At 45.0% G+C, this 121,896-nt stretch overlaps 2 protein-coding genes and 1 non-coding gene across 3 annotated transcripts; 1 reads left to right on the top strand and 2 right to left on the bottom strand.

The window, feature by feature from the left end:
- Positions 1-51,554: 51,554 nt before the first annotated feature.
- LARP1 (La ribonucleoprotein 1, translational regulator) lies at positions 51,555-103,745 on the top strand. Its single transcript, XM_063083430.1, has 19 exons — positions 51,555-52,449; positions 83,190-83,251; positions 83,504-83,569; positions 84,684-84,858; positions 85,657-85,785; positions 85,864-86,070; positions 86,171-86,333; positions 87,415-87,559; positions 91,159-91,333; positions 91,459-91,628; positions 93,633-94,025; positions 94,868-94,991; positions 95,118-95,323; positions 95,788-95,894; positions 96,763-96,914; positions 98,826-98,970; positions 100,613-100,722; positions 100,899-101,026; positions 102,635-103,745. Exons 1-19 carry the CDS (start codon positions 52,011-52,013, stop codon positions 102,842-102,844), a joined length of 3,306 nt encoding a protein of 1,101 aa, XP_062939500.1. The 5' UTR covers positions 51,555-52,010; the 3' UTR covers positions 102,845-103,745.
- A 5,438-nt stretch (positions 103,746-109,183) lies between these two features.
- FAXDC2 (fatty acid hydroxylase domain containing 2) lies at positions 109,184-121,563 on the bottom strand. The gene is given in 8 exon segments (XM_063082971.1): positions 109,184-109,340; positions 110,247-110,413; positions 110,808-110,934; positions 111,540-111,745; positions 115,529-115,650; positions 118,518-118,621; positions 119,308-119,399; positions 121,516-121,563. Coding segments are annotated over 8 exon segments (1,023 nt in total).
- Positions 109,552-109,653, bottom strand: LOC134371325 (U6 spliceosomal RNA). Its single transcript, XR_010022762.1, has one exon. It is a non-coding gene; the product is annotated as a U6 spliceosomal RNA (small nuclear RNA).
- Positions 121,564-121,896: the final 333 nt, after the last annotated feature.

Raw genomic sequence — 121,896 nt, forward strand, 5'->3', positions numbered from 1 at the left:
CCAGGGAGGGTCAGCTGGTTCAAGAAGCTCCTCCTCCAGGCTCTGACCCCAGGAAATCCTTGTGACTCAAATGATAATAATAAGAGTTATAGAGGTGTCTGCAAGATGTCAAGCCCTGTGGCTGGGGCTCAGAGAGGTTAAGGTGCTGGGTAAGGTGGCTTCTGTTTGTGGCAGAGACAAGGGGCTACCTGCATGGAAGTGAGGATAGCTGTGAAAGAAGAGAGACAGCTGAAGCCACTTCACAGGATGGAGTTGGTGCAGTCTCTAAAGAAACACTTATCCAGGGAGGCAGGATAGTCTAATGCAGTGGTTCTGGATTCGGGATGATTTTTTCCCCATGGGACATTTGGAAATGTCCAGAGACATTTTGGTTGTCATATCTGGGGAGAGAGGTGTTACTGGCATCTGGTGGGTAGAGGTCAGAGATGCTGCTACAATGCACAGGACGGCTACCCACAACGCTGAATTATCTGGCCCAAATGGTCGAGAGTGCATGGAGCCTCTATAATCTAAAGGCACTCTCACCAGCTATGTAACTATGAACAGGCACTTAACCTCATGTTTCCCCTTCTGTGAAACTGGTGTACTAAGTTTCTGCCTCATAGAGCTGATCCAATGCCTGTTAAATGGTTTTCAGGGCCAGACACATAGTAATGCTCCATCAACGTTACTATTCTTAATTACCAAGGACACGTGCTCTGCAGAAGAGCACCTACAAGGGAGACCAGGAGGAAGGCCAGGCGAGAAGATCAAGCACTTGAGAGGGCAGAGGAGGGCAGAGGAGCTGTGATGATCTGTTCTGACATTCAAGGCCTTCCCTGGTCCTGCCTCAGCCTACTTTGCTCACCTGGCCTCCCGCTGCTCTAGGTGGTCTGCTCTGTGGGCCAGCACACACAGGGCTTTTTCCTACCTTCATAGTGCCCACTCCCCAGGGACCTCCTCCTCCAAGAAGCCACCTTGAACAGCCCAACCCTTAGGAATCACATGGCCCTTATCACAGATGAATCAGTAGGGTGGCTACAGAGATTCGCAAGACACATACACAGTCATACCCACACAGACTCTGAAAAACATACATTCTCACTTACACACACAGATATACACACATGCAACCTCAAGACACACTGTGACCTGGTCACATGCTGGTCACAGATGTATTCCCACACATACACACACACAAACACACACAATCTCACAAAGACATGTATTCCATATACACATACACATATATACAATGCTGGCACACAAAAACAATCCATATCCAAGGATACGAATTCACATACATGAACATACAAATTCATGTACATACACATATTTAAATACAAACTCAGGAAAGCCCATGGGTCTCATACATATACACACACTTAACACTTAGGCATAAAAAGATACATACCTGTATACATACACAGAAATGTATTCCCAACACACAAATTCATATATAGCTATTAATGTGATTATATACATAAGGCATACATGTACTGTCGAGATAGGGCTGGGTCTGGAGCTCACAGATCCCTCAAGCCTGTTGTCCAAATTGGGTCACAAACCCTTCACATGCAGGTCTAGGAGCTTGTAAGTTGGAAAAAAGGTCCTTGGAGCTGTAGGTTGGAAAGCATTAAGCATTGCCCCATGGGGCAGACGCCGAGGCAGTAAACGGCAGCCAAGTGGCAGTGCTGTGCATGCACCCTAACTCCACCCACACACAACTTGCTTACAAAGAATGCACCGGCACCACCCCCAACCGGACCTAAGGTGAGGGGGGACCTGATTAAATTATTCTATTTACCCAACATGTACATACATTATTCAATGACAGACATACACTCCTATATATTCTCCCAAACACACATATGGACATACAAAAATACATTTTTTAAATCCCCATCTGTCCCCTTATATACACACAGACATACTCCCATAGCACATTTCATTCATTCATCATTTATAATACAAAAAATTGCTAAGGAAACTTTCTTGAGGCGCTTTCCAAATTCAAACTTGTGTTATAAGTACTTGTGCAGACAAGCAAAATGCATTCAGTAGGCTTATTTCTCTCTCGGATACACGATGTGGATTTTCTTTCTCCCCCGCGATGCCCCAGGAAGATTCCGTCTCCCTTAGATCTTGGTGTTATCAGCACCACTGCTCCAACCAACCGAGCTCACCGGCCAGCCCCTCTCCCTCTGTCTCGCTAGACCCCCACGGCCTTCGCAGGGGGGTGCTCACTCAAGAAGCGGTGTCAGTCGGAAGGCGCATTCCCTAGTGTTCTCCCCCCGCCCTCCCGCCCCACAAGAGCAGGGGGTGGGCCTGTGGGCGTGACTACGAAACACGTGTCCACAGGGGCACTCGGGCACTGGAGATGAATGGGGGCAGGGGGTAGCACACCACCCTCCTTTCTCCACTTCAGCCCCAGCCCCCGCTACTCTCCCACCGGCTTCCCCAGGCCGAGCCCAACTTCGGCGGGCAGCGGGAGGAGGCGGGGGCTGGAGCTTCGAGCTCCCCCTATCCCCGAGCTCCTCCTCCCCTCCCACTTCTCCTCCTCCTCGCTCCCTTTCCCCTCTTTCCTCTTTCCTCCTCCCCTCCTCCCTCCCTTCCACTCCCCTCCTCCCTCCCTTCCACTCCCCTCCTCCCTCCCTTCCACTCCCCTCCTCCCGCCCTTCCACCCTCCTCCTCCCCCTTCCCCCCTCCCCCTCCCTCTCCCCCCCCTCTCCCTCGGTGACTTGGCCGCCGGAGGCTGAGTCATCGCTGTGTCGCAGCGCCGGGAAGAGCAGGCCAGCAGGTAGGCAGGGTGTGAAGCAAGCAACGCCGTGCGACCTGGCACCACGATCCGCAGAGGGGGCACCGAAGGGGCCCAGGGCGGCGGCGGAGACTGGCCACCGGCCCCAGAAGGCGCGGGTACCCACGCCGCACCCCCCCCTCCCTGGCGCCCTGCGCCTGCGGTAGCCGATGTGCAGCATTCTAAAAGAGCTACACCTCGAATGGAATCACAAACTTATACATAACATTGGGATGGCTTCCAGGCCAGTCATCGCAATCTGACGGCCCACGGACAGATCTGGCCTGCGCCTGATCTTTATTTGACCCCCAGAGTGTTTTGTTTTCATTTGTTTTGTAGTTTTAATTAATTAGTCGTCAGTACTTAAACATCATACATTTCATAGGGGTGAATCAGATTCCCAACAACTGAAAAACTGAAATATATGTTAACATATTTTACATGATAGCAATGGCCTATTGCTGGATGGGGCTGCCTTTTTTAGTCAGGGCGTTGTACCCTTTAGTTTGCCACAGTCCCCACTACTCCCTACTACCACTTGAACTGCCTTTATGTTTCCTGCCAGGCCCTTGACCCAGTGGTTCCTAATCTAGTCCGTTCCACCCATTTTTCTGATGGGTCTGGGGGAGTTGGGGTAGGGCATTTCCAAGAGTCACACAGCATGTGGCCTTAGAGCTGCAGAAGAACCCAGCTTTTCCTCACCCATTTATCTTTTCTTCCAGACTATTCTGCCACCTTTGGTATGCAGGCCAAGTAAGGAATTGTCTTGTGAAAAGTGGGTTCCAGAAAATGATGTGGGGATCAGAAAGGACCCCAAATGGAAGATGATTTGGAGCAGTAATTAATGAGAAGAAGGGCCAGAGGACTTTAGATTTATTCCTGGATGAGGGCAGATTCATACCAAGGAATTGAGCAGAAGCAGAGTGTACAGCAGATCCTCTTTGGAGCTGATGGTAGCTTCTCACAATCTTTCCCTTGCAGTGGCAATAGAAGACAAAACTGGGACAAATGGATCGACGGATGGAACAGTTGGCAGTTCTAGCAAATTTGGTTATAAGTTTTTGTCATGTCACTGGGAACCTGGTCTGTGAGACACTAGACTATTGTATAAGGGCTGCACAGGCAATATGCCATGTTTCTTAGACTAGTCTCTAGTCTAGTGCCTCTCAGCTTGTAATGTGTACATGATTCTTGTAAATAAAGTACAGACAAATTGTGATGCAGTAGGACTGGGGTAGAACCCAAGATTCTGTATTTCTGACAAACTTCGAGGTGATGCTAATGCTACAAGCCCCCAGATCCCACTTTGAGTAGCAAGACTCTGGACTCCTTGTGCTTCCTGTTTATTGAAGAGGACCATTGCTACGTGACAGCCACAAGAAGGAGCTCGGAATCCCACAGACCTGAGTGTGGATCCAGCCTACCCCTTAACAGCCAGCTAACCCTGGTCAGGCTGCTCATCCTCTCTGTACCTCAATTTTCTCATCTGTTCAATTGGAAACAAAGAATGCTTACTTCCTTAGGAGGATAAGGAAGGAAGAATGAACATATGACTGCAGCACAGTGTGTGTCTCATGGTAGGTGCTCTGTAAAGGTAGTTTCTGTTATTGTGCACTCTCTGTGGGAGTGTGCCTGGGCAGTGAAATCCATTAGCAACATGGTTAGGTAGGGGGATATATATGATGTTTCAGAGTAAGAATTGATCTCCTTAGGGTGGCCTGGAAGGCCATGCAGGGTATGGCCACTGCCTGGCCCATCCTTTAATGCTGTCCCATCTCTGTCCACGTTTCAGCCACACTGGCCGCCTTTGGCAATGCTACTTTCTCCCCTCCGAGGCCTTGCACATGCTATTCCTCATACTCCAAGCTGACTGGCCCCTTTTTATCCCTTAGTCCCATCTCCTACGTCACTGTCACAGAGATGCCTCCTCTGATCCCCAAAGTCTCTAAAGTAAGGATTTAGGGGCTATATTCTGGTAGAAAGGGGGAGCAGAGGACTTAGGCTGCGTGTACATAGGGAGGTCACTGTTTTTACTTAGATTCTAAGTTTATTTAGAGCAGCTTTTGGGAGGTCGGGAGGAACTAAACATTGCCCCTGCTAGTCTACACGATACCTTTGTGCAGATTAGAAAAAGGCAAGGCTTAGGCAAGCAAGCAAGAATGAGATTTCAGCTCTCACCTGCCCTCTCAGCTGGTTACCTTTGTGCAGTATACAAACTGTACAACTTAATGTAGCAGCCCTAGTGTTAATGCTTCTCCAAGCTACCTCGTGACCTGTTTAATCCTCTTGCCTGGATTAAGTCCCTTTTATAAACTTTCTTAACTCCATAAAACTCATCACTAATGGAATTAGGTATCTTGGGAATTATTTATTTAAAATCTGCCTCTTGCACTAGACTCCGTATTCCATCAAGGCAAAGACCACGTCCACCTTGTTCTAGGCTGTATCACCAGTGCCTAGCGTAGTACCTGCAACATAGCAAGTGCTCCATTTGTATTTGTTCAATATTTCAGGAGCTCACTGTCAACCAGGAGAGACTGCACTCTTACTGAAACAACTATGGCATGGGGTGGGACATACATAGACCTAAATGAGTGGTACAGCACCAAGGAGGGAGATGTCACTTCTCGCTGAGGTTATCTAGGGATGCTCACCAAAGAGGTGGTGTTTTGGCTGGGCCTGACAGAATAGGTGGAGTTCATTAGACCTAGATGAGTGGGAAGGTGTTCTTGGCAGTGGGAACAGCAAAAGTGAAAGTACAGAGGGAGAAAAGTGCAATGTGTTCCTAAGACAAGTCAAAAAGTCACAAATCCTGATCAGCAGACTGGCCAAGTGTGTTTTGTGAATTAGCTGCCAGTATTTATTTAAAAACCAGGAGATTTCACATAAAGATCCAGATTTCCCGATTCTCTTGAAAAATTGGAAGACCGGGCTGACCGATTAGCCCACTTGGTTAGAGTCTGTTGTTATAACACCAAGGTCAAGGGTTCGGATCCCCATACTGGCCAGCTGCAAAAAGAAAAGAAAAGAAAATTTGAAAGATCCCACCAGGCCACAATTGATTGGCACTGAAAAGTGGCCATCCCTTTAGAAAGTCTAGGCTTGAGGCACAGAAAGACAAATACCACATGATCTCACTCATATTTGGAATCCAAATAAATAATGATTTATAGGGACAGAGTAGAACAGTGGTTACCAGCGACTGGGGTTGAGGGGAGGTAAAATGGAGAGAGGCCAATGGGTATGAAATTACAATTAGATAGGAGGAATAAGTTCTGGTGTTCTATTGCACAGTAGGGTGACTATGGTTAACAGTTAAGTTTTGTATATTTTGTAATAGCTAGAGGAGAGGCTTTTGAATGTTTTTGCCACAAAGAAATGATAAATGCATGAGGTGGTGGTTACATTAACTACCCAGACCCAATCATTATATATATATGTATGTGTGTGTATATATATATATATATATGTATGTATGTGTCTGTGTGTGTGTGTGTGTGTGTGTGTGTGTGTATATATCAAGATCTGAACCCTTGACCTTGTTGTCACAAGGCTGTGCTCTAATCTACTGAGCCAATTGGCCAGCCACAAAAAAAAAAAAAAAAAAAGATTGTGCCCCATAATCATGTTCAATGCATCAATTAAAATAAATAAAAATGAGGGCCGGCCCATGGCTCACTCGGGAGAGTGCAGTGCTGAAAACACCAAGGCCATGGGTTCGGATCCTATCTAGAGATGGCCGGTTCGCTCACTGGCTGAGCGTGGTGCTGACAACACCAAACCAAGGGTTAAGATCCCCATACCTGTCATCTTTAAAAAAAAAAATTTTTTTTTAATAAATAAATAAAAATAAATAAATAAAATGTTAAAAAAAGAAAGTCTAGGCTTTCTCCAGTTGGCCATGGTCCCCACCTTTCCCTATTGCATCACACTCTCTTCACTCAATATTGTCCCTTTCTGTCCTGGTTTTGGAGATGGCAGGCAGACCATTTGATTGGCACGTGGGAGTTGTAAGGAAGGTTGGTTCAGATCCTATAGATCCTTAAATGCCAAACTAAGGAGGTTGGCCAATACCCACCCTAAAGGAAATGAGGAGCCATCGAAGGTTTTTGAACTTCTAAGTTCGATAAGACTGTGAGGATAAGCCAAAGACAGGGCATGAATGTTGCACCTTTTTTTAGACTGGTGAATAACAGGCCTCCTCTGCTAATTAAGTAACCTGGTAACTCTGCAGGGATTTCAAGGGTCTTCTCCAGCTCCGCAGAGCTCTGCCCACAACTCCCCTGACCAAGCCAGGGCTGACTTCGAAAGGAGGAACTTAATGCCAAGGAGGCTGGTGAAGTTCTAGAAGCCAAGGGAGCCGAGAGCTCTCATGAGGCTTTCAAAGAGAAAAAAGTATGGTCTGGCCACGTACCATAATCTTGCTAAGAGGCAGGGGTGAGGTTGGGAGGAAGGTGGTTCCAAAAAGGCATAATTTTAATTTTTTTTTTTTTTTTATATTAAAAGATGACCGGTAAGGGGATCTTAACCCTTGACTTGGTGTTGTCAGCACCACACTCAGCCAGTGAGCGAACCGGCCATCCGTATATGGGATCCGAACCCGGGGCCTTGGTGTTATCAGCACCGCACTCTCCCGAGTGAGCCACGGGCCGGCCCAAATAATTTTAATTTTTAAGGTTTCTGATCACTGACACATAGGTGACATCTAACTTGCTTGTTTAGCCTTGTATGTTTTCAAACACATTCTTTAATTTTTCTTTTAAAAATAAATGTCTCACTGGAAAAAAAGGCCTTATAAAAATAAATAAATTTTTAAAAATAAAAACAATTGTAGTTTTCTTCTGTTTATAAAAAAATAGTACATCCTCATTTTTTTAAAATGTGGAAAATATAGAAAACTAAAGATGAAGATAATAATCTCCTGTAATCCTACCACCCAGAGATAACATGTTGGTGGATTTCCTTTTTTTTTTTTTCAGTGTATTTATACTGTTTTTAAACAAAGTTGGGGTCACATTTCACATACAATTGATTGCCCTTTTTCACTTAACATTATACTGTGACTCTTTTGGCACGACAATGTCTTAAGGCATTCCTTTTGTAAAATTTTTACATAAAAATTAAATTCAGAAAAGAAAAATAGTACATATTGACATCATTTTTCCAGGTTATTAAATAAGCTTTGAAAAAAATATTTTGCTTGTTTGGGTCCTTCCATTGTCAAAACATAATAAGAGATCTGGACTTTTTTGATCTTGCCAAAACAGGGATTTTCACCTCCATTTTACAGAGGAAACTGATGCAAAAATGAAGTGATTTACTCAAAAGCAAGTAGCTAGCAGCTAGCAGAGGGCTGGACTATAAACCCCAGGCCTTCTGAATCTAAGTTAGTGGTGCGGAGAGGGAGTACACAAGCCTGCTCGTCCACCCCATTACAGTTAGTTTAGATAATGCCAGCTGTGCTTTAAATTCTGGGAATCGAGGAAGGCTTTAAACTGAGTGCAGCTAATCTGAGTGGACTTCGTGGAAGAGGCAGGCTTTATGCAGCGTCTGGAAGGTTTGTCGAATTCATAGGTAAGTTGGTGGCAGGCACCCAAGCCTGCTGACTCAGGCTAATAATCATTGGCCTTTATTGTGAGGCAAGCCCTTTACTAAGCCTTTGAATATTCCTTATGTTAGTTAATCCTCACACTCTACGCAGCTGTTATTTTCACCGATTTAAAAATGAAACACAAGGTCAAGGGTTAAGATCTACATTACGGGTCAGCCGCTAAAATAAACAAACAAAATAAACAAATGAACAAATATAAAAATTAAGAAACAGAAGCACAGAGAGGGGAAGTGACCGGCTCAAAGTCTCACAGCTAGCGGGTACCAGGGCAGAGATTTAAACTCAGGCAACCTGGTCCCCGAGCAGTTCCCGCCACTATCTGCACGCACACTCCCCGCCTTCGGCTGCAGGACGAGCAGCAGGGCTTCGGCTTTGTGCGGCCGCAGAGAGCAGTGACTCTCGGGCACCGTGGGCTCCACCCCCGAGAGTGAGGTGAGGACGCGCAGGCAGTGCCTGGGACGACGCGGGCGCAGGGGCTGTGCAACAACAGCCTCTCAGGGAAAGGAGCCTGGATGGAGCCTCCTTTACCACCGCCTCGTCCTTCGGAGTAGGAAATAGAAATTTAAAAAATAACGGATTCCCCGGAGCATTCGGCCTCCCCGCGGCCTCTTTGGATTCTGAAATAAACTTCATCAGGAGAAAATAGCGGACTTGGAATCATGAGGTATAACTCGAGTTCTAGTTCTGCGTCTGCCGCGGTCTGGCTGTGTGACCTTGGGCCAGTCACTTCCCTTCTTTGGGCCTCGGAGTTTAAAGCTGGTCTTTTCACCTGGTCTCTGCAGCTCACATCCCACCGCGATATGGCCAACTGCACGCCGGGCTTTCGCGATGGTGTGGAGGAGACGAGGTGCGTCCAGCGCGCACCGGTGCGCAGGTGTCATTCCCACTCTGCTGCAGCCCCGCACTCAGCTCCCTGAGCTAGCAGAGGCGCCGGAGGGAGGAGAGGGGTCCCCGCAGAATAAAGCTCCGCCCGCGCCGCTCCTCTCCAACCCCCTCCACCTACCACCCACCTCCCCTCCGCTCTTGAGAATAAGGGTCTGTGCACAGGGGAGGCGAGGCTCTTGAATTCCTCCCGTCATCGTCTTGTTCTCCGGGGCCAGCTCACCTGAAAAAGAGCCCATCCTCTAACTCAGCTGGTCACCCGTGCAGCCCTCCAATCATCCTTCACAGGGCAGCTGGTGAGCAGACATGCTCGCCCTTAACTAGAAAACCTTCGCTGGTTTCCCACTGCTGCTGGAATAACATGCAAACGCTTTAGAATGGCTGAGCAGGACTGTCTTCACCTACTCACAACCTGCCTCCCCAGCATCATTCTCCCTCTCCCCTTTCCCCCCTCACTTTAGCATATAACTAACTTGGTTTCCACATCCTTAAAATAAGGGCGGTATCACCCATTCCATAGGACTGTCTGAGGATTAAATGAGTCACTTAGCATAGTTCCCGGAACATAGTAAACTCGCCCTTGTTGTTATTATAATCAGCCCACATTCGGGCTGCCAGTCTCTTACTTCCTCAAGCTTGTCATTCTCTTTCCCAAAGCTGTGCCCACTGTATGCAATACCTAGAAAACCCTTCCTCTTCCCCTTTCTCCACCCAGCAGGTTCATACACACCCTTTAAAGCCCTATTCAAATGCTATTGTTTGTGAAGACTTTTCCAGCCTTACCTCCAGCAGAGTAGAGTTCCTTCCTCCTAGATCTGCCCATTATCACCTTAAGGAAGGGACATACTACTCATCAACAATGGTGGGACAACCAGCCTTATGGGTCTCCTGATAGAGTGCGGTAGACTACATAGCTTCACCTATTTTGGCTCCTGCTGAAAATGTTGAGCCTGAATCTAATCAGGCCTTTAGCGCTAGCTTGAGTTTACAGGAGATTCAGGGGACAGAGGAAAATGTTAATCGACACACAGAGAAGCAATCAGACAATTCAGAAGGATACAGTGGGATAGTTCATACAACTGCATGATCTCTTAAAAGTCAATGTTGTGAAAACAAAACAAAATAAAAGCAATGGGGAGGAGGATCTAGATTTAAAGAGACCTAAGAGTCTAACAACCAAATGTAAGATGTGATCGTTGATTGTATCTTGGCTTATTAATAATTTTTTTTTTTTTTTTTAAAAGATGACCGGTAAGGGGATCTTAACCCTTGACTTGGTGTTGTGAGCACCACGCTCAGCCAGTGAGCGAACTGGCCATCCGTATATGGGATCCGAACCCGGGGCCTTGGTGTTATCAGCACCGCACTCTACCGAGTGAGCCACGGGCCGGCCCAATAATTTTTTTTTTTTTTTTTTTTTAAAGGGCTAGCTGGTTAGCTCAGTTGGTTAGAGCAGCAGTGCTGATAACCCAAGGTCAAGGGTTCAGATCCCCATACTGGACAGCTCCCCCCCCCCCAAAAAAAAGATGTAAAGACCATGTTTTTAGACAATGGGGGAAATTTGACTATGGACTTGGTATTACATGATATAAGGAAATTAATGTTAATGTTGTGAGATGTGGCAAGTGTATTGTGATTATGGAGAAGAATGCCCTTATTTCTTGGAAATGAATGCTTGAAGTGTTTAGGACTGAAGTGTTAGAGAATCTATAATTAACTTTAGTTAATTAACTTTAGTTTAGCCATAAATTTTATATATAGTGAGATGAGGTTAATATGGTAAAATGTTTGTTTTGGTGGCTGTTATGGAGATCCAAACACTTGACCTTGGTGTTACAAGGCTGCACTCTAATCAACTGAGCTAATTGGCCAGCCACTATGGTAAAATGTTGACAATTGTTGAAGCTATGCTATTGATGTATAGGTGTTCAGTTTACTTTTCTTTTACTTTTCTGATGTTTCAACATTTTCATAATAAAAAGGGTTTTTTAATTCTCCTTCTCCAGAGCTTCCATAGCAATTTTGGAGGCTTTCATTAATATCACAATATAATATCTCTGGCATATATCGCCATATATATGGCATATATTGCCATATATTGTGATTCCATATATAAATGTAATGTATGCTAGTGGGCCTTGCCATTCAGATTACAGACTACGAGCTCCTGGAGGTAGGATTCAGGTCTGGATCAACTGTATTTCTCTCGCAGTGCCAAGTACATAATAAATATTCAATAAAACTTGTTGAATGAATGAAGGCTTTACTATTGCTATAGTGCATCATTCATCAGTAAACTAATTCTTAGGAGTCTCTGAATGAAAAATGATAACAGCAAACATTTTTCAAGCACTTACTATGTACCAAGCTTGATGCTAAGCTCCTAATATGGATTGTCTCATGTAATCCTCACAGCAGTCCTATAAGGTAAAAAAAATATCGATCCCATTTTACACATGAGAAAACTGACACACAGAAAGGTGAAGGAATTTGTCCTAGATCATTTAGTTACTAATGGCAGAAGCATGTGGTTCTAACCATTACACTACATTTCCTTGTCCCTCTCTCATACCTCCCTATTGGCATAGGTAATTACATGATACCTGTCTTAGCACCTATGTCTGCTAGACTAGGAGTCCTTCAAAAGCAAAGGAAAGAAAAAATGTTTACACAAAAACTTGTGCATAATGTTCACAGCAGCATTATCCATAATAACCAAAAAAGTGGAAACAACCCAATGCCAATCAATTTGATTAATGGATAAACAAATGCGGTATATCCATACAATGAAATATTATTTAGCTGTAGAAAAAGAATAACGTACGATCATTTCTTGGTATTCATGGGGAATTGGTTCCAGGACCCCAAGGATACCAAAATCTGGGGATGCATGATATATAGTGGTGTATTATTTGCATAAGAGCTATGCACATCCTCCTGTATACTTTAAATCATCTCTAGATTACTATATACTACTTAGTTTACTTATAATACCTAATACAATATAAATAGTTGTTATACTGTATTGTTTTTTGTTTTATTTTGTTTTGGTAGCTCACTGGTGAAGGGATATGAACCCCTGAGCTTGTTGTTGTTATTTTTTATTTGTATTTTTTTTATTGTGTTGTTATTTTATTATTATTATTATTTTAATATTTTTGATTTGGGGTTTGTTGAATCCACAGATGTGGAAGCCACAGATAGTGAAGGCCAACTGTACTGATACATACCATAACATGCATGAACCTTTAAAACATGCAAGTTCAAGGGTTCGGATCCCTGTACCAGCCAGCTGCCAAAAAAAAAAAAAAAAAGTAAAACATTATGCTATGTGAAAAAAGCCAGTCTCAAAAGACCACATATTGTATGATTCCATTTATACAAATGTCCAGAAATAGGCAAATCCATAAAGACAGAAAGTAGATTAGTGGTTGCTTAGGGCTAGGGGGGATAGAAGGACTAGGGGTGGGGGGTAATATAGCTAAAGGGGATTCTTTTTTTTTTTTTTTTTTGGCTGGCTGGTACAGGGATCAAACCTTGGATCTTGGTATAATCAGCACTGTGCTCTAACCAACTGATCTAACCAGCCAGACCAAGGTATTCTTTTTGAGATGATGAAAATATTCTAAAATTGATTGTGGTGATGGTTATACAACTGTGTTAATATTCTAACAACAATTGAATTTACATTTTAAGTGGGTGAATTGTATAGTGTGTGAATTATATCTCAATAAAATTTAAGAAAAAAACAGAGGAAATATCTTATTCATTGAAGAATCTGCCAAGCTAGTTTATCGAATGAAATGAGTGAATGAATGAATGAATGAATGAATGAATGGTTCCTTCACAGATGACCAAAATCTGCCATATTTCCAAAGTCTAAAATAGATTAATTCCTTTGACTGTCTCATGGGCATGCTCACTTCTAGCTCCCAGGAACCCATTAGTGTACTAAAGAGAAACCAGATCATTCAATAAATAATTCCTGAGGTTGCCAGTGCCACTCCGGAAAAAGGGAGAAATGCACACATAATTTCTTCTGGACTCAAACTGTGGGACTGCAGAGTGAGGGGCTGCCAGGATGTTCTGTCTGGAAAAGGGCCCCTGGAGATCTCACTGTGGTCTGTTTCTATTTGGCAAATCTTGATTTGTTTATATGGGCTTATCTGACTGTGTCTGTGTTTTTTCCCCTTATCCTGGAGATTCAGAAGGGCTGCTGTACTGAAAGCTCTGGAATAAAATAACCCCTGAGGTTCTGTGGAAATAACTTCATTGAGGAGGACCCAAACACTCCAATGGACATCAATCACCTGGCAGGGAAGGAGCTCATGTTCAAAATGCTGATTCCTGGGCCCATCTCTGGAGATTCAGATTCTGTAGGACTAGGGTAAGGCCATAGAATCTGCTTTTTATTTTAATTAATTAGTTTATTTATTTTGGTGGCTGGCTGGTACAGTGATCAAAATTTGCATTTTAAATAAAGTATCTGAGCGCAGCCTTATAACACCAACGTCAAAGCTTTGGATCCCTGTACTGGCCAGCTGCCAAAACAAACAAACAAACAAACAAACAAACAAACAAATAAATAAAGCACCTGAGGTGTCCCTGATACAGGGGTCCACTGGCCATATGAGAAACTGACCTAAATGATGGATAGACAGGAGGAATTGACATGTACATTATCTCAGGCAGAAAAATAGGAATTGCTTAGGAATCTTAGAGATCATTGCAATTAATGGTGTTCATACTGTGTCCCCTGCAACTGCTTAGGGCTCCGTGGAACACTTGGAGGGGCTGATGAGTTGGTGGAGGGGGCAGAGGTGCAAATGGGTCTACCTCAGCACATGCCCTCTTCAACAGCTCCATTTTTAATGTTTTTTTAAACTGAGAGATTGGTTCTATTGCTTAAAAACTGCTAATCCTGCCCTGTTCCTCATATGCAAGTGGAGAAACTGAGATCCAGAGAGGAAAACTGATTTTCCCAGTGTGACAGAGTAACAGCACACTGATGGCAGAACCAGGACTGATTCCAGGTCTTCTGTTCCTGCCCAGAGCCCTTCCCACTAGGGAATGCCAGTTTTGGATATATCCATTCATATCTGGGTACCTCCAGCAAATCCTACATAAGACAGCAGTGCCTAGTCCTGGATGCGGAGAATGAAATACTGTATCAGCCTCAGGCACAAAGTTTAAGGAAGTACCAAAAAATTTAGTAGTCAAGATAAATAATCTTTTAGTGCAATATTTTAAAAATCAAAGTTAATGAAAAAAAATTCACAATGCGGCCAGCTGCCAAAAGAAAAGAAAATTCACAATGAACAAAATACCATAATTTTAAGTATAAGCAGAATTTGTAGTTCTGATTTTTCCTTGTGCTCCAAGCTCCAATATGGCTCTGTGTAGCACTATTACTCATCTTTCCTTTATTTAAAACTTTAGTATTTTGGTCATCGTGAAATTTTTTTGCATTAATTTTGATTTTTAAAATATTGCATTAAAGTATTATTTATCTAGATTACTGAGTTTTTGTGCCTCCCCTAATTTAGTGCCTAAGCAAGTGCCTCACTTGCCTCACCCTAATCTGGCAGACAGCTGAGCAATGCCCCACTGCCCTCTAGGGATCCCTCCAGATCCTATCACTTTATTTGTCTGATAGAACTGATGTTTGTTTGGTCTCTTTGTGACATTGCATGTCCTTGTCACCTGACCTGTGAGATCCCTGGGGCCCTGGCAGCAACAGCCTCCAGCAGCAATAGTGGCCTCCCTGTGGACCCCCCTGGGGCATCCTGGGGGTGGGAGACCACTGCTGCTGCTGCTGCTGCTGCTGCTGAAAAAGCTGAGGACTGAGCTTGGAATGAACCTGTCAACTCTGCCAACAGCTCCTGGGATCTTCCCATTACCTAGCTCATGACCTGCACATGAGGGGTCTGTGACCCAGTCTGTACAATAGGTTTGAAGGGTCTGAGCCCTGGCCTGACAATTGGCGTAGTCGGCAGGATTCCGAGCAGGTAAAAGAGCCTGACAATTGGCATTGTGAGCAGGATGCCAAGTAGGTAAAGGAGCCATTAGCCCCTTGGGAGGGGAAGGAAATGTGGCTACCCTCAGGTATGTGGTGCCTGGTGGCCGCTTTCCTGTTGACTGGGGTCTGGCTGTTGCTCACTGGACCAGGCGCTGCATGAAGCGGTGCAGTTTCGAGGTTTGAAACAAAAGGCAGACAGGTTGGAAACATGAACACATGCCCTGGAGGCTGAAGTACAGCAACAGGTCATCCTTTCTTCTGACACCGGGCACAATGATGAACCCAGTGGTGAGTTGAGGGGAAACTATGCATCTCCTGGAACGACTTATTGTTCATCAGAAAGTGAAGCACAAGCAGCCTATGGGACTGGGAAGACTGGTAGGCAACCCACAGGTGACCCAATTCACTACCTATGTCCCATATTCCCAGGTCGAATTGGTTGGCGTGGGGAACAGTTTCAGCAGAAACAGGGAGACCCCCTGGCTGCTTGGCTGCTACAGTTATGAGACCTAGGGGTGGATGGTGTGATGTGCTCTGGGGAAGATGTAGTAAAAGCATGTCACATTTGTCTGATGTGCAGATGGCCCGCTGGGTGCCACATAAACCCAAGAAAACAGATGGCCCACCGGGTGCCACATAAACCCAAGAAAAGAGTGCCACATGCAGATGGGCAGATGACTCAAGGACAAGTGTCCCTGAAGAACTTTAAGTATGTTTTCACCTGGTGAAAAGGTGGAAAAGTTAGCCTGGCAATTGGCATAGCTGTCAGGATTCCAAGCGGGTAAAAGAGCCCAACAGCCAATGAGACTTAATTCTGGGGGCATGGTCTGAACTCTTGGGGAGGGAAACTCTCTTTTGTCTGTGGTTGTTGAGAGGTTAAGCCACTCCTGGAGCCTTTTTGAAATGGGAGCCCACACAGAAGACAGCAGTATGGCGTGATGGAGACAGGGAGGAGACATTCTGGTAACACTGCTTCAGACCCTGTGTCCACTGTGTACAAAGGAAGTCCACCCTCTGGACTTCAGGAATGTGTGGGCCAACTCTTGCCTAAGTTGGTTTGAGTTGAATCTCTGTCACTTAGATGGTTCACTCCCTCTTGCCTGTAGTCTGGCCAGGTTGGCTCCAGGAGGTGCTTGGTGAAACCCAGCACCTATCACCAGAGTTCCACCCTAAATATCTTCATCCAAGGGCAGCCTTAAAAAACAAAAGAGTATTGACAGCAACAACAACTCTAGAAAGCGTTACTGAGCACTGGTGCTTTGTCAGACTCAGAAGAAATATTTACACATCTACTTACCTGATATGTCCTATAACAACTCTGTGAAATAGGTTCCATTATTAACTCCAGGCTGAAATCCAGCCATCTACCCACAGGCTAAATGTTCCAATCTACTGGAGGCAAAGGGAAAGCCCTGGTTAACCAGCAGGTGAGCCTGCTTCCCACTTTATTTCTTTTGTAAACGGATAGACTTTTTCTAGGAGGCAAATTCTAAGAACTGCTGAGCCTGGGCATTAGCAAACTCCTATCCCCACACTTTCCCATACTCCTGTCAGCATCTTGAAATACAAAACCTTTTGCCAGTTTCCTTTGGCCTGGCCATGGGCCTCTGCACCTAGGGCACCTCAGGCCTTCATGATTGGCAGATGGGCTGACCCACTGACTGTGGCCATCTTTGCCATCTGTACTCATTAATTCATTCAACAAACATTTATTGAGTGCTAGCTATATGCTGAGTACCATTCTAAGCACTGGGTATACAACAGTGAGCAACACTAGGCCCCAGGAAGCTGACAGTCTTGTCAGGGAGGCACACATTAACCAAATAATTGCATGTGCAATTATTTAATTACAAGTATGATAAGCACTGAGAAGGGAAAGTTCGGACTGTTATAGCGTGTACAACATGGGCAACTTAACCCACTGGCTGACTGTGTGACCAAGCAACTTGATTCATTTGACATATTTTTTTCATTGGCCCCTCAGTGCCAGGCACTGTATTAGGTGCTGAGTGCTCAGACAGTGCGAAACAAGGCACAGAGCCCGCCCTCAAGGAGCTCACAGTGTGCAACAAACACACCATCTGACCAGCTGTCCCTCTGGGTCTGCAGCCTATGAGCACATGTAAGTTTACAGCATTGACATCCGCTGGAAAGAACAACTCTGACTCCTGCTTCCACGGGAGAAACAGACGAAGGACAGTTCAAACAGTTCATGGAAAGATTTGTATTACCTTTTAATTACCTTTTAATTCTATTTTTCTTTTTGAAATACTCTCATATATCTAACTGGTTCTATTCACCTTGTATTAGTCTTACCATGTCTTTTCCTGACCCTCAACAGCTTTTGCTTTCTAGGGCTGGGAAAACTGGGACAAATGGTCACTGGGCCTGCTGAGAATGTTTTGTTAGACTCTATAAAAATATGGTCTTGGGTGAAAAATACACATGGTCTCATTGGGAGAGGAGGACATCAGGAAAGGGAAAGAACTGGGTATTGAAACCTTCTGGGCCCCATGGCTCCAGCATGCTTGGAACAGGAGCTCAGCTTTGAGGTCAGGCTTTTTGTGATATTTCTGGCTGCTTGGCCCCAAGGGTGCAGACCAGAGTGTGGTGCCCAGCTCCCCACGGAGAACTTTCTGCATGACTTTATTATTCAGAGCATATGATGCCTTGGCTCCAGCAGTTGGAGACAGTCAGCAAATCTGTAGAGCTGGGAATGCAGTTCACACCAGCAGAGGTAAGCATGTGGGGAAAGTTTGGCCCAGTGCTTCTTAGAACCAGCCTCCTTGCAGGATACAGCAGCCACAATCACTGACCCCTTGACCGCTAACCCAGGCCTGAAATGTGTCAACATGTGAAGAAATGGGAAGGAAGGAGTGGCCTCTGACTGTACCCCCACAGGACTGGAACCCTTTGAGGGTGGGGAGTGCGGTTGACTCTCTTCTATATCTCCCCAGCCTGACACTCTGTAGCAGGCTTCTCGCATCCTGAGCATTATAGATGCCAGATGTTGGGGGTTTACAATATGCCAGTCTTCATTAATTTCATCCTCACAGCAACACCATGAAGTAGGCTCTACTATTATTCTCATTTTACACAGAGGTGAGGCTCAGAGGGTGCTGGAGCAGGATCCAGACCGATACAGAGCTGTGCTACCCTCTAATGTCTCCAGAAGGGCCTCAGAGAGCAGACACAGGCTGCAGAGCAGGAAGGTGGCCAGTCCCTTGCACCCCCTCACATGGAAACCTGCTAGAGGAGGGCCTGGAATAGAAAATGGCTAACTGACCTGGGATAAGCCTTCAACTTGGAACAGAGCCTTGGCCTTCCTACCAAGTGTGGATTTAACTATTTGAGAGAAACACAGAATGTAGCATTTTGTCCTTTTGCTAAGGCCTGACTTCATATCAATAATAGTAAGAGTAAATAACTTACTCATTGAAGTTTTATTCCTTTTCAGCCACTGGGCCAAAGGCTTTATGTCTATCATTTCATTTACTCCTCACTTCAATCTGTGAACTAGGTATTATTATTCTTCTGAGGAAAGAGACACTAAATAACTGTGCTAAGGTCACAGCTAGTGAGTTACAGAGCCAGAATTCAACTTAAGAACACGTGTCTTTCAGATCTCTTGATTATATTGAGCATGGAGATTTGCCTTGATTCTTGGTTCTTCCACAAACCAATTGTGTTCCCTTGACAAGTTGTTTAACTTTTCTGGGCCTCATTTTCCACATCTATGAAATGCGTATGTTGGGCTAGATGATGCACTAGGCCCTCTTCAGCTCTGATATTTAGACTTTGAACCCCTTGAGGGACATCACTTCTGTATTTACAGCACTTAGCAAAGAGCCTGGCCCAGAGTGGGCACCAGGTGTATGTCTGTCGAGCTAAATTTATCCTCACGGGGCCCCAGCTCTTAGCTCCAATGAAGTTACCATGTAGAAATCTCTCCATTTCATACCCTGCCCTCACACTTTATGGTCCAAAGTTCAAAGATACCATAATTAATGCATTTTGGTTGTTTTCAGTTTTTACAATTAAAATAATGCTTCTATGTGTTTCTTAATGGACTAAAATTTCTCTTGGGTATGTATCCAAACATGGAATTTTCAGATCAAAGGGTGTACACAAATTGCCCTCCAAATTTATTGTAGGAATTTACATTCCCACCAGCTGTGAGAGCTACCCTTTCCAAAATTTGGGTTTCCAAAATAGCAAAAAAAGTATTTACAATAGTAAAAACAATAGTGCAATAAACTTCTATGTACCTATCATCCAATTCCACAATTTCTTATTCTTTACCAAGTCTGTTCCCTTTATATCTCCCATCCATTATTTTGAACCAAATTTCAGATATCATACCATTTCATCATAAACATTTCAGCATATATCTCTAAAAGATAAAGACTCCCCTTTTTAAACATAACCACAATACATCATCAAACACTTCTAAATACCAACAATAATTCCTTAATATTACCAAATATTTGAATCAGTGTTCACATTTCAATAATTATCCTTTTTTTTTTTTTTTTTTTCTTTTTATACTGGTTTAGATTCTAGTGCTTTTTTTGCTGGCCAGTAAGAGGATCCGAACCCTCAACCTTGCTGTTATCAGCACTACATTCTACCAAGCAAGCTAACCAGCCAGATGTGATTCTGATTAACCGTAGATTGTGATTGGTTAATATTTCTTAAGTTTCTTTTAATCTGTAGGTACCCCCTCCATCTTTCTCTTTTTTAATATCTTGAAATGTATCTATTAAAGAAATCAGATTGATTTTGTTTGTTTGTTATACAGCTATGCAACCAGAAGTTGATTTTTCTGTTAGTTTTTCCACTTTGGATTTTGCTCACTGTATTCCCATGGTGTCATTTCATGTGTTCCTCAGTCCCTTTATTTCCTGTAAATTGGTAGTGAGAACAAAAACAGGGGTTAGCAAACTGTGGTCCATGGGCCAAATCTGGCCCCCACCCTTTTTTTTCATGAGCAGGATTTTACTGGAACACAGCCATGACCATTTGTTTAGCTATTATTGTCTGTGGCTGCTTTTTGTGCTACAACAGCAGAGTTGAATCATTGCAACAGACTGTATAGCCCCCAAAGTCTAAAATAGTTATTGCCTGGCTCTTTAGATAGAAAGTTTGCCAACTTTGTACTATGGGCATAATTTCTTCATAGGAGGTGGTGTTTAATTCCATTAGGAGGCTCATTATGTCTAGTTGTTTCTCTTTTTGTAACGTTATCAGTTAGATCAATTAATTCATAAAGAGTTGCAAAATGGTGATATTCTGAGTCAATCCTTCCTCATTCCTTTTATTTGCTGGAATGCTTGTATAAAAAGTAACTTCCTCTCATCTACTATTTGTTTGCCGGAGGCACAGTTCTTACAGGAAAGACAGAATAAATGCTTAATTGTTTCCTTTAATTTACCAGTTTCCAAAAATCATAAGTTAATTTCCTAACATTTTCCAAAGATGATCACTGAGGTTTTTATTTTATTTTATTTTTTATTTTTATCTTGTCAGCTGGCCAGCATGGGGATCTGAACCCTTGACCTTGGTGTTATCAGAACCATGCTCTAACAAAGTGAGCTAATCAGCCAGCCCTATTTGATGTTTTTCAATCCATTGCAGTTATTTTCTTTACTGATGCTCAAATTGTCCTGACTTTGACCAATGGGAGTCTCTTTGGAATGTCTGCTCAGTATCTTTGACATGACTCTGGCTTCCTTGATCCATGGCACTAGAAGATAGTCTAAGTATATAATGTACATTTTCTGCCCCAAAGCTGTAATCAGCTATTTATTTTCTTAAGGAAACTCTGGCTCCTTTTAGTGGAAAATAGTATTTAGAGACAAGTCTGGGCACTAAAGGTGCTCACTGCTCTCTAAAGTGTTGGTCATTGTTTCTAGACCTGAAACAGTAGACAGAACTAGGGAATATTGTCACACCATTTTACTCTGTCAATCTTCCTTCCAGGAGTGGTGTGAACTGGACAAGTCACTTCATCCCTCCAAGCACTTGGTTTTTCCATCTGAAAGAGAAGATATACTAATAACTGGTCTAGGGTTACTGTGAGATAATGTAAACTGAACAGCACTAAGCATTTTGCAGGATGTTTCACCCTTTCTTTACCCCTATGTTGTTTCCGGGGTTGGAGGGAGTGACGAGGAAAGCAGCACCAGGGTTGTGGAGGAGGGAGTCAGCTGGTTGCCACAATTTGTTTACTCACCTGAGTCCCTGATCTGTCCCTAGTCTACTGCTCTCACCTGCTCAGCTAAAGAAGTACTGGGAGTCTTGCTCAGCCAATCAGCTACAATCCCTCTCTTAAAGGCACCCAGCATCTGGCAGGAAAACCAGCCTGGCAACCTGGAGAGCTCCTGGCAGGTGGCAGGTGCCAGGAAGCAGCTGTGCAATCTGGATGTAACTAAGCCCACTGCGGCCATAACTTGACCCCAGGGCCTGGTCACTCCATGTCCTACAGGGCGCTTTCTTCACAGAGGGCTCCTTCACCTAGCGCAGAGCTGGCTTTCCAAGAGGCTCCCACACCTAGCTGCCTTGGGAGGAAAGACAATGTGGCCTTGTTAGCTGCCCCGAGGAAGAAGCCCACGGGTGACAGGGAGAAGCCATTTCCCTGTCCTGACCCCCTTCAGCAACCCGGGTGAGTCCTGATGCTTCTTGAACCTCAGGACAGCAGGGTGTGGTGGGAAGATGCCTCTCCAGAGGGGCAGAAACCTTGGGTGCTGGTTCCAGCCCCGCTTGGTGACCTTGAGCAAGTCACTCTAGCCCTCTCAGCCCCACTTTCCCCATCTGGGAAAAAAAGAAGCTCAAATTTCCATCTCAGCTTTCCCCTTTTATTATTGTCTTCTTTCACGCCCCCGGTTTTGAAAGATTTTTGTCTGCCAAGCTGTGTACCTGTTACATAATAATTGGTTAATTGGTTTTCCCCTTCTTTGTTAATTGCAGCCCTGCAATCACCAATCAGTATTTTCCAGTCAGCAGGAACAAACCACTGAGCTGATGTAAGTTTAGCCAAAAGCAAAGAAATGTGGTGTTTTAGTCTGTCTGTGAGATCTAGAGCCAACATTTGATTTTCGTTTGACCTGTTGAAATATGAGAAATAGGGCGCTTGTGAGTAATTTTTCAGAGAATGGGGACCCCAGGTGGGGAACCCCTAAATCTAGCTTGTGCAGGGTTTATGAGGACACCAGGCAGAAATACTGCCTTCAACACCCCAAGTCCAGCTTTGGTCTCTGCAATACTGCCTCACGTGCGGATTGTTCTGGAAAGTAAGATCCTTTGACTTGAACACTTCCTATATGGGGCTGAACTGTTCCAGGAGTTTCCATAATGAGTTCACCCCACCTCTGGTCTCTGCTAGGGTGTGACCAGAAGGGTGATGGGAACAGATAGGTGTGAGCACAGGGCCTGGAGGCCAGGAATATATGGCGGACACAGCTTATGCCGGGAGTCAGGAGATGGGCTGCAGTCCTGGTTCTGCACTGATCAGCTCTGTGATCTCAGACAAGTTCCCTACCTCTCTGAACCTCAATTTTCCCAGCTGCAGAATGGAGATTATAATCTTGGCAGTGCTTGCCTACCAGGGTTATTCTTAGGAAAAATAAAATAGTATTTTTCATGGAAGCTTAGATTCCACAGATCTTAAGATAAATTCAAAGATTAAAAAAAATTCAAAGATAAAAAAATGCATTTTATTTATTTGTAAATTTTTTTAATAGAAAACGCATTTTAGAATTGATGAGATAAGGTAAAGATGTTTTGTAAAATTTGACTTCTATAATAATTATTACATGTTATCTGTGATAATTGTTAATAATTATGTGATAAAAAGAATTACTTTGATTATGATGGAATTGTGGCTGTTCGTTTAAACCTTTTTACTTTTTAAAAAATATCATGTATTGGGACTTTTTGAAATGTAGAATCATATAGACACAGAGAAGAGGGAAATAGCTCAGAGTCATGGTATTTTCTAACGATGCCTGGGATGGAAACCCAGTTGTGGGATGTGACCCTAATGCAAAAAGCAGTATAATACAGTGGTGAGAGCAGACACTTTGGAGTCAGAGGATCTTGAGTTCAAACACAACTGTAAGACCTACTGGTGACCTTGGATGTAAGTCACTTTTCTTTTCAAACCCCTTCTATTCAGTCATTTGAGGTTCAGAAGCCCTGTTCTCTTCTCTCCTGCAGTTCCCTGCTGAGTAAATACATTTCAGGAAATGCTGTTTTCAAGGGTTGTGGTAGCACCTTTCCTTGAGTGAAGGCTATGGGAAAATGAGGTGGAGTGAAAGCCAGAACAGTTCCAGGAACAGGAAACTTAGGTAGGTATTTGGGCAAATGATGTGAGTGTTGTGCGCATGCACGTGTGTGTGCTTGTACACCAGGGCTAATGAAATTACAGTTGAAAATTCTATGACCCCTGAAGGATCATGTTAGCCAATCCCCTGCTCTGGGACAAGCCTCTCTTCTAACCAACACTGGAAGATTGCAGCTGAACCCCAGGGAAAGCTCCTAAACACCTTTCCTTGCAACCAGCCTTGACATCTCAAAATCCTCCCATGGGTCTATGCAGGGTTTGTGTGAGTATGTTTGAGTGTCTTGGGTATCTGAGTTAGAGTGCCAGGGACACTGAGCACCCAAACCTTGGAAAATAATTTGGTTTAAGGTGGATGAAAAAATTTGGTTTGAGGTGGTTTGAGGTGCAGTGGGATTGGAGGTTCCTCCAATCATATGAAGCTTAGAGGCACTTTAGTGGAGTAGCTATTGTTACTGAACACCTACTATAGACCGACAATTGTGCTAGATGTTTTAAACTCATTACCTCATTTAATTCTCACAGTAGCCTATTCCTGCTTTACAGTTGAGAGCACTGAGGCTCAGAGAGGCTACAAATCTTTAATAAGATTACTCAGATAACAAGTGGCACAACAGTGACTCAGATCTTTGTATGTCTAAATCTGGAGCCTGGTCTCTTACCCATTCCACCAGAAGTTGCAAATCAGTCTAAATACTGTTTTCCTCAAATGTGTTTTGTTTGGCTCATGCAGTGTTTCTTTCTTTCTTTCTTTCTTTCTTTCTTTCTTTCTTTCTTTCTTTCTTTCTTTCTTTCTTTCTTTCTTTCTTTCTTTCTTTCTTTCTTTCTTTCTTCTTTCTTTCTTTCTTTCTTTCTTTCTTTCTTTCTTTCTTTCTTATTAAAAACATTTTAAGAATTTAGGTGCCAACATTTGAAAATAGGACCATTTAATATAAAAATCTAGATTCTAACTTCTCTTTAAAAATCAGAAGGAAGGTCTGGCACTACAGATCCACATTTTCTCATGCCAGCAATTAACTTTGAAACTGATTCCTAGCTGATGCCTTTAAGAGGGCATGTGACCTCTATTTTGCCACAGTCCCCAGCACTCCCTACTACACTACCTAGACCTCTATCTTATCTATAATAGCAGCCTGGCTCCACAGGCCTGTGGTTATTCAACCTCTACATTATACTCTCCTTCTTGCTTGTGTACCTGTGCTGTGGTCCTTGTGCAGGCTTGAACCTGCTGTGACATTAGGTAAGTTATGGTACCTGTCTGGACTTCAGCTGTAACCTAGGCAACCTACACCCTGAAATAACTTTCTAAGTGGTTCTGCATTGCTTAAAGAGAAGCCACAAGTTTCCAGCGCATCCACGTTTTGGCCACCTGGATGTGTGTGATCTGAATCTGTATAAATTATACTAGGAATAGCCAATCCTATTCACTTTTTGTCACCACCACTCCACTGTACTATATGCCTGACGTTTCTTGTGACACAGGACACTTGGGGGACAGGCAGAGCCGCCTGGTAGCACCAATCCTGGTAGGATGCCAATTCCCAACACTTTGACCAAAAGGCCTGACTTCCACATGCTTCCATTCATCTGTTCCAGGAGGATTAATTGAACCATGAGGAATTCTACTGAGATTTCAGCATCTGAGTATCCTATTCTGACCCCATTTTTGCCAGAGTTTGATTAAATACACACACACGCACACGCACACGCACACGCACACATCTATGAGTCAAAAATAGCTTTCTTTGTAGGTCTTCACATCTATCTAGTATCTTACTTGAGTTTTCTGAGATCAGATCTTCAGAGCCATGGAATATCAGAGATGGAAATGTGGGTGGTACCTTAGATCATCTAGTACAGTAATAGCAAATAGGTTTCACTTCATTTGCCAATTCCAATCAAATTGGTAGAGTGTTGAAAAGGCTTTTTTTTTTCTTTTTTTTTTTTGTCTTTTTGTGACCGGCCGTACCACGCTCAGCCAGTGAGCGCACCGGCCATCCCTATATAGGATCCGAACCCGCGGCGGGAGCAGTGCTGCACTCCCAGTGCCGCACTCTCCCGAGTGCGCCACAGGGTCGGCCCTTGGAAAGGCTTTTGAAGCTACTTATTGGTGTGGAATGATCAGACTCTGAGATCTGTCAGCAAGGCACAGCAAGGGGAAATAGCAGTACTTATGCCAGAAGTTTGCTATCCTTGAGCAGGCTAACCTCCTCATTATACAGATAAGAAAACTAGCCCAGGAAAGGGAGATGACTTGCCCAAAGCCATGCAGCAAGGCAGGGCAGAGGCAGATTCAGAAGAAGGGGCTCTCTTGACCTTGAAGCCAGTATTGCTTCCATTATACAAGCTCAGAGAAGAACACTGAGTCTGGGAGGGGAAATGACCAAAGCAAGGCTGGGACCCTGCAGTCATGGGAAGCCTGCCTGGGTTGGGGGTGAAGGAATGCAGTTCTGTGCCACTAGACTGAGCCCTGCCAGCCTGGCCTGTTGGCTTCTGCTCCACTTCTCAGAGTCCCACTGCTCCTGCCCCAGTTTCCTGTCTCATTTTCCTCAGGCAGAGGGGCCTCCAGGGATCCTAGGCCCTACATACCCTCTTTTGGCAGCCTTCAGCAAGCTCCCCAGCTCCCTCTCTCCTGGAAGAGAAGTCCTAGGACAGGGCCTCTTAACCTTACTGGTGCCTTGGACACCTCTGACAATCTGGTGAAACCTATGGACCTCTTCTCAGAATGTTTTTAAATATATAAAATAAAATACATAGAATGACAAAGGAAGCGAATCATACTGAAATACAGATATCAAGATATTTTTTAAATGATTATGACATAGTAATATGTGTTTCTTTATTAATATATTAAAAATGAGGTCTGGGGCTGGCTAGTTGCTGGTAACACCACAGTCAAGGGTTCAGATCCCCATACTAGCCAGCTGCAAAGAAAAAAAAAAAAAGGTCTGGTGGCAGATATAATAACTATATTATTATTATTTTGGTGGCTGGCTGGTACAAACTATCATAATTTTAAAGTAATGCTGAGCCTAAATATTTTGAAAGATCTGCAATGAGTATCATGTGATTTGGAAATATCTGTGATTTCTCTTGGTTGACACAGTCACAGGAACTGCCTTTTGGTGGTTCATTGCCTGCATTCATAATGGAACAAAATGTTTGACTTGAGTTAGAGGTTAGTGAGGATAGAATTTTTTCCATCCAGGTTCAAAGACACCCTAGAATCCACCCTTGGACCCAGGCTTAGAACCCCTGCTCTAGGATGTTTGAGCAGGAGTCTGCTAGTTCAGTGGTTTGCAAACTGTGGCCATGGAACCCTGAGGATTCTGGAAGTCTCATGGTGGCTGCCAAGTTGGGGGGATGGGGGGAGGAGCAATCAGGGCAACTATACAAGCAGTTAGCTCTGAGACCACTTCTTCAGCTTGAGAAATTTCTTTTCTATTTGGGTTCATTTCGGTGGCTCCTATAATATTCTATTGTTTAAAAAAAGGGGGGGGTGATGCATATTTGTGTTTGAATGTTGAAAATCTTCACTTGGCTCCACCCACTCCTTCATATGACATGAAGCAAAGCTGAGGCAGAGAGAAGTGAAGGGGATCCCCCACTGCCATTTGGTGGCAGGGTTGGGGCTGCGGGGGAGTTCAGGGAGAGGAAGTGGGAGGCAGGTGGGAAAGGTGAACTCCCCAGCCATTACAGGGAAGTAGACTTCTATGACCAAGCACTGTGCCAAGAGTCAGGAAACCTGAGTTCCAAGTCCTGATCCTGCCACTACCTCAAGTTTCTTATCTGCAGAACACAGCCAAAAATGCAGAGGTGTTGAGAGCCCCGAAAGAGAGAAAGCTGTAAGAAGCATAAAACACTATTTTTTTTTTCATTTTTTTTTTTTTTTTTGGTTGGCTAGTCGGAATGGGGATCCAAACTCTTGACCCTGGTGTTACAACATCGTGCTCTAACCAACTGAGCTAACCAGTCAGCCCCAGCACTATAAAGAGATTTTTATCTATTTGTCTGTACAGCCTGACAACCTTTCCCCCATGCTCCCTTGGGTCCTTTCTCCCCATGTCAACAAAGCCAATCCTCCCTCTATCCTATGACAGCATCATCCCAGTGCCCACCACAGTGATACAGTCATATTGGTGGGTGAACACCCAGTCCTCCAATTTACCTCCTAAATATCTCCTTTGCTGTCCCCACTGATATGTCATTATTTTTGGCCTGCATTTCTCTAACAACCCCTGATCTCTCTCTCTCTGCTCTAGTCTGCCATCCATGGAGCCAAAACACATTCTGACCTGTCCTTCTTCTACTGCAAGGCCTTTAGTGTTTCCTCATTGCCCACAAGCCAAGTCTAGCCTCCCCAAAGTATGGTAATGCAGATTCCTCATGATCTGCCTCCAGCCTCCCTACTCTCTCCCTTTCCCCAGCATATTTACCTCTTCCTGCAGGGAGGCTGCTGGGATCTTTTTGTTGAGTCCTCCCTGCCTTCTGCATTATCCCAGACAAGAGTGCAACCCCAGGGAGCCATGGGAAGAAGAAGAGATTCAGAAAACTGGGAATTCTGCTCTCCCAGAGGTAGATGTGATGGACAGGGAGAAGCTAAACACAGGAATTCAGTTGTTGGAGGCAGGGAGGAGGTGTGGCTCTGCCCTCTATCTGGCTTATTTTCTGAGACCAGCCAGTAGCATGTGGAGAGAGCTGGGATCACCTGCACAGCCAGGGAGAGTCTAGCCTTTGCTACAATTACAGAAGCCAGATCACCAGGAACAGAATACAGCCAAGCAGTGGGGAATTTATAGAATCCCTCATTCTTAGAGTGTGAGAGTTGGAAGGAACCTCATGCATCTTTCCGTGGGTTTGACTCCTTTCTGCTTCAGCCAGGAAAGTAAAGCCCAGAGAAGGGAAATGATTTTCCCAAGGTAACACAGTGAGTTGAGGCCAAGCCTGGACTAGAGCTGACATCTGATTTTCTTCCCAATTGTAATGTTCTGAGCTCTGACCTCTGGACTCTCACTAGGAGACTGACTAACGTCCAGGACTAATTTACTAATAATGGGTTAATATGTCACTGCTGGGCAATGCAAGTGCTAGTTCTTACCAGGGGTAGTCAACACCTTAACCCAAGGTCCCCAGCTGGGAGACACTGATGGGTTACAAGTGTGCTGAGATTTAGAGTCCTCAGGCTGTGAGTGGCCAGGTGGATTCTGGGACAGCAGGAGCTCCCAACCCTACTGGGACAGTCACTTTCAGGCCTCAAACAGACTCATAAATTTAGCCCCGTGGGTATCCAAATGTTATCATGTACTGTGATGGGAAAAGTTGGGAAGCACTGTGTTAACCCCAAAGTATGAGTAATTTTAGGGTGGTATGGGCAAAAGTGGGGAAAGGGAGAGTCTGAAGGCCCAGGTTCTAGACCTGGCTGCACCACTTCCTTCTGACTTGTATTTGGGGGGGTGGGACAGTGAAACAGGAGGAAAAATAAGAGGTCCCATGTATTGTGCCACACTTAATCTTTCAAACAGTTCTATAAGTAGCTACTGTTTCAACTCTGAGTCAAGAAAATTAAGGGACTTAGCCAAGAATCCACAACTAGGAAGTTGTGAAGCTGGGATTTGAAACCCAAATCTGTCTGTCTTCGGATTCTTTGCTCTTAACTTCACTGCCATATGACTTGTTTGGGGACTAACAGGAGAGAAAATTTTGGGGTCTTTCAGCCCTGCTCCTGTGGCATCAGGGCTGCTGATTCTGCATCCACCCCAGATAGCCAGGCTTTAGGAGGACCTTCAGCAGGAAGCAATAGGGTCCAGAAGACCCCTAAGCAGTGAGGACTATTACCCCCAACCCCTGCCTTCCTGAGTGTGAGATTATCAGCAGGACTGGAGGTGAGTATCTTAAGCCCTGCCAGAGGGAACCATGACCCCTTCAGGATTCCTTTCAGGAAGGGAAAAGTGATGAGATACCACTGGTTGCTGTGATACCTCTGAAACTCATAGAAAGGAAGCTGGATAAGGCACCTTGTTCACCGTGCTAACCTTCCCTTAAATTATAACTTCTATTTACAGATCCAGTAACTCTGCTAAGCACTTTATGCACATTGCCTCACTGAATCTTCACAACAGTCCTATCTTGAGTAGCTCCTATTATTGTCATCTCCACTTTACCAGATGAGGAATCTAAAGCTCCGAGAGCTCATGTAACTTGTCCAAGGCCACAGTTGGAAAGTGACAGACCTGGGATTTAAACGCAGGTCTGCTTGATACCAAGGCCAAGTTCTTAACCATTACACCATACGAGGGCACTTCAACAAGTTCATGGAAAAATGGAATTAAAAGATAATACGAGTCTTTCCATGAACTTTTTGAAGACCCCTCATAGTGCAATCTGGCAGAAGGAGGAACAGCACTGTTCAGGTTACAGATTCAAGATCCAGCTACACCACTGACTAGTATACCTGAGTCTGGGGACCTTTGGGCAATCTTCTCTGGGTTCACTATCTAGGACTATAGAAAGGTAACCCCTTCTCTGCCTACAGCTTTGGACTGCAAAAGTGCAAGCAATTTACAAACTGTTATATATTTATTTAAATGATGTCTGTGGAGAACTTAAAGCAAGGGAGGCCCTGGCACAATAGAGAGGAGTAAGGCTTGGTTCCTGCCCACTGAAAAATACAATATAATTGTTAGGTGAACAAGGGTTTTTCATTTCTATCAATTATGGATTAGCTTGCTGGAAGAATAATCCTACTACTGAGAATTAATAAAAGAACGGAACAAAATTAATTTTTGTGTGTGTGTGTGTGTGTGTGTGTGTGTGTGTGTGTTTGAAGGCATTAAAGAAATACCAAAGCAATAGGACCTGAGGCCAAGATTTCAGAGGAATGGAAATGCAGAAAGGTAAGCCCCATATTCACCTGCCACTTTCCCCCTCAAGGCATATGCTATTTATCAAGCAAAGATTAAGAAGCTGGGTAGAGCATCTGGAAGTGTTTTGAGACTGGGGTATAAAAACTGGATTTCAGAGTCTACCAAGAAAGAGTGTCCTCCAAAGTGCAACACCAAAGGAGTAGAGGTGAATTCAAAATAGAACAGCCCTGACAAAACTGAAGCCCAGCAGCCAATCAATTCAATCTCTTATAGGACTTAGGTTTAAATGCCTTCAAGAAGCAAAAGTAAAAATATATCAGAAGGAACATAATACCATGCAGGGTCTCAAGTTTTGCTATAATTTTTTCAATCAAAATTTACCTGACATCTTAGTAGACAAGACTAAATGGCTAAAAACCAAGAGAAAAAATAGACAATAGCAATAAGCCCACAAGAGATACAGATATTGGCATTATTAGCCATGAACTTTAAAACGTACATGATTAATATAGTCAAGAAATTACATGACAAGATGGAGAATTTCAGCAAAGAACTAGAATCTATTAACAAGAATTTTAAAAGCCAGTTCGAGTGCAGTGGTGTTTAGAAATATTTGATCACAACCAGTTATGAATTTCTTTGTCCTTCTCCACTCCCACTGCTTCATTTCACTAGCCTGGAGAAGGAAAAAAAAAAAGAAAAGGCGAATCAAATGGAAATTTTAAGTGCAAAATACAATAACTGAAATTAAGAACTCAGTAGATGGTTACAGCAGTATACAGACTGTCCCTGATTTACGATGGTTTGACTTAGGATTTTTCAACTTTACAATAGTGTGAAAATGATATGCATTCAGTAGAAACTGTACTTTGAGTACCCACATAACCATTCTGGTTTTCATTTCCAGTACAGTATTCAACAAGTTACATGAGATATTCAATACTTTATTAGAAAATAGACTTGTGTGGGCCGAGCCCATGGCGCACTCGGGAGAGTGCGGCGCTGGGAGCGCGGCGACGCTCCAGCTGTGGGTTCGGATCCTATATAGGACTGGCCGGTGCACTCACTGGCTGAGTGCCGGTCACAAAAAAAAAGAAAAAAAAAAAAAAAAAAGAAAATAGACTTGTGTTAGGTGATTTTTCCCAACTGTAGGCTAATGTAAAGAGTTTAAGCATGTTAGGCTAAGCTATGATGTACAGTAGGTTAGGTGTATTAAATGCATTTTTAACTTATGATGAGTTTATTGGGATGTAACCCCATTGTGAGTGAGCATCTGTACTAGCAAAGCTAAAGATAAAATTTATGAACTGAAAGTCCAGAAGAAAGCATCCAGAAAAAAACCATACAGAAAAAGAGTCATATGAAACATGGTGAAAATTTCTGAATATGTATTAGAATATAATAATAATAATAATATCTAAATAATATTTAGAATAAACAGAACTAGGACCTATTATTATATAACTGCTGAAAACCAAAGATAAGAGGAAAATTTTGAAAGCAGAGTAATAAAACTGATAGCTTTTCAACAGAAATAATGAGATCCAGAAGGCAATGGAATGGTATCTTCAAAGTGATGAATGAAAATAAATCTTGTCTCATAGAACTAGAGAGTACAAGGGTAGATACCAGGGGCTGGGATGGTTGTGTGGGGGAGTGTTAATGTTGATCAAAGGATTCAAAATTTCAGTTAGATGGGAGGAATAAGTTTAAGAGATCTATCATACAATGTAGTGACTATAGTTAATAATAATATATTATATTCTTGAAAAATGCTAAGACAGTGAATGTTGTGTTCTCCCTGCAAAAATGATAACTATGTGAGATAATGCGCATGTTAATTAGCTTGATTTAGTCATTCCACAATGTACAAGAATATATATTTTAAAACATCATGTTGTACACAATAAATACATACAATTTTAAATTTCAATTTTAAAAATAATTAAAAAAAAGAACAGAATTCTTAGGTGAGCATAGATTAATGGTTCTCAAGTTTTAATATGAGTATGAATCATGGTGGGGGGGAACGAGAAGGAATAATGTTAAAATTTTAGATTCCCAGATTTCACCCCATATAGTTGGATTTAGCAGCTCTGGAATAGGGCTGAGAAAACTTTCAACAAGCAGTCTGCTGATTCTGATGCAGCAGGTCTCTAGTAGACAGTTTGTAATGCTTGCTGCAATAATTCCTTCCATTCCTGTACCTATACCCTTGCAGTGTGACTTTGCCACTTCTCCAGACAAGAGATGAAATCTGTTTTTCCTCCTTTTGAATCTTGGCTTACCACATAGCTTACTTTGACCAATAGATATCAGTTGAAGTGGTATTATGGGGCATCTGAGCTTTGGCCTCAAGAGGCCTTGCATTTTCAGTATTCATCCTTCTGGAACTCAGCTGCCATGTAACTAAGTTGAGCCTATCCTGCTGGAGACATGGAGGGAGAGACACAGCCAGCACCAACCACCAGATATGTGAGTGAGGCATGGATCTCTCTGGGTCCAACCAGGAGAGAGAAACCACACAGTACTTTGTTCATTTGTTTGTTTGGTAGCTGGGTGGTACAGGGATTGACCTTGACCTTGGTGTTATCAGCACCATGCTCTAACTAACTGAGCTAACTGGACAGCTGCACACAGTACTTTAAACAGGAAAAGTTTAATATAAAGAATTATTCATTATAATGGGATAACAAGGTATCGATTAACCAGAAGTAATGGGAACTCCAAAGAACATAAGAATAGCAGACATAAGGAGCAGCCACTCTCTTTAGGGCTGACATAGAGCACCAGAGGAAGAGCCCCCTGAGGGCTGAGATCCAGATCTTTTTGGAAAAGACATGGCTGCATGCTGCTTTGCCTCCCATGGATTTGTCACCCCTTTTCCCCTGGGTGACAGAGCTGCCAAAGATTACTTGAAGCCCATCTCTTATGAGCAGCGAGAAGCCTCAAAAAGGGGTTAATCTCCCAGAACCCTCAAGAGCGAGTCATTCTTTCCATTTGGGAACCACAAATTGGGGTTCTCTCCCTGCATTTATTCTCCAGACCAGGAAGTTACAGGAAGAGAACATAGGTGGGGTTTTTTCTAAGTACAATTTAACAAGTTTAACAATAGAAGCTGGTAACATGCAATTAAGTCGATCCACTAACAAAAGCTTGATTTTAGCAAACATTCTCTTCTTACAGCAATTTCCCAGTATCTTTACATATTGATCAGTAACCTGTCTGTCTTTGAGCCAGCAACCTTGCTGTGTTACAATTCTTTATCTTACAACAGAGACTATATAGCCTGGGGGAAATTTCCTGTCCTTTGCAAGGTCAATATTTGAAACTGCAAGGCTTTGGAAAACCAGGCCCTGTGAAATACATTTGTTTTATGCATACTCTACAGCTGCAGCCCACTAAATGGAAAAGAAGTCACTGTGGTGCCATGCCAAGCTAGTGGAACTTGTTTTCATCCTCTGAAAGTTGCTGGAAATGTGCTCTCTCAGGTGCCAGGGAAAGCCATTCATGGGGAAACTTTCACAGGGAAACTAGAGACATTTGCTACAAAATCCTTAAGAGGGATTCTTGGGGAAGCTGCTGGCTTCCAGATGCTGCTGGCCACTGTGCACCACAGAAGCCCAATGATGGAGAAGCCATTTGTGCTGCAGGAGCTGGGTATGGGAGAAACACACACTGCAGGAACCTGGTGAGCCAGTGCACTATAACCAGGAAGCAAAAACCCATTCTTACTTCATGTCTCTCTAGCACCCTATACTGATAAAACTGAGCATCCTGCTGGCTGGCAAAGGAAAAAGGTACTTCAAGGGCCCAGATCAATTTTCGAAGAGCAGGCAAAAAGGGTGAATTTGGAGCTGAGTCAGTAGATCAATAACCAGCACAGGCCATCTTGGACCATCCAGCCCCATGACCCTAGATGACACTAGCAGAAGAACTGTGTAGCTGAGCCCAGCCCAAATTGCCAAACCTCAGAATTATGATCACATAAAATGGTTGTTTTTAAGCTCTAAATTTGGCGGTAGTTTTTTATACAAAATATTGTAACACCAATGTTGCAAGCAAGCTGGACTGTTTTCAATTTCCTGCTCTTGTGACATTGTTTGTGCTGTTCCCTGTGTCCAAAATTACATTCTTGGTTATCTCTGCCAGATGGACATATTTTCCTGCAACTGATTTTTTTTTTTTAGCCTATAGCACACATGTAGAAAAGTGCACATATCATAAATATAAACTTGATACATTTTTACCAAATGTTTATACTCTTGTAGCCTACAACCAGACACCCCTCATACTCCCTCTTAGCCACTAACCATGCCTTCAATGGTAAACACCATTCTGACTTCTTATACCATAGGTTAGTTTTGCCTGAATTTGCACTTTATATCAATGGAACATACAGTGTGTTCTCTTTTTTGTTTGGCTTCTTTGGCTCAATGTTATACTTGTGAGATTCATCCATGGTGCTACATGTAGTTGTAGTTTATTTTCATTGCTGTATATTTTTCAATTTTGTGAATATACCATACCTTATTTATTCATTTTACTGCTACATGTTCAGCTTGATTCCAGTTTGGGGCTTTTATGAAAAGTGTTACTTGCACATGCCTTTTGATATACATATGTATGCAGTCCTGTTGGTTATTTCTAGGAATAGAATGATTGGGTAATGTATCACCCTCAAAGACATGTATATATATGTATTATTTTTTTTCTGTGGCTGGCCAGGGTGGGGATCTCAACCCTTGACCTTGGTGTTATAACACTGTGCTCTAACCAACTGAGCTAACTGGCCAACCCTTCCTCATAGTGTATTACAACCCAAAATATAAGGGCCAGCCCATGGCTTACTTGGGAGAGTGTGGTGCTGAACACCAAGGCCACAGGTTCGGATGCATATATAGAGATGGCCAGTTAGCTCATTTGGGAGAGCGTGGTGCTGACAACACCAAGTCAAGGGTTAAGATCTTACTGGTCATCTTTAAAAAAAAAAAAAAAGATCCAAAATATAAAATGGTATGCCTAGATTAATTACAACCCTGTGAAAGGAGAAAAAAACTCATACACTTGTGCATGGAGTAAAAAGATACTAGATGTGAAAAATAAAATGTTGACATGGTTCATGGGTAAAGAAAATAGAAGTGATTTTTCCTCTTGACAGTCTGTCTCTCCCAATAGTTGTGTAATGGCCATGTATTTCTTTTGTAATCAAAAGAAACATTTAATCCTATTGATGTTCAAAGTCTTGCTCAAAGCACTTCCCTCCAAGTAGCCTCAGCATAACCAGATTGCAGTAGCCAGCCAATGTTTTACTCCATTTGTACACCCCCTAGATCAAAAACACATTCCAGCAGAAGCACAGTACCTTGCCTAGAGAAAGTGCTCTCAACATACCTGATCTTTTCCCTACAACCATAGATACTTTATTAGCAGCTCAAAAGAGCACCCCAACTTGCCATTAAGAGAGATGGGAATCTGAACCCAGATTACTGTCTCCATTTTCAACTTGAAAATACCTGATGCTGAAAGAAGTTCAGCAGTAGACCCATTGTCACTCAGCAAATCACTGGTAGAGGCATTCTAAATAGCTCATTCAAAAAAGAGGAATCTGATGCAAACCATATGATCTACCAAGTATAGGCGGAACAGAGCAAAGAGGCAGAGGTGAGGATTAAAGAAAAAGCAAAAATTTGGGAATCTCATCTTTGCATCACTGGCCTTGTAACTCTGAGCAGTTAATTTATCTCTCAACTCCAGTCTTACATCTGTCACACTGGAGGGATGAGAGTGGACTAATTTCCAGGATAGCAAATAGGATTGACTCTGATTATTTGCTGGTAGCTATCTAGAGTGCTACATTGAGAAAGATTCTGGGACAAGCTCAAACTTTGTGGGGAAGAGCACCGTGGTTGATTAATCATTTTGGCCATGAATGGGGTATTTGAAATTGGTATTATGTTTGTTAGATATTTGTCATTCCTGAACAAACTGCTCTTCAAGATCCTTTCCAGCCCCTATGTTCAGAGTTCCCAGATTTGGATCTATTCACATGTCTGTTGGACATAATATTCATTTGATAGACAATCTTCTTAATTACAAAGGGGAAGGAATTTTAATTATCTTCTAAAACAATAGACTTTGTCTCCAGCAATGGATGTAATATATATTTAAATGATCTGTAAGACTCTGAGAGCTCCTTAGAGATGGAAATGTCTGCATACAAAGTGTTAATTACATAATCATAATCATTTGTTTGGGATAAATTATATTATTACAATTACCATATTTGACAGCCTTCCCAGTCTGCACATTGCCCTCCTCTCAGGTTGAAGTTGATCCTGGGAGGTGGGTATGTCTTCTGGCTGGTTATAGTGGGCAGTGGAGTTCGTATGTAGATAAAGGTTTGAATGTTCTGGTACAGTCCCAGTCTCCCAGTCCAAGGCTCCCTGGGCTTGTCTCATTCATTAGCTCTGTCTGGATCCACCTGGAAAGTTATGTGGCTTGGGATTTCTGGAATAAGGTTTACCATTGTCTAATCTTTGAAATAAATATACTACAGCCATCAGGACAATGGTAGGGGTATTGTTTGACCAATTTAAGTAACACATAAACTATATGAGGGTATTTCAAAAGTTCATGGAAAGATTTGTATTATCTTTTAATTATATTTTTCTATGAACTTTTTGAAGTATCCTTATATGTTCCTGGCTATTGAAGGGACCCATGAGCAGGATGACAGGTAAGTATATCATGCTGGCCTAGCAGCATAGCCAGGCTGTCAATAACACCGGTTTTGGAGTCACCCTGCTGTGGATTTGAACATAGTTCTGACATTTATAAATGAGTTTTCACAAGTTACTTAGCCTCTGTTTTCTCATCTGCAGAATGGGTTTAATAGTAGTACCTACCACAGAGGGTTATTATATGAGATAATTCATGAAAATCACAAGTGCCTTGCCCTACATAGAAAATATAACTATTACTATTATCTTAAAATTAATCCTTGCAATGATTTTGAATTATATACAAAACAAAACCTCAAAAATATGAATTCAACTTATTCCAATTTTTTAAAAACTTTATGTCAATTTTGTGGACATCAAGACAGAGTCTGGGATAGGGTGAAGGTTTTTTGTTTTAATAATTAGCAAAATGTTCCCTTTAAAAAAAAGTTAGAGAATACAGATTAGCAAAAAGAACAAAATCAGCACTTAGAAATAACCACTGTTAATCATTTTATGTTCTAATGATAATAATTTACATATATTACAATAGAAAAGAACATTTTGACAAAAATAGGATTGTATTGAACTGGCTGTTTTGTAACCAGCTGTTTTTCAATGAGTAAGGGGGAGGGTCTATAGACAAATGTATTTTTCTGTTGTCTTTTAAATTTTTTAAAAAATTATTGTAGTAAAAGACACATATGATTTATCATCTTAACCATTTTTAAGTACACGATCAGTAGTGTTAAGTATATTGACATGGTTGAGAAACAGATCTCCAGAACTTTCTTATCTTGTACAACTGAAGCCCCTTCCCATTAAAAAAATAACTCCCCTTTTCCCTCTACCTCCAGGCTCAGTAATCACCATTTTACTCTGTTTCTAAGGATTTGACTACTTTATATACCTCATGTAAGTGGGATCAAACAGTATTTGTCTTTTTGTGACTGGCTTATTTCACTTAGCATAATGTCCTTAAGGTTTATTCATGTTGTAGCACATGTTAGAATTTCCCTCCTTTTTATTTTTTTTAAGTCCTTTTTTCTTATTTGCTTTTTCCACTTATTATCTTATTTTGATTTTATTTTGGGTGGCTGGCCAGTATGGGATCTGAACCCCATAACCTTGGTGTTATAACACCGTGCTCTAACCAACTGAGCTAACAGGCCAGCCAATTTCTTTCCTTTTTAAGGCTGAGTAGTGTTCCATTGTATGTACACACCACATTTTGTTTAGCCATTTATCCACCAATGGACATTTGGGTTCTTTCCACCTTTTGGCTATTAAAAATAGTGCCACTATGAACACGGGTGTGCAAGTATCTCTTTAAGACCCTGCTTTCAATTCTTTTGGATATACACCCAGAAGCAGGATTGCTAGATCATACAGCAGTTCTATTTTTAATCTTTTGAGGAGTCTCCATACTGTTTTTCAAAGCAGATATACCATTATACATTCCCACCAACAGTGCGCAAGAGTTCTAATTTCTCCACATCCTAACCAATGCTTGTTATTTTCTGCTTTTTTTTGATAGCACCCACCCTAATGGGTGTGAGGTGAGCAAATGTATTGTTTTAACACAATTCTAGAAGGAATGTTTAAAGCACTCAAAAGAACAAATGCTTTTAACAACATAGAAGCATGGATTTTTCCTTTTTATATGTAAACAGCTAATGAGTCGTTCTGAAACTTATCAAATTTCATCCTGTTAAACGTATTCTGTTTGATATGTGGCTTAGCCTCCCCCACCTCTCCCACTCCACATTTGAGGGTGTTTACTTACCAAAGAGTAATGATTAGTTCTGTAATGCTGTAGCAGATCAACCCTGGGTACGTGCTTTTTCCTTCTCAAAGCCCTCTTCTCCAAGCTACTTCCAAATCTCTCTCTTTGATTTCCTCCTCCTTTTTTTGTCTCCTCCTCCTCCTTCCCCAGTTCCTAATCCTGTTCTTCTTCTTGACTGAGGTGTTCTCTATTCTTCCTGCTTTCCAGCCTGCTCTAACTCCCTTCCCTTCAGCCTTCCCCTCCAGAGTTTCTGAGCATTCCCCGGCTGGGTCCCAGGAACCCTCAGATCCTTGCCTTCAGCTCCAGGTCATTGGTAAGTCTCCTCTGGGAACCTGCAATGGGAGGTCCCTTAGGTTCTGTGGGCCTCTCTAAGACAGAGGGAATGGATCAGAGGCATACCACACATACATCTAAGTTGCACACACTGGGCTCTACAGATATGATGAACACAACCACAATAATGTATATTGTGTGTGTGTGTGCATGTGTGCATGCGTGTGTGTATGTCTTCAAGGTGGAATACTAGAAGCTGCCAATCCCTTGGATCCTACATGTGTGTCTCACCACACTGACTGTCACCCTAAGGTAGAGACAGACATTCTTTCTCTCACAACCTGAGCCCTACATGCCAGCTAACAGCTTCATCCGGACCCTCTGAAGAAATGGCAGGCTATTGCAACAGTGCCTGCAGAAACATTGCCTGAGGGACTGCTGGCTCCAACATGACACCTTCGTGAGGACTTTTCTTGAGCCCTTTAGAACATACATCATTTTTGCTGACCTTAGATGCTGAGCCTCTCGTGAGATAGGACTTGGCTATACCATTTTACCATTTAAAAAAATGGAGTTAAATTTACAATATACTGTACAGATGTTAAGTGTACAGTTCAATGAGTTTTGACAAATGTAAACCCCTAATGACTTACAAGATTTTGATACACAATCAGCTTATTTGGAGAAATTGCAAGATTCCATAGAACTGTTGGAGAGAGCATAGAGTTTGTAGTGAGGAGACTTGGTTACCCATTCAAGCCTTGGTCATTAACCAGCTATGTGGCTTTGAGCAAGTCTCTTTCCCTCTCTGGGCCTCAGTTTCTGATCTGTACAATGAGAAGGCTGACTCTGGGAGCCCCTCCAGCAGTAGGTCCACATGACAGGGCAGGTAACAAACAAAGGTTACATAAGACCTCCTGAAATTATGTAGAGCTACTATGTCCCGCTGATTTTGCAAAGTGAATGCACCTCACCTAGATCCTTCTAATCAAATTCCTAGGGAAGAAAATCAGGAGAAATAATAATTATACCAATAGACAAAGATGGCAGAAATCAGCTAAAGCAAGCCCTACATCCTGTAGTAATGTCGCTAAATGTTTGTAGTCAAATCCTTCTCAATTTTTTTGCCCTGGTACATAAATGAAAAGATTCTAAAGAGTAGGCTTTAAATTCACAGCAAGTACCAAAAAGCATGGTTTGTCAAATAGGTTGAAATTAGCTATTTTGCTGCTTGGAAGCTAGTGTCCTTTGCTAAAAGAGTGAAGGGCTTCTCCAACAAAGCAAGATGAATCTCTCACATTTATGTAGCATTTTTCACTTTCTGAAGCCTTCTTGTCCATTTCTCATTTGATCTACACATCAGTCCCATGACAGGAAGCAAGACAGGGATTATTCTCTCCCCTCTTTTCAGATGAGGATCCTGAAGCTCAAAAGAGTAAGTGAATGTTCCCACAGTCAACAGCAAGCCACCCCTCTGAATCCCCAGCCCTGTGCTCTTTGAGCTGGGCCCCAATGTCTCTTTCAAGAACAAACCAACCAACCCAGAAAACCTGAGTTCAAGAGTATCTGAAAACAACAATGACAATAACAACCCTCAGTAGGTGGCAGTTAACAATAATAGACATTTGTTACTCTCCCACTATGTGTTAACACTATGTATTGGTAATTCTCCCAACAGCCAGTGAGAATTCTCCCTATTTTACAGAAGAGGAAGTGGAGGCACAGAGAGGTTTCATGGCTTTTTCAAGCTCACACAGCAAGTAGGTTGCAGAGCTGGGATTTCACCCAGGCAGCCTGGCTGGAAGCACAGGCCCTTTACCCGTATGTTACACTGCCTCATGTTATATCATGCTGCTGATTAAAGAAATGTCTTAACGAAGGTGTTCATTGGCAAGATGAGCAGCCTCGAAAGGTAGTGTGGCCCCTGTTTGGAGCACTTCAAGTGGAATCTAGATGGAGGAATGTTTAAGAGGGCAGTTAGGTTTAAGGCAGAGGGCTGGGCTGAGCATCCTGGAAGGTCCTTTCTAATCCAGAGATTACAGGATTTGGTGAAATCTCTTGAAGATTCCAGCCTTTCAGCTCAGGACAGTGACAAGTCCTCTTGGCCGTTGGGATTCCACATTGAACATGCTTTCCCAGCCCGCCCTGCCTGCTCACCATCCTCTCCTCGCAGCACTGGGATCAGTGAGCTGGGAGAACAGGTGGCTGTGCATGGATCATCCTGGAAATCTGACAGCATGATCCCCCAGTCCGGAGACCAGGGAGGAGGGACAGCAGAACACTAAATTACAGGGTGTTTGCTGCCTGATTAAATCAGTGCACCATGTGCAGCACTGCAGAGACACAACACACCGGGCTTGCTCCTGGGCCTGAGGCCCAGATATTAGTCACAAAGCTGCAGTCAGAGTACCAAAGGCTCTCAGCAGCACCCCACTCAACCACTTCATTTCACACATGGGGATACAGAGGCCTCCCAGCATTCATTCACAGATATTGAGTGCCTGCTGTGCCAAGCACTGTGCTTGGCACTGGGGATACTAAAGGTGAATAAAATAGCTACGAGCTCCTATCTCACGGAGCTTACACATTAGAGAAGGCTATGGGCAAAAAGCAGGTAAACACACAAAATCAAAGATTGTGATCTGTGCTATGAAGAACATGAAGCACTCCAGCCAGTTGATCAAAGGAGGTCTCTCTGGGAAGCGGCTATTTAAGCGGAGGCTTGAAAGATGAGAAGTGTATGGTGTTTGTGGGGAGTGGGGTGGGGAGCAGGAATGCAGTGGGAATGGATGCCCTAGGGTCCCCCAGGCTGGGATGAGCTTCCATGTGTTTGAGGGGCTGGCACATGGCGAGGGCAGGGAGGAGGAAGTCAGAAGGTAGATAGGGTCTGGAGTACACAGGGTCTTGTGTGCCATGGTGAGAGGTCTGGAGTTTATTCTTGTAACAGGAAGTTATTGGAGGGATTTTTGCAAGAGAGTGGCAGACATGCTATAACATTACCTGCTTTTCCCAGGTGAAAGGCTCCCTGGGAGCCCTGTCACCCTGGAGGTTCACAGAAAACACACCAGGCAATGCTTTTTTTTTTTTTTTTTTTTTTTTCGTGACCGGCGCTCAGCCAGGGAGTGCACCGGTCATTCTTATATAGGATCCGAACCCGCGGCGGGAGCGTCGCCGCGCTGCTAGCGCAGCACGCTACCGAGTGCGCCACGGGCTCAGCCCCACACCAGGCAATGCTACCATGCAAAAGGAGCCCTGCTTTTCCTTGTCTTTATCCAGTGATCCCTATGCACTTTACCCACATTAGGTAATTAGGCCACATATGTTCATTTAAAGTTCCTTTCTCCTACCATGTGTCTCAAATAGACCCAGAGGGCCAAGTGCTGTGGGACCCTTTGGGACTAGAGATCCAAATGCTGTGGGAATTGGCAAACCTCTCTGATCAGTGGCTGTCGCTGGGACAGATAATCAGGGAGCCCCATCAGCTTGCCACAGCTTTTCCCCATCTCACTGCTATGATCAGAATTTATCCTTTTTGCCAGACAGGCAGGAAATGTTAGAAACTGCTAGGATGGGAGGAAAGTCCGGAACATCAGATTTTTAGAAATAGGAAAACTGAGGTCTAATGGGACTTTTCTATGCCCCCTAGGAAGTAGCAGCAGAGCTAGAACTGGAAGGCAGACCTCTTCCTACATTCTACTGCCCCAGCAGAAAGGGATACAACAACGTGACAGCCCTGAGCCAGTGTTTCTTAAAGGGGGTTCTGTGGAACAACAGACTCAGGAGACTTGTTCTGTATCAGGGAGTTTGGGAAATGCTGCAATCACTACCTCCTTAGAGATGCACCGTGAATGTTAAAGGCCCTAAGAAGTCCTACAGCAAAACATTTAACATTGCTTAAACCAGTTTCTCCAAATGATTTGATGAGGGAATAAATCTTGGTATATATTTATTCACATTCTGAGGAATACTCCTTGGGAAGTGCCATCCTCAGCAAAAAAAAAAAAAAAAAAAATCCCCTAACCACAACCCCCAGCTCATGGTAATGGCATAATGTTAGCTATTGCCATTATCATTGAGGGCAGGGGCCATAGTTCCTACTTTGGCTCATGTGATTGCGCCTCCCTCCAAGTGCCTTGCACAGTGCTCAGTCCTCAGGGATAATGACACAGATCAATTACTCAGTCAACAAACACTGGCAATTTGTGTTGACTTTGAATCTCCTGAGTCACATGGCCTTGCCTGAGATAAAGGGCAGCTCATTTCTTTCCTCTCTTCTACCAAGTAAAAGGCCTTGGGAAGCCTTGGCAGGGAAGTTCATAAACATCCCTGAAGGTCACCAAATGCTAAAGCAAACTGCCCTATCCTGCCTTTTAAAAACATCTGCACAAATCCTACTCTCCAGTTTCAAGTCCTAACTCAAGTCTAGCCTCCTCCAAGAAGGCTTCCCTGACTCTTTTCTGTTCTTCTCACCTTTGGTTCTCTCTTCCCCCTCTTTAGATTTCTAAACTTGTCAGTACCATGTATTTAGTGACTGGCATGGCATCAATCTGTGCAAGGATCTAAATTACAGTAGTTGGATGGGAGTAACACCAGAGGAGGAGCAGATCGTGAGGTTCAGGAGTGTGTGCTGGGTCTGTCTAATCACATTTAAATTCAGTTAAAAAGAATATTGTGTAGGCCAAACAAAACATGCCTGTGGGCTGAAATTGGCCAGAGGATTGACAATTGCAACAGCCAGTGTGTTATCTGTGTGGAGAGGGTCGGGGGAGGATAGAGCACTGGAACCTTTAGAAGTCCTGGAGCCACCACCAATTAGCAGCATGACTTCGGATAAAAAACTCCATCTTTCTGAGCCTCAGCATCCTCATCTATAAAATGGGGTAACACTCATTCTGCCTTCTTTGTGGGATTCGAAGAATGCTTCTCTTGACTCTTGACTCCACTACCCCCTTTATGATCAAAGCAACCATTTATTCAGTACTTAATGGTATGTCAGGCACTGTTTAAACCCTTTGAGTATATTAACTCACTTACTCCTTACAATAACCCTCAGGGGCAGGTGCTGTTACCATCCCCATTATACAGATGAGAAAACTGAGGCAGAGAGAGGTGAAGGAATTTGCCTAAGGTTCCAGAGTTGGTATATGACAGAGCTGGGACTGTGAAACATTTTCACGAATATTGGCTCATTTAATCTCAAAGGCATAATAAATTTTATCAGGCAAGAACTTCACTTTTCACCATTTTATAGATGGAGACCCTGAAGCTCAGAGAAGAAAAGTAACTTGCCTGAGATCACACAGGAAGTGCGCAAAGCTGGGCCTAAACCCAACTCTTCTGACCCCAAGCCCTTTGCCCTTTTTTCTGTACCACAGGTAAAGAACAGGCAAGTGGTCTGTGAAGAGAACCATGTGCTGGTGCAAGGAGTTTTGTTCCCCAGGGTAGGGATTATGTATTGCCCTTTATTGTTTCCATTGCAGTCCCTAGGGCAGGGCCCTTCTGTCCCAGAGGTCAGTGCCCACGTTTTACTGAGTGGCAATTCTATTGGCCAATCTCATCCTGTGACTAGTTATAGCTATGTTGCAAGGGAAATTGCCTCCTTCCTTAATTTTGGCTGCTGATTTCCACTTGTCCCCATGAAGTTGGATGTTTCCTGATCCTGGAATGGTTAAACACGGTTACCTGAGTTTGCCCAACAGTGGGGTTTTTGCATTTTCTATGTGTACTACTATGTCTCTTGTGGTGTGGCATAGGGGGGTCTGGAATGGGAGGGGTGAAATCTGTTCTCTGATCTTGATTCTGCTGCCCTGGCATCCTGGTGCAAGTCACTTAACTTCTGTGGGCCTCAGTTCTCAGTTGTCAATTGTGGATGATCATGTCTGTCCTGTCTCCAGGAAAGCCCTTTGGAGAATACACAGTGTGATACAAATAGAAGGTGGGTCACTGTAATGACATGCCTTATATTATAGTATAACAGACTATATGAAGAGAATTTACAATGATTTGGGGATAGCACTCATAATATAGATTTAAGGAGGAAAAAAAGCAAGAAACAAAACTGCTGTATGTGCAATATGATTTCTATTATGTAAAATATACATAGAAAAAAGACTAGAAGAAAATATACTAACATATTGCTGTGATTACCTCTAGGTTATGGACTTATATCTTATATGTGGGTTTTGCTTTGCTATACTTAAAAATTTTTTTTCTGTTTGCTAAAGTTGGCACATTTTATTTTTTAATTATATTTTATCATTAAAAATATGTGTGTGTATACATATATATGTATATATAATTTAACACTTGGCATTTGACAATGTTGCTCTTGTTACCAAAGCATTGATGTGACTAGAAATGATCCTGGATTCATTCATTCATTCATTCCTTTGTTCAGATAATAGACTGAGGACCTGTTTGTATATGGCACCATTGACAAGTCCTACAAGGGACACTAAGAAGAATGAGGTTTGATACCTGTCTTCAAGAAACATATTATAATCTAGGTGGAGGAGAGGGCATACTCATAAATAACTATAACTCAATGTAGTGAAAAATATTTTATATGCTTTAGGAAAATTGTCACTAGGAGTTAAGAACATGGAGGGGGCTAGCCAGTTAGCTCAGTTGGATGAAGCATGGTGCTGATAACTCGAAGGTCCAGGGTTTTTTTTTCCGGCTGCTGGCCATTAAGTGTTTCCAAACCTTTGACCTTGATGTTGTCAGCAACATGCTTTCCCAAGTGAGCTAATTTGCTGGAGGTCCAGAGTTTGATCCCTGTACTGGCCAGCTGCTACCTCCCTATCTCTCAAAAAAACAATGGAGAGAAATTTACTTTAACTGTGGAGATTAAATAAGATTTTGTGAAGAAGCTGGCATTGAGTGCTGGGCCTTGAAGGCAAGTAGAATTCTGGCAAGTGAAAATGGAAAGGCATTATTGGCAATAATAAAAGTAATGAGAGGTAATATTTACTTAGCACATACTATGTGCCAGGCATTGTGCTATTAAATTATGCACATTATCTCACTTAAGGCTCAATGAAACTCTATGAGACATGTGGTATTATCATCTCCAATTTATAGATGGGAAAACTGAGGCTTAGAGAGAAGTTAAGTATTTGTCCAAAGCCACAAGGTATTCAAGCTGGGTTTCATACTTAAGACCTCACCATTAACACCTATGTCATATTAATGGAGGCAAGAAAATACTGGGCCCACAGAAGTAACCCACAGAAGTAGGGAGATTCCTGAAGGCAGGGAACATGTGTGTCTTGCTCACCTCTCTATGTGCAGGGCCTGGACAATACCTGGCACGTTGTAGATATTCAATAAATATCTGTCAAATGAAAGAATGAAGGAAACAGTGAGTGGTCCACTGTTGCTAGAGTGTAAGGAGTGGGTCGGAAGGCAGCGGGACAGGAAGGTTAGGGTCAGGCTGTTTTGGGTGTGAACGTGGAGATTTTAAGCAGAGGCAGGGCCTGTCAAAGTCCATCAGAGGGTCAGACAGGGCTGGCAGTTAGCTGAGTTGGTTAGAGCACGGCCTTGTAACACTGAGGTCAAGGGTTGAAATCCCCAAATCCGCCAGCCACAAAACAAACAAAAAAGGGTCAGATAGCTGATTCAGGCAATGTGATAGGCTGGATCACAAGGAGGAGTACAATTAGTGGGGAAGCCCATCTTGGGATGGCTTGAGAAGTACAGGAACTCCAGGGAGGGTAGTGGGATGGTGGAAGAGGGTGCACAGGTAGAGTTGATGAGAAGAGGCTAGGATGGTGCCAGCCTCCAACTTGGAGGGGTGACCGGAATTCTCTATCTGACATTTTCATTGCAAACCATCCTCCTCCTTTACCATCCCCTTCCTCTGAGCCTACTTCCTCATCTGTAAAATGTGGATAATCATACTTATGGGAAAGATTGCCATGGGGGTTAAATGAGGTATTACCGGAACAGTCAATAACCCCCTCTCCCCCTTAGATGTTAGCTATTACCATTTACATGTACTTCACAAGAGGAGATCTTGGCTGAGCCTCCTCCCAAGAACTGAAATAATTTCATGGCATGAGCCAGAAAGCCCAAATTCTGAAAAAACACTCCCCAGCTGGCACTGTTTGTTTTGGCCAAGGCCCCTCTCTTTGCTAACCCCACTGACTCCTCCATGTCAGTATAAAGAGGCTTCACACCCAAGAACCCCTGGTATGAGAAGTACGTGATACAGTGCAAGTTCCAGAAACACGGGTCCTTTGGAAAATCAAACTCAAAGAGGAATAAAACTACATATCCAATTGTGTTAAATTTTCCTTTCTAAAAAGCACAGAAAATTCAAGGAACCATTCCTCTCTCTTTTACCTATTCCTCCCCCTCTACCCCCATTCTAAAGACAGAATAAAATTTCATGGAAACTTTGTATTTTTCTTCACATTCATAAGCCGGATGGGCAGATATTATGCTTCCCGTTTTGTGGATGGAGAAATGGATACCCAGGAAGGCTCAGGAGATGGCCCAAAGTCATTTGGCAAACCCAGAGATAGGACCCAGGTTATAAAGCAATTCTCCTGGCTCTCTAGGCTTTCATTCAGCCTCCTCTGTCTCTCTTGTTGTCTGCACCAGAAACAAACAAGCACATAATTAATTACAAATAGGTATTTGGACCTACTTTATAATTTTTATTTTTTTAAGTTTGATTTTGTCACCGTGTGTGTGTGTGTGTGTGTGTGTGTGTGTGTGTGTGTGTGTGTGTGTGTGTGTGTGTGTGTGTGTGTGTGTGTGTGTGTGTGTGTGTAAGCACATGATGTGTTTAAGCCCTGGGCACAAGTTAACCTGATCCTTGTCATTTTCTGCCTAAAGCATATTTTGTTTTACCTCTTTTTGGCCTGAGGTCACATATTGCTTAATTATGTGGTCCCCCTTATTAGAGTTTACCTTTTAGAAAGACAGGATTCAACATTTTTAGTATCTTCCCCAGGCCTAACTATTTGATAGATTCTCCATAAATACTTATGAATACGTGTATTAGTTCATTTTCTGTTGCTGATAACAGAATACCTGAAACTGGGTAATTTATAAAGAAAGAGAATTTATTTCTTACAGTTTTGGAGGCTGGGAAGTCCAAGGTCCAGAGGATACATCTGGTCAGGGCCTTCTTCGTGGTGGGGATTCTATACAGAGATGCAGAAAATCATACAGTGAGGGCTGGGCAAGAGAGCATTTTCACATGCTTTCTTCCTCTCCTTATAAAACCCCCAGTCTACTGCCTCATAACCCATTAAACCATTAATCCATAAATGGATTAATCCATTCAAGAGGTCAGAGTTCTCATGATCCAATCACCTCTGAAAGTCCCACTTTTCAAATCCCATAGTCTGATTTCCCATCCTTTTAACACTGTTACAATGGGGATCAAGTTTCAATGAGTTTTGGGGGACATTCAAACAATAGCAACATGGCAATGAAAGGAAGAAAGGCAGGCTGTACAGTGTGGCGTGGTGGGTAAGAACAAAGCCTGGGGAGTTAGACTGCCCTGAAAAATCACACTCTGATACTTAGCCACTAACTGTGACCCTGGGTACCCACCTTACTTTTTTTTCTTAATTTCAGTTGCCTTCCTTTGTAATTGAGGACAATAGCAGCTCCAGGGCCTGCTCTAGTGCTTGGCACAGAGTAGGGGCTCAATAGACATTTGGGGAAAAAATTAATACTTATCTCATAAGTTTATTGTGAGGATTAAATGAGGTAACGAATGTCCAATATTTCTTATAGAACCTGGCATGTAATAGTTGCTCAATAAAAGTAACTACTTAACTATTTGGTCATTACTAGTATTTAGAAATAAATATGTGCATATAGAATACCACAGTGGGTCCTGAATTAAAACACCTGAATTCAAATCCCAATTCCATCATTTTAATGTAGAAAAAGCTACTGGATTTAGGATCAAGAGATTCAGGTGCAAGACCTGGCTCTGCCATGGACTAGCTGTGTGGCCTTGGATAAGTAACTTTACTTCTCTGCACTTCAGTTTCTTCATCTGCAAAATAAGGAGATTGAGTAATCATTATGTTTCTTTTTTCCAGCTCTAACAGCCTCTAAGTCTAAGATGTAGTCTCAAGCAGGTCTCTTACTTTCTGGGGCCTCAGTTTGCCCCCTTTGGGGTGGGGCAGGCCCAGGGCGTTCTGTTCCCAGGGCCCCTCCAGGCTCTACACAGCAGTGCCTGGCTGTGCATGTTCGGCTTTGACTCTGACTGCTGGGTAGCGTGAACCAGTTGCTTTTTCATACAATGCTTTGGTTCTCTCACAAGTTGTATGAGGGCACATCTCCCCCGTACCTCCATTTATAAAAATATAGAGATGATCAACAATGACAATTATGTCCACTATTAACAAAGTCCAGAGAGGGTCCAGTGTGAACACTCTCTTCAGGAAATGTTTATCAACCAAATAAAAAACAGACATTCCGGTGGCAATGTATAATAATTTACCTTCTGATTAAGGGTATATATAATGCAATTATGTAGAATCCTGCTTAAATTCATTGAGAGACCTTTAATCACTACCTTCCATGGCTCCTCTTTTGAAGAATTGGCCTCAATCGACATAATTTACATAGTACTTTGATAAACATTGTCTTACTTGAAATTTCACAGAAGCCCAGAGGGTGGGAGAAAGTCAGGCATTATTTACTCCCATTGTTTCACCAGGAGAGGGGGCGCAGGAAAGTGTGGGGAGCTGGCCAAACCTTGGAGGCAGAGCCTCTGAAGAGTTGGAACTAGACATCAGATTGCCTAGCTATCCCCACCAGTACCTCTCTCCAGTACTCCTGGTTACAACAATCCTATAGCCCAGCCTTGCTGGCTAGGGCAGTTCCAAGAGTTTTTACCATAAGCCTTCTCCTCGATCCAGCAGGTTGTGTGCTTTCAACCCTGTTTTGGAGTTGGCCATTCTTCCAGACTGTTATATCTTGAGCAAGTGGGATCACAGCCAGTCAGAGGCCAGGAATTCTCTAGTGAAGTGTGGGACCACCTGGTGCGTTAGGTACGCACACTGGTGAGTCCAATCCCAGACCAACCTTGATTCCTAATACTGGAATCCGCGTTCAAGGAAGTCTTCCTTCATCATCCAAACTAAAGTGGCCAATCTAGTCTAACTCATTACCGCAGTAATTATTGTCTTTAGAGATACTAGACAAGAATTTGTTTATCACTTAATTTGTTTATTGTATCTTTACCCACCTTAGACTGCAAATTCCGTGAGGATAGGGACTTTGTTAGCCTGGTTTACTGCCAAACCCGTTTCCCAGAATCCTGCAGGACCCCACAGTACGAGGTCAGTAAATATTTATTGAATGTACACTGAATTTTGAAACCGCTGTCATACACCCCTCCTTCATCATACAGTAGGTAAACTGAGGCCCACGGAGGTGGAAGTGACTACTGCACAGTCGGGAAGGGGCAGGGCCAGGGCCAGGATAAAAATCTCACATCTCCAGAGTCGCAATCAAGTGTTGTTTCAACTTCTCTCAAAGCAATTCTTTAGAGAAAAAATTAAATCCACTTGAAAGAAAAGACATTTCCGGCCCACAAACACTCGGTTTCGGGGGCCTGATCTGGGTGAGGGCTATTATTAGAAATTCTGTTCCCACTTCCTAGGCGCCCGCTTTCCCCAGGTATAAGGCCTCGCCTGAATCGAACCCACCTACAGGCAGTACCCAGGCCGGCCCTGTGGGGAGGAAGGAGCACAGCCCGCGGAGGTGAGGGCGGCTCGACCAAGGTCACCCGGGCGGGGCCTAGACGGGCCAGGCCCGCCGGCCACCGGGGAGGGGGCGGTGTTGGCATGTCCTCGGTGTAGATGAAGACCACCTCCTTCAGTATACTGGAAGTCTGGCGTGACATTAATGGCTCCTTCCCCTGAAACTCGTACCCAACCTAAAACCCGGGAACAGGCCCGGCCCGCCGCGCCGCGTGGCCTGTTCCCATGTGCTCCACCTGCGGCGGCTCTCACGCGCTGGCCCTTTAAGACACCTCCCCCTCTTCAACCCCCGCCTCTCTCCCCATCACTGCCCCCTCCCGAATTGCATCAGGCACGTGCTCGCCCCCGTCGGGTCTGAGCACCCCCTCCACACGCCCGGGATGTTCTAGGAGGAATCGGAGGCGAGGGGCGGGGCGAGGGGCGGGACCACGAGGCCGTGCGCGCGCGCTCCCGCCTCCTCCGCCTGCCGGCCCGTCGCCCAGAGCCGGCCCGGCGGGCGCGCTCCCGCAGCGCCGTCCCCTCCCCTCGCCGGCCTCGTCGCGAGGCGCGCGCCCGCCCGCCGCCTGCCGCTGATCGCGTGGTCGGCTCGGCTCGCCGCGCCTCTCCCCCGTCCGTCCATATTGCAGCAGCCCCCGAGCCGGGAAGCCCGGGCCGCCCCGGGGGCGGGGGGGAGGGAGGGACGGGACGAGAAACCTGCTGGTCTCGGGGTGGGGGCGCGTTGTGAGGAACGGGCGGGGGGGGACGCGCGCCGAGGAGGCCTGGACCGCAGAGTGGGGGGCCTTCCTCCCCCCCCCCGCCCCGCCAGTGGGCCTCGTATCTACGGCGGCTGCATCCGACCGGGAGGGGAGCCGCGCCTAGCGTGAACCCCGACCCTTCTTCGCAGGGACGGGCCCAGCGTCCCGGAGGAAGGCGTCGCGGGCGCTCTGCGAGCCAAGTTCGAGGCGGGGGAGGCAGCCCCGGGCGCGCCCGGCTTCTCCGGGGGGGGCGGGCGCGCAGATGGCCACTCAGGTGGAGCCGCTGCTGCCGGGGGGCGCCCCGCTCTTGCAGGCTGAAGAGCACGGGGGGTTGGTGAGGAAGAAGCCGCCGCCGGCGCCCGAGGGCAAGGGCGAGTCCGGGGTGAACGACGTCGGCGGGGGGGATCCGGACGGCGGCGCCCGGAGACCCCGGCCGCCCTGCGCTAAGCCACACAAGGAGGGCACCGGGCAGCAGGAGCGCGAGAGTCCGCGGCCGCCGCAGACGCCCGGCGCCGAGGGCCCAGCCGTCAGCGACGGGGAGGAGGGCGGCGGCGGTGAGCCGGGTGTTGGCGGAGGAGCTGCCGGAGCCGCGGGCGCCGGGCGCCGAGACTTCGTGGAAGCCCCCCCGCCCAAGGTGAACCCGTGGACTAAGAACGCGCTGCCGCCGGTCCTGCCCACGGTGAACGGACAGTCCCCTCCAGGTGGGTCTCCCTGCTTACTTTCCTGGGTCCCGGGGGCCTCTTCCGGGGACATGGGCGTCCCCTCCCCCAGCGGCCTCTAGGGCCCGGGGGTCCGCCGCTGGTCGCGGTGACTCGGGATTTTTTTTTTTATGGCCTGTTCCCTAATTCGGGTCGCCGCGCCTTCCCCCCACCACACACTTGGGAACCTGCCCTGCCGGAGGGCCCGGCCTCCGGGAAGCCACGGCCACCGCCTGGGCCGCAGCGGTTAGTGGGCAACGGCGTGGTCCGGGCCTAGCTCGCCGGGAGAGGGAGGGCGCTGGTTTCGGTGGAAAGGGCCCGCCGCCTCCCACCGCGTGTTGGGGTAAAGAGATTGTTTCTGGCTTGAACCTTCCCCAGGAAGCCCCCTCTTCCCACCCCGCGCTCCCCGTTTTGGTAGCGTTGCGAGCGTCCCCATGTTGTAAATGTTTAATGAGCATATGTCACGGGCAGCACAGCGCCCGGCGAGTTCATGAAGACCGCACGGATTCGGGATTTAAAAGTTAACAAGTTTTGTTCTCGAGTAGATGGTATTAGGCGGTAGAATCGCCATTTGGAGACAGGTTGAGGGGTCAGTTACGGGGAGACGAGGAAACCCAACGTGTCATTGAATTGGGTGGTTTCCCTCCCTGATCCCGGGCACCTTCCGCCTTGTGAGGGAACCCGACGGCGAGTGTTAGGGAGAACCAGTTAAGGGGTTGGCGGAAAATGTGAGGCGGGTGAGGGGCATGCGGCGACACGAGGGGCGTGTAGCGGCGGGGGAGGGAGTGGCCGGGTGGGTGACAGTTGGGCGCCATGCGCCGCGCCGGCTGCTAGCGGCCGCTGGGCCTCTGCGTTCGGCGCGGGTCGCGGCGCTCGGGGGGGAAGGCGGGTGCGGGCCGCCGCGCGGCCCGAAGTGTGCGTGTGCGCGAGTGGGAGTGCGCGCCCCCCCTTCCCGGCATTCCTCCGCAGCCGGGACAACGTGGTGCCTCCCCGCGCGGGTAGCTGCATGTGACCGCCGACCGGCGCTCCCGGAGCCCGCCCTCTTCCCCCCTCCATTTTTTGGTCCTTTTGGACCTGGCCCTTTGGGGGAGGTGAGGGTGCAGGAAATCCCAGCAGAGCCGTGTCAGCGTGGGGAGAGAGGCGGTGTAGAATATGGAGTCTGCTCTTGGCTTCCCTTTGCTGAGAATAGATCGTCGGTGGGGGTGGGGGGGGTACGTCCTTTCTCTCCTCCTTGCTGTTGCATAGGGTCACGGTGGATCTTGAGTCTTTGGTTTCGAGTCCTTTTGAAGTGGGCCAGTATTTAAACTGGCTTGTAATTAGAATGATGACCCCTGGCCGTAGCCCCAGTGCTTTTTCAAAACTCCTCTCCTTCTGCAGTCTTTGGTTGAGGCTGACTGGTTTAAACTATCAAAATGGGTAAAGTTGTTAGGGTAACTTAGTGCCTTCACACTCAAGGGAGTAGAATCACTCTTAGTCTTGGGGAAACCAGAACAGCCAATCCTGGAAACAGCATTTTGCAACTTTAATTTCTTTTCAGCTTGCTTCATTTGGAGGAGGGGACATTTGGGGTTTATTAACAACACCTCAAACCGTGTTCTCTTCCTTCTGCCCTCCTCCCCGAACCCTCTTATGCAAAGGGCAGTGCTGAAACCTCCATTTTCTTTCAAATCCCTCCTATCCACCCACAGAGTGAGGGAAAACAACTTTAAGACATTCTTTGGTCCTTCCCCCCTCTTTAAACTCAAAGGGGTATAATCATCCCCAGGAGAGAGCACTCCTCAGAAGTTTAAATGGGGCTACTCACCCTGGCTGCTGCTCCTTAGCTAATGGTGAACCTGCCTTGTGGGTTTTAAATCAGCCATGACATCAGGTGGTATTGGGTGCCTGAGCTGGCATTTTGTGTAAGTCCAGGGGCCCTTGATAGTGTGCGTCACTGGGGTTATTGATCGTGGGAAGAAGACAGCTCGGCTGGCACCTTGCCTCTCTCTCTGAGTGGAGAAGCTGACTTGCTTTGAGTGCCCAAAGCAAAATTCTGAGTCGGATAGATTTGCTCTGTTCTTGTTTTTCTGGAATCTTAAAGCAAAAGAGTGTTTACTCATTGGTTTAGTAGCTTTGGAATAGCCTTAGACTAACTCTGAGTTAATCCAGTAGCTTTTCTGTTTAAGCCTGTTGTTAGGGCTTGGATTCTTTTTAAGAGAAAATTCTGTGATTGGGTTGTCTGTCTGGTAAGGTTAGGTGGTAGGCGCCTTTCTTTGGAGCATACATGGGTCTCTAAGCCCTTTTCCAGACCTGATTTTATTGGCAGCTTGGACAAATTTAAATGTGACACCAGTAGAGTGGCTCTGTGGTCTTGGGAATTTCTGTGTTCTGTGATGCATATGTTTTTGGGAGTCTACAGAAATGAGTGCCTCATAAGCAAGCTAAAAGCTTTCCAAAGCTTGCTGCAAATGCCTATTTTTAGCCCTCCTTTTGGCTCAGATGCTAGTGTTTTAGTTCTTTAAGGGACACATGTAGTCACTAGTAATAAAAATGTTTTGCGATAACACTCCTTTTTTGTGGGGTTCTCTATTCTGGCTTAAGCTTCCAAGTCTTACATGTGTGGTTTTATGTATTGGGATTTGCGTTTTGGCTTTTTGGATCCCCCTTCCGTTCCTGGAGTACTTTAAAATGTTTAAATTTTTTTCCTTATTCCAGCCACACCCCTTCTAAGTATAAGATCCAGGTGTCTTAAGTTAAAAGAAGAGATGATATGTAGCAAAGATTCTTGGGTTAAACTGCATGGGTTCAAATGCAAGCTCTATCACTTGTTAGCTGTGCTGTGCTGCCTTGGGCAAGTTATTTAACCATTCTGTGCCTCACGTTCCCCGTTTGTGTAATAGGGATTAATTAATGATTTATCTGTCTTGTGGGGTTGTTATGAGCATTCAGTGTGGTGATATGTGTAAAGTATTTAGCCCACTGCCTGCCATGTGGTAGCTGTTATGATATCTGGGAGACTGTGGGTCTTTGTGGGGTTTTTTCTGGGTCTGTTTTTCTCCACCTGTAAAATGAGGGGGTTGGAGAATGCAGACCTTTCTGTGTTGTATTAGTACTCTATGAAATATATGGGTTCTTAAAAATTGACTTTGGCTTATCCACAGACATGAAGTATAGGTAATATTAAAGATTGGTGACCCAAAGAATTGGTTATATTTTCTTTGTAATGTGGTATGATGAATTTTTTAAAATTAGTTTTAATTTTTTTTATTTGCCTTTTGTAAAGATTCTCTTTTGGGAGAGTACTCACGTAGTCTCAGGGTTTTGGGAAAAGAGCCTAACTGAACTAAAACTTTGCTGTGGCTGGTGCATATGTAGTGCCTTGAGACTTGAGGCTGCAGATGGTCCCCAACTTACTATGGTTCAATTTCCAGTTTTTTGACTTTATGAGGGTTGGAAAGTGAGGTGCGTTTAGTTTAAAACCATATTTCAAATACCCATACCCCCATTTTGCTTTTAACTTTTGGTATAGTATTCAGTAAATTACATGAGATATTTGATACTTTATTATAAATGAGCTTTGTATTAGATGATTTTGCCCAGCTGTAGGTTAATATGTGTTCTTGTTTTTTTTGGGGGGGGGCGGGTGGCTGGCTGGGATCTGAACCCATGACCTTGGTGTTAATAAGGCTGGGCTCTAACCAACAAATGTAAGTGTTCTGAGCACGTTTAAGGTTGGCTAAGCTAAGCTATGATTTTTGGTAGGTTAGATATATTAAATGCATTTTTGCCTTAATGATAATTTCAATTTAGGATTGATTTATCAGGACTTAAACCCATCATAACTCAAAGAGCATCTGTATATCATCATCACAAGTCTCCATCCACCCCAGCAGGGATAATCAATGGGTTTGTTATGTACACTTCTCTAATTTGGTGCAGTAAGAAAACTACCTAGTGCTAAAGTTGGGGAGAGGGTCTGAGGCCTGAGTGTTTATGTTCTGGGCATCATTTTTTTCTGTGTACCTCATTTATTTTTTTAAAAAGATGACTGGTAAGGGGATCTTAACCCTTGACTTGGTGTTGTCAGCACCACGCTCTCCCAGGTGAGCCACGGGCCATCCCCCTGTGTACCTTAAAAGTGCAATTAACTGATGGCACAAAATACGAGAGGGTTATAATTCAGCTAATCCATGGTACCGCAGGGATCTTCTGCCGCATTGACTTGGCCCTAAATAGACCTCTACTCTCCTTTTGTCCTCTGTTTTTCTTCTGGGTTTGGGCCCTTCTCCGGATTCCTGATTGTGCTAGTTGAACATCTGTATGGATGGATCTGGGGCATCACTGTGACTTCACAGTGTCAGAGCTACTTCAGACCCTGGCCGCCTCCTTTCTTACCACAGAAAGTAGACTGGACGGAAGTAAGAACTCTGGCCCTGGAATCATACAGTCTGCACTTTGAGTCCTAGCTCTCCTACTTGCTGTGCAATCTTGGGTGAATTACTCAGCCTCTCTGAACCACCATTATTAACTCATCCTCAAAATAAGAAGTGATAGAAACTATCTCAAAGCATTGTGCAAATTAAAAAAGATAATGTTTATAAAGCCTTTGGCATAAGTGCCAGGCACAGAGTAAGCACCTAAGTGCTGCCTACTTCATAGTTGCTGTTTTAAAATTTTTGTAATAAATGATCACCATTGTTAGGAGTGTTAATTCCACTTCGATCAAGCTTGTGACCAGCATACCCCATGCTTTCTCTATGCCTTTGATCCTTCATCTGTAAAATGAGGGAATTAGGTTTAAATGTCTTCAAAGTTTTTTAGTATCAAAGACATTTTTTTCAATAAGACACCTCCCTCACAAAAGAAAGAAACCAAAGTAGAGCTTATATATGTGTACCTTTATATTTGCCATTGTGATTATGAACTCTAGCTCTGTGAGGGCTGGAGAGACTTCTGCCTTCAAGAATCTTAAGTCAATGGATTGGGGGTGCACAGCCAGACATTAGGCGCCTTACAATTTGATTATAGAAAGTACATAGCACTGTCCGTGAAAATTTCCCCCCACCAAATAAAAATTGAGCCCAAATCTAATAGATCCATAGTTCTAACTGCCAATTTATAAGGAAAAGGGGATAAAGGAACAAATTAATTGACTGTGAGGTAGCAGTTATCCAGTTTCTAAATGTGAGAGATTCTATAAGACATTTTTTCAGTAAATAAGTGGCATTTTTAAAAAGAGGGAACTGTTATAGATGAAAAGAGTTGAGACAGCAATCAAATGCATTGTTGTGAATCTTGTTTGGATCCCGATTCAAACAAACTGGCCATAGGAAGACATTTTGGTGACAGTTGAGGAAATTTAACCATTTTAGACTGCATTAAGGAATTGTGTTGTCAGTGGCGAAAATGGCATTATGATTGTTTGTTTTTAACTGTGTAACTGGTTATATTATGCACCCCTGTCTAAGAACTGCTAGATTAGTCTCAATAAATGAGACTTAAGGCCCTTTTTCCCTTAGTAGTTCAAATCATTTTCTCTTCTGAAGAAGGCACACAATTAGAACACCCTCTGATGGCAGGACAAGGAGGCAGCCTTCACCCGGAGTTTGAGTTTCACACTCACCAGGAAGTGAGTGCCTGCCAGGGAGGGGAAGGTGGCCCTTTGGGGAGTGGGAGGTAGTCACATGCTGGCTTAAACTCTGAACCTCCGGAGGGGCGGAGTCTCTCTGTTGACCCACCCACTATCTGCAGTGGGACCTAAGCTGGAGTAAGCATTTTATAGCTGTTACTCAGCGCCCATTCTCTTCTCTGGGAGGTGGGCTGGGAGAGGAGGAGAAGCGGGCCTAAAACCACAAAAACCTCTTTAAAATGGAGAGCTTGGCAGATGGGAGTGCCCATGTTTGCAAAATCCAGGGCAAGCTCAAAGAGGGTAATTAGGGTGCTGGGGCCTCAGGAGGGCTCACAGGTGCCTCAGTCTGGGCTCACAAACCTCCCTGGCTGGTCAGGAGCAATCTAAGGGAGTGGCCAGGAGAGAGGATGACCTTACCTTGCCTGAGGTTCAAGAAAGGAAATAAGTTTTGATACTTGGCTAATGAAAACATGGGAAACATCACAGTGTATAGGTGGGGGAAGGTGATGGGATTTAAATCAGAATTTGGGCAGAGTACTTCTCCCTGCTCTCACTTGCTTGGTGACTTTAGTTTGCCGAACCTCTGTTTTCCTTATTCACGGAATGGGACTGTCCTGGTGTTGGGGTTGTTTTGAGGATCAACTTCATATTGAGTATGGGGTAGCCCTGTTCATGACGTAAAATGTCCCACACAGATGTAAGTGGTTTATGTGTTTATTCCAGAAGATGCATTCCTAACAGATCTATATAGTTTGAGGTAATTACCCATTCTGAGGGGTTATCTGTGCCTTTCCTAAATGGGGGTGGATAATCAGAAATTAGCTGAATTCTCAAGAATGGCAGTTTGTAAAAGTTACCAGGGCCAACTGGCCAACTTCCTTTGGCAGATAGCTTGGGGTGTCCCTCATTGAGGGATTTTCCCAGAGTCAGAGGGACAGTCTTAATGTGGCACCTTTCTTTGGTTGAGCCTTTGGACTGGCAGAGCCTTAGGTGTGGGGAGGGGATGAGGAGTGAATGAATTTTGAGGATGAATTTTGTAAAGCTGGCCAGATAAATCTGTCATATATGGTGAGGGACTTCTCCACCTCAGTTTGAGGTACTGTTAGTAAGCCAAGATGACCCCTCCATCAGAGGTCTTGTTTACAGGGCACTTTGTAATAAAGCCCCATACTTGTTGTGGTAACCACCTATCCTCAAGATATGTTAGCAACTCAAAGTAGCCTTTTCTCTTCTCTGCATTAGAATGAAGGTGCAAGCTTCTCAGAGAAGTCCCGCAGTAGCCAGGAGCCATCTGGGTGAATGATTCACCCAACTCTGAATGGTTTTGCCCTGCTTTTCATATAAGCTAATTTATTTAGGCTCCTGATAACCCTGAGATAATTTATAGTGATATAATAGTCACCATTTACTGAGTGTTTTACCTTTTCTAGCCGAAGTAATCTGCTTAGCAGGTGTTCCTTTTTATCCCCATTTCACAGATGAGGAAAGCAAGACTGAAGAGAGGTTAAGTGAGTCTGTCCTTCTGATTGCTCAGACTAAAAACCTTGAGGTCATCCTTGCCACTTCTATTTCTTTGTCACCTCAGATCTAATTTATCAGAACATTCTTTTGGCTCTTAAAAATTGGGTTCAAATATAAATGCTTCTTACTACCTCTGTTGATGGCCTGGACCATATCATATATCATTTCTTCTCATCTCGATTGTGGCATCAGCCCCTTAACTGGTCTCTTTTCACTCCTGCTCAAAACCCTTTGTTGGCTTCTCATAGGGGAGTAAAATACAGAGTCCTTTAAGACTACTTGATCTGATCCTCTCCGACCCCAACCTCTTACCTCATCTTTCTCCACTTGCCCCTTCCCTCACTCCCTTCCAACAGCATTTGTTCTCACTTTTCCTGGACCATGTCATGCACTCTTCTGCTTTGGGGCTTTTGCTCTGGAATGTTCAGCCTCAGATCACTGTGATGGAGAGGCCTTCCCAGACCATCATGTATAGACTAAGCAGGCTTTGACCTCGGACGCCCTGTCCCCCTCCCTCTTACTCTGTTTCATTTTTCTCCTCAGCTCTTATCACTGGGTCGGGAATTTTGACATTTGACCACTGCTTTATCCCCCACACCTATAGCATTGCCTGGCACGTTGTAGTAGGCAGCTTAGTTAACATTTGTTTAGTGGAAAAATGGATGAGTGGATGAATCTCATACTTTTAATGGCATTCATTCAACACATTTTGAGTGCTTACTGTGTGTAAGGCATGGGGGATACTGCAGTGAGGTAAAAAAAAAAATGTTGACAAAGGAGTGCGTTTATTCAAAATTTAGTATGGAAGATGCTGTGTAGGTAATGTATGGGATTCTTTGGGAATACAGCAGGGGCACTCAGTTCAGTCAGGGTTAAAGAAGTCTTCCAGGGAGGAAATGATGCCTAAGCTGAAATGGGAAGGATGAGTAGTAGTTATGTGAGAAAGGCCTGGAAAGAGAGAGCTCATTTTTGGTTGGGGAAAGGCCCTGCAGTTCAGGGAACTGAGATTCCTGTAGCTGTAGTGTAGATGACCAGAAAGGTAAGCAGTCCTGCCTTACAATGAGTGCTAAATCCCAGTTTTAGCTGGAAGGCAGTGTAGAGCCATTGAAGATTTTAAGTGAGGGAGTGACATGGTCAGATTTTTCCTCTTGAAAGGTGACTGGGGGCCGAGCCCGTGGCGCACTCGGGAGAGTGCGGCACTGGGAGCGCAGCGACGCTCGCGCCGCCCCGCTGCGGGTTCGGATCCTATATAGGAACGGCCGGTGCACTCACTGGCTGAGTGCCGTTCACGAAAAAGACAAAAAAAAAAAAAAAAAAGGAAAGGTGACTGGCCACATGGCAGAACCTCTTAGGTTAAGATTAGATGGTTTGGGTTTTCTTGTCTGATCCTTTGGGGGCAAGGTTCCCAGATTACAGAAGAGAGCAGACTTCCAAGTCATTCCTGAAATGTAGATCTTGGGCAATTTTTAGCTGTTATACTTTAGGGGTAGGGAGTGGCAGTGATTTATAGGATATTTCTGACCCTTCAGAAGGCCATATTATCCAGAATGTATCTCAGTCACTGGAAGAAGCAAAATTCCTGATGGACTGGCTGAGACTGAGCTCATGCCTGCCTGCTTGTCCCTACTGCAGCTGGCTGGGTGGGAAGAAGAGGAGGCCCTGGCAGTAGTGGTAGGGGGCAGGCTTCGAGGTGGCGATCCCTTCCTCCACACCCTCCATCAGGGGAGGCACTTACCATGCAGGAAGACTTCCTAGGCCAACATGGTAGGCTGCTGCCCACCAGCCACTCTCTGCAGCTTGGCTCTTTGGGTTTTTCCAGGTAGACAGCCATGTGTACAAGGTTTTCTTCCCATCAAAGCCCCCTCCCCTCGGCCGAATTCAGCTGTTTTTACACCTGTGCTGAGAACGGTGTGTTTGCATTTGCCCACATATAGGCTGCTGGAGTGAGTCCCCGAGAATGCTGGGCAATAGAGTTAGGCTTACACAGCCTAATTCCTAGTTGTCAGCTCTGTCCCCATTGTTTTGCCCTTAGGGGTTTTCCCTTCCCTCCTGTGATTCTATGAAATATGTGTTTGGTTTTCACTCCAGTCTCAGTCCCTTTCCTGGCATACAATTCCTAAAATTCTTAGACTCTCCAAAGTAATGAGTGTCTTTTCGTATGGTAATGAGTTGACTGTTGACTGGCTGCTCCTTGGTGGCTTCAGGATGGCGGCTACTCACCTGAAAGACTAAAGCAGGATGAGAGTGTTGGGACTTTGAGTACCAACCCCCAACCTTCTGAGGAGGAAGAGAGGCTAGAGGGGGCTGATCAGTGGCCACTGGTTTAATCAATCCTACCTACATAATGAGGCCTCCATAAAATCCCAAGAGGCCTGGTTTCTGGAAGCTTTTGGATAGCTGAACACATGGAGGTCCCTGGAGGGTGGTGCACCCTAGGAGGGCATGGGAGCTCTATGCCCTTTTCCCCATACCTTGCCCTGTGCATCTTTTCATTTGTATCCTTTGTAGTATCCTAAATCTGTAAAAAGTGTTTCCCTGAGTTCTGTGAGCCACTTAAAAGCTCAGTTGATCCCAAGGAGAGGGTTGTGGGGATCCTGAATTATAGCTGATTGGTCAGAAGTTCCAGAGGCTTGGACTTGCAACTGTCATCTGAAGTGGAGGCAGTCTTGTGGAACTGAACCCTCAATGCTCTCTCCAGGTAGATAATGTTGGAGTGGAATTGTATTGGAAGACACTCAGCTGGTGTCCAGTGTGGAACTGGTTGCTTGCTTGCTGGTGGGGAGAAATGCTCACACATTTGGGCACAGAAGTCTGTCTTATGTCTTGATTGTTGTGGTGTGAGAGCAGAGGAAAGAGTATGTTTTTCTCTCTCACCTCCTTTCAGAGAGGAGGGAGTATTTAGAACTGGAAGGGGCCCCAGAGGTCATGGAATCTAAACCTCTCATTTTTAGGTCAGGTACTTCATATCCAGAAAGAAAATAGGAGTTGCCCAAGGTCACAGTCAATTCAGAGCAAGGCTGAGACTTGAGTCTGCTCCCAGTGCAGTTCTGTTTTCACTCCACCTCTGGAGAAAGAAGGTTGAGCATGGGATTTGGAGTCAGTCAGTCACAATTTGTATTAGCCCAGCCTCTTACCAACTGAGTGCCCTTGGAAAGGTTGGTAGCTTCTGGGTCTCAGTAAATCGGGCTGTATCTAGAGTGTACCCACCTTACTGGATTATTGCTGAAGATATGTAAGTGCTTGGCTGGAGCCTGCACATAGTAGTAAGTGGCAATGGTAAGAGTGTTGATTATTCCTCTTCTGAAGGCTTGAATTTGGCCTATGTCTTCAGTTTGCTTAAAGGAAGTCAGGTGCCAAAGTCAGCCTTCCTTTGTCCTGGGTCCTTTCCTTCATCCTTGCAGTTTGGTCCTGAGCATACACAGAAAGGCAGCCCATGTCATGTCTTAGAGCCGGATCTTCTATCCCTGCCTTAGGTTGGCTTATGCAACTCCATAGTGGAGGGGAATTTAAAAACTCACTGGGGGCCATAATCCTGGCAGTGAGAAGCTCAAATTGTGGTACTTGAGAATGCCCTAATGATAAATTGTCAGAGTGAGAGATGAGCTCAGGTTACACAGTAAACTCTCACACTCCATCTTTAGCAGCTTAGGGTCAGTTTGAAGGAGCAGACGCTTCCGCTTTTCCTGCTCTGTATGTATATTTTTTGTTCCATATATATAGTAACAGTGATATTAAGAAAAGAGACCAGTTATGTGGATGGAATATCTGGGTTTTGGAGCCCAGTGTAGGGGTAGAGTTTGGACATGGTGAGAGCAAGGTTGGGTGTGAGAGGTTGGTTGCCACTTCTTAGGGAACGTGGGAGAGAGACAGGATATTAGGAACACACAGGGATGCAGCACCTTTCTATGAGGAAGGAAGGGTTAAAGAACTGGGATTATTTTGCCCAGGGAATCAGAGCTTGGAGTAGTGGGAAATGCCAGTTATCTTGAATATAACAATTGAATAGACTTGCTTCATATGGCCTTAATGGTTAAAGCTCTAATGGCAGGTGGAAGGTAGAGGGTTTGTAGGTTTTGGCTCCAGGTAAGTAGTAACTTTCAACATTGCCCCAAAAGGATTCAGCTGTCACAGGAGGTACTGAGTTCCTTGACATGGTAATATTTGAATAGTTTTGTATGGCAGTTTGGTATAGGACTCTGCTGCTACAAGTTGACAAAGTACTTTTCTAGATTTGTTCATTTAAAAATTTTTGAATACCATGCCTGTTAGGTGTCAGGCCCCAGAATTCAGGGTAAAAAAGACACATTACTACCATAGTGGTGCTTATATTCTGAAAGGCAGAAGTCATGAATGAGCATCCCCCATTCACCTCCTCAAGGACCAGTCCAACCTACTGACACGTTTTGGTTGACTTGCATTTCAAAACACTTTAAAGTAATCATCTATATTTGAAAATAAGAAAAATTATCTGGAAACTCATGGATTTCCAGCTTCTCTTTAAAAAAATCAGATTCTGAATAAACAAAAAAACCCCACTGGATTGTATACTTTAAATGGGTGAATAACATGGTCTGTGAATTATGTCAATAAAGCTGTTGTAAGGGTCAGCCTGTGGCTCACTTGGGAGAGTGTGGTGCTGATAACACCAAGGCCACGGGTTCGGATCCCTGGTTAGCTCTCTTGGGAGAGCGTGGTGCTGACAACACCACGTCAAAGGGTTAAGATCACCTTACCGGTAATCTTTTTTTTTTTTTTTAAACTGTTGTGGCAGAAAAAATTAGAAGACCTAGCCACATTGGGCTACTATCCATGTGGCTTGACCTAGCTCGCCTTTAGATGAGGAGTGCTACATTTGGCCCCTATAGGCCCTTGAGTTTGCCATTCCTTATTCAGGCTTCCTTCTAGCATGAGGCCTATGGGCCCAGACTTCGTATGTTACATCATACAAAGGAGAAAGGACGGCAGGAGCATCCTTACGTGAGAAGAGTGAGAGGAGGGGGTGGGGAAGACTTTAAGGCCTTGGGCAGGAATTGCGGTCCCTAGAGGGGACTACTTACCCATCTCTGTAGGGAGGGTGGGTGTGAGGAGCAGTGTGGCCTGAGGCCCTGGAGCAGCAGTAGAAAGCTCTCTGGGAGCTAAGGGATGGACTTGCTGGAGAAACTGGGTGATGTTAGGTCCCTCCCAGCTCAAACACCCTGTAGGTATGAGAGTGACAAGGCAGATACTAAGTTTCAGTGTGGAAAGGGGAAAGATCCTGACTAGAGGCCTTGAGGCTGGGGGCAGCAGCTTCATCAAGGAATGCCTTTAAGAGTGCTAAAGATGGGAGTGATAAGGAGCCTGATGATGAGCATTCTAGCCTGGAGGAACAGCAAGCAAGTACTAGGCAGTTATGAGTTTAGAGTTCTTCAAGGAACAGGCAGAAGGCCTGTGAATGAGGGGAGAAGGGCTCAAAACAGAAACAGAAGGCCTTTGGAGGCCAGCTTAGGGAGTCTGGATCTTGTTCTGAAGTAATGGAAGAGGTTACATGATGTGATGTCAGCTTTAGGATTACTCAGTTCTGTGGAGAATAGATGGGGGTGATGGGGGCCGGGGTGGTGGGTAGGAGGAAGCAAGGTGGAAGCAGGGCGCGACCCCTTAGGAGATTTCTGCAGTAGTTCAGGAAAGAGATGGTGAGGAGTGGATGATGGCAATAGTGATTTGGTCTGATCTTTTAAACTAACTTACTGTTTTCCCCCGAGACTAGACCACTCAAAGGGGAAGCTTTCTGATTGCTATTTCTTACTTCCTCCTTGCCTCTCAAACTGTCTAGAAGCAGAAGTAATTGTGCTGTGCCCATTGATCAGATGGGTAGCGTTAGGCAGGCAGACTTTTGCGCAGTTCTGAGTCTCTTGGCCCCAGAACAGACTGAGTGCTGGTGCTTCCCTGCCTGGGTCTGCCTGCCTTGGCTTATCCCAGGCTTCGTGCCCCAGGGTGGAAGTGGAATGAGGGTGAGTAGACTGGGGGTACAGGAAGCGGTAGGGATGGTTTTCCTGGAGGTGGGGAATGGTCCTGACCTTGAGTTTTTGTATCACACTTTTCTGTTTCTGACTTCTCGTTGGAAATTGCTGTGAGTTTTTGATTTCTGATAAGATTTTCAGAGCAGGGTCAGAGCAAGCTGCCCAAGTTGAAAGTCTGAGGATCCAAGTTCTGATGTCAGCCCTGCTCTCTTATTTCTCTTGGCTAGACCTTCATTTCTCACAACTCGTGTGAAGGGATTGGATCCTGTGCTGTCAAGTGCAATGCTCATCTATGGCTGATGTGCCTTTGTCATGTCCCTGGGCTTAGCCAGGTGTCCTAGAATCTGCCTTATGGATGGTTTGCCTTGTTGAGGACAGATGTCCCAGGAAGCCAGTCCAGAGTGTCCAGACACTGTCCACTTCTCACATGATTATCAAACTTCTGAGCCACCACACGTATTCCATTCATTATCTCTGTTCATTTTCACAATAGCCCTGTGGGATCTTGCTACAGTACTATCTTCATTTTACAGATGAGAAAACAGGAGCCCAGAGAGGTTCAATAATTTGTTCAAGGCTTTGCAGTAGTTAGTAAGTAGCTGGGATTCCAGCCCATGGCAGACTGATTCCAGAGTTCATGCCTTAACATATTATCTGGCTTTGCATTCTCCTAGACCACAGAAGTATACATGCCCCACCAAGAAAACTTTCTGGGAGAGAGAGGACCCGCAGAGATCTTCATATGACAGGAATCTGTGTGAGGTCCCTGTGGCCCCCAGCTTGGAGGCCCCAGCTTTGCCCCCCTGGCAGGCTGGGCTCTCGGTGTAAGCTGAGTAGGTGTGAGCCAGGCCCTGAAACTTCTGATCCTGCTGGGGAGCCCTGGCTCTACTTCCCCCAGAGATGTTCCTCTTCAGCTCTGTCAGACCATGTGCAGGCAGGCCTGCTGGAAAGAGCTATGCTGACCTTGTGGGTTTTCAGGCATGGCCTTCTGGCAAGTAAGGTGGCAGGGGTAGTGGGGGTGGGGTGGGGGAAGGGCTCTTTATAGGGTTTGGGAGGTGCTCTGGCTCTGCGTTACTGAAGGGGATGGGAAATACTATTATGTGTTAGACCTTTTAATCTTTTGAAGGGAAAATCTTTTCAGGTTACTCAAGCAACACCAATTCATTGTAGAAAACTGTCCAAATATACTTTAGCAATAAGAAAACCAATCCATTGGTAATATGTCCCACCAACTACCATAAGTCCTACTAAGCATTAATAGGGTTTTATATCTTTCTAGACCAGTGCTGCCCTAATACAAATATAATGTGAACCACATAAATAATTTTAAATTTTTTAGTAACCGTATTTTAAAAATTAAGTAAAACAGGTTAAATCAATTTTAATAATATAACCCAACATGTTCAAATTTTTTTTTTTTTTTTTTTTTAAAGATGACCGGTAAGGGGATCTTAACCCTTGTCTTGGTGGTGTTAGCACCATACCCTCCCAAGTGAGCTAACCGGCCATCCCTACATAGGGATCCAAACCCAGGGCCTTGGTGTTTTCAGTACCACACTCTCCCAAGTGAGCCACAGGCTGGCCCCTCAAAATATCTTTTTTTTTTTTTTCAAAATATCTTTTTAACATGTAGTCAGTGTAAAAATTATTAGTGAAATATTTTACATTCTTCATACTAAATTTTTGAAATCTGATGTGTCTTTTACACTTAAAGCTCAACTTGGACTGGCTGCATTTCAAGTGCTCAGTATCCATATGTGGCTCGTAACTGTCGTATTACATACGTTTCAACAGCACATTTTGAGTGTGTGAGAGTACATACACACAGATTTTTAAAAAAAATTTTTAAAGACAGAATGGGATCATAATACTTTGTGAGCTGCCCTCAGAGCAGCCTTGGTTAAGGAAAGTAGCGTTTTCCTGATGAGAGAGGAAGGTTAAGAAACCATTGCTGGAGTAAAGGTACATACACCCCAGCACTGCTGTCTGTGAGGCCTCCACTCTTCACTGCCCCTGCAGGCACCTGGGGGTTGATCTGAGACCACTGACCCTAGGCCAGAATTCCCACGTACACATGTGCATGCGCACACCGCACTTTGCTGAGGGAAGCACACCCAGACAGAGGGGAAGCTACTTATTGAGGCTGCCACACGGGATACAATGTTCAGAACACAAGCACCCTGAACTCCCAGTCCAGTGTTCTTTCAACCACACTCAGCTGCCAAGAGCTTACACTAGCTTTTGGAACTAGCTGAAGTACAAAGAGGAAACCAGTGGAGGGCGGGCAAAAGCCTCCCACTGGGTTTGTGGAGCGACCCCAAGTCTACAGTACAACCATCACCCCACCCTACCTCACCACTCCACCCCTGGAGAAGCTGGCCAGCACTAGTCTATCTTATGGGAGAACAAATGCAGATGGACAATGAGAAAAAGACCAGCTGGGCAGAATAGGTGCAGAACTGGATGTGGCTTGGCCTGAATGAGATCTGGACTTAGAAATCTCTAAATAATTGAATAGTTTGTCAAACAGTTCTGCGCTCTTAGTGCAAGGACACGTGTGCTTCACGCCAGGCCACTCTGTGGCAAGAACCTCATTCCTTAGCAGGTCTGAGATTTGTTGGAGCCTGGTTTTATTTTTTTTTCTTTGTTTCCCCACACCCAAAACTGCCTCAGTTTTTCAGCCGGTAGTGTTGGGTTGTCTTTCAGGTCTGCTACAGGCCTCCTCTGCCCCTTCAGAGGAGCAGGAAGCCTTGGGTTAGCCTTGCGATGAGAGGGACCAGATTGCTGATGATTGGGGGGTTTGAAGACTGTGTAGATCCAGGGAAGCCTTCCTTCTGCGTCAGTGTACCCACACACATGCTTGTTAGCATTGCAGGGAATGGCAGCTGTAGCTCCCAGCTGCCCTGAGCCAAGTCTCCAGGCTGGGAGGGGTCTGCTGCAGGGAACCAGGAGGTGACTTGGTTTGCACTCCTGGGAGCTCTGTTGCCCTCAAGCGAGATGCTGTTCAAGATGGCACCTGCCCAAACTAAGGAGTCTTAAGTTACCATCTTTTTATTTTTATTTTATTTTTATTTTTTGGTGGCTGGCCAGTAAGGAGATCCAAACCCTTGACCTTGGTGTTATAACACCATACTCCAACCAACTGAACTGACCACCCAGCCCCTTAAGTTACTACATTTTGATTTCTTCTGAGGTCTAGTCTTGTATTGAAAGGGCTGGTACTGCCTTTGGGAAGGTCCTCAAGACTTTATAAAACACTTCTTTATTCCTATTTTGCAGTCCTCAAAAGTGCTTATGAGGTGGGTGGTAGTTGGCCTTCTTTTATGGAGAAGGAATTTTAGGCTTATCAAGGTTAAGGGACTGCTCAGGTTCAAAGTTTAAAAAGTGGCAGAGCCAGTTGTATCCTGTCCCGCTGTTCCCCGCTTAAAGGACAACTAATGAGGGAAAATTTGAGATGAATAAAAAAGAAGGTAAGCATCAGTCTTGTATAAGTAAGATCTGGCTAGGGAGATACTTAGCACAGTGACAGACCACACTAAGAGCTTGGTTGTAGCTTCATAAACATTGTTTAAAAAGGCATTTGTCTGTCTACCTTTCTGTCCAGGAGCTATGTGCAAAGCATTTGTCCACTGAGGGAAGCCTTCTTGCTGACCATTAGGAAAGGGGAGTGAGTGAGGGCAGCGCAGACTGGGAATGCCTGACTGTAGCTGGGAGTGGACAGGCAGATAAAGGCTCCCCTTGCCTTTGGCTGGGCTTGTAGTTGTTCTGGGATGTCCTCTGCCATTCTAGGCTTTCCCTGTCCCACCCCCTGATTTGCATCATCACTGCCATTGCCCCTCTGGGGTGGTAATTCTTTGGAGATCCTAGACTTGAAGAAGCCCCAAGTCTAAAGAAGCCTTCTGTTTGCTTCTCATTTTACAGAAAGCCAAGGCTGTATCTTGGCCATAGTCTTGTAGTTGACACCAAGGGGATCGCAGTACCCACTCTAGAATGATGGCCCTTCAAATCGTCAGTCCTATAGCAGTGGAGATAAAAAAAAAAAAAAAGGCCTAGGCCTGGCAGCATGAACCCCAAAGGCAGGTCCCAGCACAGATGCTGTAGTTCTTGGTCCTAAAGACATGCCTTCAGCTCTCTTAATTTTGGAGGTAGGGGGTGGGGGGGCGGGTGGCCAGTACAGGGATCAAACACTAGACCTTTGTGTTATTTGTGTTGTTAGCACTGAGATCTAACCAGCTGAGCTAATCAGCCAATCTTGAGCTCTTTCCTAAGCCTGAGAGGCCTACCCAAATGGAGAAGGTGTTGCCCAGAAATGGTCTAAATTTTCTGAAAACAAGCCCCCTCCCCACCCTTCTACTCTGCCTCACCGATGAGCTCTTCAAGATAGAGTCAAATGAAGAATTGGCTTGGGAGCACTAAGCAGACATCCAGGACAAGGTACCTTGCTGGTGGCTCACCAGTGGGTTTGGGGTAGGGTAGAAAATCTTGTCAGTGGTCTTAATCAGATAATCAGATCTATAACTTCCAAAACAATAGCTAACAAGTATTGAGTGCTTACTATGTGCCAGGCACTTTCCCAAGCACTTTTACAAATGCCAATTTATTTAATCCTTACAATCCCCTGAGGTTAGGAACTCTATTCCCACTTAAAGAAACCCAAGGCCACCCAAGTAGAAGTGGCAGAGCCAGGACTTTAGCCTTGGTGGGTGTAGCCCAGATTCTTTACAGCTGTACCGCCCTGCTGGTGATATGAAGTAGGGAGATCCAGGCTGAGCCAGGGAAAGTAGGCAGTTTTTCTGACTCCCAGACTAGTGTTCTTTCCATAGAGGCACCCATTCCATAATTCTCACTTGTGTTTCTGCATTAAGTTCTTCCTGGGCCTTGCCTTAATTCCTCTGGAAGAGCCCAGGCCTGAGGGTTGCAGGTCTTGCCTGGTGTCAGTACAGAATGGCCCCTGGAGGGAAAGAGCACTGAACTCACCACCACCCATGGACAGCTCTCACATTGGCTACTAGATTCATGGGCTGGACCCTTGGCAATCTTGTCCATTTCTATATCCACAGCACCTGACACAGTAGGGGCTAAATATTTGTTGAGATGAAGAGCACTGTTTAGTTATTGACAGACTGGAATTATAAATACTCATGTTTGTGGTGACTGTCTCTTCTCTTGCCCATAACAGACATTGATTGCTCCCAGGCTTTTCCTGAGTCTGTTTGCTGCCTGAGGATCCTTAGTCACAGTACCCAAGCAGCCAAGCTTAGCCAATCACAGGTGGAGTGTAAGATTAAAGCCCTTCTGTAAACTGAGCCCTCAGGGAGTAGGGACTGTTTTATTCATTATTGGTTTCCCAGTGCCTGGTTATTATTGGTTTACACAGACCCCTCAACAGCCAAGTTACTGATGTTCAAGTTTATTTTGCTTCATGGTACAGTGGCAGGAGCCCAGGGCTAGGATCTCAAAAAACAGTTTGATACTTTTGGGACAAGCCAGGAAGCTCACTGTGTCTCAGTTCTATGTTCTGTAAAATGGGTAGAACCATGTCCACCTTCCCTACCTCAGACTGTTGTAGTGAGACTTAGGTGCAGTCATGGGTGAGGAGAGTACTATATAAGCTGCTTAGCCCTGGTCACCCTAAGGAAAGGTAATTTACCTGGACGGTAGTTTATGCTCTGTTCAGTTCACCCCGGTGCCCCAGAGTACCCAGCTTTTCTACCTCCTTTTCCCCTCTCCTGCATGTCCTTTGACCTGCAGGGTTGTGTCGTTCCCTCCATCCACTCCTTTCTGATCTGCTTAAAGAGGTAAAATTCCCCTGGGGCTTTGGTGCAGGTGGCCCTGGAGCATTGTCTTTGCAATAAACAACGCTTTGATTCCCAGTTGTGCTTTTACCCCTTCTGCTGTGCTGAGTCGTATTATCCCTACCTGGCAGTTGAACTATCAGAGAAATGGATTCTGGTGCTGGTGGCCTTAGTCCCCTGTAGGGCCTGGAGGCTTTAGCTGAACCTTTGGGGGACATAAAGAACCTAGTGTTTGTCTCCTGAAGTTCTGAGAGACGTCTGGGGTACCCAGGGATTTTAGATCCTTGGGGTCTTGTATCTTCTTACTGTGTTACCTTTGGCTAACCACTTACCTTCTTTGAGCCTCTTCTAAAATTGGGATAATAGTTTTTCCATTGTGAGGATTAAAAAACTTAATGCACAAAAGACCTGCAGCAAGCAGGAGGCCTGGTTTCCTCTGAGGTAAATGCTTAGTAAGTAGTAGCCATTATTATTGTAATGGACCCAGACCTTAGAGCAAACAGCAAGGTTTTAGGGTAAGAGAGTGTGGAGACTGACTGTAAGGAAGAAGTAGATGGACAGTTCACTTCAGATCCTTCATTCTTCTCCTGGCATAGCCAGTTTGCAGCTTGTTGTAAAACTAAACCCCAAGCCCAGACTGATCCCTTGTGACCTCACATCTGTCCAGACACTCAGCCTCTGGCTTCTTGGCCTGACCATTCTTGGTTCCTGGTGCCAGAGATTAGATTGGTAGAAAAACGAGGGTGATGAGCTCCTCATACATCCTTCCTCTGGCTGCTGTTTCTGTGTGTAATTAAAACTACGTGTAACCTCTTGCTCTTGTGAGCCCCGTAAGTCCTATGTTTCCAAGTGTGAGACCCTGGACTGTGGAGGGGCAGGTTAGAGACCAGGGGTCCTTTCCTGGCAGTCTCACTCAATTGGCATCTCAGTTCTCAAACATTAATTGGCATCAGCATTGCACAGGAAGAAACTTATTGAAACTGCAGGTGCCTAACCTCTCTCCACCTCCCCAAGTTGATTTCTAAAGTTTGGGAGGAGGTAGGAATCTGCATTTTAACCAAGGTTGCCCCTTTTTCCCCGCAGGGGCTCCTTAGATTACAAAAGCGGTTTTGCAAGCTTGCTAGCTTATCGGTCCCCAGTTTCCACAGCAGGGAGGTGAGGATTTTTCAAACTGGCTCAGGAACTCTGGCCGAGTTGGGAGGCAGAGTGGTGAGTGGGCTTAACGGCCCATTTCTATCAGAACAGCTTTGCCATTTTATTTTTCTTTTCCAGAAACTCAAATATTTAATATATACAAAAGAGCATAAATATACAATAAAAAAAAAACTATTAAAATAAGAATCCAAGTATCTACTACTGGCTTAAGAAGTACAGCCCTGATTTTAAAATATTAAATGTGGTGTGTGGTTCTGGGGAACCCCGGTCAAAATTAACAGTTGAAACTCACTGTTAAATCAAGATAACTCCAGTGTATCCGGAGAAAACCTACCTTAAAGTTCCCTAGCAGATTCCTGATTCCACCATTCCTGAGTAATTATCTCTAGAGGGTGGAACCCAGGCATCTACGTTTTGATAAGCTCCTGAGATGATAATTCTGCATACTTCAATCTTAGGGCTAAAGTCCTTTGTAGCAGTGGTTTCAGGGGTAGCTTGTTGCCCTGTAAAGTTGACTGCATTTAAGGGGATCAGTGGGTATAAGGACAAAATCACAAGATGTTAGGACTAGAAGGACTGTGGATGACAAGATTCCACCCACCCTACCACAGGCCTCTGAATGAGGAGACTGCAGACCACTAGAGGGGAATTCTTGCCAAGCTTCTACATCAAGGCTGTAGTGCCTGAGCCAGGACTGGCATCCAGTCTCTGGACTCCTAGTCCAGGGCTCTGGTCACTCCCCCATTTTTATTTTGAAACATGGGGCAATGGTCTTTCCTTCCTATAGTGGCTAAACTTAGCAAATAAAAATGTAGGGTACCAGTTAAATTTGGAATTTCAGATAAACCAAATAATTTTTTATCATGTGTCCCAAATATCACATGACATTTTTAGTTTAAAGATAATCACTGTTACCGAGTCCCCTGAATTTCTGTTTGCTAAATCTGGCCGGCAACCGTATCTCCCCACCCCCTCACCCCCACTTTTGGCACTAGACAAATTCAACAATTGCCCCAAAGAAATGACAAAGTAACTATGCATTTTTGGTAGTTCTGTGTTCTAAGCTCATTTTAAATAGTACCTCATTTAATCTGTTAAACAATCCTGTGAGCTAGCTGTCATAGATCCCTTTTATAGTTTAGGAAAATGAGAGGTTAAGTCTAACTTCTAGGATCATCCCCGTAAGCTGCCTTTCTGCCTCCTCATTGAACCTAGTTGCTTGGCCCTCACTGATGCATGACCTAGTTAATGCTTATCCAGTTGAAAGCTGCACAAGAGTGTGGCCAGTTTTGACCCATCTGCCCTGGCCTTGTGAGTTAGTTAATTCATGGCGGTTGTTGGTTAGCACATTCCAAGAATGGGCTCCAAAGTTCATGCTGTTAACTACTGCTCTACCCTGCCTTTTCACCCAGCGGCCTAGTAAATTTTCAGTTGGATGGGTTTGAGGTAGGGGTCAGAACCCCTCTCTACATTTTCTGAAGGGGTGTGCCAGTGGCTGGAGGGCATCTGTGAGCAGGGGTGAGGAGTCTGCATGTGGGGCAGCACCCTGGCTGCTGAGTCTGTCCTGCCTCCGTGTTCATGGTATCCCAGTGCTCCACTGTTTCCCAGATGAGGTGTAGCATGTAGTGCTGTAGGGTCCCTGTAGGCTGGCCCGAGCGAGCTCACTGAAGAGGGTCAAATCAGCTGCTTCTAGAAAGTAAGACCTGCTGGCCTCGCTGACCTGGATTGGAGGAACTAGTCTCTACCCAAGATTTGGATTACCACATATTCCCAACCTGTAGGGCTAGAGCTAAAGAGGAAAAATTGGATGGAAGTGGGGCTTCTCCCAGAGCTACTTCAGTGAGAGCACCCCTTCTTTTCAGTCATATATTGCAGTTCCATGTGAGAAGTCATTTTTCTTGAAAGTGCCATCAGTAGTTGTGAGGAATAGTTTCTATGATGCTTTTGGGTCCCTTAGGCCCTGCCCCCCCCCCCCCTCTGTGAGTGGGTGTAGTTGTACATATTGCTTATTTTGTTGAAAGGGCTCCGGATTGGGAGGCATAAATTTGATGTTCCAGTGCCAGCTCTCCAACAATTCACTTGTGACTTTGGGCACAGTCAGGTCCCTCTTGGGCCTCAGTTTTCCTTTCTGTACAATGATATTTCTCAAGTCTCTTCCATCTTTGGCTAGGTCTAGGATCAGCCTCTCCACTCCAGTAATGAGGACAACCCAAAGTATTTTCTTGGGGATTCAGCAGAGTTGTAGGACAATAAAAATGAAATTGTGTTACCTGAGGTGGTAGCTGACCACTGGGGACAGGAGAAAACCTGCTTTGCGGTCAGCAGCCTCCCGTGTCAGGGTAATGGAGTTAGGTGTGCAGCAGAGCATGGTGTCTGCCTTGCGGCCTACCTGAGAGGATTGGCCCTTGAAACCCAGGGCCTAGGAGCGCCTGTGCAAGCCAGGTGAATAGGGCTCATTCATGAACCTGGAATCACCAGCATACCTACCTTCTAGAGTGGTTGTGAAGACCAAAGGCATAGTAAGGGCTTGGTAATCGATTACGGTCTGGTGGGGTGAGGTACACACAGATACAACCATTTCAGGCGGTGGTGAGTGCTCTGAAGACCCTGAATTGTAGACTGAATTAGAACTGGATCCATAGTTGCTGGTTGGGCAGCACTTTATATTGGCCAGTTGTAAATTCCTGAGGAGAATTTACACTGAGATCTGTGACTAACGAGGATTCATCTGTCTTGTTTCACCATACCATATACTGTGTGACCCTGGGCAAGTCCTTTCCCTCTGTTTCATTTTATGGACAATTGAAATAATTGTGTCTTTTTGAAGCAATTAAGTGAAATCATATTTAGCAGCTTAGATCAGTTTCTGGCAAGCTAGTCACCACGCAGGAAAAGGTAACAAGAACCGAATGTGCTCTTCATAAAAGGCTGGGTTAGGGGGAGCTGGCACTTGAAGAGACCAGGGGCTTCAGTGGCCACTGATCTATTTCAGCAGTGATGCTTATTAGTTAATCAGCTTTTGGGCAGGACTTCAGGGACCAGCAGTTGTGGTGGCCACAGTCACTTGAGGGTGGCAGGGTCCCTTTCGGGGCAGGATAAGTGGAAGCACCAAGTGGCCTGGTTCACCACATACCACACGCTAAAGGTAGTTGCCTGGGGCTGGGCCGGGTCCTCCCTCTGTCCCTCCTCCCAAGCCAAGGGGACTCAGACTCTGTACTCCTACACTGGCTGCTGGCCTGCAGCTTCCTATCAGCTGGGTCTGAAGATGGTCTGACCTTCTGAAGGTTTCTCTCTCTCTCCCCCTCCCCCTCCCTCCCTCTCTCCCCCTCCCCCTCCCTCCCTCTCTCCCCCTCCCCCTCCCTCCCTCTCTCCCCCTCCCCCTCCCTCCCTCTCTCCCCCTCCCCCTCCCTCCCTCTCTCCCCCTCCCCCTCCCTCCCTCTCCCCCCCCCCTCCCTCCCTCTCTCCCCCTCCCCCTCCCTCCCTCTCTCCCCTCCCCCTCCCCCTCTCCCCTCCCCCTCCCTCCCCTCTCCCCCTCCCCCCTCCCTCCCTCTCTCCCCCTCCCCCTCCCTCCCTCCCCCTCCCCCTCCCTCCCCCTCCCTCCCTCCCTCCCCTCCCCCTCCCTCTCTCCCCCTCCCCCTCCCTCCCTCCCTCCCCTCCCCCTCCCTCCCTCCCCTCCCCCTCCCTCCCTCCCCCTCCCTCCCTCCCTCCCTCCCCCCCCTCCCCCTCCCTCCCTCCCTCCCCCCCCTCCCTCCCCCCCCTCCCTCCCTCCCTCCCCCCCTCCCTCCCTCCCCCCCCTCCCTCCCTCCCTCCCCCCTCCCCCTCCCCCTCCCTCCCTCCCCTCCCCCTCCCTCCCTCTCTCCCCCTCCCCCTCCCTCCCTCTCTCCCCCCTCCCCCTCCCTCCCTCTCTCCCCCCTCCCCCTCCCTCCCTCTCTCCCCCCTCCCTCTCTCCCTCTTCTCCCCCCCTCCTCTCTCCTCTCTCCCTCTCTACTTTTTCCCCCTCTCCCTCCCTCTCCCCACTCCTTTTCTTAAGAGTGCCCTTCAGCTCCCTCCTGTATTTTATCTGCAGGTCTGGGGGAAATCTGGCTGGGAGGGCTGGGCAGTAAGGGGCCTCTGAGAGGTGGCAGCCACAGCAGCTGGGAGAACTGGTGAACAAGGTGAGGAGGGTTAACCCAGCATTCTTTTTACTCTATAGAAGAATGTTCCTGCCTAGGGTGTGCTAGGGTCAGTGGGGATGGGAGGAAAGATCTGTCAGGTCTCTAAGCTCCTCTTCTGTGACTCCACCCCCCCCACCCCACCCCCAGCTGGGTGACAGCTGAAAGTATCCAAGCTTTTCACAGACTCTACCCCCAGGCTGGCCTGGGAGAGATAGCACAGGTGGGTAGTATAGCCTAGATTCCCTTTCCTGCCTGTCTCACCCTTCCCTTACATGGTTTCACTGCCTTTCAGAGTCAGCATCCTATGCTGCAGCTCAGGCAGGTGGTGGTGGTATTCCCCATCTCCAGAGGCTGAAAGTGGGGCAGAATGCGCGTCATTTGGAGTCCCCCTGAGCATCCTGTGTGCCGTGGTCCAGGAGTGGCTACGGAGCCTCGTTGGGGCAGAGGCTGGAGTGGAGAAACTGGAAGGTGGGCCTGGAAGTAATGCATCTTTGCTCATAGGGCTGCCAGGGTCCTAGAGTTAGGGGTTCCAGCTGGGTGTGCTTGGTGGCAATTTCCCTTGCCTCTGTCTGGGTAGGGGAGAAGGGATTGTCAGGTCTCTGGTGTCCAGTCCCAGGAGCGTCACTTGCCCAGTTCTGTAACCTTATTTGGCTTCCCTGCAGTGGGCTTTGGTTTTTCCCCAGTATGTAGAGTGATGCCCCTGCAGCCCTGCAGTTGAGAGCCTGTTCTGTTGGCTACAGCCATAACAACTTGGGACCCCTTAGCTTCTATTCAACCTCTTCCTAGTGATTAAGAAGAGCACAGGCTTTAGGGTCAGACTGCTTGGCTTCAAATCCTGGTGTGCTGCTTGCTGGCTGTGATCGTGGCAAAAAACCTTTCCACCGTGTGCCTTGGTTTCCTCATTTGTAAAATGGGACTAATGAGAGGAAATTGTCATTTTAAGGATTAAGTAAGAGGAGTCAGAATTTAGGACAGTGTGTGGCATCTAGTAAGTGCCCACTACATATTGTCTGCACTTGTCAATAATACTATTAAGTCTATAATTTGCTGCTGGCATCTCTCCCACTTTAATGAGAAATCTCAGTGGTTGAGATCTTGCCTTCTCTCTCCTCACAGCTGTAAAACCAATATTACTACCTTTTGTTCAGTTGAGGAAGGTGAGGCTCAGGGGAGGGTGGAAAGTAATGAATGTCCCCATGGTTATACAACTGGTGAGTCTGGACTGGGGCTCAACAGTGATTTCAGGCTATTGGTTGCCTCTTAGTCAAAGCTGGGCTGGGGCCTAAGTTCCTCTGAGAGTCATTAGCATCTGTTGAGAGTTGAAGCCATAGCCTCAGGAATTAGTGGTTGAAAAGCAAAGCCTCCTTTCCTTTCTAGTGTAAAATCATAGAGGAGATGAGTGTGTGAACTCACCATTCATTAAACAAGTGTCTGCTGTGTTACCAGGCTCTGAGCTAGGCACTAGTATTTCTGCTGTGAAAGCAGCATAGTCCCTCCCCTCAGGGCATAGTCTGGAGGGGGGCAGGTAAGTAACCAGACAGTTAACATTTACAGTACAGTCAGAGCACATAACAGGGGCACTTCATTGAGAGTGGGATCTGGGCGGTCTCCCCCAAGGGGGTTGACGTAATGGCCAGATGTGGGGCAGCGGATTGGTGAGAATGAGAGTAATGCAGCCCCTAAGTACCACAGATTATCTTGTCCTAGTAGAAGTTCTTTGCAGTAAGGTTAAACAGCCCTTTCAGATGCCAATCTCCAGGAGGTGGATGCTAGCTAGTCCATTGGCCTTCCCCGTTCTCCTGCCTGTACTCAGGCCTGAGATCTGGTAGTCGTCTGGCAACTCACTCTTAGCCCTACAGGCTTTCTCCCAATTAGCCCAGCCTAGTCTCACCTTTTACCACACTGGTCCCTCAGTTTCAATTCCAGCCTCTCCCTTCCTCTTTTCAGGTCTTTTTTTTTTTTATCATGGCCTGAAGAGTTTGAATTAACCATGTGCCTTTTCCCCTAAAAAACTTCACTTACTTTCCCTTTGGTTGAACCAAGTCCTTGTTCTTTTGACCTCCTAGATCTGGCCCCTCTGGGTAGCTTTTGTTTCAGAAGATCAGCAGCCTTAGGATTTTTCTAGAATAAAACAATATAGAATATACTATTTAATCTTTTTATCTGGCTTTGTACCAGGTGTTTATGGCTGCAGCCCCTTTGGTAGGCTGGGAGAGACTTGAGGCCCAGGTACTCATCCTCTTCTATACTAAGTATGATGTTGAATGACTAAATTTATTTAACTGAAAGGAAACTCCAGGCCTTCCCATGTTTTTCCTTCCTCTCTAGCAAAGCAGGGCTTTATGCCAAAGCCCTCCTGAGAGACCTGTGATAAATCCCCCATCTTTCTTTCCCCATTTAAAACTGCATAGTTCTAAAACTTTTCTTTCCTCTTTCCTGAGGAAACATAACCTCGAGCCTAGCCGTCTCCTGTGTCTAGAGGACAGTGTGGGAGTGTTTTCCACCCCCGTGGGTCACCACCCGGAAGAAGAGCCAGGCTGGGGAGGCCTCATTGTAATCTGGATTGGTTGTTATAACACTGCGCTCTAACCAACCGAGCTAACTGGCCAGTCCCTGCCACAAACTTTTTCTTTCATGTTGAGAGATTATTATTCTCTCTCTCCCCCCTCTCTCTTTTTCTATGAGGATGGGGATCACTTGGAAATATTAAGCTTCCTTTGTGAATTTGAATTGTAATACTTAGCATTTGTTGAACATTTACTGTGTACAAGGCACTCCTACTATGCTCTATTCATTTAACTGTTCCAGTGGCCCTGTGAGATATCTATAACTTCAGTTTTACAGGGGAAGCTGAAGTTCAGAGGCTCTGCAAGAGGCAGTATAGGTAGGGACTCCAGCCCAAGTCCATCAGATAGCAAAGTCCATATGCTTAATGGCAGGGCTGTCTGGTTTTCCTAGATGGTGTTTGGATGGTGGGTGTTACACACTTGAAAGTTGAGGCTCAGAGAGACAGGGAATCTCGAGGTTAGACAGTCAAGGTTATATGATAGCCACTCCACTTTAAGGGGAGCTGCCATCCCTACTCCCACCACCCCAATCATTAATTTCTCTCTGTCCTTCCATCTCTCAGCACCCATCTGTCCCTTGTTTCCCTTCATTCTTCGTCCACAGTAGTGGCTTAGCTCCCTCCCCTCTGACCCTCAAAATAATCTTAAATAAAATAATCTAAAAATACTCAGTTTGCCATGCAAATATGGCTTTAGTAAAGGTCTTCTAGTGCCCCCACCACCACTAAATTGAGATCGTGTCTTGTTCATAGAAATTTTGGTGTGTTTCACTTTTAAAAAATGCATGTGTTTTTAGGAAGCCCCTGGACCCTTTTGGAACTACAGTCAGTATTGCCTTCTGGCTGACTATGGTCCCATGGGACAGAGAGTGGTTTTCCTTCTCTTCCAGATACCCTTTAGCCCCTGGTTTACCTTAGTTGAGGAGGAAGACCCTCCTAGAGCCTCTGTTGGCCATCACCTGCCCTGGAATCCTGGACCCCAGAGACCTGTGGGCAGATAAGCTGGCTAGAGCCTGCCTCACCACACTTCTACCTTCCCCCTTCTCTGAGAACCTTTCTTTTCCATCGGCAATTTTATTTCCTAGGACAAATAAGGGAAGAGCCCTAAGATTACACCAGGAAGATTTTTAACCCATTCTCCCACGAGTGGACACATGGGAACCTCTGGGCCCCATGGAATTTCTGGTGAGCTGGTTAGGAGAATTGGCAAGGGAGTCGAGACTTCTAGCCCCCATACGGCTCTGCAGCTAGTACTGTGGAAGCCCCTTCCCCTTTTGCAGCCTCAGTTCCCAATCTACAAATAGAGAGGATTAGAACTATGGGGTCTTTTTTTTCCTGCTCTAACATTCTACAACTTTTCTTGGGCAAGTGGACAGTGGTGTTTCCCAAGCTGTGCTTGGGTCAGTGGCAGCAGGTGCAGGTTTCACAATGTGGAAGTAGGAGGAAGAGGGCTTATCCCCTGATTTGGCCGAGATGGTACTGGACAAGGGGACTGGTGCCTGCGCAAAGGATTGGTTTTCACTGGGAGCCATTTCAGATGCCAGGCCCAGCTGGACCCCGTATATTCTGTGCATGTTTGTGTTGGTTGGTTGGTTGCCTCCTGTCTGATGAGGGTGGATGGCCAGGAGGAGACCCAGAAAGGAATGTGTAATTCAGATGAAGTCACAAAGCCTAGTCTTTTTTCCAGCCTCCTGCAGGGCCCAAAGTAGTTCATCTATGCCTTCCTGGGTTACCTTGAGGCCCCATATGATTTTAACAGATTTGTGAATTTTACGTAAAGGTAGAAAAGTGGTTCTCTCTTCCCGGTGGATTTTTCTATGTGTCTAGGGACTTCATTCTCCTTGTCAGGGACAGCCTGAGGCTCTACTTAGGAGCAGAGCAAGAACAGGGCACCATGGGTCCTCAGGGACAGAGGGATCTGGGAATGGGGCTTTTTCAACAAACTTCACCCAGAACTAATTTAAGAATATTCCTGTGTATACCCAGACTAGTTACATTCCCCCTCATTAGCTTGGGATTGATGGCAGAGTAGGGAATCAGCAGAGTCTTTTTGTGGCAGGAGTGCTCTCACATTGAAGGGAGACTGAACTTTCAGTGCTTTACCATATCCCTTTGTGGTCTTGGTGAATAAAATGTCAGGAAGGGTGATCACAGTATCTGATCCCTTTCCTTTTTAAAAGGGTTTTAATAAGAAGAAACAATGATCTAAAAAGCTTTGCCTCACCTTTTTGAGGAAAGTCTTCAGGAACACCTTGCCCTCTGAACCTGGTTCCCACTTCTAACATCTTGTTAATGAACTTGGTGTTGCAGGACTTTGGTCTCTTCTCCTCCTGGTAGCATGCGTGGGGTATTGTTGGGTCGGGGGGAAGTGAGTACCAGTCATAGCTCAGGTGTACACAAGCCTGGTCCTGGTGTAAAGCAGGCGAAGATCTTTAGCCTAGTCAGGGAACTGGGTGGTGTTCGGCTTGTCTGGGCCAATCCAGAAGTTGCAGGTGGGTGGGTGCAGAATAGTCCCTTGGGCCCAGGTGATCCATTCTCTTGGGACAGATTTTCTGGTTCACCACTGCCCAGCACTGGGGATGGGAGATGCTGTGGCCTGGGTTTCACAGCTCCAGCTCTCAGAAGGCATGTGGGGTATCTTGAGGGGGCAGTGGCTCCAGTAGGGGGTGGAAGCCAGGAATGCAGTGGCCTCACAGGAGTCAGATAAGGACACTGTCTACTCATTAAGGGAACATAGACCTGATCAAGGAGTAGAACATTCCTTTTGAGGCCAGCTGGGCAAATTTTTTTATGCAGAAACTAGGAGCAGTTCTTCCCCTGGCACAGCTGGCCAACAGAAGAGGCAAAGTGATGGGAGATAAGTGGGTGAGCAGGGATGTATATTTTCCTGTGGGTCTCTTGGGAGGGGAGAGGCAGAAGCTCTTGGTCTTCAGAACTGTGTTGGGAAAACAAGTGTGGGTTTAGAAGAGACTGGAGCTATTAGAGCCACTTCATTTAAAGAAAAAAAAGGGCATTTGTTTTCTTTTTTTAAAAAGCCCATGTCTGTCTTTGTCAAAAAATAAGGATCACTGTAAAATATACTACTTAACTCCCGATAATACTTAAATATTCTTCTAGAGTTTGTACTGTGTATGTGTGCATGTACATATCTTTGTTTTGTAACTTTTCTTGTTTATTGTGTTCATCATTTTGTATCAATAGAGATCATTCATTTTAATGACTGTTCTAAAAACGGATGAACTTTAGCCAGTTCCCTCCTATCGGACATGTAGGTTGTTTCCAGTTTTTTGAAGTCATAAATAACACTTTGGTGGACATCTTCGTACATAACTCTTGTCTAATTTGTATCATTAGGATAAATTCCTAAAGGTAGAATTTCAGTCAACTGGGGGACCACTTTTTCTTTGGAAACTGAGAAGCCACACAGAATCTTTCCTCAGTGGCTGGTCCTGGTCTTCTTGATTGCCCATGTAGGACTTTTATCTTGCCTTCCAACTATCAGTAATCCTTGTCTACTCATACACACATTAGAATGTGAGGGCCAGAAATGGTCTTTCAGACCCTTCCTTTATGGAATTTGCCATGATTCAGGAGCCCTGAATTACAGTGCTGATAACTAGCCTGGATTTCCCTTTCCAGGCCTCAGTCTTCATTTTACAAGAGGATAGAGAGCTGTACTCTGTAAGGGCCCTTCTACCTCAGAGTCTGGGTTTCTGGGATTTTGGCTGCTGTCTCTTTGCATGATCTCACTTTTCATGATTTCTTCAGGAAGGGGCTGGTAAAATTGCTATTGTTTTAGCACATGTCTTTTCCCTCTCCACTATGTCTTCTTCCTTTGAGAACCTGCCAGTTGCTTGGCAGAGTGGGAATGGTGATAAGGGTGAGGTGCTGGCAGTGGTTCCATCACATGGGTTCTGCGTAACCCCTTTGTCCTTTTCGTTTCCATAGAACATTCTGCTCCAGCCAAGGTGGTGAGAGCAGCAGTTCCTAAGCAACGCAAAGGCAGCAAGGTAAGGAATAGGAGTGGGTAACCCAAGGGGACTTCCTGGAGGTGATGGCCTCTTTCCTGTTGTAGTGAGTGCTTCTGAACTGCTGGGTAGTTCTAGATTCTCTCTGAATAGCAGGGAATCCCCTTCTGGGCCTCCAGTGTGAACGGTCTGATCTCTTGGCCTCTGATCTCTTGGTGGAGCTGGACCTTGGGTGAAGGGCTGAATGGCAGAGGCAGGGTCACCGTCGGGGCCTTCACAGGATGTGCCTTGCAGGTTGGTGACTTTGGAGATGCAATCAACTGGCCCACACCTGGAGAGATAGCCCACAAGAGTGTACAGGTGAGTCTGTGGGGAGGGATGGGCAGGTTTAAACTCTTACCTACTTATACACTTTTGGCTTCTCAATCTTCCAGAGCCTCAGGTCCTAACTTTCTCAGTTTGTTTTTTAAAAAAAAAAAAAAAAAAAAAAAAAAAAAAAAGGAGTAGTTAATACAAGATGGGCAACAATGAAATAGCTAAGGATCGTCATCATTTAAACCTTTGCTTTGTGTCACAGACTGCCAAGTACTGTCTCTCATCTTATTTAACTCACATAGTGACTCTTGAGATAGGTCCTTTTATAATTCGCATCTTATAGAGGAAGCCACTGAGACTTGGAGAGGTTAATTACTGGCCCTTGGTGGCAGAGTGGGGATTGGAAATCAGGTGTAGTATATTCCAAAGCCTGTGTTCTCCATCACCACTCTTGGATTTTTTTTTTTTTTTTTTTTTTTGACCGGTAAGGGGATCACAACCCTCCGCATGGTGTGGTTTGCACGCTCAGCCAGTGAGCGCACCGGCCATTCCCATATAGGATCCGAACCCGCGGCCTTGGCGCTACTAGCGCCGTACTCTCCGAGTGAGCCATGCGGCCGGCCCTACTCTTGGATTTTCTATCAGTGAAATGGAAGAGTGGTCCTTAGGCCAAGTACCAATCTTCAGACCACATTTCTTGGGGAAGCTTACATAGCTTTCTTGGGCCCCAGCTGAGGAGAGACTCCTGGTAGTTTTCTACTTCCTAGTGCTTTTGTCCTCGGCCAGGGGCCTAAATTCCTTACTCTCTGGCTATGGTCATTTTCAGCTCACAGACAGGGTTGGTGTGGACAGGCCAGGGGCCAACATCTCTTTCATCCCATAGATTACCTGGACAATCTGGTCTTATTGAAGGGAGTAAACAATTGGCCCCTATAGGCCCTAGTACCTCTGTCCTGGGAGTTATCTCTCCCACCTCTTGGCCTGTTTGACCATGCTTCCCAAAGAAAGCATCTCAGGTGTGAAAACAGGACCTTAAATACATCCACTCCAACCCACCTTCACATGCTACAGCTCCTTCTGCCTGTCTTCCTAGTGACAGGGAGCTCCATCCCAAGTGGCTCTCATACTTACCTCCTTGTTACTCTACTTTTTGCTGCAGCCACAGTCCCATAAGCCTCAGCCTGCCCGTAAGGTGCCACCCAAGAAGGACATGAAGGAACAGGAGAAAGGCGAGGGGAGTGATAGTAAGGAAAGCCCGAAAACCAAATCAGATGAATCGGGGGAGGAGAAGAATGGTGACGAGGACTGCCAGCGAGGTGGGCAGAAGAAGAAAGGTGAGTGACCTGGAGCAGGACTTGGGGGGAGGTGGCAGGGCAGAACTGTGACATGTCAGAACTTCATGGGGCTGCTGGAGGACTTTCAGGTGTCCCCTGAGAAGTCAATGGGAGGTTGATTGGTATAGGCTGCTGAGACAGCAGTCTTCTCTCCAGTCATATGTCCATCAATTACTCCTTTTAAAAACAAGAATTTTTGTTGCTGTAAGTTTCCAAAAATCTGAAATGATTAGGATACAGGTTCGGTTGCCCTAATAGAGGTCCAGATTAACAGTTGTTTAAACAAGATAAAAGTTTCTTTCTCTCACGTAACAAACAGCTTGGTGTAAGTAGGCCAGGCCTGGTATGGAAACTCTTTAATTCCTTTCATCTTGCTGTGGTGCATCGGCTATTCATCATCTGAGATGGCTCCCCCTTTCCCTCTGTTAGGGACTTAATCTGAGGTTGACGAGTTTAACTCATTTCTCCTAGGCAGCATTTTGGCACATATCTAAGGGAACCTGGAAGATACAGTCCTTATCTTAGGTAGCCATGTATCTGACTGCAGGAGGGGTCAGACCAAGATTCTCTGAACATGGAGAAGTTGATATTAACCAGGAGTCTCCATCTCACTGAAGGCCACTGGCTTCCTTATTTTCGAGATGAAAAAGAGGTCCAATGTGTTGGAAAGTAATTGGCCCAAGATTACCAGATTGTGATTTGGGCCAAAGCCTGTGGTAGGGGAAGAAGAGTTGGGTAGGGATGGCTGGGAATGGCCTTTTACTCAAGCCTTTCTCATGTGCCCACGCTGTCTCCCAGGGAACAAACACAAGTGGGTTCCATTGCAAATAGACATGAAGCCTGAAGTACCCAGAGAGAAACTGGCTTCACGCCCCACTCGCCCGCAGGAGTCGAGACATACACCTGCCAGCCGTGGGGAGATCAAAGGTATGCGCTGCCCAGTAATGGAGGGCCTGGACGTGTGGAACACCTTCAGGCCTGACCCAGTGCCCCCTCTCCCCATAGGGTCTGAGTCTGCCACCTATGTTCCCGTGCCCGTGGCCCCCTCCACCCCAGCCTGGCAACCAGAGACCAAACTGGAGCCTGCCTGGCACGACCAGGATGAGACATCGAGTGTGAAGAGTGATGGGGCTGGTGGGGCGCGGGCTTCCTTCCGTGGCCGTGGACGGGGGCGTGGTCGTGGCCGGGGACGCGGCCGGGGTGGCACTCGAAGTACGTGAGGCCCACTTTGGGCTCCGGGATGTCCGAGGGAATGCAACGGGGGTGGTGGGCAAGAATCTCCTTTTCCTCATGGCACCCCTTTCCCCCATAGCCCATTTTGACTACCAGTTTGGCTACCGAAAGTTTGATGGTGCAGAGGGGCCTCGCACCCCCAAGTATATGAACAACATCACCTACTACTTTGACAACATCAGCAGCACTGAGCTTTATAGCGTGGACCAGGAGCTGCTTAAAGACTACATCAAGCGCCAGATGTGAGTACATGAGAACCTTCCTCCTGGAGAGATGAGTGAGGGGTTAATAGTTAACACAGGCCACGGCTGGGCAGAGCAGGGCTGAACAGACCCTTCTGGTGCTCATAGTAGTTGCAGCACTTGACTGGAGCCGCAAAAGATAGCTTTTCTCTTGTCCTTTTAAGCTAACTTTTCATAAAGTTGTTGTTTATTGCAGAAATTATGCCATATTTACCTTAAGAAAATTAGAAACAATCACAAACAGAAAGGGAAAATGTCTAGAATATACCTCCTTCTGTGTTTCGATTTGTAATGACAGTATGAACAATGCTAGTAGACGTTTATTGAGTCTTCACTATTGGCCAAACTCAGTGTTAAGTGCTTTACAGTCATTATCTTATTTAACCCTGCAGTTTTTATCTGCTGAATTCCTATGGGTTTGGTCTTTTATCCCCATTTTATAGACAAGCAAACAGGTGCAGTAACTTGCTCAGAGTCTCACAGTTGTCCCATTTCTGTCTGATTACAAAACCTTTGCCCTTAACCACTCTGTTGTATTGTCTCACAGTCCAATGGAGGAGCCATATGAAGAAATAAATAATTGCAGTAGCAGTTACATGTTTTAGGAGCAGAAGAGAAAGTAACCAACAATATTTGAGCAGGGTTTTAAAGGAGGAGGATGATGTTGCCAGGAATGCCCAGGGACTGAAGGGCAGAGGGAGTGATTTTTTTTTTTTTTTTTTTTTTTTTAAAAGATGACCGGTAAGGGGATCTCAACCCTTGGCTTGGTGTTGTCAGCACCACGCTCAGCCAGTGAGCAAACCGGCCATCCCTATATAGGATCCGAACCCGTGGCCTTGGTGTTATCAGCACCGCACTCTACCGAGTGAGCCACGGGCCGGCCTCAGAGGGAGTGATTTGACCTAAGGTAGGGGGCCATGGAGGAATAACATTATTTCTCTTTAACCTTTAACATTGTATGTAGGATAGGGATGGGATAAATCAGAAGTTGTGAGAGGTGGTGTGTATAGCAGAACAGGGAAGGCATATTCGTAAATGATGCAGCAGTCCCTCAGTGATAACTCTTCTTCCCTCCTCTTAGTGAATACTACTTCAGTGTGGACAATTTAGAGCGAGACTTCTTCCTGCGACGGAAAATGGATGCTGACGGTTTCCTTCCCATCACCCTTATTGCTTCCTTCCACCGAGTGCAGGCTCTTACCACTGACATTTCACTCATCTTTGCGGTATGTCTCCCTCCCCAGGGCTGGGGTACGTGGGAAAGAAAGGTCCTTACTTATGGAACCGGAGTTCGGGACCAAGGCAGAAAGCCCTGGAAATGTCCCCATCTGATTACTTCTGCTGATGTCCCAAGGCTTGACTAGGCTTCTTTCTTTCTCTTTTGTTAGGGAAAATGTCAGACGTTTACAGAAGTAGATAGAATAGTATAATGAACCTGTTACCAGCTTCAGCAGGTATCAACTCCTGGTCAGTCTTATTCTGTCTATACTCTCATCTGTTTCCTCTCTCATATTACATTGAAGGAAAGTCTAGATAACCTGGCATTTCATCCACAGATGTTTTAGTACATACCTCTGAAAGATATAGGCTATTGAAAAACATAACTACAATGTCATTATCACACCTAAAATTATCAACAGTTTCTTAATATTACCAAATATTCAGTTTCAAAGTCATTCCAGTTGTTTCCCACAAAATTTTTTAATAGCTGTGAGAATCAGGATCCAAATAAAACCCACATATTCTTTGTAAGTCTCCCCCTCCCTCTCTGTTTTTCTTTTCCTGGCAACTTATTTTTCTTAATCACCTTTTTGATATTACCTTGTAACTTTTTTTTTTTTTTTGTGGCCAGCTGGTACAGGGATCAGAACTCATGACCTTGGTGTTATAAGGCTGCACTCTAATCAGCTGAGCTAACCAGTCAGGCTGCAACTTATTATTTGAATAAACTGGGTTTGCATATCCTATAGAATTTCCCATGAGATAAAATGGTATCACATAACATGTTCATCTGTACTCCAAATTTTTTGTAAATTGGTGATCTAGAGTCCTGATCAGATTCAGGTTTTGGAGTTTTTTCCCCTCCTTAACAAGAAAACTTTTTGTAGATAATATGTTCTCCCGGGTGGCGTATAACATTCGATTTGATTGTCTTCCTTGTGATATAAGCTGCCATTGATGATTATTGCCTCTTATTTCATTAGGGTTTGCAAAATGGTGACATTCTAATTCTAACAGTCTTTATTTATTAGCTGGAATGCCTCTTTGTGAAGAAACTTTGTCCCATTAACTGTTTAGTTACCAAGAGGTATAGCTAGTGGAAGGGGCACATAATTGCTTGATTTTTTCCCACTTTATTAACCAGTTTGCAGAATTATGAGTTGATCCCTAATAATCTTTAAAGTAACCAGTGAGATTTTGGTGGATTTTTTTTGTTTTATTATCATGTATTATTATAAGCTTATGAATTCAAACTTTTTCAATTCATTGCAGTTAATATGCTGCATCAAATTGTCCCATCTTTAGCCAGTGGGACCCTAGTTCATCTTATACATTTCCTGCACCAGGTCTGGAATTGGCCACTTTTTAAAGGAACTCTAGTTCCTTTTTTTGGGAAATGATATTTATACACCACAATCTGAGTTATAGGGATGCTTGTTGCCACTTGGTTGGCCACTATTTTTAAAGGTTTGTTTTTTGGTAAGATAAAATATACCATGAATTTATTCTGATACTTCCTGTTAAAATTCAGGAGTACAGAGTCTTTTCTTAACCCCAAGGATTTTTTTATTCATATCTATTCCCTTCTCCCGTGCCAAAAATCTTAATTCCTAATGACATCAACATAATAACTTGTTTTATTCCACCATATATACATATTCTTATAATTGGGTTATTGCCACTGAAAACAGGTTTTAAACAAATTTACACAGTCTCATTTGAAATAATCTTTGTGGTTATGCCTTTAACTTGATATGTATTAGTTACATCTTGCTCTCAAGTTTTAGGGATTGTTCCATTTCCCTCTTGTGATTTTCTAATTGTTTTACATTTATGTAAAAGGTTTACATGGTTCTGAAGTCTCAACATGGTATGTGCACAGATGTCTAACTTAAAATTCTATCACTTCCATCTTTTCCATTTTCTTCCCCTATAGGTAACGTTTTTTGAATGCTTATTAAAAAAAATAAGTAAATGGCTTTCTTTATGTTTGTATCCTCCCCTTTCTTCGATAAGTGGTAACATACGACACATGTATTTCTTTAGTTCTTTTTTTGTTTTCACTTAATACATCTGGGAGCTAACTGCAAAGCAGTACATAATAGAATGATGGTCCTCATTCCTTTTTACAGTTGCAGGGCTGGCTGGTTAGCTTAATTGGTTAGAGCATGGTGCTGATAATACCAAGGTCCTGAGTTCGATCTCTGTATCAGCCAGCTGCCAAAATGGGTGTGTGTGTGTGTGTGTGTGTGTGTGTGTGTGTGTGTGTGTGTGTGTGTGTGTGTGTGTGTGTGTGTGTGTGTGTGTGTGTGTGTGTGTGTGTGTGTGTGTGTGTGTGTGTGTGTGTGTGTGTGTGTGTGTGTGTGTGTGTGTGTGTGTGTGTGTGTGTGTGTGTGTGTGTGTGTGTGTGTGTGTGTGTGTGTGTGTGTGTGTGTGTGTGTGTGTGTGTGTGTGTGTGTGTGTGTGTGTGTGTGTGTGTATCTCTATTTACAGTTGCATAATACATCATTGTGTGGGCATTCCATGGTTTTTTTCAACTGCTGCCCTATAGATGGACATTTTGATTTTTTCCAGTCTTTTACTAATGCATAAACTGCCTTATATATTTATCTTTACATATTTGTACCAGTGTATCTTTGGTGTAGATTTCTAGAAGTAGGATGGTTGAGTCAAAGGGGTGGGTAAAAGCATATGTAATTTTGCTAGATATTGCCTAATTCTAGGAGTTGTACCCTTTGAATTCTCACCAGCAATATATGAAAGTGCCTCTAGCCCCAGCTTCCCCAACAGATTATGTTACCACATTTTGAAATATTTTCTTCTTTCACTTAAAAAATTTTTTTTTGGCAGCCAGCTGGTATGGGGATCTGAACCCATGACCTTGGTCTTGATGTTATAAGACTGCACTCTAACCAACTGAGCCAACTGGCCAGCCTCACTTAAAATATTTTGATTTTTTTTTTTTTCCAGTATAAGTCTCCTTCCCTTTTTACTCTTCACCCATTTTTCCAGAGAAAAGCACCCATAGCAGTTTACCTGCAAGTCCTAGAAAAATTTGTGTGTATATTTGTATGTTTTTACTTAAAAATTCTAACACAAAATGGATCTTGTACACACTGATCTATACTGCTTTCTTTTGACTTAATGTGTCTTGCGGATCTTTCCACCTCAGCACATGTAAAGCTGTTTTTAATGTCTTAGTAATGTTCCATTGAGTGTGCCGTGATTTATTTAAATTGTGTATGTGATGGCAAGTTAGATAGTTCCAGCTTTTTTCCTATTACAGTGTTGCTGGAATGGCCTTTTGTCCAAATCTTAAACATAACTGTTGCCTGTTTATGCAAATATTTTCTATAGCAGATTACTAGAAGTAGAGTTGCAGGGTCGAAAGGGTAGGTGTATTTTTCATGTTGGTGCCCTTCTGCAAGCTTAAACATCTTACATGTCCTCTAGTCATGGAAGATGGTGCCAATTTTCTCATAGTACTGCTGGCATTGGACTTATACCCAAGCTCACGGGGGCCCTGTTGTCTACCGTCTTCCAAGATCTCAGTCTGTCCAAATCTTTCCTCTTCATCCTCTCTATCCTTCCTTTTCCCTTGTAGGCCCTGAAGGACAGCAAGGTGGTAGAGATCGTTGATGAGAAAGTCCGTAGGAGGGAGGAGCCTGAGAAGTGGCCTCTTCCTGGTCCCCCAATAGTGGATTATTCGCAGACTGATTTCTCCCAACTTCTCAACTGTCCTGAGTTTGTCCCCCGCCAGCACTACCAGAAGGAGACAGGTAGGTAACCTTCTAGTATATGTACGCCTCCTTGTTGCCCTTGTTCTCCAGCCAGTAGTCCTCTTCAGGGTGGGCAGCAGGAGGAAGACTGGAGGGATGAGGACCCTTGTCTTTCCACTCTCCAGAATCAGCACCTGGCTCTCCCCGTGCAGTCACCCCAGTGCCCACCAAAACAGAGGAGGTCAGCAACCTAAAGACACTGCCCAAGGGCCTGTCTGCCAGCCTGCCTGACCTGGATTCTGAGAACTGGATTGAAGTGAAGAAGAGGCCTCGGCCTTCCCCTGCACGGCCTAAGGTGGGTGAGGCCCATTCCTTGCCTTGGAATCTAGGGCCCAGGGTTGGAGTACTTGGAGGGAATAGTACATAGGCACAGAAGTTTGGCTCTGAGGAGCTAGCAGGAAAGCCAGTGGTTCAGAGTCATAATGTGAGATCATTAGTAGTGACTGCAAGAAGGTTGATGTGGCCCGTTTCCATTTTCCATGGGAAACACCCCTCAGGTTGCCCTATTGGGTGAGTTCTTGAGTAGCATTTTTTACAGGAAGAAATCAGACAGCATCTAGCAAGAGTGTCCCAGGTTTCTTGAGTCTTGGCTTTTATTTAACCCCATCTCAATCCCTGGGGCTGCATTTTCAGTGCCTTTCCTCTGAATTTGTCCTCACTGTCCCATATATAAGCCACTAAAGCCATCAGAAGAGGGAAGGGAGAGGGAACAGAGGCATGACCTAGATGTGGAGTTAGAGTCTACACTAGAACACAGATTTCCTGCACTGATGACTAGGTGACTTTGGGAAAGGTTTAATATCTCAAGGCTTCAGTTTCTTCATCTTAAGTGAAGGGAAGGAGGGGTTAGACTGCTCTAGAAATACTAAAGCAATGTATATATAGTACAGAGGGAGTCCATTGTTAGAGAAGTCTTTTAATCTCAAACTAAAATTACTGCCTTGTTCCCAAGCTCTGGATTTTTCTCCATCCACATCCCTACTCCCTCTTTGAAGGCTTCTTTGGTCTGGGGCTTGTGAGGAGATTTCAGAGGTGATCTTGGACTTTGATCTATGGAATTCCATGCCTCCATATCTATTTTACCATGGTGACCATTTCTCTCATCTCCTTTCTCTTGTCTGTCTGTTCATACCCAGAATTTCCCACTGTTCTGGCTGTAGTTCTTCAGAAAGTGTTGGAGATCAGGCCAGAATCATGAGGAGAAAGGTAGTAAGTGGACAAGGACCTTATAAGGTTCAGGCCTACAGACTCAAAAGTCATGGAAACGTGGGAGCCAGACATAGCCCCCCATTCTAGAATTAGAGTCCCCTACTTCCACCTGGCCTGTCTTGAACCTCAAAAGATCATGTTGGAGTTCGAGATGCCTCAAAAAAGCTCTTTGCACAGTAGGGAATTGCCTTATGGATATATACTGTCAGGTAGACAAGTAGTTCTCCCCCAGAGTCTCAGATAAATTCAGTCTATCAACACTCTGAAATATTTTCTCTTTGCTGAAGTCACTCTGTTTTCTCTTGCCTTTGGACATACTTTTCTTTCTGCATAGCGCATTTTGTCCCTTCCTTCATCTGGCTTACTTATGTTCTTCCTTTACTTGTAACTTCTTCCAGGAAGCCTTCCGTAACCATCCTCACTCCCAGTTGGATGAGCATTCCTCCCTATGTACTCCTACAAATACTATTATAGCTTCTACCATGCCACATTGCAGTTGGCTGACTTTTTCTGCCACTGAACTGTGAGCTCCCTAAGTACAGGGGCCTTGTGTTATTCATTATTCTGTTTTTATGTTTTTTACACAGAGCCTGGTACTAGTGGGTATTTCCTCATTCATCAAATAGTTGGACATCTGCTGTTGTTAGGTCCCAATCTAGGTACTAAGTAAGTAAGGCAACTGTAGTTCTTGCCTCATGGAGCATTCAGCTTATTGGGAGATGTTGAGTAGATGGATAAGTGGATGAATCAACTTGTTGAACTTCTGTGTGCCCACTCCCAGGCTAGGTGCTGTGTACGATATAAAGGTAAATGAGAGCAATTTCTAACCTATAGGGAACTTGTCATCTAGTTGTTCATGAATGACCATGATGGGAACTTTGAGTGGAGGAACCTGAACTTCTATTAGATATCCTTTCCCCAAGAAGCTGACTCCAGGGAGGACACTTGTAACCTGCTAATATTACTAGGGCCACAGCTGTGACAGTGTCATGCTGAGGGGCCAGAGACTCCCTCTTGTAGGACAGCTACAGAGCCTGGTCCAAGGACCCCCCTGGTGATTCTCTCTCCCCTTGGTCTGTCCCTGTTTTAGAAGGCAGAGGAGCCCAGGTTTGCCCACCCAACCTCTCTGCCTCAGCAGCTGCCCTCCCAGCAGCTGATGTCCAAGGATCAGGATGAGCAAGAGGAACTGGATTTCTTGTTTGACGAGGAGATGGAGCAGATGGATGGGCGGAAGAACACCTTTACCGCCTGGTCTGATGAAGACTCTGACTATGAGATTGATGACCGGGATGTCAACAAGATCCTCATTGTTACCCAGACACCACCTTACATGCGCCGGCACCCAGGAGGGGACCGCACAGGCAACCACACCTCACGTGCCAAGATGAGTGCCGAGCTGGCCAAGGTCATTAACGACGGACTTTTTTATTATGAGCAGGACCTGTGGACTGAGAAGTTTGAACCTGAGTATTCCCAGATCAAGGTGAGGCTCAGACGTAGCAGTGAGTGTGGGGCCTGGAGTGCGTGTAATACACGGAAAAGAGGAAGGCTGAGTGTGTGACCTTGGACTGGTCTCTACAATCCAGAGCCTCGATATCCTTATGTATAAGAAAGGGATGGTGATTGCCACCTTGCTGGGGCATTAAGAGCAAGAGAGATGTGTAACACTGTAAACTGCATGTGTGTTGGGGGTAATTACTGTCCTACCTATGTGTTCATATTTAATGTTGAAACAGTCAGCTAGATGCTTTTGTGTGGAGTAGAATTAAGGGTTAGATTGTCATTTCTGTTCTTAAATATCTAGGCATATGTAAAAGTTTAAAAGCCTTTTAAAGAGTTTGCTTTGTGTGGAAAATGGAGAAAAGGTAGATCGTTTTAAAAATTGCTGCTGCCTGGAAATAGTCAAAACATCTCTGTTGTAGGTTTATACAGAGTGGGCATGTTGGGGGGCGGGCAGTGTAATGAGTAGCAGTGTGTTTGGTGTAGGTGAGGAGAGAGTTGCCCAGCTACTCTGTAACAAGACAGTGGTAGGAAGAGACTTGGGGAGGCACTGGAATGTCCGGTGAGTTCCTAGGGAGCTGTTGTCAGCCTGATCTCAGTCTTACTGCAGGCAGGGTAGGGCAGGTACTGTCCTTTTCTGGATTAGCACACTCGTGCGCCAAGGGGTTGAGGAATAGCAGGGCAGCTGAGAGCCTGAGGACCAGAATTCCACGTATGTGGACGTGGGAGCTGCCCTCTCCTACTTCCTGCCAGTCTTGATTCCTAAACAGGCTGGAGCAGCCTGCTTACTAACTTTTTTCCCCACCCATCTCATATCCTCTGCAGCAAGAAGTTGAGAACTTCAAGAAAGTCAACATGATCAGCCGGGAGCAATTTGACACACTGACCCCTGAGCCCCCTGTGGATCCCAATCAGGAAGTTCCTCCTGGGCCACCCCGCTTCCAGCAAGGTGAGGGGCAGACACCTGGGATCGTGGCATGGGTGAGAGGCTCTGGAGCTGTGAGACTGAGGGCCTTTCAGGGGCTGATGGCCACAGGCCTTCCCTGGTTGCTGACCCCTCTCTCTGCCTCTGCAGTTCCCACCGATGCCCTGGCCAACAAGTTGTTTGGTGCTCCTGAGCCTTCCACCATCGCCCGCTCTTTACCAACCACTGTCCCAGAGTCACCAAATTATCGCAATGCCAGAACTCCCCGCACTCCCCGTACACCACAGCTCAAAGACTCAAGCCAGACATCACGGTTTTACCCAGTGGTGAAAGAAGGACGGACACTAGATGCCAAGGTGAGGCACTCCTGCTGGGTTGCTAAGAGTCTTGGGCCCACTTTACAGTATTCCAGAATTTTGCTTCTCTCCCTTGTCTGAGCCAAGAAAGTGCCACATCCCCTACCTGCTTTTTGTTCTTAGGCTGGAGGGTTCACCCAGGATTGAGTGACCACATCTACAAAATAGACTGGGTGTGGGAGTGGTGGCCCCATGTAGCCATGAAAAGGCCTAAGGAGCACTGACCAGGTGTGAGTTCTCGGGCAAATCATTTTAGGTCCAAGCCTTGATGTCTTTACCTGTGAAGTAGGCATATCAGTTCCTAGCTCACAACTGTGAACATTATGTGAGAGAATAGATATGAAAATGCTTTTGTAAAATGTGAGGTACCACGCACATACGAGCATCTTAGTCCTATGAGTGCTTGGTGCCTATCATAGTTGTGGGAATACAAGTAATAATAAATCCTGGACTGACCTTGGCAGATGCCTCGAAAAAGGAAGACAAGACACAGCTCGAACCCACCCTTGGAGAGTCATGTGGGCTGGGTAATGGATTCCCGAGAGCACAGGCCCCGGACTGCTTCCATCAGGTATTTGGGACCCTGGGGGAGGAGAGACCGGGTTGCCTGTGGGATGGATGGGAGAGCCATGAAATTGACGAGACCAGGAAGAGTGGACTGAAAATTAAAGGAACCGCCATTTAAATCTAAAAAAACAGTAGTGTGGAAAGCTTAGTCCAAGATTTGGGAAGGGGAAGGCTTCTTTTTAAAGAAGTGGTATGTGGCCACATGAGACCAGATTTTAGTATACTCAGAGACAGAATATCTCTGAGTTGATTTCCAAGCCTATTATCTGTTGCCTACCTAAGGGAGGATAGCCAGGTAGTTGAATAAAGATACAGATTCTTTGGCCCCATGCAAGATCTACTGACTCAGCTTCTGGGGGTAGGGCCCCAGACTCCTTTTTATTTATTTTCAATGAAATGGCCCCAGTGTTTGTTCCCTTCTGATGGGAGCCACTGAACTATGTATTCTCCCTGCAGAGAGAGCACAGACTGAAAATAGGCATGATTTTGAAAAAAGTATGGATGGATTGACCCATGATGGCTTTTTAAGAAAGCTGAATGTTAAAAGTTAAGTAAATAAATGATTAAAAGCTTAGGTTTTGCCATTAGACAGAACATTGCCATTAGATAGCTCCATGACCCTGGAAGAGTCTCCCAGTCTCTGAGTCTCAATGACCTCCTCGTAAAACCCTCTAGGGGTTGATGCAAAGACTTAAATCAGACCTAGGGATATAAGTTAAGGGCCTAGCACAGTGCCTCTGGGCCTCCTTGTTTGGTGCCCTATGAGAGGCTGGATTTTGGCTGATGGAAGGGATCAGAGAGATCCCTCCTAACTTTATGGTAGGGCTGTTGTGAGGAACCCAGTGACACCATCTCTCTCGTGGCCTCTGTAGCTCCAGCCCCTCAGAAGGGACACCTGCAGTTGGCAGCTATGGCTGTACCCCTCAGTCACTGCCCAAGTTCCAGCATCCTTCCCATGAGCTGCTTAAGGAAAACGGCTTCACACAACACGTCTACCACAAGTATCGTAGGCGCTGCCTTAACGGTAAGAAGTGCAGGCAGAAAGGGGCCATTACTTTGAGACCCAGAGTGTAGGGCTGGGGTTGGTGGGGGTGGGAGGAGTAGGTTACTCTGTTTTCTGTGACCTCAGAGCAAGAAGTGACATGACTTTACAGCAAGAAAGATTGAAGTTAGACTTAGGCCAGGTAGTTCTTATTTTTTTACTTATTTATGGGGATTTTTTGCAGTTAGCCAGTAAAGGGATCCAAACCTGTGACTCTGGTGTTATAAGGCTGTGTTCTAACCAATGAAGCTAACTGATCAGCCCCTTGGCCAGGTAGTTTTAAATGCAGGAAGCTAAGGAAACGTGGCACTCAGAACAGGGTTGCCAAGTGATGGCTTGTTGGCCAAATCCAACTGGTGGTCTGTTTTTATACGGCCCTAGAGCTAAGAACATTTTTTATGTTTTTAAGGCGTTGTGGGGATAAAGGAATTTGTGACAGAAAGTATATGTCGCCTGCAAGGCCTGAAATATTTACTGTGTATGATGCCATGGCTTTTAGTGTATTCAGAGTTGTGCATCCATCACTAGAATCAATTTTAGAACATTTCATTAAGCCAAAAAAGAAACCCTCTACCCCTTACCAGTCACTCCCCATTCCACATACTACCCCTCTCCATCCCTCCCCTTCACTCCTCCCAGCTGTGTGAAACTGCCAGTCTACTTTGTGTCTCTATGGATCTGCCCATTCTAGACATTTCACATAAATGGAATTATACTGTATATATATGTGGTCCTTTGTGACTGGCTTCTTTCCCTGAGTCTATTTTTAAGGTTAGGCAGTGTTGTAGCATATGGCAGTCTTTATTCCTTTTCATTGCCAGATATATTCCATTTTATGGATATATAATATTTTATTTACCCATTCATCAGTTGATGGACTTTTGGGTTGTTTTTACCTTTTGTCTATCATGAATAATGCTAGACGTACGTGAATGTGCACATTCACGTACAAGTTTTCTTACAGACATAGGTTTTTATCTATCTTGGGTAGAAGGGTAGTGTTGCTGGATCATATGTAACTATGTTTAACCTTTTGAGGAACTTCAAAACTTTTTCAAAGTGCAAGCACTATTTTATAACCTAGCAGCAATACATGAAGGTTCTGATTTTTTCACATCCTCCCAACACTTGTTAATGTCTGTCTTTTATTATAGCCATTCTAGTGGATGTGAAGTGTTATCTCCTTATGGTTTTGATTTGTATTTTTCTGACAGCTAATGAAGTTGAGCATTTTTTTAAATGTGTTTATTGGCCATTTGTATCTCTTTTGTGGAGAAATGTCTGTTCGGACCTTTTTAAAACTGGATTATGTCTTATTAACTTGTAGCAGTTCTTTATATATTCTAGATTCAAGTCCCTTGTCAGATACAGGATTTGTGGGTTGTCTTTTCACTTTCTTGATGAACAAAGGTTTTCACTTTTAATGATGTCCATTTATTTTGTTGCTTGTGCTTTTGGTGTTGTGTATTGTTTTTTGATGTTACCATTTTATACTTGTTAATATTATAGGACTCCTGAGATAATTATTGGTACTGAGCCAAATATAATGTATTAGAATTTACAAATTATTTGTTCATGCTTTGCCTTGTTCTGACTACTCTTGAAAGTGATACCAGTTCAGATGAAGAGCTAGACCAATGACATGATTCAGAAGCTGGTGGCACCTGCATCTGGTGAGGCTCAGGTCCAGTGCCTAGCAGCCGGGCCTGACACGGAGTCACACAGTAGTAGTGCTCAATAAATACCTGCTGAGTGACTGAAGTGGCAGATGATGAGCAAGGGAATTTGGAGGTACAGGAGAAAGGACCAAGTTCTTAGGTTGCAGGATCCTTAGTCCCCAAAGCAAGGGGAATATGATCTGAGGTGTGTCTTTCCTCCTTCCTTCTCCATCAGAGCGGAAACGCTTGGGCATTGGCCAGTCTCAGGAGATGAACACTCTCTTCCGCTTCTGGTCCTTTTTCCTCCGAGATCACTTCAACAAAAAGATGTACGAGGAGTTCAAGCAGCTGGCTTTGGAAGATGCCAAAGAAGGCTACAGGTGAGGGGATGGGGCGGAGGCTCTCCCGGTGCTGGGGGTGAGGAGTCCCCAGCAGGTGCTCTCAAAACTGCAGCTGGAAATCCATTGCATGTGTATGTAGTTAATATACTTTATAAGAAAATATTTTAAAATGAGTACTGTATTCATTATGGTTCTAATTTGAAAGTTTAAAAGGTCATATAGTGAAAAGTTTCCTCACCCATCTTCCTGCCACTTAGTTTCTTTCCCCACAGGCAACCAGTATTGTTAGAATCTCGTGGGTCCTTTCTAAAAATACTTAATACCTGTGTAAGCAAGTACCTATCTATGCAGTCTCCCATGCTGCCACCACCCCCTTTCTGTTTACACAAAAGATGGTCTACATTATATATTCTTTTGTACCTTGCTGCTGCTGCTTTTTTTTTTCTCCTTAATGCTGTATTTTGGAAATCATTCCATATCTGTACATAAATAACTTTTCTGTTTTATAGCCTGTAACATGGTCTTACACACTGTATGGACATATCATGATTTACTTAACCAGTCTCCTATTAACAGATACTTAGGTTGTTTTCAATATTTTACCATACAAAACTTTTTTAAGACCCTATTTCTCACCTCCACCCCCAATTTTCAAAGTAAAATGTGCTCTCTGTAAGCAATTTGAAAAGTACAGAAATGTTTGAAGAAGGTGGGGAAAACATCCTTCAGTCCAGAGACAACAAGTGTTAATGTTCTTCCATCAAGCTCGCCAGTCTCTTACTGGCAGAGTTAATATATTAGATTATCTTGTGAATGCCTTTTTGTGTCTTATTTTTATTTATCATTTATAAGCATGAACATTTTTCCTTGTCATTAAAATATTTAACTTCTTTTTCTTCTTACAGAGGTTATTAATATGCCTTAAGCTTGTCTTTCCAGACTTTGTGTGTATGTGTAGATACAAAATTTACATATTTGTTTACAAAAATGAGATCAGTCTGCATATACTTTGAAACCTCTTTTCCACTTGGTAGTTTATCATAAGCATCTTTCAATATCCATAAGTATAGTTACACTATAATTTTTAGTAGGTTATATTCTATTGTATGGATTTACCTTGATTCTTAACCACTTCGCTATTCTTATTACATTTTATTCAGTAATAAAAAAGCTGTTGTGAAGAGCTTTGTACATCTGTAAAATCTAAATCTGCAGTTTTGGCTGTTTCCTTGGCCATATGCTCCTAGAAGTGAAGTTTCTGCTTTTATAATGAAAAAACCTGCTAGCTGGCATGGTCAAATGGCCTTGCAGAGAACTTAGACCAGGAATTGGCACACTTTTTCTGCAAAGGGACAGACAGTAAATAAATTGGGCTTTGTGGGCCATAAGATTTCTGTTCCAACTACTCAACTCTACTTTTGTAGCAGAAAGTAGCCATAGCAAGTAGATGTGGGTGGCGGCACAGAGTTTGCTGACACCTGGCAAACTATGAAGATTTAATGTTGGATCCACTTAGACTAGCTTTAAATGTTAGCCTTCTTAAAGCATATTTGCCATTTTTTCGATATAGCAGTAACACATAGTTTAAACTGTTTCGTAGTTCCTCTGTTATGCAGGCACATTTCCCTATTTAACAGATGAAGAAACTGTGCCCTGATTTCACTGACGTGTTCTTCTACAGATATGGTTTGGAGTGCCTTTTTCGATACTACAGTTATGGCCTGGAGAAGAAGTTCCGGCTAGACATATTCAAGGATTTCCAGGAGGAAACCATGAAGGACTATGAAGCTGGTAAGAGCCAGAGTTGGGTCTCCACGATCCCTGGTCATCTAGGCCTTTTGCTGTCTCCCCATTTCAACATGGATCTCTCTATCATGCCATGCTTCCCTCTCCTCTGAGCCTCTTTATTCTCATCTTCTTTTCACCAGCCCACCTTTTCTCTACCTCTCTCTCTTCTTTCCCTACAGGCCAACTCTATGGGCTGGAGAAGTTCTGGGCCTTCTTGAAATATTCCAAAGCCAAAAATTTGGACATTGACCCCAAACTGCAAGAATACCTCGGCAAATTCCGACGTCTTGAAGACTTCCGAGTAGATGTGAGTAAAAATCTCTCTTCTTTCAAATCCCAGTTGTCCTGGAAAGAAAACAACCCGGAATCAGAATACCTGGGTTTTGATCCCAGTTGTGCCACAACCTCTGGGACCCTTCTCCCTACCCCCAATTTTGGCCTTAGTTTCTTCATCCTGTAAACTAGAAGGTGAGAATGGACAGTGAAGGCTACTTGGAAGGAATCATATGGTTGTTCCTGCCTCCCCTTCCCATGGTAGACATCGCTAAACCATCATAATGCTCTTTCCTTTTTATCTCATAACCTTCCTTGCTACTGTGCCCCAGTTAGTCATTACTAGTTGATCACGATGAGTACCCAAGATAAATGTGTTTGCTCTTTCTGGAAAAGTCCAATTCTAACCCCAGAAGTTTATTAATTCTGGTGTCTGGTTGTCCAGTCTTGGAGCAGTGCCTCAACAGTGACATCTAGTGGTGGGTCTGGGTTATTGCTACTGGATGTATCAAGGGAAGTGGTGGTTGAGTGGAGTAATTTGTTCAGTTGATTGAGCAGATACTGATTGGAACTGTCTGTGCTGGGTGCTTCAAGGACTCTAGAGATGAGTGAAAGACTTTTCTTCAGAGTTTACAGTGTAGTAGAGATCTCTGCTAGTCATGTTATTCCCTTCAAACCTTTTAGCAAGAAGGCAAATATAAGTAAATGGCAATAATAGTCCTCACATTTATTATTTAACGTCTTGCATTTATTGAGTTTTTACTGTGCCAAGCACTGTACTAGGCATTTTACATTGTCCTAATTCAACCCTTATGTGATGAAGTAGGCAGGGTTTATTTTTGTCATCATTATATGATGGGTAAACTGAGGCTCATGACCCCTCAGTGAGATAGTAGCAGAGCTGCTCAGGTCTCCTAGTATAAAGATGAGTCTGTTTTCTTTCATCCCTAAGCACTTCCACCCTTGGAGAGGAGAGGGGGTACAAGTGCAAAGAATCTTTGTGATAGGTAGACCTGTTAAGATGGAACAAAAAGGGCTCAGCCTTGGCGCTCAAAACGGGAAGGAAATGGCTTCAAGGTTTACAGGATTTTTGGTAGTGATGGGGCCAAACTGGATCATGTTCTGATGCTTAGTTCAGTGTCCTCTTTAGAGCCTTGAGGGGAATGAGCTGATCCCCAGGAGCATCTGGGCCTTCTAAGCTGAGAAATCTCAGCATACTACATGCCATATTCCACACTTCATCTTCTGTGCAAGAGAGCCCATCTCAGAAGAGGAGCAGAAACTTGTATGGAGAAAAGCCTGGCCTTTGAGGATAGATGGACCTTAATTTTATCTTTGCCAATTACTAGCTATGGGACCCTGGACAAATTACTTTTCTGTGCTTCAGTTTCCTTGTCTGTAGTAAAAACAGATGATCATGTCCACATCAAAGGGTGTTATGGACCCCATGAGAGAATGTGCATACAATAGCACAGTGCATGGCATGGAGAAATGCTTAATAACTGGTAATACATTTTGAAGGTTAAACCCATTCATTATCTACATTTGGAGGTAGAGAGTAAGGGGTTTGTAGACAGCCCTTGCAAGAAAGGGTGTGTGGGTTGTGCCCCCTAATCACCCGTGACTCCCCCTTTTGTTGCAGCCCCCCATGGGTGAGGAGGGCAACCACAAGCGACACCCAGTGGTAGCAGGAGGTGGTGGCGGTGAGAGCAGGAAGCGGTGCCCCTCCCAGTCTTCCAGCAGGCCTGCCACCATGATCAGCCAACCCCCTACACCACCCACCGGCCAGCCCATCCGGGAAGATGCCAAATGGACAAGCCAGCACTCGGACACACAGACTTTGGGAAAGTGAAAAGCCCCTTTAGTCCTGGGGTTAGAGGGGGGTAAAGGGATGGGATGGGTAAGAGTCCATGGGGATGCCCAGTCCCAGGAGAGGGGACAGAGAAAGGACAGGCCTGGAGTTATTAGCTTGGGCCTTCGTGCTGTGTAGCAACGTGTACACCATTTGGGCTATCAGAGGTACCCCTGGGCATGAGCCTCCACATACCCTTTCCCCTCCTCTCTCTATGACACTTCACACCCTAGCTTCTTCTAAGGGGGGAGGGAAAAGGGGGAGATTTTTTTTTTATATATATATATATATATATATCAAGTTTTAAATTATTGATAGTTTGTCTGGATTACCAAAATCACTCTGCAGCCCTTCCTGTGGCTGATTTGGCTGCAACCCTGGTCCCCACCCATAGCCTCCTTCTGTTCCCCCTCAAGCCAACTATGCAGCCCATAAGAAGGCCCTGAGGGCCCCATTGCCCAGCACTGTCCCATGGAAGGCTCTTGCAGTACCCCGGGCCCTAGGAGCACCAGCCCCTTGATCATCTGGGGTTTTCCATCACCATGTTCTCTCCCTGCTGTCCCCACCATGCCCTTCTGCCATTTTCTGGGAGAAGGAAACCAAAGGATCTAAAAGTGTGGGGGTTGGGGGAAGGTTTCAGCCTCTCTCCTCTCCCCACGCCCCATACTCCCCAGCCCAGAGAGACGCTGCTCATACCAGAAAAGACTATTGAAAGATGATTTATTTTATTTTTCTCTGACCTTTCCATCCTGGGGAAAACGGGAGGGGGGGGGGAGAGAAAAAAAAGACAAATCGATCATAAAAAAAATCAGCCCCACCTAATCCACAGAAAGTGATGTCTTTCCCCTCCCCTTGGAATTTTTTTGTTTTGTTCTTGGAAATAATATTTTTTTAAAAGTTGCCTTATTGTGGAGCGGGAATCTGAAATACCCAAATGCCTGTTTTCCTCGGTGGAGTCAACCTGAAGAGTTCCCACCTTCTCTGGATGTGCCTGGGCTTGGATTGGCTAGAATCTTTCTCTGGACTGAGTTGCATGTACAATGCCTCCTGCCTGGAGGTAAGAGAGTTGAGGGCGGCTTGTATCACAGCCGTTCCCGAAATATCCCTGCTATTGCATCATTTGAAGCTGACGTCCTGTGTCTGTACACTGCTGCCATTGTTGTGTCCTTGCTCTGCTTGCTGTTGCCTCATGCCAGGCCCCATCCTGCCGTGACACCTTTTATTCTACCCTTGGAATCCCAAGGCCAAGTTTGCTTCAAACTGTTGGAGAACACAGTTGGCCTGGATCTGGAACACACTTGTTTTCAGCTCAAATGTCTCCCCGACCCCAGAGGGGAAAGGTGAACACCTGGCAGCTGGGGCTTGGAAATGTTTCTTGTGTTGTCCTGAAAGATCTCTGAGACCTCATGGAGGGCTTCATCTCTCATAAAAGGTCGAGAAAGATGCCATTCTCCTCCTAGGGTTTGTGGGGTCTCTCCCTCTTGCATCCCCCTTCTGCAAGCCATCTATCTCTGCCCACCCTCCAGTTGACCCCGCCTGGGAACGAAGGGATGAGGAGGAGTTGGGGGCTGGGGGAATCCTGCCAGTTGGGAAGCCCTGTGGCAGGAAGGTATATGTGGACATAGAGTATACCTGACTTCTCTTCTCCAGCCACTGACTGCCTGCCTATGTTGGGCTGTGAATGACAATGGAATGGCTGGAGTCTACTGTCGTCAGAAGCTAGGGAGGGTGATGAAGGACTGGCCCACACAGACTGGGATGTGTGCTGGGGATGGGTATGATTACGTGTTCACCCCCAGTGGGAACACAGAAAAGTTTGTGCTCTTGTTGCTCAGTTACTGAAACTTCTTTGGCCTTCCATTTTAACTGGTTCCTCTGTTGGGCCAAAAAGTTGGGAGTAGGAGGAGAGTATCCCAGGCCAACAAGGGCTTGCTCTCTATTTTGGGTACCTTGTTGCTTTTAGCCTGTGCCCACCCCCTATGTTTGTTTTCCCAGTGGTTAGTATGTGGGAAGCCCATCTGAGTTTCTGTGATCCTATTGTCTCGAACCAAGGATGAGTGTCAGGGCTTTGCTCCAACAGTGGGATCTGAGGTCTTTCCCTACCCAGTCTGGTGCCTGCCCCACATTGTACCAGACACTGGACTCCTGGACCCCCCTCCTCCATCTCTGTTCCCCTTTTCTTTCCTTCGGGTTACTCAGCCTTGTACTGTATCCAGCACCACAGAAACCTCAGTGTTTGTCCTCTGCTGGGTTTGGAGGCACAAGGAAGCCTTGGGGGTGTGGAGAAAGGCTGTTCTTAATCTAGAGTGTATTCCCAGGCCAGGGAGCTGCTATCCTCTCCCTGATCCTCTCCACAGGTACCCCTGAAAGAGGGAGCCCCTTTGAGGTGGGGAGGTGGACTTCATCTCAACCATAGGCTGGGGTGGGGGGTGGGGCTTTTTTTTTTTTTTTGGTTATATGTTAGGAGTTAATGTTGCAAAGAGTAGTTTACATCTTCACTTTCTGAAGACACTTGAATTTAGGACCGATGTATCTGTGACAAGCATGCCAGGAGTGGCAGGGGCCATCAGGGCTAGCCACTTCACACCCACTATCCTCCTGGAGATACAAGACCCGAGACACAAAGCAACAGCTGCCCAAACCCCTCTGTTCTATATCCTTCCAAGGTTGGTGCATGCCAACACAGCCATTGGGCATCAAACATCAGAAGGTCTGTGTGCCTCAGCCCTGTTAAGGGGCAGGTGTCTCTTTTTGCCCTCTCCTGAACCTGGGAGCAAATGCACTACCAGTAGAGAAGGGCAATCCTGCTCTGCCCCAGCCTGGACCCCTGGGGCTCAGAGAGAGGTGCTGAGCCCCCATGTCAAAGTTGTAAAATGTTTTTGTATTGTTCCATTGTAGCTCTTCCCCCCCCCCCCCCCCCCCCCCGCCCCCTTTCCTGATAATTGATTTTACAAAAGAAAGCAAGCTGCTCAGAAGGCCCTGGAAGTGAGGAGGAGGGGCAAGGAAGACAACTAGCTAGGGAAGGTGGCCGGGGGGGTTGCTTTTTGCCAAAAACCTAGGTAGAGTATTCGGAATCATCTGGCACCCTCCTGAGTGGGACCCCAAAGTATCTCCTGGGGAAGGGTCCCTGGATTTTTCCCAGCCCCCACCCTCTCCTTAAGCCACGTTGATGGCAGAGGCAGGGAAGATAAGAACTTATAGCCTATTTCTCACTGGAGAGGAAAACTTCTCATCTGGCTTTGTGGAGAAGGTTCCACCTTACGCTCATAGTACATTATCTTTACCATGTGCTAGGATATCACATTTAAAAGGACAAAAAAAAAAAAAAAGAAAGAAATGTAAAATACTTGAATGAGCTTGTATTATAACGTTAATATTATTGAGAGTATCTGCTTTCCAGGCTGAAGTGATTGATTCATTCATTATTCTAGTCCTGCTTTAGTCCTTTGTAATTTGTGGTAATTATGCTTTTCTTTTTAATACAAAAAAAAATGTATAAAAATAAAAACTTGAAAAGGCAAAATATTGGCTGGTCTTCTATCTGGGGTGCTGCTGTTGGATGTGAGGGATTGAGCCCAGCTGGGGTTCCCCCAGATCAGAGGAACCCTGCACTCCTGATGTGCATGTGAAACTTCGGCAGGGGCTCTGCCACTGGGCTTTTGAGGAGTTTGCCTAAGGCAGGGGGGACCCTTTACAGAGCTTCTAAGACTACTAGTGCATCCAGGTGAGTACCTCAGTGGTCTTTAGAGCTGCTGTCAGCCTTGAATTCATGTCCACCTTGTATCTTAAGTGAGACATGGGAGCCATAGCCAGTGCCACAAAAGGGAGAGATACCAGTCCAACAGAATTCCAGGGTTTCAGCTCACTACCTGGCTCTCAAGTTTTCCATCTGCTGGCTGTGGCTTGGCATTGTGTACAGAGAGAGCCAAGAAAGAAAAAATTGATGAGATTCCTCATGGAGAGTTGGACAGCCCCTCTGATCACTTTTCCACCAGGGTGTAAGAGTAACAGTTCAGCACTGTGGCTTTATGGAATCTAAGTGAACCACTGATCCCTCCCAGAACTGAAAATGAGGCGCATGCCCTTATTTACTTATTCATCTGACAACTGTTTGTCTCCCAGGCTTAGTACTTTGTCAGAAATGGTTTTCTAGAGAGTTCCTTTTCACTATCCAGGTGGCAAGTACTTTAATACCACTAATGTCCTCGGTAGGCCAAAGGAGAGTTTAGGAGACAGTGGCCAGGGCTTCTGCAGACTGGCACTTTGGGAGCAGGAAGTCGAATTAAGTCAACCTTGTTTCCACACATTCCCTGTTAGGAATTCTCATGGAAGAAGCCACTAATTGATTGCACTCCCTTAGCTCCTAAATGACTTTGTAAGTATTAGAACAAGTCTCGCCAGAGACAGGAAAAACTGAAGTATCTACTGGAATTAAATGGAGACCAATTTATTTTATATGCTTTCTCTTTTCACATTCACATTTTCTGCTGGGAATTTAAGGCTTTTTTTTTTTTTTTTCCTTTTACCAGCATTGTTTACCAACCTCAGGGCTATTCTGTTTGACTACTAAAGAATAGATAGGGCTGGGCCCATCTGCTAAGGACCAACCACCTGCCTGCCAAAAGGCACAAGAGAATGACAGTCTGTGCCCCTCTAGGCCCCTTGCAGTACCTCAAAATATAAAGACTTTAAACGGGAAAGGACACAACTGTTCTTTTACCTTCCTCTTTATCTACTGTATTCTCATCCTCTACCGTTCCCCTTAAGCATACTGAAGATTGACTTTTTTCAAATGTTGATTTGTGGAAACAGGTAATAAGTGCAGATCTGCAGCTGTGGGAACTTAGAGCTATCGTGCATCAACTTCAGGCTAAGGAAACAGGTCCTCCTAGGGATGGAGCCAGGTGGGCAGGCAGGCAGGTCTTCGGAAGGCCAGGGAGGATGCTGCCTGGTTAAGTGCTTGGTTGGCCTACTGGGCAAGTCCTCCAGGGTCCTACAGCCCATTTATGAAGAAGGCTTTTTTGATAGGGCCAAGTCTCCAGGCAGGACTATCAGATGTTAAAGTATTTTATAAAACCACAGTGGTGTTTTTTTTGACAGAACTGAAAGAAATAGGTTCAAGTATTTGTAAGAGTCTAGTAAATGATAATATGTTGGGCTTTAAAACAGTGAGTGGTCTTCAAATTGTTCTTGGGAGCCACAAGGCTCCTCACCCTGTCTGGCTGCTGAGGGGAGGCCAGGTGGGGACTGCTTCAACCCAAGCACCTGTGTTTTTGTTTTAGATAATAAGGTTCCTGGTTATATGTTTGAAAAAGGTATCTGCTAAAATCATCCTGAATAAGTGGTGTTAAGAAAAACGGGTTAACAAGTTGGGGAAAAAAGAATTTTGCCCTTTGCTTGGCCATGTCTTTTCTGTGCTTTTTGTTGGGGGAATAGGAGGGTTCTAACCTCTGGTCCTGATTCAGATAGGATAATTGGGGCCTTGGTTAGGTGCCCCCAAAGAACAGCATTCTGGCCCTTCCCTTTGTGGGTAAAAGGGTCCCCAGTGTAGCAGTTCCTTGGGGTTTGGCCTTTGGTTTCCACATAATGCTAAAAATGTTGGGATTTGGGCTGTACCTCTTTGGTATCTCAGTTTTAATCCAGGGAGGAGTATTAATCCTGTGATTGATATTTTTCTTATCAGAGAAGGAAGGCGATTATGGTGAGGCAGAGTTGAAATGAGGCCTTTGTCACTGACTGTGTGTTGCAGGGGTGAATGGGCACTAGGGTCTGGCATGTTAAGAACTGATACCTGTAACCATCTGCCAGGGTGTCCTGGCCCTGGCCTGAGAAGGGTATGACAAAAGCCATTTGGGACAGGAAGGGGCAAAGCAATATCTGGTTTCCTACCCCCTGCCACCAGAGGAGCTCTCCCTGGAGCCACACAGCTTCCAGTCCTGCTGCTACCTAGTCATTCTCTGCATCTTGCTGGGGCTATGAAGGAGTCATCTGGGTGGAACCCCTCTCCTCTTCCACAGCAGAGGACCAGGGGGACTTGCCAAGAGCCCTCTCAAAGTGGTTCCCTCCTTCTGGCTGGCCCCAGTCTGGGGAGTTGTTTTTTCCTTTTCCTTAAGCCCACTGCTGCTCCCATTAAGAGACATAAAGGGCAACAGTTTGGGGGAAGCCCGGGCCCCATGCTTGGCCCTGCTTTTCCAGGAAGTTGACTTTCCCTCTACCTTAGTGGTGCCATCATTAGAGTGTGTGGCTGAAGGAGGCAAGTCTTTAGGTACAATCATGAGGGCCCAGACCACTTTGGCATCCCACTGCTAAAGGGACAGCCAGGCTGGCACTAGGGCCCTCTCACTCCATCTTCTTTGGGGAGTCAGGGATGCTCTCTGAGAGCAGGGTGAAGCCCAGCAGGAATACGTGTCTCTCGTAGGCCTTGGTCTCCTTAAACATAGTGTCGGTCCCATGAAGGTGGTCCAGCACCCCCAGCACCCTGTAGCACTGGTTGAACCTGGAAGAGAGAAGACGGCGCTGCAAGGCTGGCGCTGGAGGCCCCTGTGCAATCTCCAAGCATGCTGGCCTTTCACACATTTTTCAGCCCTCCTACTCAATACCTGGCCCCACCTGATCACCTGCATCAGAATTCCTGGGGAACTGTTACAAACACACCTTCCTGCTGCCACTCCAGACCTGCAAAATCTGGAGTCTTTTTTTTTTTTTCTGAAAATATGGAACACAATGAATTTGTGGGTCATCTTTGCTCAGGGGCCATGCTAATCTCTGTATTGTTCCAAGTTTAGGACATGTGCTGCCAAAGTGAGCACCGGAGTCGTCTTTCAAAAAGCTCACTATGTAATTCTGATGCATACAAGTTAGAGAACCTCTGGCAGAACTAGACTGGTTCAGAGACAATCTGCCTCAGAATCCCCTGGAACACTTACAAAATTAAAATGTAGGTTTTCAGGCCCTGTTCCCCCAGATACTTTGATTCAGCATATTTGGAATAGAGCCCGAGAGGCTGCATTTTAAATAAGCATCTCAAGTGATTCTGGCATAGGAGGTTTGTAGACCACACTTGGAAAAGCCTGGGAACTTTCAGAGAGTGCACAACTCCCACTGGAATTGCATGCAAGATTTTTATGCATATATACATTTTCCTGAGGACAATGTCCATAGCTTACATTAGATAGTCAAAGGGTCCAGGACCCAAATAAAGGTTAAAAAACCCCACTTGCAGGAAGACCTGATGTCAGAAAGAAGCAAAAGAACAAGTGTGGTCTTTATTTTCCCCACCTCCAGATCTCTCCCCGCACTAGCACCCACATTTAAACTGGAACACCAGTTGTCTGCTACCAGAAGCTCCAAGGAGTGAGGGTGGTGGTTATGCCCAGGGACCCACTATGGGAGGGAGTCTTACTTGAGATGGTGGTAGTCGTGGAATTTAGGTGAAGGTAGGAAGGGTAGGTGATAGCCACAGTGGGAAATGGTGGAAATGATGAAGACCAAGGAAAACCACATGGTGATGGAGGACAAGTGGGAGCCCATTACTAAGGGACCCACAATCACTGGCAGCATGTTGGAGGCCTGCAAGGGGAGGAATGAATGAAGGCAGGGCCGAGAGAGATGCAGGGGATGCAGCTGGCTGTCCACTTTGCCCCAGGGTGTACCAGAGGAAGACATTCTTGACTCAGATCTGGAAAAGGTGATAGAGTTTCAGGACCCTGATTTGTTAGAGACATTCACCTTTGTAACCTGGGACAAGTTATTAACTGAGGCTCACTTCCTCATTAGCAAAATCAGGATTTAAACAGTTGTTGGAAGGATTAAATGTGATACCTTGTGTTAGGCATCTTTTTTAGCCTGGCGTTTATGGCAAGTCAATAACAAATGGTAGCTACTTAATGGGAAGAAGAAAGAAAGGGCCAGTGTGGTCTAATTCTCTGCAGGAGACATTTGGGAAGGTGGTTGGGGCATCTGCCCTTAATGTCTGGGGATTCTACTTACCACATATAGGGTGGGCATAGATAGAGATTACACCAATGGGAGCTGTCCGTTCATGGTGTTTCTTGTGGATTTTCTTGTAGAATGATGGGTGGTGAAGGAGCCTGGAAAAATAGTTAATAAGTGATAATCTACTGATTCCTCTATCTTCCTTCCTCACTAGACCACAAGAAACCAAAGGTAAGAACTATAGGTTCCATCTATGGAGCAAAGTTGAAAACACTGAAATCAGACCTGCCTGTGATTTCCAATCCCACCCTTATGTTGCATAATTTGGGGGTGGGTTACTTTTCTTCTCTATCCCAGTTGTATTGGCTGTAAAATGGGGATGATGGGGCTGGCTAGTTAGCTCAGCTGGTTAGAGCATTGTACAAACACCAAGGTCAAGGGTTCGGATGCCTGTATCAGCCAGCCACCAAAAAAAAAAAAAAAAAGGGAGAGGGAATGATGCCCAGAAAGGATTCAGTAAGGAAATAAATGAGAAACTGCCCTGCCTCCTACACGAATGGAACAGCTTGCTCTTTTCTGGACATTCCTCAGTTGTCCTAAGTTGTCAGTTATGGGACAGATAATTGTCTCCCTGTTAACCATTTAAAGGGAGGCTTGTTGCCGGGGGTGTTGGTCCTACACCTACAATTCAGAGGCCTCAGTTTCCTCATTAGTAAGTAGGGTGAGGAGCCAGCTGTGCTCAGGCAGGGACCCTGCTCACTGGTGTAAATAGTAGACCAGGACTTCCTCAATCTAGGTGAACACTGCCAGCTCCAGAAGGAACCAGTGGAAGGTAGGTAGCTCTCGGCGACAGGGGTCTCTCCACCACTTGAGGAAAGGATAGAGAAAGACCACCATGAGGAAAGAGATCACGTACTTGTTGAAAAGAACTGTGCGGATAGATTGGCGTAGTTTCACAGGATCCACCTGCCTGAGGGAAGGAAGGAGGAAGATGGACCAAGAGTGTGAGAAGTAGGGCCGTATAAAAAAGCGTCCACTGTGATCTGCTCACAGGAGGCCTTTACTCCAATTGGATCCTGGAAGTGATGCCTGGGTATTGCCGGCAGCTCCTGATTGCCACTGGCCCTGGGGTTGGAAATGTTGCAGCAATAAGCCCCTGGCTGTTAGGTGGACGAGTAATGCCACTGCCCTTGGAAACTCCTTCCAGCAGCCTTCAGTCTGCCTGAGCCTATCTTCTCCCTCCTGGTTCTGCAAATATCACCCCTTTCCTCCCCATTTCTCTGGCCAGGCCCAATGTATGCCTGGCAGGTAACTTAGGGAGCCTCCAGGATTCTTGAAGAAGACTATCAACTTTCAAGTTGACATGCCAGTCCAGCCCTTTAGTTCCTCCTCATCAGGAGAAACTTGTTCATGATTGGATACAGAGATCAAAGTCATCTGCCTCTTCATGTGGTCCAGCCACAATGGACTAGGCTCAGAGAAAAGAAGGCAGTAAGCCAGGGAGCTGTTGATCTATCCTCTTGACTAACCTCCAAGTTTTCATGGTGGAGCTGTTAGGATGGGGGCCTGCCCAAGAATTTCCACCAGAGTCCACTGTAGAGAGCTGGCCCCAAATACCCACTCCCCATTTGGCCTCAATACTACAGCCAGAATTTCTCCCAAGAATCAGTGACCCTTTAACTCTTCCCTTTGTCAGAGCACTGGGGCTCCAGGGAACAGTCCTGTGACCACAGGTCATCTCCTGGGTCCTGATGAACTCATTTGGGATTGGTTGAAAGGGATTTCTCCCTGAAGTTCCTCTGCAAGCTGGAAGGATTTTAGCCCCAAGGTGAAGTTGAGTTCAGAATGGCCCCCAAGCTTGAGGCCTTCCTCTTCCTCCAGCCTTTCCAGGCACTGCATGTATTGACTGACTTCAGAATTCACTCTAATTTTTTTTACTTCCATCCCATTGTGAGGCCAGGTCTGACCAGCCTGGTTTGAGAGTATGTCAGATAAAGCCATATACATCTTTTGGAAAACTTGACCAATAGGGGGCGTGTATCATATTTGTTTATTCATTCATTTAACTGATAATTATTGAGCACCTACTATGTAGCACTCAGTGATCTTGATGCTGAACATAGAGCAATGAACAAATGATTCCTGCCCTCATGGAATTTATATTCCAGTGGGGAAGATAGATTAGGAATAACAATTGTATAAATGTATATTAAATATTAGGTGATAGGTGCTTGGTAAAAGTAAAGGAGGAGGTTTATAGAGATGAGACAATGTTTTTGTGATTATTTTAGGAGATGCAGGCTGAAGGATTTAGGGGTGAAGTCTTGTAAGGTGTCAAACTTACTTTCAAATGGTTAAGTAAAAAGTTATAGAGGCATATATATATATTTTTATATATAGATAAATAATTATAAAATATTTAAAATTGGCGAATCTAAGTGGTATGTAAATGAGTAATAACTACTTTTTTTTATTTTTTATTTTTCTGGATATGTGTTTAAGATTTTTCATAAGAGGCTGGCCGGCTAGCTCAGTTGGTTAGAGTATGGTGTTATAACATCAAGGTCAAGGGTTCATATCCCTGTACTGGTCAGCTGCAAAAAATAAATAAAATTTTTCATAAGACTGTACAGGGAGGAACTGGAAACTGTATAGACAAATCTTGCAAAGAGCTTTGCTGCAAAGAGCAAAAATATGACTGGTAGGGAATATGGGAAGTGGAGTCGTGTCACTTTTTTTTTAAGATAGGAAAAAGTACAGCATGTTTGTAATAACCCAGAGAGGAATAATACAGGGGTGAGAGGGAAGTGGGGGAGAGGAGATACAAGAAAGAGAAGAGAGAATTGCTGAAGCAATTTCATGGAGCAGACAAAAGGTGATGGGTATAGTACACAGACAGTGTACAGACAGGAGCAAGGAGAGTTCATCTGTGGTATCAGGTGGGAAGGTAGAGCATGTGGGTGCAGGTGCCATTGGTAGGCCGATGTGGTGTGGGTCTGTGAAGCTCTCTTTTGCTAGCTTTAATTTTCTTTGTGAAGTAGGAAGCAAGGCTATTCTCTGTAAAAAAGGTTAGGGGAGGAGATGTTAGGGATTTGAGGAGAGAGAAGGTGTGAACTAGCCTAGTCACCCAGGACAGTGGGAGAGTAAACAGACCAGGGATGGATCATATGAACGCTGGGTAGCATTCAGCTCCCACTTGAGGATCTGTTTCTGGTGTCTTACTTAGTACAGGGGTCAGTCCTTCCTGGAGACAGCAAAAGACTAAATGGCCTCAGGAGGTTCTTTCCTATTTGTGTTCCCATCTGAGGGTGCAGACAGTGCAGGAGCACTGGACCTGGAGTCAGAGGGGAGAAACCCTGGCTTTGTTTCCAAGTAACAGTCTGATTTTGAGCTAGTCACTGCACATCTCTGAACCTTAAGCTTTGGCAAAATGCAACAAGACTTTCCTATGTAGCTCTCCAATCATTGTAGAGTATATGGTTGTACAGGTGGTAGGTGATATTCTTGGGAGCTGGTGTAGCCTGGTAGTTAAGAGCGTGAGCCCTGGAATCAGAAAGCCTGAGCTGAATCATGGTTCTACCCATGTCACATCTCAAAGCCTCCGTTTCCTCATCTGAACAATGAAGGTTATCATAGCACTTGGCCTAAAAGATGTAAGCATTTAGTCAATGGTGGCTGCTAAGGAGACAGCCATGGTCTGACAGATGAAGGGTTCTCAAGGGCTTTGACACTTTAGGCTCCAGTACATGTCCTGCCAAGCTGGGCCTGGAGGAAGCCCCCTGGCTGACTGGCAGCTCCCATCTCAAGCAAGGGGTGCTGTGAGCCAGACTTGCAGCTTTGATTCAGGAAGGAGCCATTCCCAAGGACAGAGTCAAGACACTTTTTTACCCTTTCTGCCTTTCTGAAGTGCTGGGCTGAGACAGAATGTCCTGAGAGCTGTGGCGATTCACCCAGGCACCTGCAGATGATTAAAAGAGATTGTCTTGTCTGGGAAAGAAGCCAGGACGTGGTTTGGGTGGAGCTGGGGAAAGAAACTGCATTTCAGAATCCACTCCTCCCTGTTGTGTAAGTGAAGGTTTCTAGAGGTTGTCAGAGGGCCAAGTAGGCAAGCCAGGCTCAGGGAACAGCAGGACTCACTTCCTGGAGCTGTGCAAGTCGGAGTACCTCATAAGCAGGGTGTGGGCCTTGTTTATCATGGATTTGCCCCAGAACTTTGCACTATTGGTTAAATTGAATAATTACAAAGGAGGACCTTAAAAACCACCACCACCCACACATTCGGAATCTGTCCCGTCCATCTATGACAGTGGGTTTATCCTCTGTTTCAGCAGCTCTCTCCCTCGCTCACAATGATAGCTGTTATTCATGATTTTAGTGTCCAGCCATTGCTGTCTCTGTTCCCATGGGTAAAGGGGAGCTGCCTAACATATCTGGGACTCTGTCTAGTACCAGTCTGACACGATCTCTTCTGTTCCTAAAATGACCATCTTGGCACAGGCAGGTACAGATCCCTGGGCTGGGAATCAGGAGACCAGAACATTAGTCTTGACTGCCCAATAGCCAAGTAGCTCTGAGATTTTGGGCAAATTATTTCCTCTCTCTAACCTTCTAAATTGGGCGAGTCTTGTAGATAATAACTTGGCTCACAATGGCCATGGTCTCTCCTGGGCCAGTGGTGAGAATTCTGAAAGTGTAACTTTAGCTCTTGCTTTCTGTGCTTTGACCACAAGAAACTGCAGCAACACTTACAGGTTCATTCTTGCCAACCTGAATTCGGTAGCGGGAGATAAAGTTAGGTTTTCCAGTTGTGTTGACCACCAGGAGGAGCCCATTGAAGCTCCAGAAGAACAGAGCAGGTACTTGGCAGGCACCTGAGGTTGGAAAGCAGAAACAATCAGGGTGACTTCAAGTTCTCTCAGCACACATATTAGCTGAATACACATTTTATGGTGACTGAGGCTGCATTGTACACAGTCCCTTTCCAGGGAGGTCTTAGCACTCGAGACAAGGGGGCCTACCTTTAGTCCTGGGTGACAAACTAGCTGTGGGAACTTGGACAGGTCACTTAAGGACTGTCTCTATTTTCTTAGCTGTAAAATGGGGATGATCACCTTCAAGGTGGTTAGAGACCCCTATATGAAAGTGTATTAAAATATATAATACTCTCTAAAATAGAAATGAATTTAGGTTGACATTTGGGAGTCTGTGCCCATCGGACCTTTTATGAATTGCCAAGGAAGGAGAAGCAAAGGCAGTACTTGGTGTGCTGTGGTTCACAATGAGCAGCGGACCAGGAGTCAGTCAGAAACCTAATCCCTGTTATCTTACTAACTGAGCACTGGGACTCAGGTGTCATCTAGTCAGCATTTTCCAAAGTGGAAAATATCTTTCAAGGAACACCTTGGTTAGTTTTCATACTTTACTCTTCCAGAGAGTCATGGTCCATACTCTGAGAATTCCTGCAGCAGAGAAACCTATCTGACTTTGATAAACTCAATCTTTCCCAGCCTTCTTTGACCCTAGAACACCTAAGAATAGATGGTCATGCATCCCTGTTTGCCTAGGAGAATTTTCAATTTACATTTGTCATTCCAGCATAATAATTTAATAACACCTCCTTTTACTTTCACAGTATCTCTATCTGGTTGATAAATTATATGGCCACCCCACTTATTAACATCCCACAGCACTGATGTTCTGCAGACTATTTTAGAAAATACTGATCAAGCCTTAAAATTTAGATTTGGCTTTTTGTACCACATCCTACTTTTCCATGGAGTCTTTCCAAGTATCTCTGAGCTACCATTGTGAACAAGCAGCACTTTGTCCACTCCAATTGGCAATTACTCAAATGACATTATAGTGTTACCTAACTCTCATACTCTTTATTTGCCCATGTTTTGCCTCCAGATTCAAAATCCCAAAGGGCAAGGACAATGTTTTACTTAACTCTGTTTCTGTACCCTCCTCCAGCACCCTTCCTGCTCTGTTGCCCACAGTGTCTGCTGGTAGCTGGAACTTGGAAAATACTTGGCTAGCACTGGGAGAATATGATTGGTACAAATTTTCTGGAGGGCAATTTGTCAGTATCTGAAATAGAAAAGAAAGCAAGAGAGAGGGAGACAGAAAAAGAAAAAGAAGGACACATATATGTCCATTACATGTAAATGTACCATTGCAGCATTTTCTTAAAATCACAGTAAAACATTTAAAGCAGTCTAAATGTCTATTAGTAGGGAATAGACTAAATAGAGTATTTCCACAAAAGGGCATACACTGGGCAGCTTAAAACATTAAGTCTATTTTTTTTTGTGGCAGCTTGCTGGTATAGGGATCCAAACCCTTGACCTTGGTGTTATCAACACTGTGCTCTAACCAACTGAAATAACCTGCCAGCCCCAGTCACATGGAAAGATGACTACAATCCATTCAATGGAAAAAAATGGGTTAAAAAATAGTTGTCTTATAAATACAGCAATATATCCAATATACAAGAGATGTACACTAATATATTAACGGTGGTTATTTCTTGAAGGTGGGAGAATGGGTGATTTTCACCCTCTCTATGCTTCTTTGAATTGCTTCGTTTTAATTTTTAGCAATGAGCACATATTTATTTTTATACTCAGAAATAATGAAGTATGTTTTATTTTGGGGAAAAAATGTTGGGTTGGTCGTTTCCCAGTGGGCCATCCAACAAGGTGTCCACCTACTTGGAACTCTAAGGGCTCCTTGAGAAATACAGAATGAAAACCACAATATGATATTGAACTTTTGTCAAGCTCTAACACTTAAAATTGCAAATATTTTATCTCTGATATTTGCTCATCACCAAAGTAGATTTCACATCATTGTAAGTACATAAAATGTTTTCCCATCACTTTTTCCATATACACCTGTAATGTGCATTGTTTTTTTGGTGACTGCTTAAGATTCCGTTGAACCTGTCATATTTAATGTTCAGCCCATTTTCAGAGTTCTCCTAGCTGAAAGCAGTCCTCAGGGACATTTATTTGTACTTTTGCTTTGTGACAACTGATACTTGACCCTTCTAGACTGTGACAGTTTGTTTTTCTTTTTCATTTTGGTACGTGGACAATCATGTGACAGTTTTTTAATGAGGTTGACAAACACTTCATCTTAAATATTTCTATATCCTCCATACAAGTTTGGTGCATAGTAACATTAATAAATATTATTTGAGTGAATGTATGATTGAGGACATTCACTATTATAGATAATGCTCTTATAAATATCTATGTTTCAATGGTTTTTTTCCTCCTATTATATTTTGTTAGGCTAGTTTGGAGACATTCACACTATCAGTAAATATTTGAGTAGCCATTAGCTGTCAAGCACTGAAAGCTAGACTGTACAAGGTACAGGGGACATAGTCTCAGACAAGATAGAGTGGTTCTCTGTGCTTGTGGAGTTACATGTAGAAGCAGGATTATTGCTGGAACATGGATTCATTTTTACACAAAACTTTTCTTATTTTTCTATATTTGTCAGGAGATCTTAACTTCTTAGCTTCTTTTCTTAGACATCCTGTTTCCAGACTGCCCACAAGTTTAGTACTCTTTGGGGTTATCACTTTTTTTGAACTTCACTTCAAGTCCTCATCCCTTGGAATAATGAACTGAGAAGTCATTGTTCCAAAGTAGAGAACAAAACAGAAAAACAATTAAGCTACAATCATGTACCCAAACCCGAAGCACCGAGGGTCTGGGAACCTCACCTATAATGAAGAGGATCCACTCCTTCCCTTCAAACGTAGACAGCAGCCTCTCCCACTGGGCTTGCCAAAAGTAGCCAGAAGCTCTCCAAAGTCTCTGAAGATGCCTTGGAGGAAAAAAAAAATCCAGCCCAGCCGGAGTCCTGAGGTGTGGAGTCGAGGGAAGCCAAACCCAGCCACATCCAGGTAAAGAGCACACCAAAAACACCATTTCCATGCGGGTAGCCCACCATAGCCACCGCAGTTGCCATGGCTGCTGCAAAAGCAGCTAGTGTCTTTAGCAGCAGTTACAACTACCATGCAGATGGCACGCCAGACTCTCAACTGCATTGACACAAGGAGAAGCACCAGCAGAGAACAAAAAAAAAAAAAAAAAAGAAAAGAAGAGGTACTCTCCACAAAGCACACTCCAAAGTAATAGAAGAAGCATCTGCTTTATGATAATAGGGGAGGACTTGATCATACCTGTCTCAGTACTGGACAGATCATCTAGGCAACAGATCAACAGAGGAACAGTTAATCTGTCAGATGAAGAGAACAAATCTATGGTTATTAGAGAGGGGAGGCGAAGGGGAGAAATTGGATAAGGGGCTTAAACAATAAATATGACTTGTAATAATGAATATGCTAATAAAAAAACACAATTGGTAAACTTGAAAAAAAGAAAAGAAAAAAAATTCAGGTTTCTGGGTGAAAACTGATGGGCAGACAGCTCCTTACTCCATGCTCTGTCCCCAGACCACCAACCACACTGCCCTAGGTCCTGGATTAAAGCTGGGCTGAGCAGACTTACCATGTGACTGAGTTCCAGAAGGCCACAAACAAGAGAAGGCCAGAGCACAGGATGAAAGCTGTCCTCTTCATGGAGCCCCAGATTTGTCCCTCCTGGAGGAGGGACAAGAGGTGTCAGAGTCCAACAAGCGTCCTACCTCCACAGCCAGCTCACTACTGAGGCATGGCAGGAGTGCTGTGTGATCAGGGTTTCCACTACACCAGGAAGGCACCTCTGGCTGACCTCCCAGCTTCTGTGTGAGGTCTTTCTCATCAAGAGCTCTCAGGCTGTACAGGTGTGTTTGTGACAGAGCTACAGATTAGGAGAGAAAGGAATTAAACTGACACCAGAGAAACCAGCAGGCAATTTTATCACTCAGAGAGGACTGGCAAGCCTTCTAACAGCTATGGGATTTCATCACTAGTCCTCTTGGCAAATGGGGATACTCATTATCTGCACATTGGAATCACCTGGGTGCTATTAAAATCTCCCAAGGCCCAGGATCCTCTCCAACCCAATTATATAAGTCTCTGGAAGAGAGCCTGGGCCTCCATTTTTTTTAAAGCTCCCCAGGTCATTCCAGTAGGCAGGCAAGGCTAAGAGCCATGATAGAGGGATCTGCAGAATCTGTGAGAAGGAAATCCTTTCCCAGTCATAGGGACTTCACTGTGTTCGTGGACCAGGCCTATTTTCCCATCCCCACCATCCTCTTGCACTCGGAGAAAAGAGTGAATTGAACACAGGTTCTGACTTTTAATAATTCCTTTGCCTTCCAGTGAGATTAGCTGGGGCTGCCAGCTGGACAGGACGATTATCTGTTCAAGGGGTAAAGATGAGACCACTGCCAATCACTGAGAGTTCCTTACATGTTCTCCTACAAAAGGTTCTTCTCTAAACCAGAGGTCATTGCAAGATCAATGGCCAAACAACAAGATCTCAGATTCATAGAGAAAACACCAGCTGCCAGGCATGTCACCAATTTCCATGGTACAAGAGTTACAAATGTCACACACATATTCTGTGTTTCTAAGCCCAGAAGGGGTCTGCTCATGTTCTTTCATAGGGGAGAATTGGAGGTGGGTGTGCCTGGGGCTCATCTACACTTAGCAAATCAGGCCATGCACAGGGCGTTAAGCAGAGTGGTTTTTATTGAGGCGGGGTTATCTAACAGGATGTTACATTTTAATCCAGACTTTCAAGATCTGAGGGAGCAGATTGTTTTGGTCGACCCAGTCTGAGCAATCTGAATTTGCATTGAATCCTTCTCAGCATTACCCCATCCCACTTTTGATCAAAAGTTGAAGGGCTAGTGCTCATCAGGGTCCTGAGCTGTGGAAATGAGCACACGTGTGTGCCTGCCTCCCCCCTGCCAATCAGAGGAACTTGTTCTTTTACATGGGCCATTCAAAGGTCACTTCGAGTTGGCTAGACAGTCTACTTTGGGCTTTTCCAATTATTCCTTTTTTTTTTTTTTTTTTTTTTTAAGGATTCTGAGGACTCTTTTCAGGAACTTTACTAGACTTACTGGGAATTTTTCATCTTCTGAGTTTAATCAAACCAAAGTAAGTCAAATTAAAACCTCAATTTCACATCTAGGATTAGATATCTTCCCAGGGACGGTGGGTTTTCTCATCTCTCCAGCAGCCTAGATAAAGGGAATATAGGGCTGGCTGGTTAGATCATGTAGGAGAGTGTGGTGCTGGTAATACCAAGGTCAAGGGTTTGGATCTCCTTACTGGCCAGCCACCAAAAAAAAAAAAAGAAAAAAAGAAATATAAAAAGGAAAAAAGTCCGTGAGAGCAGGAACGCCGTGCAGAAGTTAGCTGGGGTTGAGAGCCAGATTCCTGGCCCCCGTGTCCAGCCCTTAGGAGGACTCTGTTGTTTATAACTGCACAGAGGTTATAAAACGGGGTGGTTCTAAAGGCCAGAGGCATGGGGGGCATGCTGAGGGCTACAGGTAGGTCGACCAAGAAGAGACAAGGGTAGGAGTACAGCTATGGGGTTTTTCAACTCGCCGCACACACACACTCCCTCATGCAAGCAAAGGGGCTGCAGTTATCAGGCATTTTGGAGTCAGGTCATCTCTGCTCAGCCACTGAAATGAGTCATCACCATGGGGCAGCCACCCCTAAACCTTGGAGAAGACAGCAAATATGCAACAAATACAGATATGGAAAGATCTATTGGCTACATTCTCATCAGTTTGGTGGGCAGGGTGCTAGTATTTACCTGCTTTGACTTCTCATTGTGTAGCATACTTCTAACTTCTCCCTTCATCTGGAATGAGAAAGTACTGGTTAACCCAAGTGCTATTTTCACATGCAACTAAGAAAGTAGGGAATGGAGGAAGTCAAGGTGAAGGGCTAGCAGTGATTTAAAAAAACAAAATTAAAAAAAACAAAACAAAGCAGGGTTTTGTTGTTGTTACAGGAACCAGACAAACTGATTCTAAAATTTACATGGAGAAATAAATAAACAAGAATAGCCAGGAAGGACTGGCCTGTTAGCTCAGTTGGTTAGAGCATGGTGCCGATAACACCAAGGTCCAGGGTTAGATCCCTGTACTGACCAACTGTCACACACACACAAAAAAAGTTAAAAATAAAGACT

This window comes from Cynocephalus volans, chromosome 2 (assembly GCF_027409185.1).
Source record: "Cynocephalus volans isolate mCynVol1 chromosome 2, mCynVol1.pri, whole genome shotgun sequence".
Taxonomy (NCBI): Eukaryota; Metazoa; Chordata; class Mammalia; order Dermoptera; family Cynocephalidae; genus Cynocephalus; species Cynocephalus volans.

Excerpts from the sequence above, each read along its gene's own strand:
- LARP1 (XM_063083430.1), top strand. The coding sequence starts at position 52,011 with ATGGCCACTCAGGTGGAGCCGCTGCTGCCGGGGGGCGCCCCGCTCTTG. Across the intron at positions 83,570-84,683 it reads TAGCCCACAAGAGTGTACAG|CCACAGTCCCATAAGCCTCA; the intron begins GTGAGTCTGTGG and ends TTTTTGCTGCAG. Across the intron at positions 85,786-85,863 it reads CAGCCGTGGGGAGATCAAAG|GGTCTGAGTCTGCCACCTAT; the intron begins GTATGCGCTGCC and ends CTCTCCCCATAG.